At 33.0% G+C, this 115,526-nt stretch overlaps 6 protein-coding genes and 1 pseudogene across 6 annotated transcripts in view; 6 read left to right on the top strand and 1 right to left on the bottom strand.

The window, feature by feature from the left end:
* Window positions 1-1,005: 1,005 nt before the first annotated feature.
* LOC127700284 (alpha-L-fucosidase-like) lies at window positions 1,006-15,684 on the top strand. The gene is made up of 8 exons (XM_052203705.1): window positions 1,006-1,373; window positions 5,791-5,897; window positions 6,780-6,910; window positions 8,370-8,500; window positions 9,656-9,753; window positions 10,914-11,046; window positions 12,219-12,389; window positions 13,503-15,684. The coding sequence occupies exons 1-8, from the start codon at window positions 1,021-1,023 to the stop codon at window positions 13,759-13,761; spliced, it is 1,383 nt and encodes a 460-aa protein (XP_052059665.1). The 5' UTR covers window positions 1,006-1,020; the 3' UTR covers window positions 13,762-15,684.
* A 4,038-nt stretch (window positions 15,685-19,722) lies between these two features.
* LOC127700261 (alpha-L-fucosidase-like) lies at window positions 19,723-42,324 on the top strand. Its single transcript, XM_052203687.1, has 8 exons — window positions 19,723-20,114; window positions 23,743-23,849; window positions 26,760-26,890; window positions 27,224-27,360; window positions 28,440-28,537; window positions 34,151-34,283; window positions 40,147-40,317; window positions 40,684-42,324. The coding sequence occupies exons 1-8, from the start codon at window positions 19,768-19,770 to the stop codon at window positions 40,943-40,945; spliced, it is 1,386 nt and encodes a 461-aa protein (XP_052059647.1). The 5' UTR covers window positions 19,723-19,767; the 3' UTR covers window positions 40,946-42,324.
* A 7,504-nt stretch (window positions 42,325-49,828) lies between these two features.
* Window positions 49,829-66,855, top strand: LOC127702395 (alpha-L-fucosidase-like; annotated as a pseudogene).
* Window positions 66,856-66,895: 40 nt separating this feature from the next.
* LOC127701573 (craniofacial development protein 2-like) lies at window positions 66,896-67,477 on the top strand. Its single transcript, XM_052205850.1, has one exon. It carries the CDS (start codon window positions 66,896-66,898, stop codon window positions 67,475-67,477), a length of 582 nt encoding a protein of 193 aa, XP_052061810.1.
* A 4,823-nt stretch (window positions 67,478-72,300) lies between these two features.
* Window positions 72,301-87,500, top strand: LOC127700272 (alpha-L-fucosidase-like). The gene is made up of 8 exons (XM_052203695.1): window positions 72,301-72,780; window positions 78,968-79,074; window positions 80,268-80,398; window positions 80,772-80,908; window positions 81,771-81,868; window positions 84,053-84,185; window positions 85,692-85,862; window positions 86,483-87,500. The coding sequence occupies exons 1-8, from the start codon at window positions 72,434-72,436 to the stop codon at window positions 86,742-86,744; spliced, it is 1,386 nt and encodes a 461-aa protein (XP_052059655.1). The 5' UTR covers window positions 72,301-72,433; the 3' UTR covers window positions 86,745-87,500.
* A 7,882-nt stretch (window positions 87,501-95,382) lies between these two features.
* On the top strand, window positions 95,383-104,114 carry LOC127713343 (alpha-L-fucosidase-like). Its single transcript, XM_052219779.1, has 8 exons — window positions 95,383-96,042; window positions 97,024-97,130; window positions 97,402-97,532; window positions 99,107-99,243; window positions 100,266-100,363; window positions 101,005-101,137; window positions 101,645-101,815; window positions 102,311-104,114. The coding sequence occupies exons 1-8, from the start codon at window positions 95,705-95,707 to the stop codon at window positions 102,570-102,572; spliced, it is 1,377 nt and encodes a 458-aa protein (XP_052075739.1). The 5' UTR covers window positions 95,383-95,704; the 3' UTR covers window positions 102,573-104,114.
* A 9,411-nt stretch (window positions 104,115-113,525) lies between these two features.
* The window catches only part of LOC127712804 (alpha-L-fucosidase-like), a 9,244-nt gene continuing 7,243 nt past the window's right edge, over window positions 113,526-115,526 (bottom strand). The window contains exon 8 of the mRNA XM_052219445.1: window positions 113,526-115,470. Coding sequence (XP_052075405.1) covers window positions 115,212-115,470 — 259 coding nt within the window. The 3' untranslated portion in view covers window positions 113,526-115,211. The remainder of the gene's footprint in view (window positions 115,471-115,526) is intronic.

The following is a 115,526-nucleotide window of genomic DNA, read 5'->3' as shown; positions in this document are numbered from 1 at the left end:
TGAAGGACACCGCTTCCTCACGAACCACTATCTGACTGATGGACCACGCACTACCAACCACTTGGAAAGCTGGCACAGTAAAATCAAGAAGATGGTCCAACACGCACACCCAAATATCTATGAGATAATTGAGGTGCTTTAGAAAACTCAAGCATTCAATGAGTGTACCATCATACAGTATGCTGCAGGAGGGGCCCGTCAACCAAAAAGACGCAGATACAGAGAAATCTATGCAAGACTTCAGGGACTGAAAGCTAAATATGAACAAGGACTTGTGAGTGTGTTAGAATACGCAGATGCAGCATCACACCTTCTGCACTTAAATTAAAGACATTCTTGTACATGAAATTTATAATTGTTTCCAATGTTATGTTTGCATGATATTATGTTTGAGGCTTTAAATGCAAATTTCAGTGCTAATGATATTTATGAAATATTAACAATGTTAACTGTTTTAGTGCTATTGAAAATATATATCAAAATCTATTTATTATTCATTTTCATTTATCTCCTTCAAAGAATCAATTCAATGAAAATTTTACAACCAAATATATGAAGAAGAAAAAAATACATTTTAATATGCATCAATTGCATACAAACTTATCCTATGGAATTTTACAGAGATATATGTACATATAAAATAGCAACATAACTGGAACAGACTATACAATTTTCCAATCAGTAAATCTTTAGTCTTTTTATTTGTCTATACAGGAACATATATATATATATATACTGTTCCCAGGTCTATATAACCATTTGATAATTGGAGTAATTAAAAGTGGGCAAACCAGGATGCATCCAAGTATTATTACTTTCTTTATTTTATATGATTTTTTTTGGCATTGTGTTATTTGAATTGTTTATATACCTTATTTCTTAAAAAAAAATCATTTAGCACTTTTTGGTATGTTACTGCTTAAAATTATTTTGTGGTATGTAGTATTATTTTTGAAAGGTTTTGTGAAGAAACAATTTGTCAAGAGCATATAAATCAGCTGATCATGTGACAGTAAGAAAATGGCAAATGTAAACGAACTATTCTCCTCTGTGTTGTTTCTTATTTTTTCTGTTTCTCAGTCTGTTAAATACGAGCCAACATGGAATTCTTTAGATTCAAGACCACTGCCATCATGGTATGATGAGGCAAAACTCGGCATTTTTATTCACTGGGGTGTCTTTTCTGTTCCCAGTTTTACTTCGGAATGGTTCTGGTACTATTGGAGAGGACCCAAACCACAGAAGTCAGCTGTTGATTTCATGAAGAATAATTTCAGGCCAGACTTTACTTATGCCGACTTTGCATCACAGTTCACTACTGAATTTTATAACCCTGACGAATGGGCAGATATTTTTGCCGCATCTGGTGCGAAGTAAGTGTGTACAGTAGTCCGTACACTCCTTCTCCTTCTTGGAATGTATATGGGAAAATATCTTCTTCTTCTTCTGTTTGTCTGTCCTTGACCATTTTAAATTAGTAATGTAACAATGATATGACATATTTGGTATCAGATCCATTCGCCCATAGTCTGGCCAAAGAGACTGTTGCCCTATTTAAAAAAAAAAAATTTATATTAATGGTATTTGGATTTCTAAATGTATATACATTTGCACCTTTGCCAATATATTTAAAAAAAAATATATTAAAGAAAATATGTATAATATCTTAAAATTCATGAAAAAACATGGAAATATTTTTAAATTAAATTGCTTGTTTAAGCGAGCAATGATGAGATGATTGGCTTCATTGTTACATTGTTTTTATTTAGAATTAATTTTAATAACTGTCATGATGGTTGTAATGCTTGCAGGCTAATGAGGTATAATTATGATGTCTGATCTCGTCTTTGGCGGTTTGATAATGAAAGTTTAAATGAATTAATCCGCTTGGAACACAGGCACTTGTCTCTAAAAAAAAATGGTCAGAGATAAGTGCCTGTGGGTTGGAATGATTATGGAATCAATTCATTCTTCCATAAAGTATATACATACAGATAACTTGGTAAAACATCATGAACATGTAAACAGAAAAGAAAAAAAAAATAGAAGAGAAAAAAAACCCAGATACAAAATGTAACTTGGACTACGGTTGTTTTATAATAAATACCTTGTATACCTATGCACTTCAGTGCAAATCAAAGGAAAATAATTAATATTCTATGAAATTTTCAACACACTTCAACATACTCTATTCAAATACTATATATTATACTATTATACAACAAGACAACAAAATGAAATCAGAATCGGGCTAACGGGTATTAGGGTGAACAGGTACATGTAATAGGGCGACATGAATCAAGGCGAATGAACCCGGATTCCCTTGTGAAAATGACTCCTCTGAGTCTGATTTACAGAATGCTCTCATACTTGGTAAGATTGTTTGTCATCGTGTGTAGTAGATCATATTATACTGGCATTTTGTTTTGATCTATTAGACTGTTTTACAGAAAGCTCTCACACTTGTGTAGTTGACCATAATTTCAAAACGTTTTGATTTGACCTTTTTTTTTAAGTATTGTGACAATGACACCTTTTGAATGCAACTCCTCTGAGACCATTTGACAGAGGGCACTTATACTTGGTACTATATTGTTTGTCCTCTTGTGTAGTTGACCATAATCTTGGCATTAAATGTCATTTTGATTTGATCATCTTTACAGGAGTTATAGTACTTTGACCATTTTTTGAAGTATTGTAAAAGTGTCAACTTGTTAATGTAACTCTTCAAAGACCATTTGACATCAAGCTCTCATACTTGGTAGGATTTTTTGTCATTATGTGTAGTTGAGCATAATATTCCATGGATTTTATTTTGATCATAAGTCAAAAACTAATGCAGATAGAGCAAATTTGACATAGGTGAAAGTACATGTATCTCTCCTGCAGAATTCTCAGAAAAATCAGACAACCTATTTTGGAGTTTTTAACCCTGAAATGTCAGTTTTTAGTAAGTTTTTGACTAGCAAATTTGACATGCATAAGTAGAATAAATCAGCAGGTCAAGGTCTATCTCCTGAGGAATTTTCAGAATAACAACAACCTGTTTTAGAGTTAATTGCCCCTGAAATGTCAATTTAAAAAAAAAATCACAGTTTTTGGCTATTTTCCTAAAATTATAACTGATAGAGAGAACTTTTAAACAGTAAACATGACTAGAACAATATAAGATCGGCAAACAAATCAAATTTATATCATTTCGATTTTTAATTTTTATACGACCGCAAAAATTTTTGCGGTCGTATATTGGTATGACGTTGGCGTCGTCATCATCATCGTTGTCGTCGTCGTCGTCCAAAGACACATTGGTTTTCGCACTCTAACTTTAGTTTAAGTGTATGGATCTCTATGAAATTTTACCATAAGGTTCAATACCACAAAAGGAAGGTTGGGATTGATTTTGGGGGTTATGGTACCAACAGTTAAGGAATTAGGGGCCAAAAAGGGGCCAAAAATAAGCATTTTTGTAACTTCCAGACATAACTTGTGTGTTAGTGTATGGATCTCTCTGACATTGTACCACAAGGTTCCATATCACAAAGGGAATGCTGGGATTGATTTTGGGGGTAATTGCCTCAAAATATTAGGAATTAGGGGCCAAAAAAGGGGCAAAAAACAAGCATTTTTCTAGTTTCATGACAATAACTTGTGTGAAAGTGTATGGATCTTTCTGAAATTGTACTACAAGGTTCCATATCACAAAGGGAAAGCTGGAATTGAGTTTGGGGGTAATTGCCCGAAAAGTTTAGGAAGAAGGGGCCAAAAAGGGGCCAAAAATAAGCATTTTTCTAGTTTCCAGACAATAACTTGTGTTCAAGTGTATGGATCTCTCTGAAATTGTACTACAAGGTTCCATATCACACAGGGAATGCTGGGATTGATTTTGGGGGTAATTGCCTCAAAATTTTAGGAATTAGGGGCAAAAAAAGAGGCAAAAAACAAGCATTTTTCTAGTTTCATGACAATAACTTGTGTGTAAGTGTTTGGATATTTCTGAAATTGTACTACAAGGTTCCATATCACAAAGGGAAAGCTGGAATTGAGTTTGGGGTTATTGCCCGAAACGTTTAGGAATTGGGGGCCAAAAAGGGGCCAAAAAACACATTTTTCTAGTTTCCAGACAATAACTTGTGTTCAAGTGTATGGATCTCTCTGAAATTGTACTGCAAGGTACCATACCACAAAGGGAAGGCTGGGATTGAGTTTGGGGGTGATGAATCATAAGGGGGTTCAAAAAATTGGGGGGGGGATTTTTTTTTTTTTTCCTTTTTTTTCTTTTTTTCCTTTTTTTTTCTTTTAAAATTTTCCATTTTAAGTTGGTTATTTCTGATTTATATTTAAAAGCAAATAATAATGATATGGTAGGAGATACACACCAAACAGGATGTGTAAATTATTATATAATAAGTATTGTGCAATAGCAAGAAATTTTCAATTGCACAGTATTGCACAATAGCAAGAAATCTTCAATTGCACAGTATTGCGCAATAGCAAGAAATCTTCAATTGCACAGTATTGCGCAATAGCAAGAAATATCCAATAGCACAATATTGCGCAATAGCAAGAAATTGTCAATTGTGCAGTATTGCGCAATAGCAAGAAATATTCAATTGCACAGTATTGTGCAAAAGAAGATACTTCGTATAAATTGCTTATTTCTTGACCAATTTCAATGGGGTTTTATTCTTGAATTCTTGGGGTTCTTTAATATGCTGAATCTAACTGTGTATTAAGTTTTTGGATTTTGGGCCCCGTTTTTAAATTGGTCCACATTGAGGTCCAAAGGGTCCAAAATTAAACTTTGTTTGATTTCATCAAAAATTGAATTATTGGGGTTCTTTGATATGCCGAATCTAACCGTGTATTTAGATTCTTAATTTTTGGTTCCGTTTTCAAATTGGTCTACATTAAGGTCCAAAGGGTCCAAAATTAAACTAAGTTTGATTTTAACAAAAATTGAATTCTTAGGGTTCTTTGATATGCTGAATCTAAACATGTATTTAGATTTTTGATTATGGGCCCAGTTTTCAAGTTGGTCCAAATGGGGGTCCAAAATTAAACTTTGTTTGATTTCAACAAAAATTGAATATATGGGGTTCTTTGATATGCTGAATCTAACCATGTATTTAGATTTTTGATTTTTGGGCCCCGTTATCAACTTTGTCCACATTGAGGTCAAAAGGGTCCAAAATTAAACTTTGTTTGATTTCATCAAAAATTGAATTCTTGGGGTTCTTTGATATGCTGAATCTAACCATGTATTTAGATTTTGGATATTGGACCATAATAGGTGAATGTCCAATTTAAAATTTTTAAGTTCTTAGACCACATTCATTCTGTGTCAGAAACCTATGCTGTGTCAAATATTAAATCACAATCCAAATTCAGAGCTGTATCAAGCTTGAATGTTGTGTCCATACTTGCCCCAACTGTTCAGGATTCGACCTCTGCGGTCGTATCAAGCTGCGCCCTGCGGAGCATTTTATTACTTCATAAAATTCTTTTCTTTTACATAATTAAACTCCCCAATATAAACAGAGTTGGAGAGATTAAAATTTTCCCCTGTTCTATAAATTTCAGACATAATACTCCATCAAATATTTTCTGGAAAAACACTATTTCAGGTATTTTTTTGGCAAAGAATGAGTTAAGTGTGTCAGTATAACAACTTGGGCATCATGATTATTTACATTGAGCTCTAGATGTCTTTTAATTTGGTTGCTGTCTCAAATATGTAAATCACGCGTCTCTATTTATTGATACTATAAGCATTTTTAAATTTTATTGTAGATATATTGTTTTGACAAGTAAACATCATGAGGGATTTACCAACTGGCCATCAAGTTACTCTTTTAACTGGAATTCAAATGCTTCTGGTCCAAGCAGAGATCTTGTTGGTATGTGTTTCCATAATAGATAAGGAAACGAATTCTGTGCATTTCTATGTTCTATGAAGTCTATATATATATATAACCGGGATATATAAATGGTATGCTTATTGTTGTGTGTTATAGATTGGGATTATGTGGGTTTTTTATATATACAGTATAATTAAATAATAATTAGCATACAGGGTTTGAAAAATTGCCATGTTATAAATCATTTGATGATTATCTAAATTTGATTTATCAAAATATTGTTATTTTATACATTTAGGTAGTTGGTTTGCAGTTGCATTTAAAAAAAAGCCATTATGGCTAGATTTGGAGAGACCCTCTCCAGTAATGAGCACTATAAATGTACACCTATCTGATCGTCACTCTTCTTTCTAAGATTACATTTAATGATGAGTTTCACCTTTTAAGAATTTCGTTGTTATGTGAATAGAATGGCAATACTCATTTAAATTTATTGCTGCAAAACATATTATTATTATTACACTTAAAAGTTATAGTGAATCCCAAATTTAATTATGGATGACTCCTGGTTACTTTTATGTAAACAATCTATTATTGATAAACCTTGAAATATAGACCTGAATTTAAATCATCAAATTTAAATTTATAATAAAGCTAAACCTTCTGGTCCACCATTTTAAAACTCCTAAAAATTGATATATAATTAACTTATTTTCATATGAAATATTTACCACTAGAGGTAAAGTCAACAACTTACAGTCTATTAGTTCAACATAATGAAATGTTATGACTTGTTTTGGTACAGGTAGACAAAACTAATTTTCAGTAAAATCAGGCATTATGGCTAGTGTTTTATACCACATAATGTGATTATTTCAGTAAAATAAATATGATATAATTAAATTTATTCATATTTTTCAGGTGAATTAGCAAGTGCTATCAGAAGCAGGACTCATATTAGATTTGGCCTGTACCATTCTCTATTTGAATGGTTTAATCCTTTATACCTCCAAGATAAAGAGGCAAACTTTACAACACAGAATTTTGTTAAGGTAAAATTGAGAATGGAAATGGGGAATGTGTCAAAGAGACAACAACCCAACCATAAAGCAGACAACAGCCGAAGGCCACCAATGGGTCTTCAATGCAGTGAGGAACTCCCTCACCCGGAGGCGTCCTTCTCTCGCTCGGACACACTCCATAATATAGTATATTATAAGAGCATAAACCTGAAGCATGGGGAGGCACTCTACTGTCTCCACACGGCACTAAAGACAAACTCTGTAAAAAAGTAAAATTGAGAATGGAAATGGGGAATGTGTCAAAGAAACAACAACCGGACCATAGAGCAGTACATGTATATGATACTTTAAATTTGATAAAAAAGAGATAGAGGTATACAATGAATCTCAATACAATTGTGAATAAGCCAACAACACACAAGAAAACCATGAAAGATATCCACAGGTCTTCAAATATATTCAAGATCAACAATAGACATGAGTCTATACAGTACATGTATTATCAAACTTCTAAATTATCCAGAATCCTGACTTTTGTCCTTTATTGGATGAATTTAACATAAGATACAAAAAAAATGTGAGATATTAGGGAAGTTAATCTGGCAATAGCGACAGCATTAGCTTTCTCTTTAAAGCCTTATATTTCAGAAGGTAGAAGTGCTGAAAAATCTGTATCGGGTATACAGATGCCACATGATCTATAGTTTCTGTCTGTATGTCCATTGTCCTTGATCTCATTTTCATGGTTCAATCAACATGATCAATGACTGCTTAAAAAGATATATATTTTTTTTATCTTTATAATATAATTTGTTTTATGACAAGATTTTTTTCAGTTATTATGAGGGCAACTATGTTTGATGTATAGAATCATTGCAAAGTATAAACATCTGTCTGATAGGGTTCACCGTAGCTCAAACTGATTTTATGGTTTCAGTGTTTGACGTTAAGTTTTTGTGATTTGGTCTATTTCTTAGATATTATAAGCAATAGGACGACTATTTGGTACAACAAAGACTGTAGGGTGTACCTGTCTCTTTGATTGAGGTCATCTGACATTGACTCTCAGTTATTTTTCATGGTTTACCTAGGCCTATAAACAGGAAAAACATTTCAGTGTGTCCACTCTTGTTGGAATCATGTTATTGATATTAATATGTGTATAACTGTTTGCCTAGTGATAATTTGGGATGTTTGGGCCATCTTCTTGTTAGTTCCTGAATGAAGACACACAGAGTGACAATTTTAATAGCAGAATACCTCATTCTTGTACTCTTGTGAACTGTATAATCTTTATTCTTGAATTCTTTAAGAATGAAATTTCTCTTTGCCTCTTGAAACAAAATGATTTAAACCAGATTGCTCCAAGGTATGATAAAGTGACCGGCAAAAACCAGATAATTGCATTTTGCAATTATAAAAAAGGAAAAGTACATGATGTAGCACTGTAGGCTTTATCAATGTAATCCAATTCTGACTTAACTTTTAGCACAAGACCATTCCAGAACTGTATGAAATTGTCAACAAATACAAACCAGAAGTTGTGTGGTCTGATGGAGATGCTGGACCTGATACATACTGGACATCAAAGGAATTCTTAACTTGGTTGTATAATGAGAGGTAACACACTGTTCTTAAGTTTTTAAGTGTGCATCATACTGCTGCATTTGTGTAATAAGAAAATGCATTACACTTGTAATTTCCTCCTTCAAACCCAATGTAGAAAAATAGATAATTGAAAATGGTATATTCCTTAGATTAAAAAAATTGTTACATTATTTGATGTTCTAATAATAACATAATGCTAAAATGCATAGTTTAAATCAGAAAAAAAATATGTAAATGTGTATTAAAAGTTTAAATTGCTTTTTGGGAGAACCAAAACATCAAAAAGACAAACAACAGCCTACAAAGCATTATACATAAAACTAATGAATGAGCAACATGAAACTCAACAAAATGAGGGTGATCTCAGGTGCATTGAAAGTATAAGTAGATCCTGCTCTGCTAATGGCATCTGTCTGCAGGGCTGCCAAGTCTCACGCTCTTAAAGTGAGACTCACTCGTTTTCATGCTTATTTGGTGGCATTTTCCTTTGATCTAATGTTTTTCTCTTTGATCTTTACAATTTTGGCCAAATCTCATGCATTTGCTTCATGAAAACTTGGCAGTACTGTGTATGTGTTGCTCATGACATGTAATATTTTGGTGACATGTTTCTAATTATAAAAATAATATGTGGGTAACCAAAAAATATAGCATGTATACTTTCTTCCAGTCCACCATTGACCATTATTAAGCCCTGCTTAACAATAGTTAGGGGTTTTATTGTTTTCTGGTCTGTTTATATTGTTTTCTGGTCTGTGTGTCAATTAGTCAATTAGACCATCGTCCGTTCCGAATCAAGGTTTTGGTTTAAGATAGTTTACCATGAAGTTTCTGTTGCATGAACTGAATAGTTAGTGCACTTGTTCAATATGATGTGAACTTTAAAAAATATATGCCCAATTAGGGTTTTGACGAATTTCACGGTTCAATGAACACAGAAATGTGATAAGTGTCAGTAGGGCATGGTGTCCTATGAACACACTCCTTATTAACAAATGTAAAAGGAGAAACATAATAGTAATTTGAAAACCCTGTTATTCTAAATACATAGTGTATGTTCTAAGACCCTATTGTCAGATTAAATTTGTAGGAATTTTTTCCATGAATCACAGATACATTTACATTTTCTAAGAAGATATAGCTTTTATTTACCATTTTGTTTTTCAGCCCAGTTAAAGACACTGTAGTTACCAATGATAGATGGGGTAAAGGTTGTGCATGTAAACATGGGGGATATTACACCTGTCAAGACAGATATAATCCAGGTACTGTGGATTCATTATTATTTGTCAGATAAACTTTTTTTTGTGGATGTAGAGTGTATAGATAAACCACAAATTTGAATGTTCAACGAAGTACACATTTTCTATACCCTTGTTTACAGACTCTGGCAAATCCACATATATGTTTCTATCCTTTAAAGTATGTGTATTCTTATCGGCACATATATGTTTCTATCCTTTAAAGTATTGTATTCTTATCGGCACATATATGTTTCTATCCTTTAAAGTATGTGTATTCTTATCGGCACATATATGTTTCTATCCTTTAAAGTATGTGTATTCTTATCGGCACATATGCGTTTCTATCCTTTAAAGTATGTGTATTCTTATCGGCACATATATGTTTCTATCCTTTAAAGTATGTGTATTCTTATCGGCACATATGCGTTTCTATCCTTTAAAGTATGTGTATTCTTATCGGCACATATATGTTTCTATCCTTTAAAGTATGTGTATTCTTATTGGCACACATATGTTTCTTTCCTTACAGTATTGTGTATTCTTATCGGCACATATATGTTTCTATCCTTTAGGAAACCTGTTTCTTTTTATTTATGTTATGCCACTGCCACTAGGCGAAAGGTGCATTAAGTGCTACCATTGACTGTCCATCTTTCCGTCCTTCCGACTTTCTGTCCTTCCCTCTGTCCCATTTTTGGTTTCCCCACTGTAACTTTATTTTACTCATCCAAATCTTATGAAACTCGTACAGAATGCAAACAGAGTTTAAATTTGGGCATTGAGTCACTTACCATTATAGAGGTTTGCCTCTTTTTAACTGGGAAAATTGCAAAGCATGAGCAGGGATAGTCATGTCCTCAGATACATTCTTCTTTTATTTTTGAGATGTTGATCCTTCAAGATTTGAATTGGCAGTTTATGAGTCATAACTTGTTCAGACTTCAATAGGGTCCATGATATTTTGAATACATGAGTATCTGTATAAATGTAAATGTTGAGAACATATGTTAATTTCAGAGTGTGTTATTTGCAGTCATAGTTAACAAAGTTCTGCTTGAAATTTCTGTTTTGATACAAAAGTTGTAAGAACAACCATGTGGCAAAGAATTGAGAAAAAAGTATTTTAAGAACATTAAGAAATGTTCAAAGCATTTCAGCAGTGGAAATTTGTCTATTTACAGGTACAAAACAGAATCATAAATGGGAAAATTGTATGACTATAGATCGACAGTCATGGGGTTACAGAAGAAACACAAATCTTAATCAGTTCCTCAGTGTCCATGAAATAATATCTACTCTAGCTTCTACTGTAAGGTAAGGTTAACTGGTTACCTACTGTTATCTACTCTAGCTTCTACTGTTAGGTAAGGTAAGGTTAACTGGTTACTTACTGCTATCTACTCTAGCTTCTACTGTAAGGTAAGGTAAGGTTAACTGGTTACTTACTGTTATCTACTCTAGCTTCTACTGTTAGGTAAGGTTAACTGATGATTGCTGTACCTAGTGGCCCAGATTGCTGAGTGGTCTAATTAGTTATACTACTGTATCACTTACCTGTCAACACTGAGGTTTCGAGTTCAAATCCCGCATGTGGCAGGTGCATTGGACTCCAATCTTAATTGACTAGTCAACTGATTTTTATATAGAAATAAGAAGATGTGGTACAAGTGCCAATGAGACAACTCTCCATCCAAGTCACAATGTGTAAAAAGTAAACAATTATAGGTCAAAGTACGGCCTTCAATATGGAGCCTTGGCTCACACGGAACTGCAAGCTATAAATAGTTTGTTCATATATTGTGCTGTTACACCACTGTCCCAGGTTAGAGGGAGGGCTGAGCGCTCACAAACATGTTTAACCCCGCCACATACTTTATGTGCCTGTCCCAAGTCAGGAGCCTGTAGTTCAGTGGTTGTCATTGGTTCATGTGTGTCATATTTGTTTTTCGTTAATTGTTTTGTTATAAATCAGGCCGTTAGTTTTCTCAATTGAATTGTTTTCATATTTTTCATATCAAGGCCTTTAATAGCCTACTATACGGTATGGGTTTTTCTCATTGTTGAAGGCCGTACGGTTGCCTATAACTGCTTACACCCACTTTAGTGGATAGTTGTCTCATTGACAATCATACCTCATCTCTTTATTTTCATAGGATTGTCATATATTTCAGACCTCTTTTATATAACATGATAAATACATCAGTAAAGTTCAAATATATTGCTGTATAATTGGCTAACTGTATAGTTGGCTAAGCACTTAAAGGGAAAAATTATCTGAGAAAATAATTTATTTTACTGTATTTGATAGGATTTTTGGGTCATGATATTTTGCATATTGATTCAACTTTTTGTCATGAGGAAGGTCCTTTAAACATATCATTTATAACCCAGTATTTCTAAGGTGTCTACCAGCAAACATTTGGTTAAAGCTTGATGATCTTGTTACACTTTTTATAAAAATTAAGTTGTGTAATTATATATTACAGCTGTGGAGGTAACATGCTAATGAATGTGGGTCCAACAAAGGAAGGAAAAATAATACCATTGTTTGAAGAGAGACTGAGAGATTTAGGGAAGTGGTTGAATGTTAATGGAGAGGGTATATACAGCACTGTACCATGGAGTCACCAGAATGACACTGTTACTAAGAATGTTTGGTATGTTTTAATAGAGTAATTACATTTTACTGTATATTGCGAAATTTGTGCGTGTGTCTACTTTTTTGCTATATTCCTGGAAGGCATTTGACTGCAAAATTTGATTTACAGAAATATTTCACCGGTAATTTAAAAGCACTAAACAAGATCCTAAAACAGTTACAATGAAGACAGCAAAGAGTTAACTGTCCCTTGTAAGGTCCGAACAACAAACAAATCTTGACACAAATAATACCTGATATATAATGGCCCTCAAGTATTTAAGTTATGTTATCAATTCATGATTTCAAATAATCATAACTTATATGTTTTACCTTGTGTGATTGTCTTTTACAACTCTACCACTGTGTTTTCAAGACTGTTGGATATAACTACCTCTGTCCCTATCAGACATAGTGATCATTTCCTTTATTTAAAAAAAAACACTAATCTATATAAAAATAAGAAGATGTGGTATAATTGCTAATTAGGCAACTCACCACCAGAGACCAAATGACATAGAAGTTAACAACTATAGGTCATTGTACGCCCTTCAACAATGAGCAAAAAACCCATACCTCATAGTCAGCTATAAAAGGCCCTGAAATGACAAATGTAAAACGAAAAAACTAATGGCTTGACATACATGTATCATCATTATGGTTATTAAAAAAATATGTCTAGGTCATTATTGCTGCTATAACACTTTCATCATGACATATCTTGAAAATAAATTAGCATATATGCAAATATTAAATAGTTTATACATTAATATGCATGTGTAAATGATAAAATTATTTTCAAGTAGTCTAAGAGTGGTCACTTCTAAGTCTCTGATAAACTTAAGACTCCTGTAACAAAATATTTTTAAAATACCTGACTAATTTTCCATACTGTTTTGTTTTTTTGTAGTACAAGAGACAAAATTAAATTAATTAATTACTTTGTTTACTGCAAATAAATGTACTGTGGTAGATTCCAGGAGGTGTAGAGGACATATATCCCCTATTTGATAAAAAAAAATATCATTATTTGGTCATTAAACCATATATAAGTTGTCTAAAATCAACACATATTGTTTCATATGAATACAAATGAATACACAGCATAATAATCTTAAAATGAATTTTACAGGTATACCATGAAGAACTCAGGAAATAGTAAAGTTGTATATGCTATACTTTTATCCTACCCAGAAGATACTGTCCTAAAGTTAGGAGCACCTATCCCATCACAGACCACAGAAGTTACCATGCTGGGATATCCTAACAATTTTAAATGGATCTCAGGACCAGGAGGTCAAGGACTTTACATAACTATCCCTACGATCTCTTGGAATATGCTGCCTTGTCAATGGGCTTGGGTGCTGAAAATTACAGGGTTGGGAAACTAATATCTAGCTCAAGTAGATCTCAAATTCAAGTGCAATGATTGACTTACTTTTTCTGCAATTGTAACTGAAATCATATCAGAGGACTTTAAATCTTTAATCACAGTCATCTGGTGTGGTTTACACAGTTTTAAAGAATAATAGAAAAAATACAATGTGAGCCTGATCTGCTGTTTAATGCATTAAGGAGACCTGTTTTATTCTGAAAATCATTGACCACAATCTTCAACCCAAATAATTTTAAGTGCATATGGGTTGAGACATACAACTTAAAAATAAATTAGATTGGTTAGTTCAACTTGCCAATGTTGTTTGGAGTCCAAAATCAATATCTGAATTAGACAAAATCAGACAAAATTATATCTTTTTTCCAAATGCTCAACTAGATGTCACAGTGACATCATCACGTATGAAATGTACCAGAACTTGTTGATTTTGTATTTGAGGTATTTCTAAATAATTTTTTGCCAATTGCATATTGTAATAAGGTAATTTAACTAGATTTTTTGAAGTTTGAGGGATAATATTTACCGGTAATTAATTTATTCTTACAAAAAATGTGGTCTATTTGCTTATTTTGAATATGAACACTCATTTGTGTATTATGGATACATATTTAAAAAGAATCTCATATAAAAATAAGGAGATGTGGTATGATTGCCAATGAGACATGTTCATTTACTTCTCCAAGGGGAAATTATTTAATGAAATGGTCTTTTTGTACATAAGCAGATAGTTATATGGATGGTGATTACCAAATTTGTGGTTTTGTTGAACTTTCAGGTGGAAATTAATTCAAAAACTAGAACAATGTTATTTAAGAAGATATTATAATGTTTACTACTGTAAATTCAGAAATTATTGCGATGTTTTTATTATCGCGAAAAATGCGACAGGGTTATAATCGCAATAATTTAAACTCGCATTTTGAAATTCTTTATATGAATTAAACAGGATTTTTCTCAATATCGCCAAAATTAAAATCGCATTTTAGTCTAAAATGGCAAAATCGCAATAATAAATGCACGCAATAATTTCTGAATTTACAGTATTTCTATTGGGAATTTGGTTATGATTAAAAATTTAAAGTGTATGCATGCCTCCAATGAACTCATGCCTGCCAAGTTTTTTAAAATTGCCATAGGGGATTTTAAGCGCAAGAGGACCTAATGCTCCTCTTATATTATTATAAATGTTCTAAATCTACTACTAAATTGTTTGAATGAGTATATATGTGCTTAAATACCCTTTTAACTCATTTGAATGCCTGTTTTGAGGTCTTCAGTTTATATAATAAAAAATTTCAAAATTCAAGTCAACATCTCTCATGGGTGATATCCCCTTAAATCGGGATAGTTGGCAGGTCTGTGAACTTAGTTTTATACAGATGCTATTGGAAATGTATGTTAGGGCTATAATCATCATCATGTGTACTACCAGGTGAGCAATACTGTTATACAGAGATTACTTTGAGCCTCCAGTTCTGAGTGCATGTATGTGATTCTTTCAGAATTTTCTTACAAGCAGTGTAATACCAAGGACAGTTTTACTTTTTTTTAGTACATTTATGTGTTTTTCCGTCCTTTTTTTTAACTTTGAGGAGAACTATGAAAATTACCTGTTTATGTAGTGTTTTATCAAGACTGAAAATATGAATATGATATGAAATAGTAGCACTGTTTAAATTGTCATAAGAGACAAAATTATGTAAATTTTGATTACCCAGCTTTTTAAAAATGCCTGAAAACATGAGAATCTCTTAATAAAATATTTTGAAAGTACGGTTGTAGGTAACAGTTTCACATTCCATTTATTTTCTATCTATGCATTGTTTGATATGAATTGTTATATGGTTCTAGTTTGATATATTTTATTTACTTTTCTCTTTGTAAACTTTTGATACAAAATAAATGAAGTGAAACCTTGTCTTGTGTCAAAATTTCTTCATGTTTATTTTGGAAGAATTTGGTGTTGACTGCTAGTCTTTAATACTTTCTGTTCACTGTTGATTCATATATATTCGTGGGTACCAATTTTTGTGGATTGAGGATAGATTGTATTCCGTGGATATTTGATTCATGGTTTTGCCATTGTCTGCTTACAGCCTATTAAAGAGGGTGTTAATGGGGTTTACAGAATAGAGAATAATGGGCCAAAAAATAAAGAATAGAGAAAAATGGGCAAAAAAAAATGAAGAATACAGAATAATGGGGTACTAAAATATAAAGAATAAGTGCAAAATTAAAGAATTGGGTAAAAATATATTGCTTACAGAAAAGAACAATATCCAGAATACAGTTATCAAATAATTACAGAATAGCCATTATTTTTAAAGATTAAGAATAATGAGCGAAAAAAAATAAAGAATACAGAAATAAAGCATCCCCCATCCATACCCTCATTAAAAATTTATACTTCCTTGAAAATTTGAATTCATGGTTCATCTTTACCAACGAAATCAACCAAAATTGGTATCCCATGAATAATAATAAATCAACAGTAATTTGTCTTAATTTCAAGACAATTTATGGCTTGACATATTGTATAGGCATCTTTCTATTGTTTACTAGAAAGTAGTTAATAAATAGTAAAAAGACATCTGCAGGTTGCTTATTTATTGTGTTAGATGACATATCTTCAAAGCATAACGATTTGAATACCACTAACAGCATTTTTTTTATTTGATGCAAAATCTGTTGGAATGACTTCAAGTTGATACTATTGATGCTGTATATATATATCAGTCCTTGTGTTGTTAGTTAAAAGAAATCGTGTCCAAATAAAAATTTACATTTTTGCCAAAATGGCTTAGTCCCAGTCTAATTGGCTGTCTTGAATGTCTTACTGGAAGTTTTATATTGAAAAAAAATATTGAAAAGGGTTTAAAAATGAGTTCATAAGAAATTTCCAACCTACTAAAAAGATTCACTACCACCTTAAAGGTGAAAATTCAATCTCAGTTATTAAAATGAAGAATAGTTGACATTTACAAATTAAAATAAGGAGGTGTGGTATGACTGTTAATGAGGCAGCTATCTACAAAAGTTTACAATACACTTCAATAACAAAATTCTACTAGAATAAGATCTCTGACATAAAGACATTTTAACCAAGTCTCATGATATATATCCCTTTCGGTACTTTAAAAGAGATCTTTCAACAACTGCTGCTTCAAATAGACCATTTGTAAAGTAATGGTTACATTGTGGATGTTCAAGTCAGATTGACTTGATGACAGCACTAAAAATGCTTTGTTTTTTTTTCATTTTAATTCCTTTTTAGCTCATCTGACCTAAAAACTATATTAAATGATCATCAATACAGTATCTACAAAATGTCAATACGGCCAAAACCATTAGATGACCCCTAAAGGAGTTATTGCCCTTAAACGACTATTTTAGACTAATTTTAGTGTTTTTAGCCTATAATCACAAAACCATATCAGAAACTGCTAAAATTATCAGCAATACAAGATCTAGAAAAATGTCAATTTAACCTAAACAATTGGGAGACTGTTAGGAATTATTGCCCTTAAATGACGATTTTTTAGTAATTTTTGTGTCCATCATATACTTTTTCATAGATCTCCTTTTCTGAAACTTATGAACTAATTTCAACCAATCTTTGGGTGAATGATCCTTAGTTTAAACTTTGTGGGTTTATTTATTAGCCAACCAGCATGACCACCATGGCTAAAAATAGAACATAAGGGTAAAGTGCATTGTCATATCTTGAAAACCCACAATAGATGAGAAAAATCTGAGAAGACAAAAATTATCAGAATGACAAGATCTACCTACTTCCTATATTCACTAAAATTATCAGATGACTCCTTAAAGGAGTTATTGCCCTATCATGACAATGTTTGGCTAATTTTTATGATTTTGCTTATTATCTCAAAATTCATAATAGATGAGTAGAAACTGTGAACTAAAATGATCAGCCAAACAAGATCCACAAAAATTCTAATAAAACTGAAACCATTACGTTAACACTAAGGGGTCATTGCCCTTCAATACGATTTTTGACTAATTTGCATGTTTTGTCTTGTTATCTTGAAAACTACTATCGATAGGTAGAAACTGCATGTAGAGTAAAAATAATCAGCAACACAAGATAAAAAAAAAGATATTTTGGTCATGGATAATATACTAGTCTATAATGTTGGGGAATGGTTAATTGACTCGTTGTTCATGATGCATATACATCCAGGTGAGCGACACAGACTCTTTATAGTCTAGAGTATCAATATTGGTTGAAGTCATCCGTAGATTTCATTCATAGGTAAGACAGACGCGCCTTTAAAGCCAACTAAATGAGAACTGTTCAAGCAGCAGAACAAATTTATGTTTTCACTAGTACAGTTGGACAATGCAGTCTTGAGTTGTTAAGCTGATGGTTTCTTAAAGACCTCACAATGAAATACGCTCAGCTAATTGTGTACAGACAGAGGAGTGTCTACAATCAAGATGATATGGATTTGTTTTCAACATAGATACCGGTAATAATGGGCAAAGATTGAGAATAAAGGGTACACAAATAAAGAAAAGAGTAAAATAGGCAAAAAATAATAACGAATTGAGAATAATGGGCAAAAAATACAGAATAGAGAAAATAGCCGAAAAAATTAAAAAATACAGAATTATAGGAAACCAACCATCCAGACCCTCATAAATACATCGACTAGGTAATGCTCGTGATAGGTTCTTTTTATTCACTTAACTCGCTACCATACAAGAAACTAAACAATTGTCTTCAGGAAAACAATGCAAAGCTTCTTCTATGTCAATCTCGATTTAGTCACTCAGGAATGCTGCATATTTAGTTTGAAGCCGCGAGAATCTTTTACGCGTAAATCAGTTGACTCGATGAACAGATGATTACAAACGATGAAAGCATGTGTATGATTTGGCATTCGAAAGTTCTGAATTGCTAGTGATTGAAGTATTTAACATTATAGAAACTATGAAAGATCCATTGTGTCTCAGATTGTGTACGAAAATGAAAATATAAGTTTTCTGCCATCTAAACTAATTTACAATCTAATTAAAATATAGATCTGGGATTTCGTTATACACCTCATATGTAGTATAACCAGAGACATATAATACAATTGTATTATATGTCTCTGGTATAACGTAGTATAACGAAATCCGAGATCTATACTAAATAATTAGATTGAACTAATTTGCAGGCATATGACTTTTTGTATAGGACAGATAATGGATGATACTTATTATTAATAAAGTTTATTTCTGTAAACTTAGATTTTCTAGAACCCTTTAAAACAAGCTTTCACAGACATGCATATCACATCTTTGGTACTTTCGTTATCCTTCACGAGTCTTAATTAGGATCTGGACAGATATCATAGAATAGAGAATAATGCGCCAGAAAAAAAGGAATGGAAAAATGTGTAAAAATAAAGAGTAGATAAATGTGGGGTGTTAAAAAATACAGAAAAAAGTATAACGACCAATATTTGATATTATAAGTTAATATAAGGGAATTTCTCTCTTATAATAATCATTATATACACCTGATTTAGACGCCTTTTAATGTCTTTGGTGCTGCTCAAACAAATTTGATCAAATTTTATAATTACAATGTTTTTAAAAGACGCTTTAATTTAAAATGTTTAAAGAAAAACATCTTTGATCATCTTGGTCCCGTGACTTTAAATTTGCTCCAGGCCGCCAGTTTTACCCTTAAAACATGTAAAGTAGGCCTAAATAGCAAATGCCAATATTGGCTCCATATATATCATGTTTAATAACAGATTTTTAATAACAAATTTTAAGAATTTATCGAATATATATCTGATTGATTTAGGAAAAACTATATGTAAATTGACATTTAAATTATGTCTTGTACAAATAACACTGATTGAACCATAGCCGATTTAACGCTCCATCGATTTTTTATGACAAGTTAGTACAATATAATAAGTACTATACTTTCATGTGACATATCATGTGGTCTTGTTTCATAACGCATTAAATTGTAAAAATGGCGAAACAGTGGATGTTTATATTAATTTGTTGCATAGGATTACAGTTTATTTATTCCAAATATACTCCTGATTGGGACTCATTGGATTCAAGGCCGTTACCAAAATGGTATGACGAAGCCAAATTTGGAATTTTCGTTCATTGGGGTGTATTTTCTGTTCCAAGTTTCCATTCAGAATGGTTCTGGCCACTATGGAAGTCAAAGCACCCAGCTCCAGATATTGTAGATTTTATGAAAAGAAATTACCCACCCGATTTTACTTATGCTGACTTTGCTGCAGATTTTACAGCAGAATTTTTTAATCCGGACGAATGGGCAGATATATTTAAAGCCTCGGGAGCAGGGTAAGACCGATTTCTATAAGTACTGTTGCAATTTTCGTAAATAAATGCATTTGGACTAAAATAAATCATAAAATGTAGAAAGGTGATCCGGAGGAAAGGGGGGGGGGGGGGGGTGTAGTAGTGAACCGTTTAACTAATTTATCGCACGCACGGAAAATTTCCTGCCAAGTTTTGTATAAAAATAAACAATGAAACACAATAACATTAATAGATGTCATCATTAATAGAAAACGTAACATCATGATGTACCCCTATGAAATTTACTGACCCCTCCGGATTCATATAGAGGATCACCACGTCACGGCGTAAACCCAATGGCAACGTCACTAATTTACCCGTGGTGCAATAAATGTAGAAAAATGGCATTTTGTTTTTGATACTGACTTTTTCAGCAAGAATATCAAGCGAGCCCGCCCGTAAAACGATATGTTTTTTTATGATATAAAATGAAATGAAATAGTAAGTAAAGCTATATTTTTACGCGTAGAAAACGTTGTGTTAGCTCTTGGACTATTATTTACAGTCCAAATAAATATGACATCTTGGAAGGCTATTTTAATTTTTTTTCTGTGACGCCTTCCCACGACCGGCAAGACGTCATAATTATTTGGACAAACCCAATATATGATGTGCCAGGTTAGCTATACGATTGTATGAATGGAGACGCCTGTGTTTTATTGATAAATTAGTTTAAACAATATTTATTCAGATAAATCATCACATGACGAAATATAATTCAATTGCAATAAATATTTAGGATTCAGAAACAAGCAAATTTACTTTTACAAATCTGTCTCCTATTACACAAAGAATACACTTATTGAACAATACAAAAATATAAATATAAATACTTATTGATAAATTGACGCGGATGGACATAAACGCGTGACGTTGCTGCAATGTTACGTGACGTCATAAAGACTCATTGCTTAATATTTTGGAGTATGAGGTCTTTTATAGAATAAATATCAGTAAGATGAAAGGGAAAATATACACATTGCGGATAAGTAGTTTCGGCAATTTGTACATTTTCCTTTTGATTTTACTGCTTAATATTTTTTAGATTACGGACAGGACTTAAAACTCGAAAATAATAGGCAATGACGTCACGTATCAGTACAGCAACGTCGCGTGTTCATGACCATCCGCGTCAATTTATCAATGAAATGCACGCGACCTCATTTATACAACCGAACAACTATCACAACGTTTTGTACGCGTAAAAGTAGTTTTACAAACTTATTCATTGTATTTCATATTCCCAACTAAAAACACATTTTGCTAAGACAAATTGCCGATTAAAAGAATAATGGCTTTTTAATTTTTGATACTGACTTCATTAGCTCGAATATCAGCTCGCCCTAGCGGGCTCGCTTGATATTTTTGCTGATTAAGTCGGTATCAAAAACAAAAATACCATTATTAGGGGGGTAGGACTTTTATCGGGACTCCGGGATCGGGTGTTTTTAAGCTCGGGATTTCGGGATTGATCCTTTCGGGATCCGGGAAATTTTTTTTCGAATTTAGGGATGTCGGGATTTAAATTTTTTTAAATTCGGGACCTCGGGATTCCATGTTTTTAAGCCCGGGATTTCGGGATCAGGACCCCTCCTACCCCCCTCATCATTTATTTTATATTTGAACGTTTGTTAATGAAGCACTTCAATTCTATGGTTGTTGACAAATCTATCGGTTTTTATGGTTAGAAAGGTGTAATCCGCTATCGTCTTTCCGGATATATATATATATATATAAATTAATTTTACCACATAGAGGGCAAAGTACAGACATATCCTTGTTCTTGGTGTTATAAATCAGGTTCAACTTCAGAAGTAAAATACCGAGGTCTTTACTGAGGGTCTTTATGTCACATATTTTGAAAGAATCCTATAATTTATCAAAGTAAAAAGTCTCAAATCCAGATCAGAAAAATGAACAAAGCATAATACTTTAACTTTGCAAATGTATTGAATAAAACTGGAGGTAGCTTACAGGTGTTAGACAAGTCGCAGAAAAGTAAAATGTGTCAACAGCGTAAGCATTTCCTGCTATACACACATTAACATTGTGGTGTCTTACTGTGAGATCTTTGAATATTGTCTCGTCTTTATCGGTAAAAACATTGATTTTATTTTCAGTAATATTATACATAACTCAACAAGGATTACTATCCAGGTACTAAGAGTTATGCTCTATACTTAACCACCAATCACGAGTTGTTTTATGCCCCCGCCGTAGCGGAGGGGGCATTAAGTTTTACCCTTGTCCGTCAGTACGTCCGTCTGTACGTACGCCCGTTCGTCCCAAAATTGGTTTCCGTTCTCTAACTTTAGTTTGCCTCAACCAAATGTTAAGAAACTTATACACAATGCTTATTACCACAAAACACAGATCAAGTATGAATTTTGGTGGCGTCACTTTTATCGTTCTAGAGTTATGACCCTTTACAAATTGAAAAATTGCTGAATTTTTGGTTTCCGTTCTCTAACTTATTTTGTCTCAGCCAAATGTTATGAAACTTATACACAATGCTTATTATCACAAAACACAGATCAAATTTGAATTTTGGTGGCGTCACTTTTACCGTTCTACAGTTATGTCCCTTTACAAATGGAAAAATTGCTGAATTTTTCGTTTCCGTTCTCTAACTTAAGTTTGCCTCAACCAAATGTTATGAAACTTATACACAATGCTTATTACCACAAAACACAAATAAAATTTGAATTTTGGTGGCGTCACTTTTACCGTTCTAGAGTTATGCTCCTTTACAAATGGAAAAAATGCAAAATTTTTATTTTCTTCTAAATATCAAGTTATTTTCAAAATTGGAGTTATATTCCTTTGTCCATGATTATAGTTGAATCAACTACAATCAATGCTTTATACAATGCAATGTTTGATTTTGACTTCCACTGATAAAACACAGATCAAGTTGAATTTGGGTAGTGTCACTTTATAATTAACCATTATTGAGTTATGCCCTTTATAAATCGAAAGATTGCAAAATTTTTAATTTCCATTCTGTAACTTAAGTTTGCCCCAACCAAACATTATGAAACCTATACACAATATGTCCCTTTAAAACTATATGATATGCAAGCGGGGGCATCATCTGTGTCCACATGTGGACACTATCCACATTTATTTATGAATGAGTTACAACGATTGACCTCGGATTGACCCGACATTGGACAGTCACTTTTTACTGTGACGTTATAAGCATTGTGACATAGGACATTTACAGGAAAGTGCACGAATTCGAAAGTCGTTTATGTTTATATTGCACAAGATACTGCTTGTGACGTCTGTATACTACAGCCTCTTGATGTGTTACGATTGATATATTAGTCTAAAAAACGTGGTGTATTTATTTTACTAGCCTACAGTAACTGCAAGTACTCTAAGATCGGTATTTTTTGTCTTTTATCTTTTTGTTGGTAAACTTTTTTTTTGGGGGGGGGGGGGGGCATGTTTTGTTGGTATCTTTTACTTTTGTCATCGTGTTTGTTTTCAACGCCAGTATGATGAGTATCTTATAATGACAGAATTGGCACTAATGTTGATAAAATTGGTTATTACTACATTGTCTAAATTCAAATTAAAAATGTCTTGATTTTTAAATTTTCAGATATGTTGTTCTTACAAGTAAACATGGTGAAGGATTTCCCAACTGGCCATCCTCTCATTCTTTTAACTGGAATGCAAAAGCAGTGGGACCAAACAGAGACCTTGTTGGTGGGTAAAAATGGTCTTGAATGTATAACGAGAAAACATGTCTTTTAGTTTTCGAATATCGACTCTAAGTCTGTGTCCTCCATATAGTATCTTTAAATAACTGTTTAATATTCGGTATTGTAGAGCCAGAGTCTAGGATATCTTCGATAGAGGGCGATTAAGACTACATCGTCAAGGTTTTTACTGTTTTCAATACAAATTTACTCATTTTGATCTAAGGCGTCCTTCAATGTCAAAATTTAACAAAACATGCCAAACTGCAATCTTGTATCAAATTGTCTTCAGAAGCAATACATAACGCTGATTAACGTTTTGATTTAATGCGTAGTTGTGAAATTATTGGTTAATGTTTTAAGAATATTATATGACCTTATAATGACTCTTTAATTCTCATATAAAGACGCCTGCTTTGTTTCATTAAAAAAGGCCAACGTAGATAAAAGTATCTTGTCCTAGGGAGGGATAACTCGTATTTTGTAAAATATCACTCTGATTCAAACAAAAAGTTCTCTGAAACTGATAATATCAAGATGCTTGATTTCTTGATTGACAACATATTTGTTATGTTTGGAGGACATGTTTTCAACAAACAATCGGCATTCCCATGGGAACCAACCGTGCTCCTCTTCTTGCCGACTTGTTTCTTTATTTATATGAGGCTGACTTCATACAAAAGCGTCTTATGAATAATGCATAGAAGCTAACATTATCCTTTAACTTCATTTTCCGCTATAAAGATAATGTCTTCTCACTAAATAATTCAAAGTTTGGCGAATATCTTGAACGCATCTATCACACCGAACTTGAAATAAAGGATATAATAGATCTGTTTCACAGATGACGACATATATGATCTTTTCCCCGAATGTGACCTACCGAATTAGACTTATTACCTGATTATTTCTTACATGAGCCATACGACGGTGCCACATATGGATCAGGATCTGCTTACCCTTCCGGAGCACCTGAGATCACCCCCGGTTTTTGGTTTAGTTTGTGTTGCTCAGTATTTAGTTTTCTATGTTGTATTTTGGTCCATTTCTTGTTTTGCTATGACATTGTCACTTTATTTTCGACTTATGAGTTTGAATATCCCTTTGGTATCTTCCGCCTCTCTTTAAATACTAATATACAAATTCGATTCGGTTTTTGAAAACATTAAGATTTGGATAAATACAGGGTACATTGGCCTTACCTCATAAACAGATACTTTCAAAGATTCTGGACCGAAGGTTTTCTAACTCGTAGTCGGCTAGCATTTTGTTTTTGTGGCGGGTTCCTCTTCCCTTTATTTGTAATCTCTCAGCCATGGATCTTTTCTTGTATTTATATACCGTATGTTGATCCATTACTATTGCCCCATATTCCATGGTAGATATTACTAACGACATGGAAGCTATTTTCTTGCAGTCTTTGGGACATAATCGTAGTTTGCGTGTGCGAAGGCATAGTGATGAGTTTGCTTTTTTGGCTACATTGGAGACTTGTATTGTCCATTTGAGGTCTTTTGGATATTTGTAGTCCTAGGTATGAGTTATTTAGGACTTCACCTGTTTGAGAATGTGTCCATCTAAGTTGACAGTTTCCAGCTCTTACTCTTTAAGCAGATAATGCAGCACTTCTTTGCATTGAAACGCATGCACCAGTCTTTCGCCCATTTATTTTTAAGTTTTCCAAGTCTTGTAATGTATAGTTACGTTGTAATTTGCTATCCCTATATAGCAAACAATCGTGCACTGCGACGAGTAGTTGAGTTTCACAAGAGTAGCCGGGCCTAAATCCGTGGTTAAGTGATTTAAGCACTGTTTTTGTCCTTAGCGTTTTAGCATGTGCTTGTAGATGATGTGTTCTTCTAGTATCTAAGAAGGTATATGTGTTAATCATACAGGTCTGTAGTTTTCTGGTGTTTGTTTGTCTACTTTTTTTAAATACGCTTGATGTGTTAGCATTTAACCAGTCGATAGGTAGTGATCCAGTGTTTATGGACTTTTGGTATATCGATGTAAGTCATGGTGCTCGTTGCTTAGAGAAGAGCCTTGGTGGACAAGTGGTCTGGGTAGTTCATCTACAGCGACCACTAGTATGTCAACACTGAGGTTGTGAGTTCGAATCCCGCTCGTGGCAGGTGAGTTCGGATCTTATCTTAATTAACTAGTAATGCCAGTTGTTCTGCCGAAGGTCGGCGGTTCTCTCCGGTTATTCCGACTTCCTCCACCTATAAAAACTGGCCGCCGAATGCTCTTGAATGAGATCTGATGAAGCAATTTTATAATCTTTACTGTCTTCCATGTTTCGGTGTGGCATGTAGAAAAACCTATCGGGAGTTCATTGTCTTTTAATTGTATTTTCACCCATTCAATCTTGCATTATTTTATTTACCAAATTCTGGTTTTTCTACTGCTATAACTTCGTTGTGTATAATACTCATACTACCAAGAGATTCTGAAATTGTATTTTCTATTCTTCCAGAGAAATATATATAACGGAACTAACAATTTACATCAATTTGTTCCATGCAGATTGCGATGGATAATTATGTACTGATTTATCTTCTGTATGTACACGTACGGAACCCTGTTGGTCTCATCCTTTATCTTCTGTATGTACACGTACGGAACCCAGTTGGTCTCATCCTTTATCTTCTGTATGTACACGTACGGAACCCTGTTGGTCTCATCCTTTATCTTCTGTATGTACACGTACGGAACCCTGTTGGTCTCATCCTTTATCTTCTGTATGTACACGTACGGAACCCTGTTGGTCTCTTCCACATATTATGAATCTACAGATGTGAACTCCTGTGTTGAAGATATAAACTCTAGCGTTGAAAATGTAGACTTCAACGCTGAAGATATAAAGTCTAACGCTGATACGAAATCAGTATTTCAAGTCTATATTTATTGTTTTTAGGCGATCTGGCTGCAGCAATACGAAACAGAACGGATATAAAGTTTGGAACATACTACTGTCTTTCAGAATGGCTTAATCCACTCTATCTCAAAGATAAGGAATCGAATTTCACAACCCAGAATTTTGTGAAGGTAAAATATTATAAACTGATACGGTCCAGTATTGCTTATGAGAAAACATGTTTCATATAATACTTATATCAGTAAAATAAGCGTTGTATGTATGAAGGTTCATACAAAAAATAGCATCTGGGTTGCTAAGACCAACAATGTTGCAGTTCGACTGTCAAGCTTTCCATCGAAATACATCTAAACTCTTGGTATCATAACAATGCTTCTTAGAGTTAAAGACAAGCAATTATACTACATGTCTGCCATTCTTTTTCTTAATTGAAATCAATATTAATGTTTGTGTTTTATTTGATAGAATTAATTGTATCAAAATGATATGTCATACTCTTTTAGACAAAAACTATGCCAGACCTGTATGAACTAGTAAGTAAATATAAACCAGAAATTGTATGGGCAGATATGGTTGATGATTTAGGACCTTCTTCATACTGGACTGCAAAAGAGTTTCTAGCTTGGTTGTTTAATGAAAGGTAATTGTTTATCTCTTACTTCTGATTGGTTGAGAGTTTGTTTTACATTTGTTTTCTTTACTGTTTTCACTCTTGTTATGCAGCTTAATTGGTTGTGAAACTTATTCTAGTTCTGAATAAGCGTAATGTATATGCAACGATACAATTTAAACCATAACATCTAGAATACTATTATACATAAGAAAGAGTATATCTGTAATATTAGAATCAGACTTTTAAGACGGAGTTACAGAGCCTTTATGATCTGAAATTGTATAGATTTTGTCAGTATTGTTTCTTCTACTTTGTCTTCTTTAGAAAAGACACAGAAAGACAATAACTTCGACTTTTATGCTCTTAAAACGACATATTCTGATTCTGAGCCATAGACACATGATTACGTCTTTCGTTCGGCTGTAAGACTCATGCAGAGGAGGCGTAGGGTGGCTGTGCAGGATGTATAAATACCCAGTCACGTCCGATTGGAGTGAGGGCTTTGAAAAATTAATCTTTTAAAATCACACCTAGACAGCTCAATCTGTCTTGACACGTTTTTACGCTACAAACATAGCAAAATGACAATGATCAACATAAATTAACAAGGGACTACTAAAAGTAACTGAAAGCTCCAGACCTCAATTAAACTGATCGAAAGATTATGTCATGATATAAAAATCAACTACAATCCCTTCCGTTAGGAATTTAGTATCATGCATCATAAATTATATGAGAAGAACATAACCCGTATCATGTCAACAACTGGTTTAAGAATAATGTATTTATTTCCGATGCAAAGACCCCATTAATAAATATAATTACCTGTTTTTTTCTTTGAACGAATTACTGTCTTCAGTGAATCACAAAACTGTTATTCCATATTTTAGACCTTTCGATGTCTGGTCTCAAAGCACATATTTGTCAGCACAAACATTTACGCTATCTTTGATTTTTTTCTAAAATTCTAGATCAGCAAACACGTGCGTTAAACCCTTACCATATTTTGTGCCCGCACCAAGTCAGACTATCTGAATCATTTGTTGTTCGTTGTTGTTGTTTTTTGGGGGATTCCTGTTATACTATTTCTACTCGTTTACTTACAGTCCAGTAAAGGATACTGTTGTTACAAATGACCGATGGGGCCCAGATTGTAAATGCAAACATGGTAGCTACAAAACCTGTACAGATAAATTCAATCCAGGTAAGTGTATATATGGTAATGTTGATTTTTATTTAAGGTGGATCATCGGTATATATTTCTTCAGATAGAATTTTCTTATACTTTGCCAGCATATAGATTTTACCATGCTTTTTTCAAAAATATAATAAAAAGTAAAGGTCACAGTTCTATTTTTCAAGCTACTAGTCGTGTAAAATTGCCCAATTTTGTATAGGATATTCATGAAAAAAAACACACTTTTTTGTGAATAAAAAGAAATCTGTGAGATAGAATTTGAAATAAAACATGAGAAGATAGGTTTTATAATATGCTTTAAGGAAATAAAAAGAAAAAAGGGTGTCACGGAACTTGTTTTCTTGCTACAATTAAAAAAATGAAATTTCTTTATCATTCCTTTATGAAAATTTTACTATAAGAGTATATCTTTAAATTGCTAAATTCAAAAATTGATTCGAACATTAATAAATAGTTGGTATTTGTTAAAACAGTCTTAAATAATGCAATAAATTAAAAATAAACAGTCTTACGCATTAATTGCTAATCTGTCTCAATATTTGCAAATTTAAGAAAAGAACTATACCAATTGTGTACTGCTATTTTACAATCCATGATGGCGTTATACAGTTACCTTAAGTTCTTTGGCAGATATTATCGTAACACATGCATTATGATGCAATGAAAGTAAATATTACTAGAAGTGTTGTCTTTTGGTAATCCCGCATTGCAAAAGGAAACACTTTCAGTTAAATATTAAATTGGTTCGAAAATCATGACGCCTGCAATGAAATTTCAAATTAAAAAACCTCATGAACATGAAAACAATCAGTAATAGTGATATTAAAGAGAAAAATATAAATAGAGTTAAAAGAAAAATGTAATCGGAGTTCGAGACAAAACATTTATATTACTAATATCTTCATCGTTGGTCTGAATATTTGTAACTCTTAGGTGAAATTAGAATTGAATCTCTGGATGTACAGCTACAGGTGACAAGGAGTAAAATATTATAATGGCACATGATCATTGTTACCGTTTATACATTTTTAAAATTTTGTTTGAGCTAATTCTCTTCGATTCTATAACAAAAACAAAATGCCCTTTATATAGTTCATTATAATTGAGAAACTGACTTAGGTGACCAAAACTCGGGACGATTTAAAATTTTAAATATTTTTTACACTTTTGACTATTGTTGAGCACACAATGTTGATCTCTTAATGTGTTTTCATTTTATGTGTCTTTCACACCACAACTGGAATATGGAAATGAGTTCAAGGTAATTTGGAGCTTTCGTCAATATCTGGTACAAAATGATCTTATAGTGAAAACTAAATCTGGATCAGCGATTAAAGGAAATGAATTCACTAAATACCTATAATAAGAATGAAACTGGTGCAATGACGGAAATTTTACGTTATTCATTAGTGAGGTCAAGATTAGGCGACCAATACCCCACCGTATGTACTCACCTTTCAACAAAAGCGTGACAGAATCTATTGAGACGACATTCTCATTATCCATTTACCATTTTTTTGTGCAATTAAAAATCAAAAGCTTTATAATGATAAACATAGTAAGAAACACTACCACCAATAATAAAAGATCTGGACAAGACTTTTCTTTGAACCTCTCTTCGTGTATGTTCATACTTATTCCCTCAACAAATCGGGGTTCAAAAGAAAGTCTTCCCAAAATCTGGAACCTAAAATAGAAGAGGACCTTAAGGTGGTACCTAACACTACAGGGAGATAACTCTGTAAAAATCAGCTAAACGTTTTAATTACCTTGTATTGTTAAGGAAATATAAAGCTTCTCAATGATCAAAATTAGTGTTTGTCAAACTGCTATATAACCAACGAAATTTTTCTGATAAAGTGGTTGGTTCAAATTTTTTGGAATTTTTATATTTTTGTCAAAGGGTCAAAGTAAACATTTTGTCAAAATTTTATGAAAATTAAACGAGCCAAATTAATATTAGTCAAGATGTTGGGTACCACCTTAAGAGACAAGTTAGATATTTGCTTTTAATGACAATTAATATCAGTATAAGAAGTGGTTTGATTGCCAATGGGACAACTATGCATCATAGAAACAATGACATATATAAAAGCAACTACTATATGTCACATTAAAAAATTCAGTAAAACCAATACCGTATAGTAAGCTATAAAAGGTCCCGCAATGACAAAATGTAAAACACTTCAAACGAAAAAACCAATTACCACCCTAACCTTTGACAGTGGTGTAAAAGCACAACATAAGGACAAACTATAAATTCAGTTGAAAAAGCTCAACACATCAGATAGACACAAAGCACAACAACAACTAATAAAAACACTAAAGACACAAAGTACTGATGTAAGAGTACTCACAGTAACTGAAAGATAGTTCAAATTAGATTACAACTAATAAATAAATCATGTTTCCCAGACTAAAATAAACCAGTAGGTCAAATTCAATATTGAAAAAACAAATTATGATTATTGTAATTGCTTTTGAACACGGGTTAAGAGTAGAACGTATATGATATCAAAAACCGTAAAGGTGAATTTTGTCAACAAAGTTAGCAAATAATTAATACGACTGACAAACCATTACAAATATCCCTTATTTTATTTAATTATTGATATTCTCTTCCTGTGACAAAGAACACTTTAATTTGGTGAAAAATGATATAAAAAAATTAACAAAAACATTTACTGAAAATAAGATAGAAAATATTTCACCTGTAACAGAAGATGAAATGAAGGATATTTTAGCATCTATGAAAAAAAATAAATCTGCAGATGAAGAAAATATGGCAGCTGAACACTTGAAATATGGTGGACCTATTATGATAACTACATTGACTTTTTTCGTAAATTTTATTTTAAAAATATTTACATATTCCAACTTTATTGAAAGGTGGCATTGCTTGTCCTGTTTTTAAAAGTGGAAAACCAAAACTTGACCCGAACTCATATCGGAAAATTACTATTACTAGTACAGTAGGAAAAGTGGTCGAGAAAATTCATTTATCCCGAAATAAAACTTTTTTAACTAAGAACCAAACTAAACTACAAAAAAGAGTTACCTCTGGAGAAATGCCTATTATTGCAGCTTTAATTTTAACAACTCATAATCAAAGCAATTAAGACAAAATCACCACTATATGTGGCTGTAATGTATGCAAGGAAAGCCTTTGACATTGTTTTGCATCTCGGCTTAATGAGAGAATTGCAAAAGTTTGGTCTAAACGGGGACATCTGGTTATTTAAAAAAAAAATGGTATTAAAATCTCAAATCAAAAATTAAACAGAAAGGGCTGCTTTCTACATCAATAGAGGAACGACAAGGTGTAAGGCAAGGCGGTATTTGGTCACCGACAGCATACAAGGTTTTTATAAATTCACTTTTACAAACTTTTGAAAGAAATCAATTAGGAGCGTGTGTAGCACCCATTTATTGTAGTTTTCCAACTGTAGCGTACGATGTTGCGCTAATGTAAACAGATCCTTATGAATTACAAACAATGCTGAATGTTTAGGCAGATCATGCCAACAAACTACGGTATTTACTTAGGGAGGAAAAATAAAATATTTTGGTATATAATGACTAATCGTCAAAGTCTTGGACATTAAATGGTAAACCCGTACCACTATCTGAATCAGCAGTTCATTTGGGAATAGATAGAAATATTACTTCAAATACCGGGGTGAAAGAGTTGTGAGTAAGCGTATTATTACAGCGAAGAAAACCGTATACTCTCTCATGGGTGCAGGTTTACACGGTTTGAATGGAATCAATCCAAAAGTTTCTGTGCACTTGATACAAATATATGTTCTACCTATACTTCTGTATGGTTTAGATGTTATGTCTCTCTGAAATGCAGATATCCAAAAGATGGAATTATGTTTTAGACAACTATTAAAGCAAATACAGCACTTGCCAAAACGCACATCAATAACTGCAACTCTATTGTTATTAGGACGTATCCCTATAGAAGGAGAAATATACAAGAACATTCTGAAACATTTGGAAATATAATTAGAAATGATAAATCCGTTGAAAGAGACACTGCTTTTAGACAGATCGCTATGAAAGATGAAAAATCGGGAAGCTGGTTTACAAAACTTCATAAATTAACAGAAACTTATCAATTACAGTCGCCTCATGATTTCATTGAGAATCCACCAACAAAGCTTAGCTAGAATATACATGTTAATAACTGTATTCATAATTAATTTTTACAAAATTTGAAACTGGAAGCAAAAGGGAAATCGGGCATAATGATTCTTCAGTATCAGAGGTCTAGATTTTCAAAAAACTGTTTGTGTATTTCAGCATACTGTCAATTATGTAACATTGAACTAGAAGATGTGACTCATTTTATACTTAGATGTGAAAAGCTGTCAAGCATAAGAAATCGCTTTATTCAAGAGCTAAAATCTTTTCTTTATACTCATACAGGAATTATTTGATAGTGAAGACAAACTTTTACATTTGATTATTGTCTACACAACATATCATTTTCTTAAATGTAAGGAACAAGTCCGTATTGAGACATTAACCAGAGGTCTATGCTACAAACTTTACCACAAACGTTTATTTTTAATGCCTTAGTAAATTTATTCTAATGAGTGGAGGTTTCAAGGAAAACAAAATTATTATATTTTATTTCTGCTAGCATTACGATATGCATTTGATTTATATTTACACTGGATTTTAACAATGGAAGTTATTCTATTATATATATTGAGGTGGATAGAGTATGAACTGTAAACTCGTATCCAAGGTTTATGAGAAGAAGTCAATTGATTTTAGATTTTAAGAACTACTTGGTCGATTTGCGTATACTATATAAGTAAACGCTTGACTGTAGAGCAGTGGAAATCTTTTAGATTTTATGATAAAGTGGATTGTGTTTGAATAGTAAAAACGTTTATCCGGGGGCAGGAGTTATTTGTATGCAGAATATATAGATTATGAAAGGCTGGACAATTGGATTAAGTATCCGAAAGAATAACTTTTAATTGTAGTTACATTCGTTTATATGGTGATGGATTAGTCCGCATGCTGTAGATAAGCTGGTGATTTATTAACTTTAAGTTTATGTACATAAAGTGTCCGCCAATTTTAAGAATGCTCCGTGTATGAGGGATAAGGGTGCAAATAAGTACGCTGTAGAAGCGAACCTCCTGCTAGAGGTGGAAGATAAAGACTAGTAGGTTTTAGGTAACAGGTATTCGTCTGGTCACGATAATATTGGTAACCTGAACATCGTCAATTAAACTTCTCTGCGAAATGTGTTAACCAAATGTCCGAGATACCTTTTAAGTGTCTTATATATCCTGTTCTTTGTATGTTACCATCTTTCCATCTGGAGGTAAATGGTATATCAAGGTGCAGGGTAAGCGCCTTTCACTGTATTCTCTTTAGTCTGTGGAGGTACTTTGCATCTGCTACTAACCATACTTGTCATCTGTATTCAATAACTGATCTGACGAGACAGTCATATAGTTGTAGTAATTTCTGTGTTTCCATTTTACTAAAAATATCCAAATAAATATGAATAACTAAATATAAAGCAGCGTATCATATTCTGATAATCAATGATTCTGGTCATTTTTATATATTCTTCTTTTCAACTTTCAGGTGTTTTACAGAAATTCAAATGGGAAAATTGTATGACAATAGACAGATACTCCTGGGGATACCGACGAAATGCCGCACTCGGATCCTATCTGACTATTCATCAAATCATTTCAACTTTTGCATCCACAATCAGGCAAGTAAAATATCTGCATGGTCATATGTTTGTAACCAACAGTTATCTTATAAAATGTAGAGAAAACAGACACTAGCTTTTGATTAAAGAAGCATTCACAACTTGTCTGGATTCTGATCATTATTAATTAGTTCTAATCATTTCAAAAATGTAGTCTTAGGACAAGAAAATTTGTAACAAATGGAAACCAAATAATCACAAGGCTTACGTGCGTCGACTGAAATGTGTAATTATGAAAGAAATGCTTATATAATATTATAAAACGAAGCACATTTGAAGGTATTTTTTAACGAAAGGAAACTTGTATCATATTTTTGATAGATAAAAATCTAAAAGACAACAACAATCATAGACAATTTTTGTGACTTTTGAAAAACATGCATATTCCGACATGTTTGAGAATACAAAATGTATCATCTATTTAAAACTTTTTTACTCAGTTTTATATCAACGATACCCGATTGGTTGTATAATATTTCCATAAGACGTCTTCATATTTGTGACATTTGAATTTAGTAATGGTTTCACCAATTTGATGAATTGTACTTAATGAACTAATTTTTAGAAGGAGACATATTGCTGCCATTAATGCCTAAATATATCCCCTGTTGACACTATAATTGTACATGTATCAAAAGGCCGTCGCGATATGAAACGTTTTAAAATGAGCGGTTTCTTTTAATAATGTCCGTTAATAAAAAAACACACTTTCCATTGGTGAATGCAGGACTAGCAAGATGACTTTGCCTGTCCAATTAGTTATTATACCGCAACAAATAAAGTTTGGGGCCGATATATAGGAATCGGCATGTTCCATTGAGTTATTCCTCTTTCATCTTGGATATTTGTGCGCTGTCCAGCACCGATTTTGTCATCGCAACTCCCTCTTCTTTTTAGCACATCTGGTCGAAAGGCCAAGTTCTCAACACTTAGCGTCCGTCGTCGTCATCGTAAACTTTTACAAAAATCTTTTCCTCTGAAACTTCTGGGCCAAATTTAACCAAACTTTGTCACAATCATTATTGGGGTATCTTGTTAAAAAAATGTGTATGATGACCCAGCCTGCCTACTAACATGGCCGACATGGCTAAAAATAGAACTTAGGGGTAAAATGCAAGTTTTGTCTATTATCTTGAAAACCACTATGAATATAGAAAATCTGACAGTGGCAGAAATGTTCAAAATGTTGATATCTACCTACTGTCTTTTTACGTGAAAACTGTGAGAAGACTTCATATAGGAGTTATTGCCCTTGAATGTCAGATATTAGCATTTTTTTGCTTATTATTTTGAAATATATAAAAAAGATGGAGAAAACTTTACAAAGAAAAAAATATCAACAAGTCACGATCTACAAATAAGTCAACATGGCCGAAATAGTCAGACGACTCCTTGTTAACTTTTACAAAAATCTTCACCTCTGAAACTACTGGGCCAAATTTAACCAAACTTAACCAGAGTCATCATTGGGGTATGTGTATGACGAACTTGCCTGCCAACCAGCATGGCCGACATGGCTAAAAACAGAATAAAGGGGTAAACTGCATGTTTTTTTCTATTTAATATCTTGAAAACTGCTATGAATATTAAAAATCTGACAGGGGCAGAGAAGTTCAGAATGTTGAGATCTACCTGATGTCCGTTACGTCAAAACTGTCAAACAACTTCTTAAAGGAGTTATTGCCCTAAAATGTCAAAATTTATCATTTTTTTTTTCATTTTTGTCAACGATTTTGAAAACTATAAAGATACAGAGAAACTTTTTAAGTCTATTATAAGGAAAAATAATTAGCAAGAAAAGATCAACAAATAAATTAACATCAATGAAATCGTCAGACGACTCTTTATTGGAGTTATTGGTCTTTAATTGTCTCGTCATGACCTATTCAAAAAGCGAGACATAGGTATGCTGTTTCCGGCGTAGGCGGCGGCGTCAAAAATGTATTAGTTTGTGATTAGGTCAGTTTATGGGGAACCACTAGTAGTAGGTCAATGATATTTGGAATTCAGTTGTATTAGCATTGGCACATCTCATTTCCATGTATATTTTTTCGCCCCGCCCCTCAGTCATGGTCTATTGACTTGAAACTTTTGCTTAGTTTACATGTATTAGTTTGTGATTAGGTCAGTTTATAGGGAACAACTGGTGGTAGGTCAATGATATATTTGGTATGCATTTGTATAGGCATTGGCACATCTCATTTCCATAACAAAATTTAGGCCCCACCCCTGCAGTCATGGTCGATTGACTGAAACTTTTGCTTAGTTTACATTTATTAGTTTGTGATTAGGTCAGTTTATAGGGAACAACTAGTGGTAGGTCAATGATATATTTGGTATGCATTTGTATTAGCATTGGCACAACTAATTTCAATGGAGATTGTTTGGCCCTGTACCTTCAGTCATGGTTCAGTGACTTGGAATATTTTGCATAACTTACATGTTAAAGTTTTGCTATTTTTATGTCAACATTTGCATTTTGCTATCAAAATAACAAAAAGGTGAGACATATCTCTGTGTTAATTGTTTATGAATATTTTTACCATATGTATGCGTTTTTGCCTTATATCAAAAATACTAAAATAGATAGATCTACACATAAGTCAACTTGACAGTTATCGTCAGTCTACTCCGCCCTTTAATGTTTATTTTTCCCAGTATTTTGTATTTTTGCTTGTTAGAATCATGTGCAAAACAGTGTAGCCGAGACCATTGATTGGCGAGCTAAAATATCCCATTGACTGGATCAGATTAGGTGAACGTACGTCTGTGACGCCCACAACTCACGACGTATTTATTATAAACATTTAAACTGTGGGGTTGCCAAAGGGTCTCAGTATATATACGAACTACAGTGCACAGTATATTATATACATATTTTATTTGCGATCATAAAATGTACGAAGTCGTCCATTACTATGTAAATTGGGTCGATTAAAAAAAAGCTGAATATGTTTCTGTTGCCAAGGGTTTTTCACAAGTATAGTAGTTAGCAGAAAAGTTCACCAAACTATACATTTTACCTATTCAAAAACGTAAATGCAAATTCCACAAGGCTTGATCCAAATAGCCTTTTTATTGTCTAATAACTTGCAAGTACGAAAAAGACAGGACAGAAGTATATTTTGTCTGTATGTTTGTGTACGCACACTTTTTAAAGTTGATCATGCATTCGTTCTAAAATAAAATTTTGACCAGATAAAAGTTAAAAGATGACATAATTGGACAACCGCAATTGTTAAATCGCTTTGACGTCCGAAAAAAAAGATAATAATCAACACATGCATTGTAACTTTGAAAGCCAGTTAAATCCTTTTTTTTTTGCTGAAAGAACGTGCGATATCATAAAAATTGATTATCAAAACAAAACGAAAACACAAGTAAAGAACGTTTAAGTATTCAATATAAATCAAAACACAAAGGTTATTCCTGATTAGTTTTTCGAATTATTTTATTTAGTCGTTGAGACCCTTTGGTGACCCCACAGTTTAAATGTCTATAATAAATACGTCGTGAGTTGTGGGCGTTACAGACGAACGTTTACCTAATCTGACCCAGTCAATGGGATATTTTAGCGCACGAATCAATGGTCTCGGCTACACTGTTTTGCACATGATTCTATATTGAAATCTATAATAGATAGATAGAAACTTTATAAAGCAAAATTGATCAGCAAGATAAGATCTACAAATAAGCCATCATGGCTGAAATCCTTATTCGACTCGTTATTGAATAATGCCCCCTAAAGATGATTTTTACCATTTGTTTTAGTTTTGCCTATTCACTGAAAAAGTATAATAGATGCAAATGTAGATAGAAACTTACAATAGCATAAATGATCAGCAGGACACGATCTGCAAATATGTCAACATGACTGAAGTTGTCAGTTAACAGTGCAACATATACAGTTAAGTCTGCCTCACATCTTGACTTACATCTATAAATTGACAATGAGGGTAGGTCGAAAACAAAACTTTACGACAAAAGAGATGACTTCAGCTTGCCAATTGTGAATTTTTCATTTATATGTAGCAACTTTCCAGCAGCCCCTGCATATGGCGTATATATCTCCTAGCTGATTACGATATTCCATGGCTTGCATTACCTATCATGATTTCCTTGATAGAGGGTTGCTGCTCACAAGGAAGCTATTAAACCAAGAGTTCCAAGTGGTGAAGTTGAAGTCAGCCCTTCGAAAATTTTACGGACGCCATCACGAGTTAGTTGACCGTTATGGAATATCTGTTTAATAGATGACGATGGATATGTTCCAATCGTCGTAAACACAATCCCGTCCTCCATTGTCCCGAATGTGACTTACCGAATTAGACTTATCACCGGGTTTGTACTAACATGAGCATAACGACGGGTGCCACATGATCTGCTTACCCTTTCGGAGCACCTGAGATCACCCCTGGTATTTAATATGGTTTATGTTGCTCAGTCTTTAGTTTTCTATGTTGGGTTCGTGTGCTGTTGTTTGTCTTTTGGTCGTTTTTCTGTTTTTGCTGTGGCGTGTTAGTTTATTTTCGACTATATACTGTTTCCGGTGTCGGCGTCGGAGGCTTCAACAATGTATTAGTTTGTGATTAGGTCTAGTTTATGGTTGAACCACTAGTGGTAAGTCAATGATATTTGGTATGCAGTTAAATTAGCATTGGCACATCTCATTACCATGGAGATTATTTGGCCCTGCCCCCTCAGTCATGGGCTATTGACTTTCAATCTTTGCTTAGATTACATGTATTAGTTTGTGGTTTTAATTTAGGTCAACTTATAGGGAACCACTAGTGGTAGGTCAATGATATTTGGTATGCAGTTGTATAAACATTGGCATATTTCATTTCCATGGAGATTATTTGGCCCCGCTCCCTCAGTGATGGTCTATTGACTTTGAAACTTTTGCTTAGTTTATATGTATCATAAGCATTATCACATCTCATTTCCATGGAGACTATTTGGTTCTTATCTCTCAGTCATGGTCTATTGACTTTGAAACTTTTGCGTAGTTAACGTGTTTTAGTTTGTGATTAGGTCAGTTTAAGATGAACCACTAATGTTAAGTCAATGATATTTGGTAAGCAAATGTATTGGCATTTGAAAGTTTCATTTCTATGGATATTATAGAGCCCACACCCTCTCATCATGGTTCTTTAAATTTGAAATTATTACATAGTTTACAAGTTAATGTTTGTGTTTAGGTTTGTTTAAAGTCAACGACTTATAAAAAGTCAATGGTATTTGGTATTCAGTTGTATTAGCATTTGCACATCTCATTTCCATGGAGATTGTTTAGCCCTGTACTTTCAGTCATGGTTCTTTCACTTTGAATATTTGCATTTCTTACATGTTAAACTATTGCTATTTTAATTTCAACATTTGCATTGTCAAAATAACAAATAGGCGAGACATATCTCTGTGTTAACAGTTTATTCTATAGAAATGTGCCTTTGAACTTAGAAAATATTTTGGTTTTCAGAATCGACTTTGTAATCGCAACTCATCCTACATAGTTTATAATATCTACATGGTATTCATGATATTAAGTACATTGTTAGATAATTATATGCAGGTGATGTACTTGTGAGTAAGATGTTCCTTTCCATTGAGTTTTATTTGATTTATGCCCGTTTCAACAAAGAAATTTTGGCCTTATCCTGCACTGACATCTCAACTCCCACATGTTTAATCGTTTTTCTAAAGTAATGGCCAATTGAACCCAAACAATTGTGTCAAAGCAGCTCTTCAAAAATGGTTCAATAATTCTATATGAAAACATTTGATGTCGCAAAACATCCTTTTATGATAATATTTAGGAAGTAATTTTTCTATTTGAAAATAATCATCTTGCTTTTTATGGTAGTTGTGGTGGTAACATGCTGATGAATGTAGGACCAACAAAATACGGCAAAATCATACCAATATTTGAAGAAAGACTCCGTCAGTTTGGCCAATGGTTGAAGGTCAATGGAGAGGGAGTTTACAGTACGGTTTCATGGAGTCACCAGAATGATACAGTAACTAGAAATACATGGTATGACATTTATTAAATTGCTTAACACGAAATTGAAAAAGGAATGCAAAAAGAACAATTAATGAATTGAATGGTTATTCTAATACAGTAATACATGTTTGAAAGACATATTCATGTAAATGTACTACAGTATTTGCCTCTCTTTGCTAGGTAAATCTCGAGATTAATGTCAGATATAATTTAAACTGGTTTGTTCTATTATTTCTGACACCCAAATGATTGAACAAAATTTTCGAAATTAAAAAGAAATAATGGTAAAATCACAGTTCAATAATAGCAATTGCATGCTAAAGAAATAAATGAATTACTAGTAATCTCTAATTTCTCTGATTGAATAAATCTCTTAAACCGTTGTTGCTTTTACAGGTATACCAAACGAAAAATGGAGAATGAAGGAACTGTGGTTTATGCATTTCTCCTTTCATGGCCTACCGACACAGTTCTGAAATTAGGAGCACCGATCCCATCACAACAAACAGAGGTCAGCATGCTTGGTTACCCAGACAAATTTATTTGGAAAGCTGGTCCAGGAGGCCAAGGAATTTATGTCACTATACCAATTATACCATGGAACAAACTACCATGCGAATGGGCATGGGTACTTAAACTAACACATATATCAAATTAGACTTAAAGTGTATTTGATGATTGGTTTGGATATGTCTAATTGTGTCACAAATACCAGATTTTATACGTTTATGAAACAAGTCATTGAATCATGACTGATAAAAGATACTATGAAACATATGAAATACTGATTATCTTTATCAATAGGAGCGTAGAATGTGCAACAGATTTTCTTTTCGAACCTTATAGTGGCACATACTTTTTTGATATGACTCTTACAATCGAGAGGTTGACAACTGAATTGAATTGTACGGTTAAAACATTTTTAGTTGATAAATGTTCTGAATGGCATTTATTTCATGTATTCTTATGAATGAACTTTGCATAGTTGTTTACATTTTTCACAGAGCAGTAGTGAAAATGAAGCAGAAGAAAGAAAGGGGCAATAAAAAAATTGCATTGAAATAATATTTGTTTTAATGTGATATTATCTGAATTAAATGATGCCTCAAAAGAAATATCACATGGGCATATTTTCTCTGAAGTCTTTGATATATTCTGATTCTGAAAGCAAATTATTTGATTACTGTAAATTAATATGTTCATGTGATTTTAAACCAAAAAAGTACTGTTTATATCTATATTTGATTAATGGACGCATTTGAGTTTGAGTTTATGTTTTTTCATGTATCAATGTATAACCGTCCGTGTAAATTTTATTTCTTATATTAGTGCTATATGTTTGTCAGTAATATGATTTGTGGTCCAAATGTATATATTTCTAATTCAGTTCCTCTTAGAGTTAGATACTTTTTAAGTCTTTAACAGTTCTTCGACAGTTAGTATTGTTAGTTTGTTATTGTAATTTTTCTATGCCTCGCCTGCAATAAAGGGGCATTATGTTTGACTGTCTGTGAGTGCAACCGACCGTCTTGTCCCCTACCGGATTGAAGTTTTGGTTAATTGTAAGTTTCATATAGTTAAACCCAATGTTGTAGAAATCATGTTGAAAGATAGGTAGTGCAAATGTTCATTATGATATGACATTTAAAAAATATTTGCAAAAATAAATGTTTCGACCCAGATTTCACAGTTCACGGAATATTAAATTGTGACTGTTAAAAAGGTTTAAAGTCCTATTGACACATGTTTTTGATTTTAATTAATCATGAAAGTATAACTTAATTATTATTTCAAAACTTAGGGATCTGAATACCCTGTTACATCTGTATAAACCATTTTAAATTAATTGGATGTAGGACATTTACATAAATATAGGATTATTTCTGTAAAATATAAAAAATAAAAGACGGTGATTTCACCTAAAGTTTGCGTAAACAAGACGATTTTTTTCTATGTGTTTGTTCTTGGTATTTTCATTTATTTGAATTTGTTATCCTCAATTATCCTATTGTATTATATTAAAAATCTTAATGACAAGTTTGTATTCTTTTTGCTATAAATGCAATATTCACTTAAAACCTCTCTTGCTATGAAGCCCTTTTGTGTCTGCAGGAAGGGTCAATACGTGGCCACCAACGTTCCAGTGATTGGACACCACGTTGAATTAATTACATTATGGAAAGTATGGCCAGCTCAGAGCGCACAGATCCCACTTGCAATTTGGAATTTTATGCATCCGAGGCGCTTTTTTGGATTAACCTTTACCAGGAACGCTCAAATAAAGGCAACAGTAGTATACCGCTGTTCTAAATTCATAAATCGATTGAGAAAAAAACAAATCCGGGTTACAAACTAAAACTGAGGGAAACACATCAAATATAAGAGGAGAACTACGACACAACAGAAACACAACATTAAAATGTAACACACACAGAAACGAACTATAATATAACAGTGGCCATTTTCCTGACTTGGTACAGGATATTTTAAGAAAAAAATGGTGGGTTGAACCTGGTTTTGTGGCTAGCCAAACCTCCCGCTTTTATGGCAATGTTAAATATAACATTAAAATGACAACATTACATGACAGGACTACAATACAAATAAATGGGAGAACACATAGGACAGAGAAACATACGAATAATAGCTAACAAAAGGTACCAGGTTTAAAATTTAAGACGCACGTTTCATCCACACAAGACTAACCAGTGACGCTCAGATCAAAAAAGTTCGAAAGCCAAAACAAGTACAAAGTTGAAGAGCATTGAGGACCAAAAGTTCCAAAAAGTTGTGCCAAATACGGCTAAGGTTATATGTCTGGGATAAGAAAATCCTTAGCATTTAGAATAATTCATACTTTTGCAAACAGTAAATTTATACAAATGACTATAAAATGGATATACATGATTACACCGAAGTGGTGACTAACTACAGAATAAAAACGGATACATAAAACAACATAAACCAGCACATAAAAATTCACAGCCGAGTCAGCCAAAGAGATCAACGCCAAAAAAAAAGGTGACGTCACATTTGAATTTCTGAAATTTCCCCAAAATAGGATAGAATTAGGATAGAATTCAAGATTTGGTTTAAAATACTCATATAACATTTATTAATAACCAAAATAACCAAAGCCAATAATTTGAAAGCCGATGATGTATAAGACTACATCTTTCTAAGTTTATGGAACAATAATGTTTGGTCTATAGAATCCTTGCTAGGTCTACGTGTCAATTAGACAGAATTCACACGACCTCGACCTCATTTCATGAATCATTGGTCAAGGTTAAAGTTAAGTGATGAAGTCTATTGCTGAGATAGTTTGAGCTTTAGGTCAACCATATTTGTTTTATGGAATGATTGTAAGGTGTACATGTCAGACTGGCAGGTTTCATTAGACATTGACCTCATTTTCATGGTTCATTAGTCGATTTTAAGTTTTTGCGTTTTGGTGTGTTTTGAAGATACGTAATAACTATAAGCAACTGGTCAACTATGTTTGGAAAATGACACGATTGTAAGGTGTACATGTCTGTCTGTTAGGTATTATCAACCCTTGACCTCATTTTCATGTTAAGTTTTTGTGTTATGGTCTGTTTCTTAGATACTATAAGCAATAGGTCAGCTCTATTTGGTGTATAGATCCTACAAATTAATGCAAGATACAGTCACAGAAATCATTAAATATATTAGTACGTCTGAACAAGTGACAACTCTACAACAGATATATATATATAGATATCAGGCGAGCGTTTTGTCTACAAAGACTCAACATTTTCATGATTTATTTGTCAATGTCAAGTTTTCGTGGTTAGGTTTGTTTCTATAAGCAATAGCTTATCTGTTTTTGCTGTATGGAATTATTGCAAGGTGTACATGTTTATCTGTCAGGGTTTATCTGACCTTGACCTGATTTACTTATTGTAAGGTGTACATGTTGATCTGTCATGGTTTATCTGACCTTGACCTGATTTACTTATCTACAGCAGATTTATCCATCGGATCACCAGCAGTGATGGTGATACATGGCTGTGTACATTCTGTATATACAACTCGTTTAAACATTAGCCCTACAATGTTAGATCTGTAAATTTGCTTTCGCAAATTTTTTGTTCTTCCCTCGCCGGGATTCGAACTCATGCTACTGAGATATCGTGACACCAAATCGCCTGCACTGTATCCGACGCGCTAGACCACACGACCACCTAGGCTTCACAATAATAAAGCTTTCGGTGGCCGGGTGTTACCTTTCCTCGTCAGTTTTAATCTAGCGTCGTAATACAGTACATGATATATAAGGCATGAAGATGGAATTGTTACAGATCAGCTGAAATATCTATTGTAAAGGATCCTACAAATTAATGCAAGATACAGTCACAGAAATAATTATATTTATAAGTACGTCTGAACCAGTGACAACTCTACAACAGATATATATATATATAGATATCAGGCGAGCGTTTTGTCTACAAAGACTCAACATTTTCATGATTTATTTGTCATGTTAAGTTTTCGTGGTTAGGTTTGTTTCTATAAGCAATAGCTTATCTGTTTTTGGTGTATGGAATTATTGCAAGGTGTACATGTTTATCTGTCAGGGTTTATCTGACCTTGACCTGATTTACTTATTGTACGGTGTACATGTTGATCTGTCATGGTTTATCTGACCTTGACCTGATTTACTTATTGTAAGGTGTACATGTTAATCTGGCAGGGTTTATCTAACCTTGACCTGATTAACATGGATCATTAGTGAGATAAATTTATGTGATATTTGTAGTTAAAGTTTTCTAAAAAAAACTCTCAAATTTAATTGTATCGTGATCAGTGAAGGAGATGACCATTTGCAAAACTTGAATGAACAGTTTTTCCAGTTATATGTTATTTGAATATGTTGAACCAAATTAATTCATACACAGATAGGTAATTAAAATTGGAAGTAATAATGCCGACATTTGCACTGAAAGTGATAACTGTACATGTATTGTTTGCAAAACCAGCGTTAAATGTACATTCATGTTCTGAATGTAAATACACGGTGCATGTAATTTACACGCAAAGAAATAGCAATAAAGGTTATGGAACGCTTATTTCAAGATTTTTGCGTTGCAATAAACAAGGACTTCAAACTGAGATAGCTAATGTAACTTAATGTTAACAGTACAGAAAAACAGAAAGAATGCATGCTTGTCAGATCGAAAAACTTTTAGGAGGATTCGGACATTGTCTGTTATGTTATGATACCGATTCCGATCGCGAAACGGTAGACCCCAAAAATATAATTGCTATCGTTCATAAAAATACTGAAAAGAGATATCGCCGTGCTATAAAACATGGACATACACAAGAATTGCGGACAGCTCAGCTGGATGGCTTTATCAGCTACCACACAGAGAACCGTAATCATTGAAATTTTTTTAACGTTATTGTCTATGGGGAATTATGACCACTAGCTAAATAAACGAATACTATGTCTATTTTATAAATCTCATATAAAATTAATAAATTATAGAGATCTCACCAATTTTTTAGCTTTGAAATGGTGTAATAAAATCCACTTTATCTTGATATTTACTGTTGTCCCTATCTTGTTGAACGTCGGGTTCTCTTTTGGTTGAGATATGTTAAATTACGAGGTATACATATTTTATAAAAAATCATATTAAATTCATTTTTTATTGTAAATCAAATTAACAAATTATACAGTATGGGCAAATAATTTTCCTATCAAATGGTATAAGAATTCTCATTTTAAAATAATGTTTTCTGTTGTCCCTAAGCATTTGAAAGTGAAACTTCATTATTTATGAATACGATGTATATTCATTCAACTAAGATTGACCGTATTCAAAGACAAATTGGTTTTGTTATTTAGTTGAATTCTCATTTTTTATGATGCGAACTTCTTTTTAATTACATCCATCATTTTAAATATCTAGTTAGGTTTTAAACAATATATTAATTTCTATTATACCAAGAGTTCTTTAAACATCAGAATTTTAAAAGTAGTGTGGTTTTGTTGACATCTTGAAGAAAAATATGCAAAAAGTGTTTCTTTTTTCTTTTTTTTAAATGCTCTGTCTAATTAATCTTACTTTGATTTGAGTAATTATATTATTATTATCAAATATTTGAATACACAATTGCATGATGGCATTATTGAAAAAAAATGTCTACGAAATCTGAAAAACTAAATTGAAATAGAAAAGATGACAACATGCAATTTTTAATGTTATTCAAAACATACAAAATTTTATACAAGTTTTGTATAATGAAAAGGTATAGGGAATATTATTCTTATCATTATAAGAAATGATCAAAGAAGTAAATGCAAGTATTTTGAATGTATACAGTAAGATATCATAGCATCAAAATCATTGTTAGGATATGCTATCTTTATGTTCTCCTTCATACCGTCATTAATCTTATTGTTCAGTACAAGGATTTGTATAGTACTATACAAATCCTTGTTTAGTATATTCATAAAATGTCGTTTAATAATACAAATGACGAAAAACATCGAAGTCCTTTTTAAGAAAAGCTCCATAATTATCGATCTCAGCTAACATATAAACACGAATGTGTCAATATTTACATAGTATATTGTATAAGCGTCCCATGGTGCCACAGCAAATCCTTTCCGGTGCTGTATCACTATTCAATACCATATGTTACTATTTTATCTTATCATTTAAGTATTACATTGAAAATATAGTAGTCCACGCACAAGAGCTTGTTGGGAGACCCCCTTTTTTATTTTTTTGCAGTTGATTAATAATTTCAAAATAGTCTTTTCACATCAACTTTTTTACCTTGTCTAAAGTGTTCAAACTCTTATCAATGCGATTTAACAATAATAATGTATGTATGTTGCCCTCTATTCTTATGTTTAAGAGTATTCTACAATAAGAATATAGGGTAACACATATAAACTAATTTTATAAAGTAAAAAAAAAAATTGAGATACGGCTGAAATATGAACGAATATTTTCAAATAAGATTAATTACAACAAAAAAATAATTATAAAATTAACTAGACAAAGTGATGCCCCGCACTTCACTCTGAAGTAACTGTATCATAACAAAGATAATGTAGAACTTTATCTGAGATTTAATTGTGTCTGGGAGACACAAATGATGCCCCCGCAGATGCAAAGTGTTATTTTAAAATAACTTTAACTATCTCCCAAAAGAGCAAATATTAAACCCTGACCACATGCACACCTTCAATATATGTACACAAACCACTAAACTTTAAGGAGAAAGTCTGCGGTTTTATTTACTGATATCTATGTCTAATTAAGGGTAGTGAATTATGTAAATTTTATGTTCCTAGAGGACAGGAAAATATTACAATTTAATCCACAGGTGTTAATGATTTTACGTGTTACCTAGATCAAATAAAATTCAGCATGGAGTATACATCAGGTTTATACAATGTCAATATCGAATACATGTGACCTACCCATATCAAATAAAATCTAAAATTGACAGTAATGTACATCTTGTCATATTTATGATATTGCCTTTCTGTAGCTTTTATTTATATGTTTTATGAGATTTCAACCCTCCCTCTATACCTCTAGCCTATGTAGAATAAACAAAACACAGCAATACGCACAGTAAAACTCAGTTTAAAAGAAGTCCGAGTCCGATGTCAGAATAGATAACAAAAGACACTAAGCAAAATGACAATGATACATGATAAATTAACTAAAGGACTACTAGCAATAACTGACATGCCAGCTCCACACTTCAATTAAACTGATTGAAAGATTATGTCTTCGTCATATTCATAAATTGTCTATCCTTTTCCAGAACCACGTTGAAGAGTTAAATGCTATTTTTTTTATATATAAAACATAATCTTAGATAATACTCAAGCCTGCTCGATGTTGAAAGGATTTGTATATTGGATTTTCATCTAACTCAATTAAAAAGAAATATACAAGGATAAATCAGTTTGCCTGCGGCTTTAAAATGTTTCTTTTATTGAACTTGTTAAAATCAGAAACACCGATGATAAATTATTTGGACTATCTGAAAGCTTCGGAAAAGGTCGTGTGTAGTATAAACAGGGTTACAAATTTCATACAATAAGAAAATTTACTAGATTAAGAAAAAAAAATTTAAAAAAAGTATTGATCAAGAGATATACATATATTATAAATATGGGAAATATAATAACATGTAAACGTATCTCTTTAGAACCATCGATAACAGAAAATATTCTTTGTACATCATAGGGCATGCAAAACTTTTCTTTTTTTTAATTATTTCTTTTCTATCGGCAATTTCTTCATCATTCATCTGTGTATAGTGTACGCGGGGTTTCTTTCTTAAATCCAACTGCGTTCGGAATTATCGTATAACTGCTAATATCATAAATTACCCTATAGGCATAACGTCAAAGTGACATCTATTGGCGGGGTGTTCGTTTATGGGAGTTATCTATTCTTATCTACTGGTCACCAGACGATGAGAGCAAGATGGGAACCAGAATAGAAAAGTAACACGAGTTATCTCGCCTTGAAATGTCCGTAATTCTTGTACATGACTTTGCTCCTATTCTACACATGGAGTCAATTCTATGTTGCAGATGCTTATTTTGTTGCACCTTCAGATGTTTGGACTGAAAACTTAATTTCTCTTCGATTTGATGGGTATGTGTAAAACTATTGATCAATGTATCACGAATTTTATATAAACTCTTTAATATTCAAACTGCATTAGGTTTAACAACTTAAGTAACTCCTCAAGGATGACAATTCAATCACAGTAATCAAAAATGAAGGATACTTGATATTAACAAATTTTGCCGTATCTTAATGAGTTTTTGTAATTTGGGGATTTTGTTTTGATGGCTATGTTTGTTAGTCTCTGTTAAATTAATTTATTGCTAGTTTTAAGACACTGATTTATTTATCAAACGTTGTGTTATATTTCGCAACACTCTACGGCGAATTGGACAAATTACTAAAAAAACTGTTACATTGTTGAATTTTTAATGTTTTTTCATTTTTTATATTCTTTTGAAAAAATTCCAATAATACAAGAGGTGTTATTAAACCTACTTATTTTGACTGGTGTGACCATTTGAATATGACCTATATAGTACGATGGTATAGGGATATTCGTTATTTCTCTCTTATAATAGTCATTACACCTGATTTAGACGCATTAAAATGTCTTTGGTGGCTGCACATACATATATTTACAATGTTTTGAAAGATTCTTTTTAATCAAATGTAAAAAGTAAAATATCTTTGTCCCTTGATATAGGATTTACCCCAGGTTTGTTTTTGCCATGAAAACTAAGTAGTAATTGGCTACATAACACATGTTTACAGATTTTAATCAAAATTTTGTAAAGTCTAAAAAACGTTTCAAAATGTAACGATTTATCGAATATATATATATATCTTTTTGAGTTTCCAAAAATGTAAATTGACATTTCTGTTTTATTGAAATATCGGTGATTAAACCATAACCGATTTAGGTACAATATGATAAATACTTATACTTTTACGGACATATCATGTGGTCTTGTTTCAGAAAGCTTTATACTGTAAACATGGTGAAACAGTGGTTGTTAGTACTAATGATTTGCATAGGATTACAATACAGTAGTGCCAAATATACACCTGATTGGGACTCCGTGGATTCAAGACCGTTACCAAAATGGTATGACGAAGCAAAATTTGGAATTTTTGTTCATTGGGGTGTATTTTCTGTTCCAAGTTTCTCTTCCGAATGGTTTTGGCCACACTGGAAGTCAAAGCACCCAGCTCCAGATATTGTAGATTTTATGAAAAGAAATTATCCACCTGATTTTACCTATGCTGACTTTGCTGCAGATTTTACAGCAGAATTTTTCGATCCAGACGAATGGGCAGATATATTTAAAGCATCGGGAGCAGGTTAAGACTAAAGTTTTGGAAACTTATAATATGGAAAATACAGAAACTTTATCGACTTATCTGAAAAAAAATAATTATCAGTTTTATAAGATGGAATGGTATAATTTAAGATGAGTAAAATTATTTTGTTATTTATATATTTTGTAGGCATAATCTTTATATGCTACTATGTGTTCTTTAAGAAGAGGTCAAAAACTGATAGACCTGTGACTAGTCATGCAACTTCAGTTAAACAATACTGGCTGTACCAGTACAAATACAGCAAACACAATTTCTTAACGATTATAACTACTGTTGCAATTTTCAAAAATTAAGGTAGAAACGCGAAGATTGCGTACATTTTTTTATACATGGTTTTTTTATGTTATGCATAAGGATGACATTTGCTTTCATTAGATAGATTTAAACGTTTGTTAATGAAGCACTTCAATCTCAACCACATGTGACCCTATGGTTGTTGACAAATTAATCGGACTTTATGGATAGAAAAGTGTAATCCGATATCAATTTACCGGATATATACCAATTAAATGCGCTTTAAAGGTCAACTTATGACCAGAAAGAGGACAAAGTACTGCATTATCATTGTTATAAATCAGGGTTCAACTTAAGTAGGAAACTATCGAGATTGTTTTGTAAGCATCCTATAATTTATTAAATTAAGTACCAAATCAACATGAGAAAAAAGTAAAAAAGCTAAATGCTTTAATTTTGCAAGTGTACTGAATAAAACTAGAGGTAGCTTACTTGTGTTAGTCAAATCGGAATAAGACCAAATATGTCAACAACGTAAGCATCGCATAATACATTGTAGTAAGATCTTTCAATATTGCCTTGTTTTCATCGATAAAAACAATGTTTTTTTTTCACTAATTTTATACATAACTAAATAAGTATTACTATCTAGTTATTACTAGTTAAGGTCCTATATCCTGTCGATATGTATAATTGGACAACAGACTGCTTATGACGTCTTTACACTAAAGCCTTTGGAGTTGTCATAATTGACAAATTAGTCTGTAAGACATGATCTATTAATTTTTAAAAGCCTTCAGTCACTGCTAGTACTCTTATATCAATATTTTGTGCTTTTGTTATTTGTTGTTTTTTTTTGTGATAAGTATTGGTCTGATCAGTCAGGCTTTTCAAAAGTAGATTTTTACAAACTGTAGAATTTGGTGCTGTAACAAAAATGTCCCAGATTCTTGGGTGGTTGAGCGCTTACAAACATGTAAACTCGAAACATTCGTTGTTTTCTGTCCCAAGCCAGTAGTCTAGTGGTTGCCGTTTGTAACAATTGTTTTCCATTATTTTATTTAGCCCTTTACCAGCTCGTTAGTTTTTCTGTGTTGTATTGCTTCACGTGTTGTTATCCAGACATGCAGTTCCTTACACCTTTTATCTTTTGTCTTTGGTGGAAAGTTGTCCATTGGTAATCATAACACGCCTCCTATTTTTTTTATCCTACTGAAATTTAGGAGTCTCATTAAAAATGATATATCTAAAGACGTGCATGCTGGTTTACCGAGATATCCTAGTTTATAGACTTAGACTTATTACCGGGTTCGTACTTACATGAGCAACACGACGGGTGCCACATGTAGAGCAGGATCTGTTTACCGGTTTCGCAAGCTAATTTTCTTTCGAGTTTGTTGACCAAGTTTACCGGATCGTGACATTGGTAATCAATCAACACACAGCACTTACAGCACGCGACAAATAAGTGAATTGATAGAATTTTTTTTTTATTTCCCATAGTTCCCATTTTTCAATAAAACTTTTCCTGAACAGTCGTTAAATGATTTGTTGTAGTAAATTTGTTCTTTAAGAATCAGTTATTACTGTTTACCTTTGTGTACGGAAAGACAATAATTCAAGAGCACTACATTAATGAAGATTTTGATAATATAAAGGATTTTCTTTTAAAACAAATTTCGTGTACACTTGTTCTATAGTAAAACCTAGCCATTCAAGTATATAAAACATATTCAACTTTTTTTTTAAATTTGAAGTTTTATATGACTTAAATGTTAATAAAATTGGTCAATACTATACTGTTTAAATCCGAATTAGAAATGTCTTTTTTTTAATTTTCAGATATGTTGTTCTCACCAGTAAACATTGTGAAGGATTTCCCAACTGGCCATCCTCTCATTCTTTTAACTCGAATGCAAAAGCAGATGGACCAGCAGAGATCTTGTTGGTTGGTAAAAAATTGTCATATAAATATAACCAGAAAACATGCCTTTAAATAAGAAATAAGTTTTATCAGCTCCAATCGTTTGTACTTGATATAGTATCTTCAAATAACTGTTATTCGGTATTGTAGAGCCGGTACGAAAAATCTCATTTTGGATATGTACCAACTCGATAGTAATTACATAATTGCGTTGAAAGTATTGTTGGATCAGGATCTGCCTATCCTTCTGGAGCACTTTAGGTGACACCCGGTTATTGGTTAGGTTCGTTATTTAGTTCTTATTTATATCCGGACAGTTGAAGTCTCCTGTTAGTACGAGATCGATATTTGAAGTCTATATTTTTTTTATTTTCAGGCGATCTGGCTGCAGCAATACGAAGCAGAACGGATATAAGGTTTGGATGATATTACTGTCTTTCAGAATGGCTAAATCCACTCTATCTTAAAGAAAAGGCATGAAATTTCACAACACAGAATTTTGTGGAGGTAAAATATTACAAACCGATACGATGCAATATTTTGTGTTTGGGAAAGAAATGTTTCATATAGAACGTATGGCAGTGAAATACGCGTTGTATATAAGAAGGTTCATGCAAAGTAGTTACATATCACAGGAAGCAAAATAATAGCATCTGGGTTGCTAAACCCAACAATGTTGCTGTCCGACTAGCAAGCTTTCCATCGAAATAAGTCTGAACTCTTGGTATCATTATATTGCTTCTTAGAGTAAAAGACACGCAAATACACTACATGTCAGCCATTTTTTTTTTATTAATTTAAGTCAATATTAATGTTTGCGTTTTATTTGATAGAATTAAGTATTAGTATTGTATCAAAAAGATATGTCATACTCTTTTAGACAAAAACCATGCCTGACCTTTATTCTAGTTCTGTATTATATGTGCAATGATACAATTTCAACCATTACATCCACAATACTATTATATTATATATAAGAAAGGGTATATCTGTAATATCAGAATCTTAGAAAAGACACAAAAAGACAACAACTTCCAATGTTGTACTTCTGTGTTGACAAGAATTATCATTGATATGGTCATAGTTATCATAAATGTTTAACAAGCTTTAAATTTTTCGAAATACTAAGGATTTTCTACCCTAGGAAGAGATTACCTTAACTGTATTTGATCGTTCTAAGTTTTGGTTTCTCAAAACTCTTTTACTTCGTATTTATTTGGCCTTTTTAGCTTTTTCGATTCGATCGTCACTGATGAGTTTATGTAGACGAATTGCGTGTCTGATGTACAAAATTGTAATCCTGGTATCTATGATGAGTTTAATTAACGATTTAAAGCTAGACATATTTTGATATGTTATGTTTTGTGTACGGTTGTTTGTCTGTTGGTTTGTTGGTCATTTTCTTTTTTAGTCATGGCGTTGTCAGTCTATCTTCGACTTATGAGTCTGAATGTCCCTTTGGTATCTTTCGCCTCTCTTTCTTCTCTCTTTGTCTATTGTTGTGCGCAAAATGTTGATCTCAAAATGTGTTTTGATTGTTTGTGTCTTTTTGCTTATGTCTCATTGACGTTAACTACACATCAAAACTTGACAATAGAAATGTGGTCAAGTTAATGTAAGGCGTGTGTCAATATCTGGTACAAAGTGATCTAATCGTGAAAAATGAGTCTGACTCAACGATTAAAGGAAAAATGTTCACTAACTTATAATAAGAATAAACTGGTATATAGGTGAACATTAGAGCTGTCAAGATTAGGCGACTCACATCCGACCGCATGTTGTCACCTTTAAACAAAAAATGAGACAGGATCTTATGAGACGAGGTCCACATTATCAAATTCGCTATTTTGATGCCATACAAAATCAAAAGCTTAATAATGGTAATCATAATAAGAAACACTACCAACAATAACAAAAAAGACATAGGCAAGACTTCTCTTTGGACCCCCTTTCATGTCTGTTCATGCTATTCTCTCAACAGAGCTGATTTCAAAAGGAAGTCTTTCCAAGTCCGAAATGAAAATCAATATAAAAATAAGAAGTGGCATGACTGGCAATGGGACAACCATCCACCAGAAACATAATTACGTAGACAAAGAGACTATAGGTCACCTTACAACAATGTGCAAAACCAATACCGTATAATAAGATGTTATTGCATATTTAATGTATGCAACGACAATAGAACCACTGCTTTTTGTTCTGTTAAACAAACATCAAACAACTTGAAATGTGGCTGATTATTTATCGTGGCATTTATTCAATATTATTAAACAATAAACAACAACCAACAACAACCAACAACAACAAAATGGCCAACAAATGAAAACTCGATGACAATTGATCACTGAAGGGAAACCCAACAGTGAATGTAGCACAATTTCTAGCTACAGGGCAGACCCATTACAGCTCAGTGAATTTAACTTGAATAAATCACTGCCTACTGAATTTTGACTGAATGCAATGACGATTGGCAACTACTTTTGTCCCATGACTGTATGTTTACTTCGAACCTGTTTTTTTTCGAATAAACTAAATAGTAATCGGCATATGTCATGTTGACAGCTTTTAAATCGAACTGTTGCAAAATACAAATAGGAAACGTTGCAAATTACATATTTTGATCGACGGTGATTGAGCCATAACCAGTTCAACGCTCGATCTATTTACATGTTGTTTGGTAAACAAGGTAGTACAATTAGATAGATCTATGCTCATGTGACATAAATGCAGTATATTGTAAACAGCGAAACAGTGGTTGTTCATGTTAATTTTTTGCTTAGATTTACAAGACAGTTATGCAAAATATACGCCTGATTGGGACTCATTGGATTCAAGACCGTTACCAACATGGTATGACAAAGCCAAATTTGGAATTTTCGTTCATTGGGGTGTATTTTCTGTTCCAAGTTTCCATGGAGCATGGTTTTGGCCACTATGGTTGTCAAGCCATCCAGCTCGAGATTGTAGATTTTATGAAATTACCCGCCTGATTTTACCGATGCCGACTTTGAAGCAGATTTCACAGAAGAATTTTTAAATCCAGACGAATGGGCAGATATACTTAAAGCATCGGGAGCAAGGTAAGAATTGGCAGATATGTTAAAGTATCGAGAGCAGGGTAAGAATGGGCAACATATTCAAAGCATCGGGAGTAATGTAAGACTGAATTTACGTAATATTTTCAATGATATTATACATAAATCAGCTCTGATTTCTTTTTTTTTTTTTGGTTTTCGGCTCTTAAACGTTTGTATTAGGTTTTGGACTTTCACATTATTCGACCTCGAGCATCACAAAATGAACATCAATTGTCAACATGCGCATCTAGTGCAATAAAATTGCTATCGTTTTTGTTATTAACAAGTATTGCAAATCCAGTTACTTACAGATGTACACCTTTATTCTGTCGATACTTTTATATTTGTATTGCAGAAGAGAGTGCTTATGACGTCTTTATACTTAAGCCTCTGTAGATGTTATGGATGATACATAGTCTGAAAAACAGGGTCTATTTTTCTTTACTAGCATTCAATAACTGCAATTTCTCTTGAATCGGTATTTTGCGTCTTTTATCTTTGTGTTTGTGGTTTAATGTGTTTATGAGAAAGGTCCTTTGAATTTGATTTTGACACGTTGCACACTGTAGTGTTGTTACACCACTGCCCAGGTTAATGGGTGGTTGAGCGCTCACAAACATATTCTTTATCTATCTGTCCCAACCCAGGAGCCTGTAGTCCAGTGGTCGGCGTTGATTGCAGTCTGTCTTAATTGTTGTTTCATTTTTTTATTTAGCTTTAACCAGGTCGTTAGTTTTTCTAAGTTGTATTATGTCATCCAGATATGAATTTGCTTTCACCCATGTTCTTTGGTTTTGTGCGTTTAAATTTGTTTTGTTTTGTTTTGTTTTGTTTTGTTTTGTTTTGATTTGTTTTTTTTTGTTTTTTTGTTTTTTGTTTTTTGTTTTTGTTTTTTTTTGGGGGGGGGGGGGGAGAAGGGGGATATTTTATAACTGTTTTCATCGTGTTTATTCAAATATTTCAATTTATTATGGCAGAATTGGCACTTTATGTTAATGAAATATAATACTACTTTGTTTAAATCCAAAGTACAATTGTCTTGTTTATTTATTATTCAGATATGTTGTTAATACCAGTAAACACGGTGAAGGATTTCCCAACTGGCCATCCTCTCATTCTTTTAACTGGAATGCAAAAGCAGTAGGACCAAACAGAGATCTTGTTGGTTGGTAAAAATCTTCAGTATTTCATAACTAGAAATATCGAATCTAAGTCTGCATCCTACATATAGTATCTTGACATTACTGTTATTCGGTATTGAAGAGCCTGAGTCAATGATGATTTTGACAGAGGGCGATTAAGATTACCACAAAATACATACGTCGTCGAGATGTTTCTTATGCACTGTTTTCAATACGTTCCTACTGTTTGTATTATAGAAATAGACATGATGTTTAAATCATAGAGATGACAACACCAGCGCTGAAGATATAAACTAAAGCGTTGAAGATGTAACATCAAGCGCTTAAAAAATAAAACCCAGCACTGACGATATTAACTCAAGCTCTGAAGATGTAATGTCAAGAGCCTCAAATGAAAACTCTAGTGCTGAAGAAAAAAAGTGTAACGCTGGCATGAGATCGATATTTGAAGTCTCTATTTATTGTTCTCAGGCGATCTGGCTGCAGCAATACGAAACAGAACGGATATAAAGTTTGGAACTTACTACTGTCTTTCCGAATGGCTTCGTCCACTATATAAATATAATCCAGAAATTGTATGGGCTGATATTGTTGATGATTAAGGACCTTCCTCATACTGGACTGCAAAAGAATTTCTTGCTTGGTTGTTTAATGAAAGGTAATTGTTTATTTCTTACTTTCGATTGGTTGTTCTGAAGTATTTTTACACTTACTTTCTAATAATTTAATTTTGGATGTAACATGTCTTCTGATTGGCTGAAAGTGTTTTGTCTATCAGCTCATAGACATAATTGTTTCATGTGACCGTGACGTCACCAAGGTTTTTTTTTCAAAATTACTCCTTAAAAACGGAATTTAGAATTAAATTATAAGGAATGACTGTAATATTTTCTGTCTATTCGAAATAACCTAAAAAATGTGGTGCACACTTTTAAATAACCCGCTACGCGTGTTATTCAGTGTGCACCACATTTTTTAGGTTATGTCTTCATAGACAGAAAAAATATTACAGTCATTCCTTAAATAGAAAACCATTATTTTGCTTCAATGATTTAAACATATGATTAATTGGTTGTGAAACTTATTCTCGTTCTGTATAAACATATTATATACTAGTATGCAACGATACAAATTTATACCATAACATCCAGAATACTGTTATACATAAGAAATACTACTGACGGAGGGCTTGTTAGATTATACCTAGACAACCCAATCTGCCTTGGACAGTTGTCGGGTCATATTTTTTACATATTTTGATTTGTACATTACAAACATATTTTGAGTTTTATGCTTTGTCTACTTTTTTCGGTAAGAGAAGACCTAAGTTGAGTCGGATGTTTTGTAATGAGAATACATCATTTTGACCTTTTATATCATTGCTACGGAAATGTCCATTTGATTGCTTAGAATATATATAATTACAGTTCTTTCCTTTTTTATACATTGATAAATACGATTTATTTCTTCGGACAAAATAGTTTCTTCACAACACTGTTATTCTATACTGTAGAGCTTACGTGTCGGTGCTGTACTAGAGATACAAAGATGTCTCAAAGCACATATTTGTCAGCACACATATAATATATACACAATCAGAGATTTATTTCTACTTAACTAGATAGGCAAGAAAAACGTGTGTGTGCACTTGAATATAGAATAAGAAGATGTGGGATGACTGCCAGTGAGACAACTCTCCCACAGAGACGAATTGACGTTGAAGTTAACAACTATAGGTCACCGTACAGCTTCAACAATGAGCAAAACCCATACCGCATTGTAAATAAAAGGAATGACAAAATATAAAACAATTCAAAGGAGAAAACTAAAGGCCTGATTTATGCACAAAACAATAAACGATAAACTAATATGATAAACAGCAACAAACGACAACCACTGAATTACATGCTCCTGACTTGGGACAGGCACATTCAGAATGTGGCGGTTTTTAAACTTGTGTTATCATTCCATATTCTGTGCTTGTACCAAGTCAGACTATCTGAATCATGATTTTCTTGGTTTGTACGTGTATTTTTTCAAAGGAATCGAAGGTGTCTTTGTGGTCTGTACTAAGTTATCCAATATTTTTGGGGATTCCTGTTCCCTTTTTCAACTTGTTTATCTACAGTCCAGTGAAGGACACTGTTGTAACAAATGACCGATGGGGCCCAGATTGTAAATGCAAACATGGTAGCTACAAGACATGTACAGATAACTTAATCCAGGTGAGCTTTTATATGTTAATTGTGATTTTTATTTCAAATCATTGTTAGAGAGTGTAGCACATTTATTATGGTGACATGAATGTAAATATTAGTAGAGGAGAGTCGAAAGATAAAAATAAGATGTGGTATAAATAAAGGCAATAGTAGTATACCGCTGTTCAATAGTCATAAATCGATTTAACTGAAACAAATCCGGGTCACAAACCAAAAATGAGGGAAACACATCAACTATAAGAGGAAACAAAACGGAACAACAGAAACACTGAACTGCTACAAAAACAAACGCCAACATACATAGAAACGGACTATGTGATAACAACTGCCATATTTCTGACTTGGTACAGGACATTTTAAGAAAAAAATGGTGGGTTGAACCTGGTTTTATGGCTAGTCAGACCTCCCGCTTATATGGCAATGTTAAAATACCGCTAAAATGACATATTACGTGACAGGAATACAGTACAAATAAATGCCAGAACATTCAGGACAGAGAAATACATAAATAAATAATATAATAGTACATTTCAACATGTAAACCACAGAATAACAACGAACACCTTAAATTAATTTACGACAGAACACAAATACAGCACAATAGAATAATGAATTGTGCGTCACACGAATTTATTGGTATGATTTCCAATGAGACAACTCTCCATCAGAAACCAACTGACGTAGAAGTTAACAACTATAGATCACCGTACGGCCTACAGCAATGAGTAAAACCCATAGTAAGCTATAAAAGTCCCTGAAATGACAAATATAAACAATTCAAAGGAGAAACTCACGACCTGATTAAAATATAATACCAATTAACGAAAAACATATATGATTTACACCAGCATAAAAGTGATGCAATTACGTAATCCCGCACTATAAAAGCAAATACATTCGGTTAGATATATTATTGATAAGAAAATATGACGCCTGAAACGAAACACCAAAATGTAAAATATGTCATTTCCACATATTTGATTGGCAAAGGATAATTTAATATGTAGCTTAGTTCAGTTCATTCCATATTGGTTTATATGAGTGTCTTATCTCTTCGTTTCATTTTAGTTTTACCAGCTGCTGTTTAATTGGTGCTCTCACTGACTTTAATTGTACCGTTACAATTTGTTGTATGGTTATTTCCTATATTATTAAATTTGTAGATAAAATTGCTGCCTCCACTTCAAGTCCTTTCCAATTTGAGGATAATGGTATGTCTAGGCATAGTGGAAGCGCTTTCTTTGTATTTTCTTTAGTCTATGAAGGTTCTTTGCGTCTGTTACTAACCACATGATCACTGATCGAACGGGAACCAGTAATATAGTTGTCATAATTTCTGTGTGTCAATCTTACTATCTATGATGAGTTTATTTACTAATTATATGTTAACAAATATAAATAACTAAATATAAAGCACCGTGTGCATATTCAATGATTCTGGTAATTACAGCTTTTCTGCTCTCTCATTCAGCTTTCAGGCGTTTTACAGAAATTCAAATGGGAAAATTGTATGACAATAGACAAATACGCCGGGGATACCGAACAAATGCTGTAGTCGGAGACTATTTGACTATTCATAAAATCATTCCAACCTTTGCATCCACAATCAGGCAAGTTGAATATCTTCGTAGAACACGAATGCTAACTTTAGATGAAAGATGCATTCACAACTCATTTGGACTCTTGTCATCATTAATGATTTCTAAGCATTTCACTTAAACATGTAATTTTGAAAGTACTGCTTATATAAAATACAAGGACAGTTTAAGGTCTTTAGTCAAGAGTTATTTTTTTTTATCATTTTTAAGAACTGAAGCTAAATAGATCAAATCGTACTTTCGTGTTAATTTGACCTGTTACACAATTTGTAGTGCATTTTTGTTATTCAATGTTTACTTATTTTGTGTTATATCTCGTCTCACTATTTTTAATATGTACCACCTTTGATAAGTATTTAGTATGACGATAAATTTTCACTGCTGTTCTCGTACTATAAACAACAAATTAATTTATTTTGTAAAAAATATCTCCGTACTCCTAACAACACAATTATTATATCTAAATTTACATGTGTACGTTATTCTATTTAACGCCATTTTGTCCAAGGTTATAGTTGTCCTTTTGACATTGTGTCATAGATCAAATTCATTCGTTCAGTGTACGTTTATTTGTTTTGTTAATATGTCTTTTTGATTAAGTTAAGCCATTTCAATTGATATTTTATAGTGTGTCTTTCTATGTTGTAATGTTACACTTCTATTTCAGGTTAGGGTGAAGGGTGGCGCCTGTTAAAACATTTAAACCCGCTGCATTTGTTTGCACCTGCCCTAAGTCAGGAACCTGTTTCAGTGGTTGTCGTTTGTTGACGTGATTCTTACTTGTTTCTTGTTTCTCGTTTTTAAATAGATTAGACCGTTGGTTTTCCTGTTTGAATTGTTTTACACTAGTCATTTTGGGGCCCTTTTTAGCTTGTTGTTTGGTGTGAGCCAAGGTTCCGTGTTGAAGGCCGTACTTTAATTGTTAACTTTTTACACATTGTGACTTGGATGGAGAGTTGTCTCATTGGCACTCATACCACATCTTCTTACTTCTATTAAATACAATAACAGTCGTACGGTGACCTATAGTTGTTAATTTTTTGTGTCATTTGGTCTCTTGTGGAGAGTTGTTTCATTGGCAATCATACCACATCTTCTTATTTTCATTTTTGTGACTTTAAAAACACATACAGCCATGTTTGAGAGTATATACATAAAGTCAGGTTCCCTTCCTTTATTTATTCAGTTTTACATCAACGATACCCGATTGATTGAATAAAACGTTCATAAGACTTCCTCATATTTGTAAAATTTGAATCAAGTTATAGTTTTGACCAATTATTTATGATCGAAGGTACTTGATGCTGTAGTTTCAGAAGAAGAAATATTACTCTTATTCATACCTTAAATATTCCCCCATTGACACTATTGTACATATAAGTGACCGTAACGGTATGTAACATTTTGGTTTGAAATAAGCGGTTTATTTTCTGCCCGTTAAGAAAGAACTTCCCTTTTTTAATTGAAGAATAGTAAGATAACCTTTTCCTTCCATTTATTTATCATACCATTACAATAACATTTGGGGGATGAATAGGAATCAGTCTGTTCCAGTCCATGGGATTATTTTTGATAAAAACTAATTCAACTTAAAATCCAGAACCGATCTTGTCGTCGCAACTATTTTGTACACTGTAAGTTCCTAAAATACATATGTGCATAGAAGTAGGATTCTCCAGTCCATTTAGTTTTCCCAGTGACATGCCTCTTTGAGCTAAGAAAAAACATATTGCCCAGTTCCGCACCGAATTTGTAACAATAACCTCTCCTTCATGGTTAATCATATCTACATGGAAGTTGGTACATTATTAGATCCCTATATGCAAATGTACATGTTTTAGGTAGTTCCTCTCCACTGAGTTTTTCTTTATGTTATGCCTCTTTCAACTTAGAACTTTTGGCCCTGCTCCGCACTGACATTTCCATCATAACTCCGACATGTTTATTCGTATCTATACAAAACTTTACAAATTTTTATATCATAATATACAGATGTGCATGTGGGTAGATGCTCCAGTCCATTGAATTTTCCAAAAGATATGTCACTTTGAACTAGATATACTTTGGCTGTGTCAAGTGCCTACGTTGTCATCGCAACCCCTCATTCATGGTTTATCATATCTACATGGAAGTTGGTGCATTGATTGATCATAATATACAGATGTGCATGTTCAGTGCGATTTTCTAGAGTAAATTGCCCATCAGACTTAAAATTCGTTGGCATTGTCCAGTTTCTGCTTTGTCATCACAGGTGTTCAAAAATGGTTCATTGTATCTATATGAACACTTGCTATCTCGTTACATCCTTTTATGTTAATATTTAGGAAGTAATGTACATCCTTTTATGTTAATATTTAGGAAGTAATGTACATCCTTTTATGTTAATATTTAGGAAGTAATGTTTCTATTTGAAAACATTCTTCTTATCTTTATAATAGTTTTGGCGGTAACATGCTGATGAATGTTGGATCAACAAAATACGGCAAAATAATGCCAATATTTGAAGAAAGACTCCGTCAGTTTGGCAAATGGTTGAAGGTCAATGGAGAGGGAGTTTACGGAACGGTTCCATGGAGTCACCAGAATGACACAATAACCAGAAAAACATGGTATGACATTTATTAAATCGCGTAACACAAAAGTGAAATAAATGGGGAATGTGTCCATGGGACACAGATGATGCCCCCGCTTGCATAAAACATTATAAAGGGACACAACTCAAGAACGGTACGTTACCCAAGTTTGTTCTTGATCTGAGTTTTGTAGTAATAAGCATTGTGTATAAGTTTCATAACATTTGGTAGAGGCAAACTAAAGAAAGAGAACGGAAATAAAAAATTCAGCATTTTTTTTTTCATTTAGAAGGGACATAACTCTAGAACAGTAAAAGTTATACCACCAAAATTCAAACTTGATCTGTGTTTTATGGTAAAAAGCATTGTGTATAAAGTTCATAACATTTCGTTGAGGCAAACTAAAGTTAGAGAACGGAAACGAAAAATTTAGCAATTTTTCCATTTGTAAAGGAGCATAACTCTAGAACGATAAAAGTGACGCCACTAAATTTCAAATTTGATCTGTGTTTTGTAGTAATAAGCCTTGTGTACTGTAAACAGGGAAATTTTCGCGGCAGTTTTGTTTTCGCTATTTTCGCGGTAAGAGTTGAAACGCGAAAATAAAACGACCGCGAATATTTCAAGTAAATCTGAACACGAATATGAAGACCATACATGAACGTATGTCAATAGGATATGTAGATGGCTAATTTAAAACATCGGTTTTACAGACGACAGATCTATACCGCAAAACATAACTTTATTTCTGAAGGAAAGTCAGTGTTAGATATCAATACTTTATCTCATGATAGTCCTAATTAATCCAAGTGGACATTACGGATATTGCTAAATAAACAACTATCGTTACAGTTATGTAAATGACACCTGTCAATCAGTTTTAAAATGATTACCCATTGTATCTGTTGCACAGATCAATCAGATTAAAATATTAACTAATAAACAGTAATTCTGTCAGCATTTAATTCGCTCTTAATTAGGTTATTTTTCTTTGTTTATTGTGATTGTGTTTGTACAAACAAACATGACTAATAGTTTTAAATGTGAACCGACAAAAAGGAATTTTGATTGGTTTTATCACTTGATTTAAATACATTTGTTAATACTGTTCAGCTTCCAAATCATTAATAAAAAAACTTATATAGGACACCGACCGGGACATCGCGAATTCAAAACGGCACGAATCTAGATTTTGTTGGTAAATCGCGAAAAAAAGACGGCGCGAAAATTTCCCGGTTTACAGTATACGTTTCATAAAATTTGGTTGAGGCAAACTAATTTAAAAGTTAGAGAACGGAAACCAATTTTGGGACGAACGGACGTACAGACGGACAAGGGTAAAACGTAATGCCCCCACCACTACGGTGGGGGCATAAAAAAGTATCCATAAAAGAAATGAAGAATTAAATGGTTATTCTTATACATTAAACAAATTGGCAAGACATATTGATGTAAAGGTACTATGTTCATGGCATTTGACTCTCTTTTCTTTTTAAATCTCGAGGTAATGTCAAATATAATTTATACTGGTTTGTTCCTACATTTCTGGCACCAGAGAGATTAAATAATTAAATAAAAATAATGGTAAGAAACACAGCTGATTTATTGAAATTGCATGGTGAAGAAGTTTACAAATAAATGAATATATCTTTTGGCTCTCTGTTTGAATATTACTATTAATCTCTTGTTGAATATCTTATGGATCTATTAAACCGATGTTGCTTTTACAGGTATACCAAACACAAAATGGAGAAGGAAGGAACTGTGTTTTATGCATTTCTCCTTACATGGCCTACAGACACAGTTCTGAAATTAGGAGCACCGATCCCATCACAACAAACAGAGGTTAGCATGCTCGGTTACCCAGACAAATTTATTTGGAAAGCTGGTCCAGGAGGCCATGGAGTTTATGTCACTATACCAATTATACCATGGAACAAACTACCATGCGAATGGGCATGGGTACTTAAATTAACACATATATCAAATTAGACTTAAAATGTATTTGATGATTGATTTGGATATGTCTAATCATTATTTTAAACTAGAAGCGTGTGTAAACCTTGGGTGCAGGTCACTATTACAATTTTAACCGAATGTACCGTAAGGTTACCATTGTTAACCTCTGATATACTACCAAATGTACCCTTAGTATGCTAATCACATATGTGCGCACGAACCTCAAAGTGTATTTTTTTAGTTATCAGTGTGTGATCTTCAGCAAAAAATTGCAAAGCTTCTTCTATGTCAATTTCGATTTAGTCACCTGTCTGACTCGCCATATCAATTCAAATTGCAATGAATCTTTTCCGCGTAGATCTGTCGATTTTAAGTCAAACAGATGACAAAAAAATCCGAAGTGGTAGCGATAGAATAAATAAGATAATGGAGATATTATATAGCTTTCCTTGTGTTTTATTGCGCATCATTCTACGGCGCGATAGACATGTTACTAAACCTACTAGATATTTGGAATTGTTTTAAAATGTTGATATATTCTTTTGTATAATTCCAACGAAACAAGTGATTGAGTATTCTCAAACAAAATTTGTAGTGTACGATAAAAATCGTAACACAAACTTAAAATATTGTATTTATATGTATTCTTGTATATTAATTGATTTGAATATCTTATCATGAGTGTCAGCCTACAAACTTTTCTCCTAAGTTTAATTAGACTAACCTTTTTTTTAAACCTCATTATGTTTGCTTGGTGTGATTATTTCTATATTTTAGGTGATATGAATATCCCTCTCCCATAATGTATACATTTCGTAGGACATAACACTAGAGTTAAGGCCTTTAAATGTCTTTGGTGTCTGAAAAAAGTATATTTTTACGAATACTTTTGTCCTATGTGTATAAACTTGCTCCAGGTCCGTTTCGTCTAATAAACAAATATTAAGATCAAAATTCGAAAAAAGCAAACAAAACTTAGGGAGCATATATAACACATAGAATTTAAAAAAAATAATATAAAAAAAGCCTGTTAAAATCAATTTTGTGGCAGCAATACTTATAGCAAGGACCCTAGAGATGAAGTGTGTAGGCCCATCGACGTGTGGACATGCCCTAGCACTCATCAACCTTGTCCCAGTTATGGGTCAATAGCCGACTGGATGAAGGTCGTCAGCCTTGGAAGGCAGATCATCTAGGAGAAGAAAACTCTGATATAAAATTCCGGGTAGATTTGACTCGTCAGCCTTGTCGACAATTGATCTAAAGGAAAGAAACCTTGAGTAAAGATTCTCTGGTTCTCCAGGTTGGGGATTGAGCGATAGGCCAACAACCTATCCTCGTAAAAACTATAAAGTTACAGAAACGCGAAATGGAAGAACGACTTTTCTGATGGGAAATACCGAGGTTAGACTGGAAAACAGAAATCAGTTAGAAGGTTCAATGAATGGTGTTGGCCAAACACAGAACCAATTGGAAGCAAACATCAGGAAAGTACCTTTGGTTCACCCAAGAAAGCACACCAAGGTCGGATGCTGGAATGTAAGAACAATGTATGCTACTGGAAAGACACATCAGGTAGTAAATGAAATGAACAACTATGGAATTGATGTATTGGGTATTAGCGAATGTCGTTGGACTGGAACACGGAAGATCAACCTCAGAGGCGGTGAGACTATGCTATACTCTGGACAAACAGAAAAGCATGAGTATGGAGTAGCATTAATTATATCCAAAGCAAACAGAAAAACACTCATGGAATGGCAACCTATTAATGAAAGAATAATAACAGCTCGATTTTATTCTAGACCTATAAAGTTGACCATTATACAGTGTTATTCACCAACGAACGAAGCTTCCGAGGAAGTAAAAGAGGAGTTCTACCAAACCTTGAATGATATAACAACAAAAGTCCATAAACATGATATGATAATAGAAATGGGTGACATGAATGCAAAGATAGAATCAGATAATGTTGGATATGAAGATATGATGGGGAAGAACGGGTATGGTGTTATCAATAAGAATGGAGAATTAGTTCGGGATTATTGTCAGACTAACAACATTGTAATTGGCTCCAGCATATTCAAAAATAAAGATATTCTTAAATACACATGGACTTCACCAGACGGAAACATCAAGAATCAGATTGACCACATCACGATTGACAAATGGTTTAGAAGATCTATGGAAGATGTAAGGTCATATAGAGGTGCTGATGTTGGTAGTGATCATGAATTACTTATTTCCAGAGTTAAGCTAAAACTTTGTCGACAGAGAGTAAATCAGGAACAGAAGAAAAGATATGATACAGATAAGCTAAAGATACCAAAAGTTGCACACGAGTTCAAACTTGGGTTAAGGAACAGATTTCAGGTATTGGGAGAAACAGAAGGCATAGAAGAACAGTGGATAGAATATGTGAGGTTGGTGAGCAAACACTGGGTTTTAAAGACAGGAAACAACCAGAATGGATCACTGCCAACAGTATCCACAAAATACAAGAACGAAAACAGATAAAACAAAAAATCAATGCTACAAGATCACAAAGACAGAAAGAAAAGCTGGAGAAAGATTATAAAGCAAAGAACAAGGAGGTAAAACTTAGTACAAGAGATGATAAAAGGAAATATATTGATAATATAGCAAAAAGTGCAGAAGATGCAGCAAACAAGGGAGAGCAGAACAAGCTATACATGCTGAGCAAGAAAATTTCCAACAGTGGCATGAAAGGAAACAGACCTGTAAAGTCAAAAGAGGGACATGTAATAACCAACGAGAAGGAACAATTAGAGAGATGGAAAGAACACTTTGAAGAGATTTTAAACTCGAAAGATCCACCCGTACTAGCAGACATTCAACCTGGAGATGTTGTTGATATGAACATTGAACCACCAACCATTGAAGAGATAATAAAGAGTATAAGGGCACTAAGTAATGGTAAGGCTCGAGGTATTGACAACATAGAAGCTGAACTATTGAAAGCTGATGTAGGCACAATAGCAAAAGTCTTTTGCCATCTATTTACAAAGATTTGGAACAGGGAAGAAATACCAACAGACTAACAAAAGGGAATTATAATCAAACTCTCAAAAAAACGAAATTTAGAAGACTGTGACAACTGGAGAGGAATAACATTACTATCTGTACCTGGGAAAGTCCTCTGCAGAATTATCATCAACAGAATTAGAGATGCTATTGACATTCTACGTAAAGAATAAGCTGGGTTCCGAAGAGGTCGAGGCTGTATCAACCAAATATTCATTCTGAGAAATAAAGTAGAACAATGCATTGAATGGAACAGCCCCCTATTTGTCAACTTCATCGACTTCAAAAGAGCGTTTGACACTATCCAAAAAAAAAGATCATGGCAAACTATGGAATTCCAGGTAAAATAATCAGGATGGTGCAAGCATTTTATGATCACTTCAGTTGTGTAGTTGAACATGAGGGTAAACATTCGGAATGGTTCCACATTAAATTTGGAGTCAGGCAAGGATGTATAATGTCTGATTTCCTTTTCTTACTGGTTATAGACTGGACAATGACGCAAACAACACGGAAAAGGCGTGGTATCAACTGGGGAAGATTAGGGGTATTAGAAGATCTTGATTTTGCAGATGATATTGCTCTCCTGTCAGCAACAAGAACACAATTGCAAGCCAAAACAGATGATATACAAAAGATAGCTGAAACAACTGGATTAGAAATAAACAAGAAAAAAAGTAAAAAAATGTGTGTAATGGCAAACAACATCCAGCCTATTACATTGGACAACGAAGAAATATAGATGGTTGACAGTTTTACATACCTTGGAGCGGTTATAGATACCAGCGACAATGCAACAGCCGACATAAGGAATAGAATAAAAAAAGGCAAGAGCCGCATACTACAAGTTAAGAAAAATATGGACATCAAACAAATACAGTAGAAACGCCAAAATGAAAATCTATAAAAGCAATGTAATATCAGTGTTGTAATATGGGGCAGAATGTTGGGAGATAAGCAAGAGATATGGAGACAAACTTAACACCTTTAACACCAGGAACTTGCGTAGAATCTTCAAGATATCTTGGCCAACACAGATCTGCTGCAAAGAGCCAACATGTGCATCATCACCAACACCATAAGACCAGGAGATGAAATTGGATAGGTCACATCCTGAGGATGGATCCATGGAATGATTGTCGAATCACCTTGACGTGGACACCACCAGGAAAGGGAAATGTAGGAAGACCAAAGTAAACTTGGAGACGAATGGTAGACAAAGAACAGAATTTGGATGGAGGACATGGGGAGAAGCACAACAGCAAGCAGCAGACAGGCTCAGATGGAAGGCTTCCATTTGCGCCCTATGCGACACATGGCGCTAACGGCAGTTGTAAGTTGTAAGTAATACTTATGAATCTTTCGAACGCTTTTGACTTTCTACCATGCATATGACATTCTTTTATGTGAGCTATCTGCCTATGGTCTATCTTCATAATCGGTTAAATTACTAAAATGTACTTTAAAATTATCTTACAGGTCGTAGGTAACAAATCAAACTTCAGGGAGTCCCCAGTAGTTTGGCTGACAACCAGGAAGGTGAACCCCAAGTCTCAATCCTGGGACCTTTATTATTAAGATTTTTTTATTAATGCTATATTTTATTGTTTTGACTAACATGGAGCCCTATATGACTATGCTGACGATGAAACTGTCATATGCTGATGAAAATGTATTATATAAAAATAAGAATATCTAGTTTGATTGTCAATTTGACAACTATCAACTAGATTTTAAATGATGTGGATATAAGCAATTATAGATCACCGTACGACCTTCAACACGGACAAAAACCCCTACAATATAGTCAGCTTCAAATGGCCCCGACATGAAAAAATATGACAAATTTCAATTTACGAAAAATAAATATAACTAGACATGAACCAACGACAACGACTAAATTACAGGCTCCTGACTTAGCACAGACACATACAGAATTACATGTTTTTGAGTGCTCAACCCTCTCCTAACCTGTCCCATTGGTTTTACAATACAAAATAAGAACAAAATGTTAAAATCAGTTACAATAGGCTTAATAAAAACAATAGATACAACCACCGACATACCGTAAAACGGGGTTTTTTTTCGCGTGTGTTTAAATTTCGCTTTGTTCGCGAAAATTTTACCCCGCGTAAATTTGCCTGCATATTCCAAGATTTATCGTCGTTTGAAAGTTTCGTACATTATACTGTTAATTTTCGAGTCTTTTGGGTTGTTCTACAGATCAGAAGAATGTGCATACTTTATTAATATCTCTGTTTTGATAATAATTAAATTGGCTGATTATACAAGTCACACCTTTTGAAAGCATAGCAATCAGTGGCCTTTTTAGCGACGATCTACTGATTAATGTCATAACCCAAACATTTTGCCTTTGATTTTAAAATATATCACATTTACAGGCCTTGATATTTGCATATCTGTAATGATCAAAACCTTCAATTTTTAGCATGCCCTAAAATACATTATTTACGTTCCTTGAAAGTTCTCTGAATTATTTATGTGTATTTTTGGTTGTAGTACTAATATTTATTTGTAATCGATTACTTGTTAGTCAATCAAGTTTATATTGTTTTTATCTGTAACGATACGATACAGTTCTTTTTTCGCATGTATTTTCCGATTCAGCGAAAATTAAACAAAGTGAAACTTTAACCTGCCCGTTGTGTCACTAAATCGCAAAAAAAAAGCCGACGCGAAAAAAACCCGATATATGGTATTAGAGTCTCGCAGTTACTGAATTCTAGTACAAAGCCAATTACAACTTATGAATAAATCATGTAAGTTTCAATCTAAAGTATCAACCAGTACACCTTCAACGGATTTAGTAAATATATCTCATAAACAGTCTCCGAAAGGCATGAGCGTGTGTAATGACAAAATACATTTAAGTAAAAAGAATAGACAGGATGTAGGGTCATAGGTACTCATAACTGTACATATATAGCAATATATATCTAGTTATGTTTTAATTTTTCAAAAACAAAATCAATGTTACCAACGATAAAAACAATGTTTAAAGATTTGACTACAGTGTTATATTGATGAGCCTTAAGAAAAAGTTTATTCGAAGGATTAATGAGTTTATGTGTACTTGAAAAGGAAATTTCAGTTTTAGTTGTTTTGTTTAAATCTAATAATATGCATGGAAATTCCGGTAAACAAAAATTCCACGCCATTGTAGTTGGAAGTATATATATCTTTATTCTCATCACCAAATACAAACAGTAAAACATTGAGAAGAAGCCTCTTTTAATATACAGTCAGCTAAAAGATCATGTGATGAGATTGCCAAAGTTTTAGCTGTTGATATTGATTATCAACTAAATTCAGTCACCATATTAAAAAAAATGTCTGTTGTAAAGCTTCTTAACAATTTTGTCCTTTAGCGTGGAATTTTTGCAACAAAATTAGTACTTCTTGATTAGAAAAAAATGAGGAACGGGCTTAACTATTTATTAACGAAGACTATGTCAGTACGTATGATAAACTACAGGTACGAGATAAAGTTCAATCACTGACAAATAGACGTATGCCTAGTATGGCCATTGGATGATTTGAGATTTTATATAGATTATTATCACTATGTCAAAATAACTTAGTTGTACTCAAAGATTGTAAATAAATAGTAGAAATCTAACGTTACAGATATACCTAGGGTTTGGAAATCAACTTATGATAAGAGCTATTATTAACATGCAGCTGATGTTTTATGGAATGATCTACCTAGTGGCGTTAGAAAATTGCTAAATAATAATTAAAAATATAGATGGGAATTGTATTTGACAGTAAGTGCACAGTTTGTGCAGCTAAATAATATATTGTTTGATAAATTTATATCAATTTAGATCTCTTTTAAGTTTTTGCTTTTTATCAGCTTTCTAAGCATGCTTATCTGCAATTCTTTTTATTTGGTTTTGATTTAATATCTAGCTTATTATGCTTATTTCTGCTTACTATTACCATGTTGAATTAAGACGCGTTTTGTTTTATTTTTTGCGTGTTTGTTGGTATTATTAAGCCTTGTATGTCGATTAAAAGCTCAGTAAGGCTTATGTCTTTTTTTTTTTGATTTTTAAACTTTGCCAACTGTAAAAAAATAAAGCATATTTATTCATTATATTATTACTTATATTATTTGAACACTTTTGTCACGTGACTTTAAATTTTTCTCTTTTTTTTTTCAATTACCTTTAGAAATAAGTAATCAGCTGCATGTTTCATACTTATCAATTTTTGATCGAGCTGTAGTAAGGAAACGTTATGTAAATTACATTAGTTTATTGATTATTTTCTTTCCTTACAAACAACAACTGTGATTGAACCATAACCAGTTCTACGCTCTATGGATTTTTAAATGACAAGGCAGTACAATATAATGGGACTATTTTTTCATGTGACAAATCATGTGAGCTTTAAATTGTAAACATGGCGAAACACTGGTTGTTGATATTAATTTGTTGCATAGGATTACAGTTTAGTTGTGCAAAATATACCCCTGATTGGGACTCATTAGATTCAAGGCCGTTACCAAAATGGTATGACGAAACCAAATTTGGAATTTTCATAACATGGGGAGTATTTTCCGTTCCAAGTTTCTCTTCTGAATGGTTTTGGCCTCACTGGAAATCGAAGCATCCAGCTCCAGATATAGTCAACTTTATGAAACATAATTACCGACCTGACTTCACCTATGCTGACTTTGCTGCAGATTTCACAGCAGAATTTTTTAATCCAGACGAATGGGCAGATATATTTAAAGCATCGGGAGCAGGGTAAGACGTAGTCTCATAATATGGGAGATACAGAAATATTATCGACTTAATTTACATGAAAAAACGCTATCAGTTTTATAATATGTGTGTATATATATATACTAAGATCCATTTATTACACCGGGTGATCTGTTTATTTGGCAATCGCCAATGGCAGTCAGCAGGGTTTAAGAACATTTGTTGTTCGACCTGTTAGTCAAATGCGTTTTGTTGAAATATACTTTTTCACTTTTTTGGTCTTTTTGAAAATGTTGTTTGTGCTGTATTTAGACCCCTCTAACAAGAAATTTGTTTTGCATACACACGTATTAAAAATTGCGGTTTTTATCCAACGCAATCATAGGTTTGAACGTTGTTTTCAATTTAGACTTGTATATATATATATATATATATAGAGAGAGAGAGAGAGACATTATTTGTCGAAATCCGGATATGGTGTACAAAAACCTTTGCACCTTTTGTTTGCGGTATATCATCTTTTCCGCAAGTTTATTGTTTTCTGTTTAGTATTAAATTTAAAATTAAGATCCATTTATTACAGCGGTGATCCGTTTATTTGGCAATCGCCAATGGCAGTCATCAGGGTTTAAGAACATTTGTTGTTCGACCTGTTAGTCAAATGCGTTTTGTTAAAATATACTTTTTCACTTTTTTGGTCTTTTTGAAAATGTTGTTTGTGCTGTATTTAGACCCCTCTAACAAGAAATTTGTTTTGCATGCACACGTATAAAAATTTCGGTTTTTATCCAACGCAATCATAGGTTTGAACGTTGTTTTCAATTTAGACTTGTGTATATATATATATTGTATGAATTAAGAACAGCTTAACAATTTACATGTAACCAGATAATACAAACTGTAATATGTGGTATGCAAGATTATCGACACATATATTTATACCCATATCGTGCACAAATCTTCAGTCAGTATAAAAAAAGGAGATATGGTCTGATTTTTTAAAATAAAAGAATTGAACATAAGTTATAAGCACCGCAAGAGTTGACTAGGGTATAGAAATATGGGCATTCCTGAACTTCTCCCGTTCTGGCAGTAAAACCCTTCCTTAAGTGGTGTGTTCGATTTTTTTATCTGCGGAATAAATAATAACGCATTCACATCCGTTCGGATTAGGACATTAAATCCGATTCCTCGTATAGAAAGAGTTTCACTTTAAGCATGTAAAAGAACACTTTCAACAACTCTATGAGAGGGCCATAGAATGCATGCTGTAAGTTAAAATTTATGTCCCCATCAATCAGACGATTTTCCGAATGGCGACCCCCTCCTTGCAGAAACTACCTACTGTATTAACTGTTAATTTGTTCTCGTCATAACCATGCAAGAAATATTTGCCACTGGACATTACGCAAACAACAACAATCAATCAATAAATTAATAATCATTTTTACACTAAAGCCATCGGAAGTGTACTGATTGATATTTAAGTCTGAGAAAACATCGTCTTTTAAGTTTAAATTTGGCTTTTAACTAGCTTTTAGTGACTGTGAGTTCTCTTAGATCGGTATTTTGTGTTATTTAATTGTCTTTTTGTAACTAGTATAAGAATAAGAAGATGTTGTATGATTGCCAATGAGACAACATTCCACCACAGATCAAATGACGTAGAAGTAAGAAACTATAGGTAACCGTACCGCTTTCAAAAACAGACAAAATAAAAACAACATAGCACACATGTGGAGCAGGATCTTCTTACCCTTCCGGAACACCTGAGATCACCCCCAGTTTTTGGTGGGGTTCGTGTTGCTCAGTCTTTAGTTTTCTATGTTGTATTTTGTGTACTATTGTTTTTCTGTTTGTCTTTTTCTTTTTTAGCCATGGCGTTGTCAGTTTATTTTTAACGTATGAGTTTGAATGTTCCTTTGGTATCTTTCGCCTCTCTTTTAAAAAGCCCCGACATGAAAAACCTAAAACTATTTAATCGAGAAAACTAATGTCCTCATTTATGTACAAAACAATAAACGAAAAACGAATACGATATATAGGACCAAACCACTTAATTACAGCGTCCTGACTTAATAGATATAGGAAGATGTGGTATGAGTGCCAGTGAGACAACTCTCCATCCAAGTTACAATATATAAAAGTAAACCATTATCGGTCAAGGTACGGCCTTCAACACGAAGCATTGGCTCACACCGAACAGCAAGCTATAAAGGGCCCCAAAAAATTACTAGTGTAAAACCATTCAAACGAAAAAACCAACGGTCTAATCTATATAAAAACGAGAAACACGTATGAACTACATAAACAGACGACAACTACTGTAATCAGATTCCTGACTTAGGTCAGGTGCAAACATTTGCAGCGGGATTAAACGTTTTAATGGTACCAAACCTTCTCCCTTTTCTGAAACAATAGTATAACATCACAACATAGAAACACACACTATAAAAATTAAGAGTCACATAAAGATTGTGGCAGGCTTAAAAATATCTGCTGGCGCCTAAACATCCCCTTACCTCGAACAATGGTGTAACAGCAAATCATAAGAAAAAACTACTAAAATCAGTTGAAAAAGGTTTGACTCATCAGACTTACAAAAAGACTTAGAATCATGTGCAAAACAGTGTAGCCGAGACCATTGATTGGCGCGCTAAAATATCCCATTGACTGGGTCAGATTAGGTGAACGTTCGTCTGTAACGCCCACAACTCACGACGTATTTATTATAGACATTTAAACTGTGGGGTCACCAAAGGGTCTCAAAGCCTAAATAAAATAATTCGAAAAACTAATCAGGAATAGCCTTTGTGTTTTGATTTAGTATTGAATACTTAAACGTTCTTTACTTGTGTTTTTGTTATGTTTTGATAATGAATTTTTATGATATCGGACGTTCTTTCAGCAAAAAAGGATTTAACTGGCTTTAAAAGTTACAATGGATGTGTTGATTATTATATTTTTTTCGGACGTCAAAGCGATTTAACAATTGCGGTTGTTCAATTATGTCAACTTTTAACTTTAACTGGTCAAAATTTTATTTTAGAACGAATGCATGATCAACTTTAAAAAGTGTGCAAACACAAAACATATAGACAAAATATACTTCTTTCCTTTCTTTTTCGTACTTGCAAGTTATTAGACAGTAAAAAGGCTATTTCGAAAATTTGAAATTTGCATTTACGTTTTTGAATATGTACAGTCAAGTTTAGCGATTGATAATTCATTGATAACATTCTGGCGTATCACAAACAAACAACTTGTGACGTCTCATTTCATTGGCCGAAAGATTTAAGTACAACAACAATTGTAGTGTGCACGTGAATTGACACAGGTGACCGACAATGGAATGTACTCATTACTACGAACGTAAAAAACAATGATATTTGGTCCAAATAATTATATAAGTATTTTGTGAATTTCAAATAGTGGGGTCGAAATATTATACTAATAATTTGTGTTAAGTAATATTCTTTATGCATGCAGCACTTGTACCGCACTATGAAAAATATAAGGATAAAATAAAATACATGTGCCGCTTTTATACGGATGCATGTATGAACCACTTTAATTTCTTTCATATGACGCTAGGTTATTATCCTGACAATGTCGTAATTACTTATAATAAGGATCTCATAATACTGATCCATTTCAAATTTATGATGGGTTGCACATTCCTCTTTTATTGTTTTCATGCTATAAAACGAAAATAAAGTAGCTAAGCGTTTGGTCATTCAGAAATGACGTGTCATAAACGAGCAAATTGTCCCCGAAAGATCGTATCATGTGTGCACGTGAATATAGATGTACTATGCAATGTACTATCATGGTCACCACGAAATTCAAATGAATTCAGTGAAGGCATGTTGGTGTAAAAAGGTTTGAAATGTTTCATCGGCGAAGATTTTATTTTTGCATGTGTCGAACTAAAAAATAAATAAATACTTGTGAAAAAATGTCGTAGTTTATAAGGAACTATATAAATGTACTGTTTTCGATTGTAATTGGTTGAAAATTTATCCTTTAATTTCATACCGTAAGAATAGAGCTTTGCATAACATTGTTGAACTATCCGCCAAAGTAACGTGTGCCATGCGTGCGTATTAAAATGAAATACAAAATCATACATGTATGATAAACTTATAAACGAAATATTAAGAAATTAAGGATGACTACTGTAAAAGTATGTACAAAAATGGAGTCACCTTTTATCAATACATTTAGTGAATAACCACACTGTTTAAAACTGATTGTTTTCTATGCAAATATTTAAATATTTACAATATATAATTTTCAACCGAGGACAGCAAAACAGTTAATCATAAATTAAGAAAGTATATCGCTGGAGTTTATAAAGTACATTTCCTTCCACTGTGCCATGGTTTGCCATCTCCATTTTTTCTCTAAACAAAGCATGGCTGGTTACATGTTCTGAATTTACTTAGAATTTCGGGATTTTTTTTTCAAAATTAAGTAAACTAAATCAGAAAAAAATCACACTATCCTAAAACTTATGAAAGAATATGAATAATGAACATGACAGTTTATAACACAAACCCATTTACTATAAAAATCGAGCAATATCTTTAGTATGTAATTTGGTTATTTTTGTAGTTAAGTACGGTTTCATTTCAAGTACAACGTTAATTCATCAAGTCCATTGAATAAAAGATAAGGCAGGGTGAGCAACTTGACAAAAATAAAAGGCAGGGTGACGATTTATGTAAAAAAATCAGGATAAACTAATAAATATAGTCAGGACCTAACAGACTGAAAAATAGAAAGACAGGACAGAGATAACAAAAAAAAAAATGCAGGACAAAATGTTTCATCCAAGTCCCCCACCCCCAATCAAAATAAAATGGTAGCTCCCTTAATCCAGAACCAATTGAGAGGAGACAGTTGAATTAAATATTTCGACGTGACTGTTAAGATTAAAGTTTAAAATTTTACATGCACATGCATAAAAGCTAGAATTGCCATGGGATAATCAAGAACACAATCATGTACGTGAATACGACGATGGAAGTTTTTACCGACCTTGACCGGCTACGTGAATACTGATCAGTCCATTCAGCTTTATAGTACGCGTGTTCTATTTTCGCAGGTGTGAGGTTGAAGGTTTGAAATGACCAATGAAAACGATCGTTCCTTAACGAGTTAATCTAATAAAGTTTGTTTGACTGATTATGTTGCACGACCTTTCGCTAAGCTTGGCCGCAGTTCAGTATACAATGTATAGTTTGATGATCTTTTCTGCTAACTACTATACTTGTGAAAAACCCTTGGCAACAGAAACATATTCAGTTTTTTTTAAATTGACCCAATTTACATAGTAATGGACGACTTCGTACATTTTATGATCGCAAATAAAATATGTATATATTATACTGTGCACTGTAGTTCGTATATATACTGAGACCCTTTGGCAACCCCACAGTTTAAATGTTTATAATAAATACGTCGTGAGTTGTGGGCGTTACAGACGAACGTTCACCTAATCTGACCCAGTCAATGGGATATTTTAGCACGCCAATCAATGGTCTCGGCTACACTGTTTTGCACATGATTCTAAGATACAAAGCTGCTCGCTAGTTCAAACCCAACAACTAATAAACAAAATATCATGTATCGAAAAAGAAAATATCAATCAGTACACATCCAATAGATTTAGTGTAAAGACGTCATAAACAGTCAGGAAAAACATGATCTTGTGCAATGCCAAAATAAAAGTATCGATAGAATGTAACACTTTAAATCTTCATTGTTGTATAGCAATACTATTTACGTTTTAATTTATTGATAACGAAATCAATGTTTATACCGATAACAAATTGTTCAAATATCTTATGACAGTATTGAATTGATAATCTTTGACAATACTTATTTTTGAACCGATCTGATGAGCCAGGCAATTCACATCTGATTTTAACAGTTGGTTCTTAAGTTGGGCTGCTTACAAACATGTCAACCTTGACATGTGTCTTCTGTAATTGTACCAATTCAGGAGCCTGTAGTCGTTGGTTACCGTCTGTCATAATAGTTTTCATTAATATTTTCAGCTTAAACCTGGCCATTTGTTCTTCTCGGTTTTAATGTTTCTGCTTTTGTAAACCGGATAAATAGGTGTTTACATCCTTGTTATTTTGATCTATTGTGGATATTTGTCCGTTTGCAATCACATCACATCACATCTACAAATTTTCTTGTTATTTAAAATTTTCAGATATGTTGTTTTTACAACTAAACATGGTGGAGGATTCCCAAATTGGCCATCAACTCATTCTTTTAATTGGAATGCAAAAGCAGTAGGACCGAATAGAGACATTGTTGGTGGGTTAAAACTGATGCATAACCGGAAAACATGTCTATAATTCTAAGTTTGTATATCCTACATGTAGTAACTTCACCTTACTGTAATCCGGTTTGAATAGCCTGAGTCAAGAATAACTTTGATCGAGGGCAATTACAATTATACCAAAAGCAAGTAAGCCGAGATGTTTTCCCTACACTGTTTTCAATACAAATTAAGTCATTTTGGTTAAAGGTGTCCTTTGATGCAAAAAATTTACAAAATGCACATTTGGAATTTTGTATACAAATTGTCTTAAAAAGCAATACATAGCGCTGAATCACATTTAGATTTAATGGGAATGTGTAAAATTGTTGATGCTTCAGGAATATTATATAGACTCTTTAATATTAAAACTCCATTAGCTTTAACAACTTTCTGATTTTGGTCACAGGAGAAATTGGCCCGAACTATTCACAGAGACTAATAATCCAAAGTTATCCTAGGTTACTACTAGGATAAGAATCCGATTTTGTATTGTCTTTAGTTATTTCTTTATGTTTTTTTCTATTTGGGAAATTGGTGTCGATGGGTGATCTCTGATAATACAACATTTTACCGGCTATCGGTACTGTAGGTGATATCTGATAGCACAACCTATTACCTACCGGCTATCAGTACTATTAGATGGGTGATCTCTGATAGCACAACCTATTACCGGCTATCGGTACTGTAGATGGGTGATCTCTGATAGCACAACCTATTACCGGCTATCGGTACTGTAGATGGGTGATCTCTGATAGCACAACCTATTACCGGCTATCCGTACTGTAGATGATCTCTGATAGCACAACCTATTACCAGCTATCGGTACTGCAGATCGATAGGAAACACAGATCAAAATCTGCTGTACAAGATTCCAAAAATCTTTTGCATTACAATAGCAATCAGAACAGCAGGAAAAAACCTTGCTGTACACGATAACAACATCTCTTGTTTTAATGGCCATCAGAATCACAGATCCTATTGTTTCGGTCGTAGGGATAGAGTTTGGATAGTGTCGTTACAATTCACTCAACACCTTTTCTAAACTGGCCGAGGTAGAAATTGACATATTTGATATATTTATTTCTATATGTCTTTTGAAAATTTATGTATTTATTCTAGCGCTAAAGATATAAAGTATAACGCTGACAACAGGCGATCTTTTAAAGACTATACTTGCTATTTTCAGGCGATTTGGCTGAAGCGATACGAAACAGAACGGATATAAAGTTTGGAACATACTACTGTCTTTCAGAATGGTTTAATCCACTTTATCTCAAAGATAAGGAATCGAATTTCACAACTCAGAATTTCGTAAAGGTATGTTCCAGTATTGTTTGCGGATACAAGATTGATGTTTTATACAATAAGCGTTTATGAAGTGCATACAAAGTAGGTACATATTCCCATAAGTAAGATATAGCATTTATCTTGGTTGCTAAGCCAATCAATGTTGCATTTCAACCAGCAAACTCTCCATCAAAATACAGTCTGAAATATTGGTATCATAATAATGCTTCCATATTGGCCTGACAGTTGTTTTTGTACCTTATTACAGAGCATACAATTTCGATTTTTTTTTTCAATTAGATTATGAAAAGCCACTCTGTGTTAATTTAAATCAATATCAATCTTTTTGTTTTATTTTATAAAACTAATCGTTATATCAAGCCAATCTTTCATGTTTTTTTAGACAAAAGCCATGCCGGACCTTTATGAACTAGTAAGTAAATATAAGCCAGAAATTGTATGGGCAGATATGGTGGATGATTTAGGACCGGCCTCATACTGGACTTCAAAAGAATTTCTTGCTTGGTTGTTCAATGAAAGGTAATTGTTTATTCTTTACTTCTCATTGGTATTTATGAAATATTTTTACAACACTAATTTTCTGCTGACAATTCATTCTTCTGCTTCACCTTCTTTAACCTTGGCTATGCAGATTAATCAGATTATATAGCTCCTAACGTATTTATACATCCCTATCTTCTCAACGCGCGTATGGCGTACAAAATTTCAATCCTGGTATCTATGATGAGTATTATTTTCTTCAAATGTTTGGGTTTCTGAGTTCCTGATGAAGGTAAAGAGTTCCTAGTGAAGGTAAACCCAGAAAAGCGCTTCGGACGCACACAATCTATATAGTGTTACTTCCATTGTTACATAATGGATACCGTAGAAACAGATATGTTGTCTTAAGGAAGGTATGAATTATACTTTATAAACAAAAACCAACACACTATGATTCAAACAACAAATTCTCTGAAACTGACATTACCAAGATGCATGATATTTTATTGACAACATATTTGTGACGTTTGAGATATCTGTTTTTAACAAAAAAAATTTTGGAAGAGAAATTTGGACACATGGCTGTGACACTTTTCTCTAACGATGAAGTTTCTGTATATTAGATACAAAAATGTCTCAAAGCACATAAATGTCAGCACAAACATTTACACCATTAGCGAATTTACTTATTCAGTTGATATTAAAAAAAGAGACGTGTTTTCGAACGATAAACTGGTGAAGCCCTGTCGTGTCTGTACCAAGTCAGACTATCTGGGTCAAATGTTGTTATTTGTTGGATTGTACTAAAAAAAACATTCCAGAGGAATGGACTCAGGTTGTGGTGGTTGGTGATTGTCTTTTTGGGATACCTGTTATCTATTTTCTACTTATTAACTTACAGTCCAGTAAAGGACACTGTTGTTACAAATGACCGATTTGGCCAAGATTGTAAATGCAAGCATGGTAGCTACAAAACCTGTACAGATAGATTCAATCCAGGTTAGTGTACATACAGGGGGGAGGGTATGAAAATTAAACGAAAGGAAATGAAATTTGAAATGCAATAGCATTTTTGAACACCAACAGCAATAGTGATATTGAAGAATAAAAAACGTTTGAAAGGTTGTGTAAACATCGTAAGGAAAATCTCGAAATTGAAAACCGCATTCTTTATATCAAATTGACAAGAACCAATATTTGATACACATAAAAGAATTGAAATAAATATGTAATCGGAGTACGGGAGGCTGTCGACCTTCTAAATGAAATTTTAAATTATAAAAAAAATGATAATAATTCCTCACATTCACTCTCCGTAAGTAACAAAACATCATAAGAATACAAACCCGATGACATTCATTTAAGGAATGACTGTAATGTTTATTCTGTCTATGAAGAAATAACATAAAAAATGTGGTGCACACTGAATAACCAGGGTAGCGGGTTATTTTAAAGTGTGCACCACATTTTTTGTGTTATTTCGAATAGACAGTTAAAATATTACAGTCATTCCGTATAATTTAATTCTAAATTCCATTTTAAACCGGAGTAAATCATGAAAAAACGTTGACACGTCACGGTCACATGACTAAATTATGTCTATGAGCTGATAAACAAAACACCGTCAGCCAATCAGAAGACGCGTTACATCCAAAATTAAATTATTAGTTAATTCACAGAACACGTCGTAATTAGTATGACAAGTAAATCAAAAGTATGAGAGGTCTAGAGGCCAAGAAAATAAAATTCTTCGACATCAACATTTATTTATTTAAAAATTCTTTGATATAACAACTAGGAAACTGACAGGAAGTAAACAATAAAAACCTTTAATTCCAGTTTCATGCAAATTAAACTAAAATCAGATGACTCCTTTCAGACGGGCTTGTTCTCTACGGTTTTTAAGCAAACATGACCATTACATAGTTGTTGAGAAACTGACACAGGCAACCCAAAGGCAAGGCGATTCAGAACTTGAAATATTGTATAAACACTTCGTCGATTGTTGAGCACAAAATGTTGATCTCTAGATATAGTTTGAGTTTTTGTGTTGTTTGGTTGTTATCTCATTGATTGACGTATTATACACATTTCTTTTATTCAGACCAAAAACTTGACTGTAATAACATTAACGGTACCAATAATTCTGCACCAGTAGCGCATTTCGACAATAAACGTCTCTTCAGTGATGCTCGAGGCCAAAATATTTGAAAATTCATAACTTTAAAAAAGAGTTTCTATACCAAAAGTAATGTGGTCAATGTAATGTAAGACATACGTTAAATTTATTTGCGTGGCAATATATGGTACACAAAGATAATGTATATGTTAAACTAACTAAATTCTCTAACTTATAATATTAGGATGAAACTGGTGTTATGACGAAAAGTTTACTTTATTCATTTAACCATTATATTCAGGTCAAGCAAGATCGTGTGACCCTTATACGACGGCAGGTAATCACCCTAAAGAAAATGAAAGAGAATCATTTGATACAAGATCCACATTATCAATTTAACATTTGCGGGTATTATAAAAAAAATCAAAAGATTTATAATGATATATCTAAATGGGTGGCGGAAGAAACCAAACGTTAGTGTTTTCGGACTTGTTCGTCTTTTTGTTCTTCTTTAGTGTGTTTTCATGGGGATTTGAATGTCCCCTTGGTATCCTCTGCCTCTTTGTTTGTACATTTGTAATTTCTCGTATGGTTATTCTCTCGATTCTTAAATCTTTATGTTACATTGCTGCTTTAATTTTAAAGAATTCCTAGCCTGATGCAAATGGCTTATCTAGACAATGGGTTATTGCTTTTCTTATATTCTGTCTAGTTTTGGAGATTCTGCTATTTATATGAAAATATGGAGATGTGGTATGCTTGCCAAATAGACAACTATCCACAATTCAAAAGAAGTGGATATAAGCAATTATAGGCCATCGTACGGTCTTCAACAATGAGAAAAACCCATGCCGTATAGTCGGCTATAAAAAGGTACCGACATGACCATACTTGTTACCTGTTTTCTATAACTGATCTTACGAGACATTTAATATAAGTTGTTGCAATTTCTGTGTTTCGATCTTACTAATTAGATATCAATAGATATAAATAACTAAATATAGAGCACCGTATACCAATTCAATGATTCCGGTCATTTTTAAATGCTCTTATTCAACTTTCAGGTGTATTACAGAAATTCAAATGGGAAAATTGTATGACAATAGACAGAGACTCCTGGGGATATCGCAGAAATTCTAACCTCGAAGCTTATCTGAGTGTTCATGATATCATTTCAACTTTTGCATCCACAATCAGGCAAGTAAAATATCCCCATGGTCAGGTTGTAAGCAATAGTTAACTTGTGAAAATTAAATGTTTGCTTTTGATTAAAGATGCATTCATTTACTACTTATCTGGACTACGATCACCATTAACTATTTTTTAGCGGTTCCAACGAATGTAGTCTATGGACCAGAAAGTTTGTAACAAATGAAAACCAAAGAAACATAAGGCTCACATATGTTGACATAGACGGGCAATTATGAAAGTGCTGCTTAGATAAAATACAAGGTCTTAAATCGCATTTTTAAAAAGGTTTTTAACATCTTACCCTAAATAAGCAAACATTTAAAGACAACGACACTCATAGAGAATGCTTGTGGCTGTAGAAAAACACACTGACATGTTTGAGAATACATATATATATATATATATAGTCAGGTTCTCATCTTTTTTTAATCAATTTTTTTATCAGCGGTATCCGCTTTATGGAATAATACTTCAATTAGAAGTCCTCATAATTGTGATATTTGAATTTAGTAAAAGTTTTTACCAATTTATGATTGGATATACTGTAAAATGCAAAAGTTTTTGGCAAGATTAATATTTCTTTTAGCAAAACCTTGAACCTCACACTAAAGTACATGCATTAACTTACTTTCGATATAATCAATATTGATAAAGTGATCAGTGCTCTTTTCCGCTCTTAGATATTAGAGCTTCCCACAATTGATGAATGTAGGATTAGAGCGAGTGACTTTTCCTTTCCAATTATTTGTTTTTGGTTTCTTGATGGTAATGTTGCATTTCTTCATTTTTATATATATCTACTTTTCATTTGGTACGATATGCTTGTTTGGCAGTAGCGTTCAGATTTCAATTATCATTATATTATCTTTACTGAATGTATTAAGGGTGGATTTATCATTGACGTTTACAACATATCTCCTTCTATTTATGTTTGCTCGCGGACTTCAATGAGAAATTTAAACACCAAAGATGGGAACAAATAGAACATCATCATTACCATCAAGGAATAGAAAGGGATATGGTGGAGCTTTATTGAAATTGCAATTGTTTTACGAAAAAGTCTGTCATGTTACCGCATTCGACTTTTGTTATCCGCACCTTATATCTCATGAAAAAGTCTGTCATGTTACCGCATTCGACTGTTGTTATCCGCACCTTATATCTCATGAAAAAGTCTGTCATGTTACCGCATTCGACTGTTGTTATCATCACCTTATATCTCATGAAAAAGTCTGTCATTTTACTGCATCGACTGTTGTTATCCGCACCTTATATCTCACGAAAAAGTCTGTCATGTTACCGCATTCGACTGTTGTTATCCGCACCTTATATCTCATGAAAAAGTCTGTCATGTTTTACCGCATTCGACTGACCTTATATCTCATGAAAAAGTAGACCCGTCATGTTACCGCATTCGACTGTTGTTATCCTTACCTTATATTTCGTTATGTTGTAATGATATTTAGGCAGTAATTTTTCAATTAAAAAAAAACTTCTTGCCTTTTATGATAGTTGTGGTGGTAACATGCTAATGAATGTAGGGCCAACAAAAGACGGGAAAATCATGCCAATATTTGAAGAAAGACTCCGTCAGTTTGGCAAATGGTTGAAGGTCAATGGAGAGGGAGTTTATAGTACGGTTCCATGGAGTCACCAGAATGATACAGTTACCCGAAATACATGGTATGAGTATTATGAAATTGCATTACATGTATATAAAAGTGAAAAACAAATACAAAAAACAAATAAAAGAATTGAACCGAAATTTTAATCCATTAACACATGTTGACATGTTGGCCAGACATAATTATGTCACAGTACTACGAGGGTTATAAAGGGGTGTCATCCCGAATTCCCGGAAAAATTATAAAAGAAGAATATCGAATTCCCGGAAAAAATACGCTGAATCCCGAATTCCCGAAAAAATAAAGCATTCTTTCCCGGATCCAGAAAAAATAATTTCTAAGTCCCGACCCCGATAAGGGTAAAATCCCGAAAAAAAAATAAAGGCCAAATCCCGACTTCCGTAGAAGGTCCTTCCGCCCCCTACTATGGTTTATGTCTTCGTCTGTCTTTCCTTTATAAGTTAAATATAATTATACTGGTTTGTTCCTACTTTGCTGAGACCCAAATGATTGTTGAAATTAAATAATGGTAAAGAAAACCAGCCGAATAAAAGCAATCGCATGGTAAAGTAGTATAAAAATAAATGAGTAAATCTCTTGGCTCTCTGCATGAATAAAACACTTGATCTTTAATTGAATGAATCTCTTAAATCCCTTAAGTCTATGTTGCTTTTACAGGTATACAAAACGAAAAATGGAGAGTGAGGGAACTGTGGTCTATGCATTTCTTCTTTCTTGGCCAACAGACGCAGTTTTGAAATTAGGAGCACCGATCCCATCACAACAAACAGAAGTCAGCTTGCTCGGTTACCCAAACAAATTTATTTGGAAATCTGGTCCAGGAGGCCAAGGAATTAATATCACTGTACCAATTATACCATGGAACAAACTACCATGCGAATGGGCATGGGTACTTAAACTAACACATATATCAAATTAGACTTAAACTTTATTTCATCATTGGTTTAAATATGTGTAATCAAATCAATGTTCTCGTGTCACAAATAACAGATTTCATCAGTGTATGAAACAAGTCATTAAATCATGACTTTGTTTTCAATAGTGCATCATAAAACTCTTCATAAAACACCAAAATATATGAAAAAAATACATTATAACTATCTTTTTCGATTGAAGGGTAAAATGGATAACAGATTTTCTTTTCAAACTATGTTTTTTTTTATATGACTTTTACAATAAGTGACAGTTTGAAAACTGCAATGTACATTCCAGAACACTTATTTGTTGATAATTGTTTCTGCATAGCACTTATTTTGAGTTATTGTCCTGACGATATTTATTCCATTTATTCTTATTCATGTACTATGCATATATGTTAACATTACAATAAGAATTGGTCAGTAGCGAAAAACAGGCGGAGGATACCAAATGGAAAATAATAAATTGTATTGGAATAATTTTATTTTCAATATTATAATATCTTAATTAAATGACGCCTGATAAGACACATGCCATGGTTATGTTTTTCACTAAGTATTTGGTATATTCTGATTTTGAACAGATGATTATTTGATCACCGTAAATGAATCTGAGCGTGTGATTTCAAACTAGAAAAGGTGTTATTTTCAATTTATCTTTGATTAATGAATTGAGTCTCGATATTTACATCTTTTTATATAGAACCGTCCATGTAAATTTTATCTATGTTATTAGCGATTAAATATTTGTCTGTACATGTATATGGTTGTTATATATTGTCCAAATGTATTCATAGCCAGAAATTAGTAGTACTTTTGCTAATTAATATTCACAATATGTAAATGAGAATTGTACCACGTGATAATAGTTTGAACTGAACTGGCTTGATATCATTAAAATCTTTAAAACACGGATATTATAAGTTGCCCGTCACAGAGTCCTTGTTTATAATCACTCTGATATTTCCGTAAAGTTGTCAGGCGGTCAAAATCAAAACAATCAACGCGAATTTAGTGAATTTTTCGTGTTTTCGTGAGTTTATTCTTCTTGAAATAGAGGCATTTTAACTTTATGTGGGAACCTAGAGTTCAACGACTACACATACAAGGTTTGGACTTGCTTATTCTTTGGATATTCAAGTTTCAAGTTTCACCCCGGCAACCTGTATTTCTAATGACCTTGTTAGCCAATTTTCAACACGAAGTTTGCAAATTTGACGTTTCAGCCATTTTAGCCTGTATTTTATACTGCAATGTTAAAAGCCTCTCGCTTCGATTTTTAAAATAGCTCAGGAACCTTGATTTTTGCAACGCCAGTCATTATATTTCGTTTAAATGGTGTATACATGTATTGTTGTGTGTATTCATTTTCTGCCCCGGCAACCTGTCTATCACTTAATTCAAAGTTAAAACAGACATTTTTTCTAAATTCCCTATCATTTCAATATAGTTTCCGTGACCCGTATCCGACTTCTTTAGTATAATATTCAAATAAGCAAAGTGGCGTTGATTTCTGGATATGTTATATCTAATTTAGTATAAAAGGTAAATACTTTTTTAAGCTTGTAACAATTCTTCTACGGTTACTATAATCAGTTCATTATTTAAATCCGAAGAGTTAATTTTTCTTGTATTTCTCGTCTTCAATAAAAGAAGGAATTATTGTTTTACTGTTTGTGAGTGAAATCGTCCGTCCTGGCCCGTATCAGAAAGTTTTGGTTTATATAGGTTTAAAATAGTAAACGGCCATAATATGTTGTAGTAACTGTCACGTTAACTTTAAGGTAGATGGGGTGTCTAAATTATAATCCATAGAATTTTTTAATAATTTGCCAAAATGAAGTTTATATCATGCTTTTTTGGAAAAAATAATAAAAAGAATGGGTCACGGGGCTTATTTTCACGCTACAGGTTGTGCAAAATTGACAGATTTTGTATAGATTATGCATGGAAAATGCAATTTTCTGCCATAAAACGAAAACTGCACCATAGAATTTTGAGATAAAACATGAGAAGATAGCTCTAATATTATACTTTCAGATAAGAAAAAGAAAAAATGGGGTCACCGGGCCCGTTTTCTTGCTACATAATAAAATAGATAAATTCCTAACACATTCTATTGTAAAAGTAACAATATTTGAATTATCTGCCCTTACATTTGAGTTGCCTCCCCTTATGTGGCAAAGTTAGAAAAAATCGAATCAAACAAAAGTATTCTGTTTTCTGTAAAATACAACCATAAATATAATTAAACATGTCATTTTCTATATTAAAATGTAAATTCTTACACATGAATTACCCACTACTCTCAAAATTTGCACATTTTATTAAAGGTCTAGACCGATTATTTTCTGGTATTTCAAAATCCAAGATGGAGGAAGACACCCTATCTACCTTAAACTTGTATAGAACACAACTTTATTATGATGTGAGCATCGTATAGAAATCGACCTTATGCAATGAATATCAATACTTATCCCCGGCTTAGTATATTTCTAGGATTTTGATTGGTTAACGCACGTCGTTACAAAACCCATAGCCCCTGGGTGTTGCTAACCCATATACCCTGACGTTGCTACCCATTACGACGGGGAACATCACGCGCGTTTTCTTTAGTTCCATGGTTGTTCCTCGTGAAATATCGAATTCTGTAGATTATCCATGATGTCTGTAATTTAATATTTAATCAACTAACGATTTTATCTTATCATGTCGCGATCATTTGCACTCATTTTAGTAAATGCATCACTTGGCTGCCACATTGTCAATGAATGGGACTACTGACCTAGCTATGCAAATGACCCACGTTGACGTCACACCGTCTATGATGTAACTCTCACAACATTGAGCGCCAAATTCGACCGATTCCCGTTTCTCTGTCTCTGGATTAAAAACGTCTTATATTTGACTACCTGTAGGGTTCTACCAAAGGTAGTACCCTACACCCCGTTAAAAATATGTCAAATTGCTAAATTTCAATAAAAGATTTAAAAAAATGAAAAAAACGTTGCTTTCACGTTACATTTTGTGGTTGAATTTCTCTAAAAATCGCAAGATTTGGACTAAGACCGGGGATAAATTCGTTATCTACGTTCATATCCGTAGATATGGATATGAACGTAGATAACTTATAATCTGTTAACCTTTTTCGGGTTGCAAAATTCTCTATGAAAAGTCTGTAACTGTTTGAAAACTGAGCTGTTTGAAAAAATCTACAAACAGACCAAACTTCATCTTTTATTTCGTATTATAATGTTCCAAAAATCAATCAAAGTCTTATACATGTACATGTATTCGTGCACTTGCATAAGGTCGATTTCTATCCGATGCAGACCATATGATGTTTTTAATTCATATCCAAAATTATGGTTTTTACCCAGATTTCACCCGCGGCGTTCACTGGATATAAAATTGTGACATTTCGAGCGTGATATGGTGTCCTATTGACATATATTCTTGAAATATATTCATCATGCTAGTATGACACGGCTGTCATTCGGTATATCGAGAAAAATGATCGTGAAAGAATAATTAACGGTGGTTAAGCATTGCGATCTGATCGTGAAAAATCCGGTAACGGATCGTGAAAGCAATTAAGTAAATACAATTCAACTACAAAATCTGTGAAAATATCCGTTGTATAAAAAGTTAAAATAACAAAAATACCGAACTCCAAGGAAAATTCAAAACGAAAAGTCCCTTATCAAATGGCAAAATCAAAAGCTCAAACACATCAAACAAATGGAAAACAACTGGCATATTCCTGACTTGGCACAGGCATTTCTTTATGTAGAAAATAGTTGATTAAACAGGCGGAAAAAAATCAGAAAAAAAGAATCATGTCTATCAAAATGGTCTCAACTTCCTTAATAGAACTGCGCAATAAGGTATAGAAAAAATGCAGTACTTTTTAAGAAAACACAAAAGGCGACACATAATTCATTATGCGAATCATTAAAGAAACAACACGTTTTCGACCTACAATGGTCACATTCCAATTAATCTTGATATATTTGAAACTAAAGCTTTTGTTCATCAAAGACAGTACGGTAAAATTGAAGTGATGTTTTCCTTGAAAAGGTAAATACAATTTTTTAAAGGAAGGATTTTGCTGATTTTTAATCAAATTGATCGTGAAAGATCAGGCAACGCTTTACTTTGATAGTGAAAACAATGTGTAACTAGACAAGACTGTATAGGTTTTGCTCATCGTCGAAGGCCGCCTGGCGACCTATAAATGATTACGTCTCTGGTGAATAATTGTTTCATTGGTAATCGTACCACATCTTATTTTTTATATATATATCATCAGAAAATTATTTTTTTTTTACCATTGATGTACTTAAATTGATTGAAGCGTGTGATATCTTAACAAGAACGTATTTTTTGGAGTGCAATTGACCACCACCTCAAAACTTGAAAAAAAACTCAATTATAAAAAAATACTTATTTACTTTTACGACATTTATATATACTAGTGGTACTTCTATAGTCACTCACATAGGAAAAATAAAACACATTTATGTTAAAAGTATAGCACTTTCTGTTCATTTCTTATGACAAAACATTTTCTTTTATATATAACCACATATTAAGACCTGTTTTCACTTAAGATTCAAACATAACTTGACATCCAAGATGATAAGGCCACCAGGAGTCGAACTTGTCAAAACTAAGTATTGTTTGTATGAATTTGCGAATGTGCGAAGCGATAAGTGGTCTTGAGAGTCTTCCCTGGGAACACAATGAATATGTGCGTAGTGATATAATGGTTAGTATAATAGGTGGTGAAAATGCTAACGTACGGTCCTCGAGTGTGGTGGGATCGATTTTCTAGCTTGGTCTTTAAATTTATCAATTGTGATCTATTTTCGATCGTAACAAGTATGGATTCGCTTGCCTGGTGATACATGCACAGTTTTGCTGTGCGTGTACTGATTTTATGTCGTGGATAGATACCCCATATCCTTTGTTTTTCTATTATAACAGAAGATCTTCAAAACATTTTTTTTTCAATCTAAAGGGATAGGCAATTCATTTACGTTAAGCACGCATCACTAGTAATAACAGCTAAGACTGTTTGACTCTTAGTCAAAATCATTTATTATACTTCATGTCAAAATACCAGATTTTGATTGGTTAATACGAGGGAGACAATTTACTCTATCCCATGGCAAATACTCTATTACCCTTCACGGAGACGCTTGCTCAAGTGTGCGCTTTAATAAATACGGATGATTGTTATGTACAAGACGACATAGTTTATTACTTTGAATTTGAAATTTAATAGACAGTAATAACAGAACATTCAGTATAATAAATTAAATAACACATGTCTGAGAGGGTGATAGAGCAGATTGTTACCCCTCGAAAAGACATTAATTGTCAACCTTTGCTTCGCCTCAGTTGACAATGTTTTCTCGGGGTAACAATCTGCTCTATCACCCTCTCAGATATGTGTTATTTATATAATGTCCTGATGTAGGGATCCTGCGAACTTTAATGCCTTTTGTCAGCTAGAATGCAAATAGTTTAGCTCGGCGTAACTTATACAATAAAGGCAGTAATTTCTTTTAATCGTATCATTCATTGTTTCCACCACCGGTATTTAGACGTTGCGTAGGTAGCCTTGAAACGTTTTAAACACAACAAATTTAAACCAGGAATTACTAGTATTTCGGGATATTTTCTATTTATATAATTTTTTCTATTAAAATGTTCATACATTTTGACGGTCATTCCGAGAATGGCAGACAACGCATTAATTTTAACACATGGAATCAATTCAGAATGGCATATAAATTCTATCAGAAAAAGATGTTTCTCATATTTTATTTTGAAAGCTCGGTTTTTACCGAAATTTAGACAACGTTTATCAATTAAAAATAGCATAAATTACACTTACTTTAATTTTGATCCAGTCCTAGAACAGAAAGAGTTTCTTAAAATTTGTGACTTAAATAAAAAAAAAATTACAACTATTTTTAATCGAATATTTGACTCTGCATGGGAATCTGAAATTCCATAATATACCTCAACATAATTGTTGAATTCATAACATTGTTTAAATTTAAAACATTACATTGTTGAAATCCTAGCACATAAAGATGACATTCATAATTTGTTAATTTTTAAAGAAAATCATAGTTTTTACTACATTTCCCCCAAATTTTCACATGTCGCAGATGGCACAACGGACTAGTCGACACGGTCTTATAAAAAATCCAGACCAAATAGCATTGAACCATCATAATATTAACAGATTACTCCCCAACAAAAAGTGAACCTGAAAAGTCATGGAAGTCCAATCTTTTGTTGTATCAAATATATAATATATTTCATATAATATATAAAATATCTCATATAATATATAAAATATCTCATATAATATGTAAGATATCTTATATAATCTAGTTTTTATAAGATATCTTATAAACTTTATAAGATATCTAGATATATTATATACTTTATAAGATATCTTCTAAAGTTTATAAGATAACTTCTAAATTATATAAGATATCTTAAAAAGTTTAGAAGATATCTTATAAATATTATTTATATAAGATATCTTATTTACTTTATAAGATATCTCATTTAACTTATAAGATATCTTATAAAGAAAATCATATGAGATATCTTATAAAGTTTATTAGATATCTTAACGGTAGAATAAATAGTAAAACGGCTTGCCATAAGTACCCGATCTTTCACGATCATGAATATCAAATTTTATACAAATATTCCAATTTTGACCCATTTTCAGAATAAGCTACTTCCAAATAATTTTGAGAGCCATTTGAAACATTGTTATAGAACGACATTGTTCAGAGAATGTTAATTTAGTCATTCATATAATGAAACAAATCATGTTTGTTTACGTGTTTTATATCATTGAAATATTGAAAAGCAATCTGCCTTTTGTAGTTTTGTAAAGACGGTGATATTTTAAACTCTGATTTTCTTGGACACTGATCAAAATGTTGAACCATTTTGACAGCTTTATTTTTTTTCAAAATTTGTCCTTAAAAAATTATTAAATTAGATTATCTAGTGACCTTGCATGTGTCTTCTCGATAAGATTTCCTTCACGATCCAATCGCAATACTTGACCACTGTTACTTACTTATTCTTTCACGATCATTTTTCTCGATATACCGAATGACAGCCGTGTATAAGCTAATTATTATTTCAAACCTTAGGGGTCTATATAAAGTGTAACATCTGTATTAACTATTTTGATATTGACTGATTTTAGCATTGTAATCAATGAAATCAACACCAACCTATATAAATGATAGTGCGGGTGGGGCATCCGTGTACTATGGACACATTCTTGTTTTTTTCTAGGTTTTGTTTATTCAGTTCTTATAATAAAAATAGAAGTGGTATGTTTTATTTTTTGGCGGGTACAAGTGACAATTTAGAAATTAGCCTACTATCACCTAGGCCTGATGTAAATGACAAAATCATCGGAGCTGTAGTCCTCATGCAGTGCTTATAACTTTCAAGTTTTAAAAATCATAACAACTTGGGCGTCGGAAATGACGACGTTTTGTATTTGTTATTGGTATTTTAATCTGTTTGATTTTGTTTGTACAGTTTTTAGTTATGTGTGGCCCGCATTAGCTTCAACTACACACAAAATGTAAATGACGTGTTTGCATTCTGTATGCTTTAAAAGTAACATTCCCTTACAAATATTATTGCTATCAAAAGCCCCCTTGTCTGAGCAGTTAATACATAGACAACCACGACTAAAAGATCGGATAAGACGTTGAATTGATTACAATGTCAAGAAAAGACCTGGGTGCATAGATCCTCTTGCATGCAGCTGAGGGATTAACAAACTCTAACAGTGTTGAGTTAAATTTCAGACAAAGTACACAACTGTATCAGCCGTCGTTGTTTCTTTATCACATTACAATCTATAAGCAACAGAAACTATTCTGGATGGATGAAACTACAATGCCAAAATACTGAAAAAATGTCTGTAAAAATCAGATTTGAGACGATCGTCTTTTCGGTAAAAGCTATTATTTTTTTTATAAGTTTTTTAGAAAAGCTTTTACTTGAGCAATTATTAATGATTCATTGTTACCCACATGTGCGACGCAACTGACCCGAATCTGTAATTTAATCGGATTGCTGAATGAATCCAATGTTTGACGTAGTGTAGTCAGACGATAATACAACGACAAAATTAAAGACAATGTTTTATATTATCAGTTTGAGACGGTAAGCTATTATTTAATTCCAAGTTACTATTTATCCAATTACATATCTGTCTGGCAGCTTTCATCTGACCTTATATGAAATATAAAGTTCCTGTAATATCCTGTATATTGTTGTGAAGGAACATTTGCATCGGATTCCTGTCTGTCTTGGGTAGTGTTAATTACCGCCCCCCTTTCGGAATATCAAATGGTCATCCGGCTTTATACTCATGACTGTCGACATATGTACATTGTAAATACTGAAATAAAGCGAATTTCGATTTGACAATAAAATTATATACACATCTTGGGTAAAGGATCAGTTTAAACAATATGGGTTTTACCTGATCTCACCTGTAATGTGTAATAATGGGTTTAGCTTGATTTATACGTTATTTACCAACCAATGTTATTGTTATAACTGTGTGCGTGTTTGTGTGGATTGACAATGAAAATCATGTGAAGTTTTATTGGATTGTTACAAACAAACCTCGTGAAACAAACAAATACTTTATTTGTCAATCACGGTGCCCAAAATGAGCAGAATAATTACAATATAATTTTTCAAACATATAAAATATATAAGTAAAATAAAAACAGGTTATATACAAATTATAACATGATTAGTTTTGGTTTTAATACATGTATTGTATATGTGTGTATCGGTAATGCTATTTATAGACGTTAAAGATGGTTAATGCTGTTGACAAGTAAACGGATAGTGATCATATCTTTAGATATTCCAAAGGATGTCGATAAAACAATTAGCAATTTACATATTTTTTATCCAAGCTAATTCTGCTAAATACACACCGAATTGGAAATCTTTAGATTCTAGACCTTTACCGCCATGGTACGATCAAGCAAAATTTGGTATATTTATCCATTGGGGTGTATTTTCAGTTCCAAGTTTTCATTCGGAATGGTTTTGGAATTATTGGAAATTGCAGAAAATTCCAGATGTTGTTTCTTTTATGGAAAAGAATTATCCACCGGATTTTACATATGCTGATTTTGCTTCACAGTTTACTGTAGAGTTTTTCAATCCACGGGAGTGGGCGGACATATTACAGGCCTCGGGTGCACGGTAAGTCAATGACAAAATACAAGATAACTGTGATTCATGATAATTTCAGCGTATTTCTTGTTGTTATGAATTGATGTAAGCTTACGTCAAGGACTTAAACTAATGAACCACTACCATACTGAACCCTTCATACAATACATCCGAATATGCATGAAATATTTGCCACTGGACGTTAAGCAACCAGGAATCAATTAAGACACTACATGGACATTATTGATTGATTGATGTCAGATTGCTTAACGTTTTGTCTTATATTGACACAAGGGCAAGAAGGGTATTATTATTCTTATATTAGACACTCGGAAAAAAGGCCGGGGTGGGGGGGGGCTGACTTAATTTCATGTAATAGTTCTTTCAATCTCTACTAATATTTACAGTATCTCAGCTCCCTGTGTGTAATTTTTAAGTTGTAACAATATAAAGACTTTTTTTCTAAACGGACCATTGAATTATAAACGCATGAAGATAGCCCTTAACCTCATTTTTGATTGATTTTGGCAATTTGAGAATATTTATTTCAAAAATGAATAAAAAGAAGATTTTAAACCAAAACCGAAATTCTGTTGGATATTAAGCTATATATTATGATTTGGATGGAAATTAATTCATTTTGGTTAAAGACTTCTTTCGCTGCAAAGTTTTACAAAGACCTGTAATATGTAAAATTATTTGCGATTTTGAATCAAAATGCCTTCAACGACCTTCAACACTAATAGGTAGTGCTGAATAACATTTTGATTTTGTTGTTACAAGAACAAATGTTGAAAAATGTTTTAAGGACATGATAAACTACTCTTAAATATTCAAATTCCAATGTACTGAATATTAAATATTGAATAATTCATTATTCAGTATTTGATTCTACCTAGAAATTTTAAGGATGATAATACAAAACACAATCAGAATTATGCGAGCGTCAAGAATGTTCAAATCAGTTTATTTTTTATGACAGCCGAACATATCTATAAGTTTATTTTTCAGATATGTTGTCCTAACCAGCAAACACTGCGAAGGGTTCACAAACTGGCCCTCAAAATACTCCTTCAACTGGAACTCCAATGCCACGGGTCCTAATAGAGATTTAGTTGGTAAGTGTACCATTAAATCATGTAAATGGTTGATTACAGCTCCTCAAATTAAACAATATAGTAAATTAGCAGCAATCAATTTTAATGATTGTTACAAAGTTACATTAAAACTACAAATTTATGCAAACTATTCAACAACAGGACAATTTAACTTAATTCGTTTGCACTGTAGATCTGTTATTGTTATAGCTGGTAATCATAAATGATAAAAATAGAAGAAAAAAAAAAATTCAGATTTAATAATTTATGCATTGTAATATATCCATTTCAGGCGAACTTTCCAGTGCCATACGAGAAAAAACGAATTTAAAATTTGGATTATATCACTGTCTTTCTGAATGGTTTAATCCACTTTACCTCAGTGACAAGGAATCCAATTTTACAACACAAGATTTTGTAAAGGTATTTGTTTTTCATTCTGACAGTTTTATATGTGGTAAGCTACTTTTAACTATGCATAGAACCTACATATGTGTACAGTTCCACAAATATGAACTTTCCGTTATTCCTCTGTTCCTCTGATTTTTTCAAAGCACTTCACCTAAATGACGAGAATTAAAATACCGTTACCTGAGATTTCTTAAAGGTATATGCTTCCCTCTTACATTCCAATAAAATGCAAAAAACTGTATTTTACATCGAACCCACAAACGTGCATGTTCAGGTTTTTATTGCCGAAAAAGAAAATCCGAATTCCTGTACACGCCGAGTTCAACGTATACGTAACAATGTGAACATAGCAGGCATTCTGATAGCCAGACAGACAGGTTAAATATTTTCCTTGAATAATTACAAACATTTGAAGTTGATTTCTACGAAAAGCTGCTGAGGGGAACGGAGATATTGACCAGGGTCTTGACCAGGGTCAAAGATAGGCTATAAAACATACGCTCCCTTTTGATTTCGAAAAAAAATCATGATTTTGGCATAAAATCGGCCAAAAATATTTTTCCTTACTCCGCTCGGCGATAAATACCGTATATATTGCATTTTATGGAATTGCGCCGGCCTCCTTTTGAAAATCTTGAAACCGCTCCTGATGAGTTTGTTGCCACTCTATTTTTATTATCAACACAAACTCTCATGTCACTGCTTTTGTTATTAAGATTGAACTTTCAGTAACAACTCATATTGTAGTACAGGCTATTAGCGACCGAATAATAGTTTTTCCCAATGATAGTATTGTACGTACAGAAAATACAACAGAACAACGAACGAATAATACAGAGACATTATTTGTTTAGAAAAAAAAACAATGTTTATAATTGATAATTAGTCATGACACTTGTATACCGATATTTGTAAAATGTATTTATTCCCCTTTTTATGAACGTTTAACGTACGTAAAGTTACCTAGTGTGTCTTTGTTACCACTCACGACGTTCATTTTAACTTGTTTACGATCAATTCTTGTAAAAGAGAGGCGAAAGATACCAAAGGGACTTTCAAACTCATAAGTCGAAAACAAACTGACAATTCCATGGCAAAAAACGAAAAATGACTAAGACACAAACAGTATACAATACACAACATAGAAAACTAAAGACTGAAAAACTAAAATTGAAATTGGTCGGATTAATGTGATTAATTACAATATAAAACCATGTCAATATAATACTTCCATGATAAAACCAACTGTGCATTTTCTTTTTTTTCTAATTGTTTCTATATGTCGTAACATGTGTTATTAAAATTAATAAGTGCAATCCCAAGTGTGACTGGGGAATAGAAATATGGTCACTTTGGTAATAAAACCCTAGCTTGTGAAAATGCGGCGTCTCCTTGGCTGTGCGGGATGTACAGGTAACGCATCCACGTCCGATCAGATTGTGGACGTTAAAAGAATTTTTCAATGAAGGTAGTGGAGTCGCGCGTTTGGACCAATTTCGTCTTTTTCCGTTTAAATTCTGTTCCATATGATGATTATTCCATTTGTTTAGGTTCAGGAGTCTATTTTTCTCATTTGTTTAACTTAGTTTAAGATTATGCCCGAGCTTTATGAACTGGTCAGCAAATATAAACCAGAGGTGCTTTGGTCTGATTTGTGTGAGAAAAAAGGACCTGCATCCTATTGGACTTCAAGGGAATTTCTTACATGGCTTTACAACGAAAGGTAAGAGCTAAATATTCTATGGTTTTCAATATTATATGTTAATGTAGGCAAATATGGATTTTCATTAACAAAATAATCAATCTCTAGTTATCAACTTGTATTACATCGCTTGGTCTTTTTGTTTCTCCCGAATATTTTTAGTGCCCTGTGTAATTTTCATCAGTTTATTGCGCGCTTGATCATGATACTCTACTTTGATTCCAGCGCTACTGGTGAGTCTTGCGTAGACAACTTATGCTCAGGCGTATTAATTATAAACCTGGTATCTTTGATACATTTTAACTTTGGGAAATTAAGGATTCAATGGGAAACAGCAGTAAACACTAAACTATTAATTAAAAGTTCAGATTTTGGCAATTAACCCAGAAATGACAAGATAGTGCAGCGATTCATATTGCGATACAAGAGCAGTGATGATGTATCAATTTGATGACAGAATTTATTCCAAATCCATAGCCACAAAACATCTTCTGAAAGTGTTACTGCATCTGGAAAATTTGAGATTATGAAACTTTTTCCTTTTTTATTAAAACTAATTTCTCTTTATAGAACAAGAGAAAGTTTATGCTAACAATCCTAAGATATGAGAAGCTTACATCTAATACATTCAAAATATCTACGTTTATTGTAAATCTAAGAGGAGAAAGGAGTGATATAATGATAATATAGTTTCCCTTACTATCACAAATGCTATTACAGTTCAAACTATACATGTCTTTATGATATTTTTATCTATATTTATCCGTCTGCATACATTACTGTTCCTTAAGGGTTAAAACTTAATATCAACAATACCAGGAAACGCTTCTTTGGTACATTTTGATTTGGACGATAATCACATAAAAATGTACTAGTGCAGTGCAAGATGTTGGGCGAACATATCGCTGAAGTAAATCATATAACACAGTTTGTGTATCGGTAAACTTGACTTGCTGTTATTCCTTTGGTTTTAAAGGAGATACAGAAGTGTTCAAAAACCTTTGATAAATCTGAAAGCAATTTAAATTCTAAAATTGTTTCAGTCCAGTGAAAGAGTCAGTTGTAACCAATGACCGTTGGTGTGATGTTTGTTTGTGTAAACATGGCGGATATCACACATGCACAGACAGATACAACCCAGGTGTGTACTATAAACCACATAATGAATAAATTTGTCTTTTAGTATATGTTTTTTTTCTTGCATTAAACATAAAACATGTATACAGTCAAGTTCTTTTTCAATAATTCATGAATTTTTTGCCAATTCATTGATTCCATATTCATCATGCCAATATCCGTCCATTGATAATTAAGTCATAGTTTATCATTTTTTTGAAAATTTTATCTTTTTCACGCGGTCTGTAGGGGAACAAGGACGATTTCAAAATTTCTAATAAAACGTTGCTTCAAAGTTTCTCAAATACTGCTTATCTTCAAAGAGTATATATAAGTGTAATACAGAAATTTCCCACTTCCATTAATTGTTTGTCCTTTTAGATCCTTACACGTACTGCATAAAAACCATAAAGTTGCCAAAAAGGAGCTTGAACTGTCACGCCTTTTCATTCGAGCTTTGAAAACTTACAAATATTAATCATAGAAATGACTTATACATCCAATGAATGTAAAGTGAGATTTTTAAATTATTACCCAAGTTAAACATACATTCTTTAGCGCATCTAATTATTATAACAAATATCTTAAACAAGAATTACAGAGTTTTATTCAAACCTCATATTAGTTACCTTTGAAAGCTCAACGTATATACCAGTGTAATTGTAGGTACATTGCAGAAGCATAAATGGGAAAACTGTATGACAATAGATCGGAGGTCATGGGGATATCGTAGAAATGCAAATATTGAAGATTACTTATCTGTGCATGAAATTATTACAACTTTCGCATCGACAATCAGGTAATTATTAAACGGATGATAATTGCAAAAGAATGTTTTTAAAGACTACATTTTTATTGATCACATTTTGTATTAGCTTAGATTATTTAATCTGAATTATAATTTCTATTTAAAATGTGATAATATGAAAATTGAATGCTAAAATCTTCTTTTTTGTTCTAAAAATTACACCAAAAACAAGGCAAACGTGTTTAATAGACAGGATAGTGTAGACGGGTTTTGATACTCATTGATGTAGATAGCAGATATCAAAAACCAAAGATCGTAAGATGGAGAATATTATAATAAAGATAAGACAAACAAACACTTGTAACCCGCAAATTTCATGAAAAACTTACAATATAGAAAACTTGAGGAGAACCCTGTTAAATCCGAAGATGAACAAAAGTACATGTACTATACCAAATTGCAATCAGAGAACATTATTATTAAAAAAAACCCAAATAAAAGTATGTTCCCTGAAGAAATACATGTAACAGATAAATCAAACAATATATATGTTTTTAGTTGTGGTGGAAACATGTTAATGAATATTGGTCCAACCAAAGAGGGTATACTTATGCCGGTATTTGAAGAAAGACTTCGACAGTTTGGTAGCTGGCTGAAAGTAAATGAGGAGGCTGTATATGGATCTGTGCCATGGAGTCATCAGAATGATAGCTTAACCAAAGATATTTGGTATGGTTGAACGTTTTTGATTATGATATACGTTATTCATTTTAACTACATAAATTAAGGATTCAATGGGAATTGGATGTTTTCATATTCTTACATCACAATATTTTAAACCAGCGGGTTAAATACATGTAGAGGAAACAGCAGTAAACACTAAACTATTAATAGTAACGCCTTGAATGTAGATGAAATATTGATCGATAGTTATTCAATTAATCAATCAATCAATCACTTAAATGATATTAAAGTCCACAACGTGTTGTTAAAGATGCGATATCAATCTGATTGGATGTAAAATTTATAGTTTTAAAAATAATCACATTGGTATCATGGTTTATTACAAACATTAGCATTGTATAATCAATCAATGTTATCGGATTGATGTCCCCCCATGGACATTATTTCATTGGGGACATTATTAAATCCTACAAAAACAGTCAACACACACGAAGCAGGCAACTTAGAAAAATTATAGACATTCTTTTTCTAACTCAACAGGTATACAATGCGAAAAACTGATAATGATGGAACTGTTGTTTATGCAATATTGCTGTCATGGCCAGTGCAGTCTGTGTTGAAGTTATTTGAGCCTTTAGCAACACCTGACACACAAGTAACCATGCTTGGTTATCAGGGAAAATTTAGCTGGATTCCTGGACTTGAATATCAAGGAATTTATGTCAATATGCCAATGATATCATGGAATAAACTGCCTTCTCAGTGGGCCTGGGTATTTAAATTGACGTTTATTGACAATTAGTCTTCTTATTAACAAATAAGAAACGGACTCTACCACCAGTCACCATCAGTCTGTGTACTAAAGAGGTAGCCAGCTATGCAACCGTATTATTATATCAACAAGTGAAATGTCCAAAACGAAAGAGGAATTTGTATAGGACAGATATGTCTTGTCATGCACTTTTCCCGAACGTATTTGTTTGTAGCAAAACATAGAAGGAGCTGTTAGTCATGGATAAAACTAGCATCATATCAAGCTGAGTTTCACAAATTTTGAATGTTTGCAAACTTCGGAAATAATATTTGTTTGATAATATAAATGTGTCAATTTTTATTTACAGGAACATCAATAGAGAAATTGGTTTTGATATGCATAATTTTGAATACAGCTTCAATTTTTTAACAACATTCCAAAATAAATTTTTAAAAATCTGTTGATAAACGAGCATCACATTATTTGATAGATACAGCTTCTGTATTAATATATCACTCACTTGAGTTCTTAAGAAAAGCCATTTCATCGCCCTTTACTCCATCATTCCTTTCTTATATACAATTGTTGTTTAAAAACACTTTATTGTCCTCTTTTTCATTACTAATTGTTCATCTTTGTTTTCTGAAATTCACAGTTATACTATTAGATAAGAGACGTCTTTAAACCAGCTATGTAATGAAGCCTTTTCGACGACGAAGACTTGTCAGATTTTGACACGAGTTTCACGATTAGTGTCAATAGCGGAACTGGAGCTACAACTCTATAAATTCATTCATTGTTTTGCCGGACTACTGTTATTCAATCTTTAGTTTTTACATGTAATGGTTGGTGGTTTGTCTTTTCGATTTTTTCCTTGACCATGGTGTTTTCTTGTTTTTTTTTTTGGTTTTTTTTTCAGTTCATGGCTTACTATAGCCCCTTGGTATCTTTTTACCTTTCTACATCACGGAAATATTTAATAGCAAAATATGATAAAAATGATGGAATGCATTTCTAGCACTCAATATCGATACATTACACTTCTTCTAAACCTATTAGTGTTTGATTGTACGCCTGAATAAAATAATAACAATATGTATAATTACCTATTACACAATACTTTGGAAACTCTACCAGTAAAATCATTTCCACTTTATAATGGAGGTAATAGCACATAAGAATGGAAAAGTTTTATCATCCATTTGAATACGCTTTCATGCAATATTGCAAGGTTGTAAAATTGGATACTATTGATGATGAGTTTCATTGTACATTTTCATGTACATTTTTATAAGGAAAGAAAAACTTTTACCACGCGATATTTCCTACAAACATAATGTTGATTTAAAAAATGCTTATTATCGATACTTATGAAATATGCTTTAAACTTGCAATTGGTTGTAAAATTGTGTTATCAGCTGTTGTCATATATTCTTGCCTGCTTCCTGTAATTTGTTTGTTTATTTTACTTCGATAATTTGTTGTTTATAAATTTAATGTTCATCATTATGTATATGTGTTATTGTTTGTAATTATTCAAAGACCCGTGTTGGGGTTATGAGAAATAAAATACAAAATACAAATAATTAATTCAACATTTAATTGTTTAATTGTCCCGAGCAATAGACTGGTAATTACAGATGCTGTGATTGTTAGTTAATTCAATTATATTTACGTTATGTCTTTGGTACTTTGCTTGACAACAACTACGTATTCCCCTATCTGATTAGATTATTTTTTTACACTTTAGACTTTAATTGGTGAAAAAGTTATGGAAGAAAATTACCAGACTTTATCCTGCAATCGACCTTTCTACTATACTAATACAGGTGTACAGATAACACGAAGCAATATACGTACATTAGACGTTTATAATCTCCTTGTATTCTGCTTCTGTTGCGAGCGAACGGTTATGTCAAATTACTGTTTACGCCACAGTTCAATTTGGGGTCCTCATTGCGGTCCGCGTTTAAGTCATGTCGATTTCTTTCAAAAACAAATTCAACGACCTCGGCTCGAAACAGCAGTAATAGCTCACTGAAGCTCGCATTACACCTGTTTCTTAGCCTCGTACAAATACAGCTGATATTTAAAGACACTAAACAGTTATTGTCTATGAGTTTGCTTGTAATGAACAGTATTTTAGCATTCTCGTGAAAGTTAAATTTAACTAGTGAAGGCAAGCTTATTAGAATTTAACTTCAGTTATCGTAAGTGAAAATTGTCGTTACAACTCGCAACTGAGGAAGAATCATTACTTACTCCAATACTCCCAAGGACACCATTAACTTCAAGTTATTATTGTATTTTATGTGGTTTCCCGCTAGATTGTACAGCTTCTTGCTCGAAAATGAAATCGAATTGTTGATGTAAATGCACCAGTTGCACATTTGGAGAATCTCTTCACAGGCGGAACCCAGTTGAAATAGAACAAAAGAATCGAAGCTCTTTGTTAGAGAAGGCGATAAATGCTTACTGTTATCATTACTGTAGTAACTATTCAAATTTTAAAGTAAATTTGGATTTTAATAGATAAATACTTACCATCATAAATTCTGAGTGTAACCCCAATTGCGTCATAGGTCAGATGGAAAATCCCGACTAAAAATAAACGTACTCTCACTGGTCCGGACATATACCCCTGTTTGCCCATATTCTCCCATTCAATTTCCTCAAGACAGAAACGTAAGGAAAGGGGATGAAGGGGAGGTGGGTGGGACCTATAATTTATGATGGTAAGTATTTATCTAATAAAATCCAAATTTACTTTAAAATTTGAATATTTTATAGCTATAAATACGTTACCATCATAAATTCTGAGTAACAGAATCTAACGTAAAGCTGAATCCCCTGTAACAGAAGAAACAGGAGGAAAGTTCAATCTTTGTGCTGAAACTATAGGTCCAAGAGAGTATAAACTCTCGGCAAAAGTAGCCATAGATTGTAGGTAATGAGATATAAAAGAGTTCTCATTTCTCCAGAAACCTGCAGACAGTACCTCTTCTAAAGATGCACTGTTAAACAGAGCCCAGGATGTAGAGATACCCCTAACATCATGAGCTTTAACATTAAAACTATTTAAAAGTTCTGCCTTAGAAGAACCATAAGCTAAAGATATGCATTTGCATATCCAAGTAGAAATAGTTTTAACAGAAAGATCTGAGATTCCTTTTTTAATAGGAATAAAGAGTCTTGAGTTAGAAACAGAACGTAAACTACTCGTTCTATCCAGATAAATAGAAAGGATTCTTACTGGACATAAAAGTACAGAAATAGAATCGCTAGGGAGTGCAGGAATCACGACTGGTTCTGCACCCTTATCTGGAATCTGATTCTTTGCCAAAAAAGCAGGATCCGTTAAAAGAGTAACAGAAGATTTATCCCTGTTAAATCGAAGGCAAGCATCAGAAATAGAGAAGGCATGGATTTCACTCCTTCTCCGTCCAGAAGCCAAAGCTAAAAGAAAACAGCATTTATAGGAAAGAAACCTTAAATCTATTGTTTCTGCTGGTTCAAAAGGAGGAAGTTTTAAAAAAGATAAAACTAGTCCAAGGTCCCACTTAGGAACTAAAGTTTTTTGTCTTGGTCTTTCAAGACTAAAACTACGAACCAAAAGAGAAATATGCTCATTGTTTCCAAAGTCTGGGCCACCAGAAATATGAATAGTTCTTGAAATAGCTGATCTATATCCCTTAATAGTAGAGGGACATAATCCTTTGGATTCAAAAAGAAAAACTAGAAAGTCTGCTAATTGTTGAACAGTGACTTGGAAAGGATCAATTTCCCGCTCACTACACCAATCTGAGAAGATTGACCATTTTGCATCATACACAATGCTAGTGGAGTCTCTGACAGACTTTGTGAGATGCTTGGTTGCTCCTTCAGAAAATCCTCTCTTTCTGAGGCTAACCCTGAGAGAAGCCAGGCGTGTAGATGAAGTTTTTCTGGATTTTGATAAAGAACCTTGCCCTTGATTTGAGACAGAAGGTCTGGTCTCAGAGGTAGAACTAGAGGACAAGCACATGATAGGCGCAGAAGGTCTGGAAACCAAGACTGTTTCGGCCATGCTGGAGCAATAACTATGATCTTGCAATTTTCCCCTGCTATTTTCTGAAGTACTGGGGAGAGAAACCTGAAAGGAGGGAAGGCGTACCCGAACATTCCTTTCCAAGATAGACTCATTGCGTCTACCGCAAAAGATTTTGGATCTGGAACCGGAGACACAAATGTTAGAAGTTTGTGATTGAGACTGGTCGCAAACAGATCTATCTGAGGTGACCCCCAATGAAGAGTCACAGCTTTGAAAACTACTTGAAGTAGTTCCCACTCCGTGTTTACTGGAGCAAGGGATCTGGATAGAGTGTCGGCTAGAATATTGAGGTGCCCCGCAATATGTCTCACCACTAGATGAACCTGGAGTTGAAAACACAGAAGGAGAATGTCTCTGGCTATCTGATAAAGAGAAGGTGAATGAGTTCCTCCCTGATTCTTGAGATAAGCTACAACTGTTGTGTTGTCCGTGGCCAGAATGACAGACTGATTCTTTAGAGACATTTGGAAATGATTCAGTGCAAACAGAACTGCTTTCATTTCCAATACATTGATATGCTCTTCCAAAAGATCTGGATTCCAGATTCCCGAGATTGTAAGCCCCTCCAGATATGCTCCCCAACCGAGGGTGAAGGCATCTGTGAATAATGTTAGACTGACATAGGCCCCTCATTACATTTTCCCGTACTAACCACCATTGAAGGTGTGGAAATAAAGGCTGAGTGATTGGAATCAATGCTTCCCATTCTTGTGAAGCTGGAATCCATAACTTGTGCAGATAAAACTGAAGCGGACGAATGTGAAGTCATCCCAATGGAATTACATCTGCCAGAGAGTTCAATAGACCCAGAAGTTGCAAGAATTGACGTGCTGTGACTGATTGAACCGCCAGGAATAAATGTATTTTCTGACATAGTTTTGTAAATTTTTCCTCTGGTGGGAGGACTAGGCCTACACTGGTTAGGAAATGTTCTCCCAGGAAAACAAAGTCTTGAGAAGGAATTATCTCTGACTTTTTCCAAGAGATTAGGAAGCCTAGGGACAGAAAACAATTGATGACCAAATCTGTCTGAACCCTCAATTTGATTGGGCAAAATTCCTTGAGAAGGGAATCGTCCAGGTAGGAATGAATCTGAATAGACAGGGAATGCAGGTGAGCTATAGCTGCCTGCATGATTTTGGTAAAAGCCAAAGGGGCTGTAGACAGGCCAAAAGGTAGAGCCTTGAACTGGAAAACTTTGTTGTTCCAAACGAAGCGAGGGTATTTCCTGTTGAATCTGTAATAATTTGCACGTGTGATCGATGTCGCAGATGGAAATTGAATGGGAGAATATGGGCAAACAGGGGTATATGTCCGGACCAGTGAGAGTACGTTTATTTTTAGTCGGGATTTTCCATCTGACCTATGACGCAATTGGGGTTACACTCAGAATTTATGATGGTAACGTATTTATAGCTATAAAATCAAATTTTACAAGTTAATAGAAACAAATAAAATGACAGTTTTTGGCTAAATTACGAAATATTTTATCATAAAAACACAATTTGCACAAGTTTTCAATTTATCTATTACATAATTAAGCAGAACAATTAGGTATCAGGTCGACGACATGGGTGTCTATTAAGTTGGATCTAAAAAATGCATAACCTCCGATTTTTCAAAAAAAAATTACCACGGACGGAGAACATATCAATCTATTTGTTCCTTAATTTTCGTTTCTGCCCTTCCATTATGTGACTCAAGAAAAAATTCCAAAAAATGGGTAACGATTGCATCGAAAAGAGAAAATAAAGCGCACCTTTTTATGTTGAATATTTTGTCTTGAAAACGTGAAAAGCAAAAGTATTTGATACATCATCTCGCTTCAGATTCTATCATTTTTATATATCAAGGCTACAGGTTGACTTTATAACATCGAAAATTCGCAGTACTAAAAAATGAAATATATAGGTCTAGTGAAATACCTTTTTAATGAATCACAAAAACAGAGTAGGTGTGTTCGAATAACAAATTTTTACTAAAAGTACTTGACGACAGACTTTTAAGTTGGATCTTAAAAATGCATATCTTCCAAAAAACTTCATGTTTTGTGTGTGATATCTAGGGTTTATAGTCTTCAACCACTGAAAAGTTTTAGTCTGCCCTTCAACGAAATATTAAATTAGAATTTTTTTAAATGTTTATGAAATTTCGAAAATTCCACCTGACAACCAATCAGACAAAAGTTTTAAGTTGACTGAATGCAGACAAGTACATTTACTGATGCTCATTAGCTAGTAGATACATTTGTCTTTTAAAATACAACTGGCACATAAGAATCGTAATGGTGCTATGCGGATAAACTTATCGGTATTCAAGAGCTAAATTCGCAGCGCGTCATCCCTACAATGGCTTCCATTATTACGATTGTAAAAATGAACTGGCGTAATGGTGAGATAATTTTGACGAAGTAGAATCCTGACTGTTCATAGATGCTCGAAGCTTAAATATTTGGAAAGCTAATACGTACATCAATCGTTGAGTTGGAGTAGAAGAAATAACTAAAACGATAACTAAAGAAATATATGTAGACTCAAATCTGGCTTACTATACAGAGTTATGGATGAGAAAAATTATCTTAAATTGCAAAATGTTGAAAGTTTGTCTCAGCTTAGAAGTTACATTTTGGGGCTAATAAAAAATAGAAACGTGCATCATACCGTTACTTTCTTTTGAGTTTCAGAAGTAATACAATTGAGAATGGAAATGGGGAATGTGTCAAAGAGACAACAACCCGACCAAATAACAGAAAACAGCCGAAGGCCACAATGGGTCTTCAACACAGCGAGAAAATCCCGCACCCGGAAGCGGGCTTCAGCTGACTACAAAAGTTAATATTAACATAGACTTTATGACACAATTTGACTGTGAAGCTAATCCCAGGAAAATTTTGTCTACTTTACACGAAGATCAAAACTAATTTGTCACTCGTGAATAGAAAAATATAATACACATCTTGACTGAATATCTTTTTGGGCGAGGGTTGTCATCTTTTTTACTTTGAGCATGTATAATTCATTTTGTATGATTTTGCCCTTTTACTGAATTAATTGTCAATCAGAGGCTGTATTACCAATGGATATTTCGAAAGTTGCAATGTATTATTAAAACTCACAGATTAAACATTCGACTCTTCAAATCAGATAGGACAGTCTTCAATAAATTTGATATTAGGTCAATTTGGCCTTGAATATGATCTTAAAGCAAGATTAAGTCAAAGCAAGTCGTTAGTAACGTGTCAATGATTTCATTGCATTTATCTCAGGTTGCAATCTGGTCGAAATACAGATTCTCTTTGTCAACCCTTTTCTCATGACTTGGCATCCGTCATGGTCGGCCTTTTAAGATTTACAAAAATATTTTCCTCTAAAACTACTGGACCAAATTTAACCAAATTTTGCAACAATCATCATTCGGGTATTTAGTTTTGAAAATGTGTCCGATGATCTGGCCTGCCAACCAACATGTCCAACAAAAACAACGGGGTAAAATGTAAGTTTTGTCTATTATCTTTCAATCCGCTATGAATAGAAGAGAGGCGAAAGATACCAAAGGGACATTCAAACTCATAAATCGAAAATAAACTGACAACGCCATGGCAAAAATAGAAAAAGACAAACAATAGTACACAAAACACAACATAGAAAACTAAACATTGAGCAACACGAACCCCACCAAAAACTGGGGATGATCTCAGGTGCTCCGGAAGGGTAGGCATATCCTCTTCCACATGTGGCACCCCTCGTGTTGCTCATGTTAGTACAAACCCTGTGATAATTCTAATTCGGTAGGTCACATTCGGGGAAAACTAGGACGGGATTGTAGATCCGACAATTGGAACATATCCGCTGTCATCTGTGAAACGGATATTCCATAGCGGTCAACCAACTCGATGGCGTCTGTAAAATTTACGAAGGGATGATTTCAACTTCACCACTTGGAGCTCTTGGTTTAATAGTTTCCTTGTGAGCAGCAACCCTCTATCAAGGAAATCATGATAGGAAAAACAAGCCCTGGAATAGTGTATCAACTGGGAGATATATACTTCGAATGCAGGCGCTGCTGGAATGTTGCTACATATAGATGGAAAGTTTACAATTGGGAAACTGAAATCATCTCTTTTGTCGTAAAGTTTTGTTTTCAACCGACCCTCATTGTCAATTTCTAGATGTTAGTCAAGATATGAGGCAGACTTAACTGTATCTGTTGTATCCTTTATCTCAAGTTCGATGGGATAGATGCGTTCAACATAGTCACCAAATTTTGAATTATTTAGTGAGAGAACATCATCTATATAGCGGAAAGTAAAGTTAAAGAATACTGCTAACTTCTTTTCTTTCTTCCTAAGAACTTCCTGTATGAAGTCAGCCTCATATTAATAAAGGAACAAGTCGACAAGAAAAAATCTAACAAGGCAGAAATGTTAAGAATGTTGAGATATACCTACTATCCATTTTCATCAAAACTGCCAGACGACTGCATGTATGATTTATTGCCCTTAAATGACAGATTTTAACATTTTTTTCATTTTTGCCTATTACCTTAACAAGAGTGCACACGCTGAAATGTCTCGTCTACTATACTGACCATTGATTTTATGTTGATAGTCCTACATATAAAGTTTTACTGCAAGTATCACATTAACATTTATGATCCAAGAAAATGAGGTCAAGGTAAGATAAACCAAGGGGGAAATACATGTACACCTTAAATACAATCATTCCATACACAGAATATAGATGACATATTGCTTATTGTATAAAAGAAACAGACCAAACCGTGGAAATTCTATATTTACCAATGAACCATGAAAATGAAGTCAAGGTCAGATGAACCCTGCCAGACAGACATGTACACCTTAAAATCATTCCATGCATCAAATATAGTTGACCTATTGCTTATAGTATCTAAGAAACAAAAGTTAACCAGGAAAACTGAACATTGACCAATGAACCATGCAAATGAGGTGAAGGTCAGATGATACCTGCCAGAAAGACATATACACCTTACAATCATTCCATACACCAAATATAGTTGACCTATTGCTTAAAGTGTAAGAAAAACAGACCAAAACACAAAAACTTAACATAAGCAATGAACCGTGAAAATGAGGTCAAGGTCAAATAAAACCTGCCAGACTGACATGTACATCGTAACACATTTCCATACACCAAATATAGTTGACCTACTGCATACAGTATTAGAAAAACAAACCAAAACACGAAAACTAAACTATTACCACTGAACCATGAAAATGAGGTCAAGGTCAGATGACACCTGCCAGTTGGACATGTACACCTTACAATCATTCCATACACCAAATATAGTAGACGTATTGCTTATAGTATCTGATATATGGACTTGACCCCGAAAATTTAAACTTGTTCACTGATCCATGAAATGAGGTCGAGGTCAAGTGAAAACTGCCTGACAGACATGAAGACCGTGCAAGGTACGCACATACCAAATATAGTTATCCTATTACTCATAATAAGAGAGAAATTAACATTACAAAAAATCTTAACTTTTTTTCAAGTAGTCACTGAACCATGAAAATGAGGTCAAGGACAATGGACATATGACAGACGGAAACTTCATATCATAAGGCATCTATATATAATGTATGAAGCATCCAGGTCTTCTACCTTCTGAAATATAAAGCTTTTTAGAAGTTAGTTAATGCCGCCGCCACTGCCGGATCACTATCCCTATGTCGAGCTTTTTGAGACAAAAGTCGCAGGCTTGACAAAAACTATAGTAGATGTGAGAATTAAAAAAAAAAAACATCCAGCAAATTATTTTCTCTCTTTCAGATACCGTTACATATATGATATCTTTTCAATCATTATAATTTTTCCAACAAGTACTTGCATCTCATATATAGTTATCCAAGGCAATTTGAGATTTGGGATAATCCATAGACAAGAAAAATCTACTCATTTTTTAGATCATTTCCTTAAAATTGAAGTTGATGGTTGATTGAAAAATCGGTTATATAACAAACTTGAGAATTTCATTCTCTTGTTGTAAACTTACCGTTCTGGGGTTATAACTTATCCTCTACACTTTTGTATGGAGTAAACTTATCTCATCTGATACAACATGCCAGAACATGTTCCCATTATGTCAATAATAATCCTCACTCGAAAACAAATTCAGCGAAAATATGAGAAAGAATAATTGAAATTGTCACTTAACAAGTTCCATGATTGCTCTTACGAATGATTTGATTGCTACAGTGTTTAAGTTTCATAACTTTGTCTAAAGACATTTTATTTTAAAGAGATGAAATCCCTCCATTGAAGTCTATCCGACATGACAAATTTTAACAAGATCCTAGCCTTGCTATTTGCAACTGATTTTAGAATTGAATGATGGGAAATGAGTGAATATTGAGCAGTATGCTTAACCTGTTGGTGCACCATGGTTGGTGCTTACCCTGTTGGTGCACCTAACTTCTGTTTGCAGTTTATTATTCCTACTGCTTTTATTTGGGTGTTTGGACCTGACATCTATATTCAACTGACATCTGTATACTGTAAAAAGTTCAAGATACTGGGGTAACAATAGACATCTTCTGACATGGTGTAGAATTATAGGAGCATTTCTGTTTGACATTCTTCTGTTCAAACTTCAATAGCAGGATGCTATGAGTGCACAAGATAATTTATGCAGACTGAACTAAAATTTCTGAACTGTTTCTTTTACAACACAGACATGTCGAAGCCTATTTCACTGCAAGTTTTGTGAACATTTAGATTGTTTAAGTTTGCAAATGACAAACATACAACTGAGATTCCATCATATTTTAGAATGAAACATAACACTAAACATTTGAATCATTCTTATTCTATTATAAGATAGACGATAACAATAAAAGAATGCATTGCCTTAAAACAAATAGTCTTGAGTTTTAAGCATATATTTTAATAAAATTTAGGATTTCAATAAAATACAAAAATGTAAAGTAGTAAATAGAAAAATCAATAATGAAAGAGAAATCATTGGAATGTATAGTAATGGACACACATTTACACAAAATGGGTTCTTAATCATTATACTAGTACTGATTTGAGTTATTTACTGTAAATTCAGAAATTATTGCGTGCATTTATTATTGTGATTTTGTCATTTTAGACTAAAATGGGATTTTAACTTTTGCGATATTGAGAAAAATACTGTTTGATTCATATTAAAAATTTCAAAATGCGAGTTTAAATTATTGCGATTATAACCCTGTCGCATTTTTCGTAATAATAAAAACATCGCAATAATTTCTGAATTTACAGTATTATCTTTTTATGATGGAACTATTAAATTACTTGATGTATGTTCTACAGTTTCTTACTATGACACATACTCAAATGGTCAAGAATTTCATCTGATTCTCATTCGAATAGCAAAACTGAAAATGTCAACAATTCTTTCCTATATAAACTGCATATTCGTATCAACATTATCTAACCATCATCTAGTAAATAAATTTCTGGAAAGTTCAGTTATGGATAGATTTCTGAATTTTGATATTCGCTATATAATGTTATAAATCAAATATGAGAATTTAAGTCAAGTCGGTGATCATGAATTTGTTAGCTGATGCTCCTTTAAAATTGTGACTTGTTATATTTTATCAATGTAAGGTGAACCATGCCTAATTACTTACATTTTATCATTTGTAACAATTTCATGAATACAACATGGACGAAATTAAATAATTGAACAAATTTAAGCTATCAGGCTGAATCAGATTCCTTACAAATATTAATTTTATATCAACCAACATATTTTGTCCATAATGTTTTTTTTTAGTTTTATTTTAACATCTAAATGATATTAAATATCATTAATTTATAAAAAAAACTTGTGCTCAGATAAATCTTCTGTAATATGAAGGTATAAAGTACTATAGATCATGTGTTAACATTACATATATTGCACTTTTAAATACAAATGGGTATACACATTACTATGAGTATAAATAAAATTAAACTAATTACACATACAGTCTATTATCAGTTTTTCTGAACAAGTAACAAATATTCTATGATATGTAATCTCATATAAAAATAAAAACTTGCAATAATATTAAATGGCATATCACACATGTTTTCATGATAATTTCAAATTACATTATTCCATGAAACTCTAGTAAAGTGCAATCTGGTAGAAGTTCACAAGAAACATTTGTTAACATGGATTTTTGTCCTTAATTACTAAATAAATCATTAAATGTTTATTTCAGTGAGAAGTTTTATAAAGTAATTTTTTCCTTTCTAGGAATGTTCACCCCAAAATCCTGAAAAATGTAAAATAATTTAGGATTTATAAAACTTGTACCTGGTAAAAGCCAAACACGAAGAAAGATTTTAATAATAACTTTTGGTTAACTAATTGACCCTTTGAACAAATTTTCTGTCTTCCATCAAGATTTAAATCATTCACACGTAATAATCTATTTCATTTATCATCCCACATATAGGATTTCCAACAAAAAGTTTTATCTTCCATTTTCAAATCTATGACTCATTGGATAAATAAACTCATCATAGATATTGGAGTTTTCCTATATTGATTGTTAAAAAGAAGCACAATCCTGATTAGTTCTGTAAACCTGTCATTTTAAATGTCCATGCCCATTCACATGGCATTGTTTCCACAGACAAGGGTGGTATCTGTATATTGATTCCTTTTCCACCTGCACCAGCTGTCCATGTCACTTTTTCAGGATATCCCAACATGCTGACAGTTGTTTCTTTCGATGTTATAGGTGCTCCAAGTTTTACCAAGTTATTGTCGGGCCATTCCAGCAGTATTGCATAAACATCAGTTTCTGTAGCACCCTTCTTCATTGTATACCTTTCAAAAGATAATGCAGTATTGTATACTACTTGAGGTTTTAAGATTACAAAAAC

The sequence above is a fragment of the Mytilus californianus genome, unplaced genomic scaffold (assembly GCF_021869535.1).
Source record: "Mytilus californianus isolate M0D057914Y unplaced genomic scaffold, xbMytCali1.0.p SCAF_1, whole genome shotgun sequence".
Classification (NCBI taxonomy): Eukaryota; Metazoa; Mollusca; class Bivalvia; order Mytilida; family Mytilidae; genus Mytilus; species Mytilus californianus.
This window is presented reverse-complemented; position numbering and strand designations above follow the sequence as displayed.

Bases quoted from the DNA above. Each gene is read 5' to 3' on its own strand.
- LOC127700284 (XM_052203705.1), top strand. From the start codon at position 1,021: ATGGCAAATGTAAACGAACTATTCTCCTCTGTGTTGTTTCTTATTTTT. The intron at 6,911-8,369 runs GTAAAATTGAGA...CTTAACTTTTAG, and splicing joins CAACACAGAATTTTGTTAAG to CACAAGACCATTCCAGAACT. The intron at 11,047-12,218 runs GTAAGGTTAACT...TATATATTACAG, and splicing joins ACTCTAGCTTCTACTGTAAG to CTGTGGAGGTAACATGCTAA.
- LOC127700261 (XM_052203687.1), top strand. From the start codon at position 19,768: ATGGCGAAACAGTGGATGTTTATATTAATTTGTTGCATAGGATTACAG. The intron at 20,115-23,742 runs GTAAGACCGATT...TTAAATTTTCAG, and splicing joins TTTAAAGCCTCGGGAGCAGG to ATATGTTGTTCTTACAAGTA. The intron at 26,891-27,223 runs GTAAAATATTAT...ATACTCTTTTAG, and splicing joins CAACCCAGAATTTTGTGAAG to ACAAAAACTATGCCAGACCT.
- LOC127701573 (XM_052205850.1), top strand. From the start codon at position 66,896: ATGGGTGACATGAATGCAAAGATAGAATCAGATAATGTTGGATATGAA.
- LOC127700272 (XM_052203695.1), top strand. From the start codon at position 72,434: ATGGCGAAACACTGGTTGTTGATATTAATTTGTTGCATAGGATTACAG. The intron at 80,909-81,770 runs GTAATTGTTTAT...ATTAACTTACAG, and splicing joins GCTTGGTTGTTCAATGAAAG to TCCAGTAAAGGACACTGTTG. The intron at 84,186-85,691 runs GCAAGTAAAATA...CTTTTATGATAG, and splicing joins ACTTTTGCATCCACAATCAG to TTGTGGTGGTAACATGCTAA.
- LOC127713343 (XM_052219779.1), top strand. From the start codon at position 95,705: ATGTCGATAAAACAATTAGCAATTTACATATTTTTTATCCAAGCTAAT. The intron at 97,533-99,106 runs GTATTTGTTTTT...TGTTTAACTTAG, and splicing joins CAACACAAGATTTTGTAAAG to TTTAAGATTATGCCCGAGCT. The intron at 99,244-100,265 runs GTAAGAGCTAAA...AAATTGTTTCAG, and splicing joins ACATGGCTTTACAACGAAAG to TCCAGTGAAAGAGTCAGTTG.